Source organism: Symphalangus syndactylus, chromosome 15 (genome assembly GCF_028878055.3).
Source record: "Symphalangus syndactylus isolate Jambi chromosome 15, NHGRI_mSymSyn1-v2.1_pri, whole genome shotgun sequence".
NCBI classification, from domain to species: Eukaryota; Metazoa; Chordata; class Mammalia; order Primates; family Hylobatidae; genus Symphalangus; species Symphalangus syndactylus.
In genome coordinates, this window is record NC_072437.2 from 25,978,870 (window position 1) to 26,115,580 (window position 136,711).

General features: G+C 38.5%; 2 protein-coding genes across 2 annotated transcripts; both read right to left on the reverse strand.

Moving 5' to 3' along the window:
* Window positions 1-9,540: 9,540 nt before the first annotated feature.
* Window positions 9,541-77,761, reverse strand: LOC129463719 (UDP-glucose:glycoprotein glucosyltransferase 2-like). Its single transcript, XM_055244442.2, has 18 exons — window positions 77,751-77,761; window positions 75,351-75,557; window positions 73,297-73,428; window positions 67,413-67,537; window positions 66,789-66,884; window positions 63,090-63,192; window positions 60,104-60,183; window positions 56,711-56,900; window positions 49,906-50,064; window positions 49,494-49,579; window positions 39,557-39,641; window positions 35,857-35,942; window positions 33,030-33,125; window positions 31,821-31,905; window positions 28,361-28,543; window positions 26,402-26,562; window positions 25,650-25,764; window positions 9,541-11,608 (listed from the first exon to the last, which is right to left on the reverse strand). Exons 2-18 carry the CDS (start codon window positions 75,441-75,443, stop codon window positions 11,438-11,440), a joined length of 2,046 nt encoding a protein of 681 aa, XP_055100417.2. The 5' UTR covers window positions 75,444-75,557; window positions 77,751-77,761; the 3' UTR covers window positions 9,541-11,437.
* Window positions 77,762-84,018: 6,257 nt separating this feature from the next.
* Window positions 84,019-97,110, reverse strand: LOC129463653 (claudin-10-like). The gene is made up of 4 exons (XM_063619005.1): window positions 96,807-97,110; window positions 89,500-89,661; window positions 89,330-89,411; window positions 84,019-86,245 (listed from the first exon to the last, which is right to left on the reverse strand). The coding sequence occupies exons 1-4, from the start codon at window positions 97,024-97,026 to the stop codon at window positions 86,119-86,121; spliced, it is 591 nt and encodes a 196-aa protein (XP_063475075.1). The 5' UTR covers window positions 97,027-97,110; the 3' UTR covers window positions 84,019-86,118.
* Between the last annotated feature and the right edge of the window lie 39,601 nt (window positions 97,111-136,711).

Here is a 136,711-nt window from a genome sequence, read left to right on the forward strand (position 1 = left end):
TGGTATGTGGTTTTTATTGGCAATGAGTCTGTAGATTACATATATTTGCTCAATAGTTACTAAATAATAGAAATCCAATCAAGTTTGCAGATATTTGTTACTATTATTATTATTGTTATTATTTTGAGACAGAGTCTCGCTCTGTGGCCCAGGCTGGAGAGCAGTGCTGTGATCTCACTGCAGCCTCCGCCTCCTGGGCTCAAGCGATCCTCCCACCTCAGCCCCTCCAAGTAGCTGGTCTACAGGCACAAGCCACCACACCTGGCTAATTTTTGTAGTCTTGGTAGAAATGGGGTTTCGCCCTGTTACCCAGGCTGGTCTCAAACTCCTGAGCTCAGGCGATCCTCCCACCTTGGCCTCCCAAAGTGCTAGGATTACAGGCCTCAGCCACCACAACCGGCCAGGAGCTTGTTTTCTAATGAGGCAAAGTGTAAACCTAAGATTATTTCAGGCAGGCTAAAAACAAAACAATTTTGTATTAGTGGTGACATCAACTGCTAGAACACGAAATCACAGCCCAGCCTTATTTTAACGTTTTAAATATCCAATCAAAAGGGAAGGAGAATTTTAAGGTTAATGAATGAAGAGACCACCCCCCACCCAAAATGGGAGAAATTCCAGTAAACTTGGGGTAGATGCAGATGTCCTGACAATGGAGACTGGTTCTGGTGTCCAGAAAACCTCCTAGGTGGGGACTGTATTTTCGGTAGCAGGCTTGCCATTTTGGAGAGTTTATAATGCTCAGCCTTCTGGGAAGTTTACTGCACTTAGAAGCCCATTTCCCATAGACAGTGTCCTTATTGTTTATAAGAGTATCATTTTCTTATAAGAAAATAACTCAGGGGCTGGGTGCTGTGGCTCACGCCTGTAATCCTAGCACTTTGGGAGGCAGGTGGATCCCCTGAGGTCAGGAGTTTGAGACCAGCCTGGCCAACAGGGCGAGACTGCGTCTCTACTAAAAATACAAAAAAAAATTAGCTGGGTATGGTGGCGCATGCCTATAATCCCAGGTACTCAGGAGGCTGAGGCAGGAGAATCGCTTGAACCCAGGAGACGGAGGTTGCAGTGAGCCAGTATCATGCCACTGCACTACAGCATGGGCGACAGAGCAAGACTCCCTCTCAAAAAAAAAAAAAAGGAAAAGAAAAGAAAATAACTTAACTAAGATATTGCATAAAGGCAGCCCTCAGGAGTATAGACTTATTTATTTCCCAAGGAGATCAACTGGTGGAAAGTAAAGAGCGTTGAACTTGAGTCTGGGGGATTTGTATGTTTAGTCTCTTACTAGCTGTGTAACCTTGAGTGCTTAATGTCACTAAGCCTCAATTTCTCATTTATAAAATGGGGGTAATAAAAAGTATAATATTATTAATCATAAAAGTTCTTCTAGCATTAACTTATCATTGGAAGTAAAAATGCAAGGGTAGAAAACTTTGAGTTTTGCTCACTCGGTATTCGCTGCCATTGCTTTGGCCACATTAAAATAAAAAAAACAAACACAAAACTGCCCCAAAGTAATGTACTTAGTGCTTTATCTTATGAATGGCCAGCTCCTTTCCCTTTCAGTTTATTAGACTTGACACTACTTCCGTTAAGTGCTGGCGGCAAATTTGCTTGGAGCATTTGCAACCCCTTACGAAAAGGGTGAGGTTGGGGGAAGGAAAACGAAGTCTCTCTCAACTGGTACTTGAAATCTAGGTAGTTTAGGGTTTTTGCTGTTAGGAAGTACTGCGCAGCCTGGGCATGACGCCTATTTGTAATACTGCAGGAGACAAGGCTCCTTAACTAGAGAGCATCAGAATCTCTCCCGCTACTGCTCTTAGTTTTATGGGCTCCCATGTTGATGGGAGTGTTCTGGAAATGGGAGAAGGTTGGAGAAGTTAGGCTTGTAAGACCTCTGTGAAAGCTTTCCTCAACTGGGATAGAATTTGGTTTTGTCTGCCCTTTCTGGTTTGCAGAGTGCTGAATGCAAATAACATGATTCTCCCAAGTGAATAATCTACTTTTTTTAAGTTGTCTCCGGTCTCTATGACTCCTCATCCTGGTAGTTGTAAGCGCTTGTGCTCTTGATATCACAATTTATTATGAGGGTCAATTTAGATGATATAAATCAAAGTGTTATAATCTGTAACTACACCAACGTAAGCTGATGGCATTATTATTTTTGTTAATAATTAACCTGGTACAGTGAAAAAGAATGCTGGCTTTGTTTTCTCATCTGTAAAATTGGAATGATAGTTCTTCATAGGAGTGTTTTGAAAGTTAGGATAATATATGTAAATTCACATAGTATGGTGTCTGCATAAGTAGATACTCAATAATTATCTCTTTTATTAGTAAGATGGATTTGGGAGTTAAATGTGACCTTAAAGAAGTAATTACTCTTTTTGTTTGTTTTTTTAGAGATGGGGTCTTGCTATATTGCCCAGGACAGTCTTGAATTCCTGGGCTCAAGCGATCCTCCCCCCTCGGCCTCCCAAAGTGCTGGGATTACAGGCTTGAGCCACCGCGCCTGGCCTTAAACAAGTAATTACTCTTAAGGCTGCATCTGATGCGTAGTCATGTGCATCACATTTGTGTTTATATAAAATCTACTTGCATATTTTCTATTAGTCTCCCAATTGTACAGAGTAAAATAGTGTATGGAATGGATTACAGATATTCAATAGACACTTGGCTGATAAGTAAGATTTCTGACTCTAATATTGATGTTTTCTCTTGCCTAGATAAGAGCCAGCAAAAAAAGTTTGAACGGTTGAAAAATTATTGAAAATATGCTGAAATATTCACATTTTATTTCAACTGCTTTTTATCAAAATTTTCAAGTTCCTGCTCTGAAGCAGTCTGTTACGTACAGTCAGTGCACCCCAGCCAGGGGCAAGTGGGACCCTAACAATCCTGAAGGACATTGTGCACAATAGACAATCAGTAAATTGTGGAATGGAACACAGGCCAGGGAAATTTTGACTTGATTGTTTTCTTTTGCGCCCTTTCTTAGTTTTATATTTGAGATTCAGTGGATATCTGCAGGTGGAGGGATTCATTTTAGGGAGGCTGGGAGCAGAGGCTCCAGAGCCAGCCAATGTGCAAGTTCAAATGATAGCTTCACAACCTACATGCTGTGTGATCTTGCCCAAGTTAACCTTCCTCAAGCCCAGTTTCTTCTTCTCTGAAATGGGTGTAATAGAAGTATTTTTTACTACTGATTAAAATACCTGGCAGTAGTGCTGGGCACCGAGTAAATGCTTAATAAATAGTGGCTGTCATTGCTAATACAGATTGCAACCTCTAAAATTTGTAACTTTAATTTTGATTGGACATCTACTTGTTAGACTATTGCATTTTTATATTCCCATTATATAAGTGGTCATGTTACAGGAATGCATAATAATTGTGGTTAAGAAAAAAATCAAGCTTGATTAGATTATCACAGAGCTATTTAAAGGCTATTTCCAGCTTTCAATGCTACAGTTGCAATGCTCATTATGGTAGCCACTAGCCATTATGACTGTTGACCAATTGAAATATGGCGTTTTTGAACTGAGATATGCTTTTTTCTTTTTTTTTTGAGACGGAGTCCCACTCTGTCGCCCAGGCTGGAGTGCGGTGGCACGATTTCAGCTCACTGCAACCTCTGCCTCCCGGGTTCAAGCGATTCTCCTGCCTCAGCCACCCAAGTAGCTGGGATTACAGGTGCCCGCCACCATGCCCGGCTAATTTTTTTTTTATTTTTAGTAGAGACAGGGTTTCACCATCTTGGCCAGGCTCATCTGGAACTCCTGACCTCGTGATCCACCCGCCTTGGCCTCCCAAAGTGCTGGGATTACAGGCGTGAGCCACTGAGCCTGGCCTGAGATATATTTTAAGTGTAAAATACACAGTAAATTTCAAAGACTTAGTAGGAAATTAGGAATAACAATTTTATATTGGTCACATGTAGAAATGTTAATATATTGTGTTAAATAAAATATTAGTTATATTTATTAATAAACTATTGTTAAATGTATTAATTTCACTTTTTTTTTACTTGTTAAAAATATGGCTACTAGAAATTTTAAAATTGCGTATGTGATTTGTATTTGTGGCTCATATTATATTTCGATTGGGCAGTGCTTTGCTAGAGAATAAAATAGCGAACTAGCTACACATAGGTGTCCTACATACTTTGTACATTGACATTTAGGAAGTGACTTTTGGCTGGGTGTGATGGCTCATGCTTGTAATCCCGGAAATTTGGGAGGCTGAGATGGGAGGATTGCCTGAGACCAGGAGTTCGAGACCAGCCTGGGCAACATGGCGAGACCTTGTCTCTTTAAAAAAAAAAAAAAAAAGGAAGTGACTTTTCCCCAGGTGAAATCAGTTACCTTATTGTGTTTTCTGTTGCTTCTAGTTTTCCAACTTGATCCTCAGGCATTTGAAGACATGGTACAGTACTTTCTGAGCAGTGTTCCCTTAGGAATTTCTTTCCTCTGCTGATTTGACAGAAACAGAATGGTGGACCATTAGATGGTACTTAATTTTGAAGATGATATTCTTAAAAATCACATCTGATTTTGAAGAATAAATCCTTATCAGTTAAATTGAAGACTGGTTAAGAGTTGGAGAAAATAAAAATACCTTTTCTTGATGTTAATTGTTTTCATTTAAAAGTGGTAAGTGGATTTTTAAACATCATTTGTTGCATTTTAAAACCTGAAATAAAAATATACTTAGCAGAGGCCGGGTGCAGTGGCTCACGTGTGTAATCCCAGCACTTTGGGAGGCCGAGGCAGGCAGATCACGAGGTCAGGAGATCAAGACCATCCTGGCTAACATGGTAAAACCCCGTCTCTACTAAAATACAAAAAATTTAGCTGAGCATGGTGGTGGGCACCTGTAGTCCCAGCTACTTGGGAGGCTGAAGCAGGAGAATGGTGTGAACCTGGGAGGCGGAGCTTGCAGTGAGCTGAGATCGTGCCACTGCACACCAGCCTGGGCGACAGAGAGAGACTAGGTATCAAAAAAAAAAAAAAAAAAAAAAAAAAAAAATATATATATATATATATATATATATATATATATACACACACACACTTAGCAGAAAGATTTCATTTCTAAGTTAAATGATTTTTCTTAGGACACAAATAGGTTGAAAATAAAAGGATAGAAAAAGACACACCATGCAAACAGTATTCAAAAGCAGATATACAGCCTGGCCAACATAGCAAAAACCCATCTCTACTAAAAAAACAAACGTCAGCTAGGCGTTGTGGCAGGCGCCTGTAATCCCAGAACTTTGGGAGGCCAGGGTGGGTGGATCACTTGAGGTCGGGAGTTCAAGACCAGTTTGGCCAACATGGTGAAACCCCGTCTCTACTAAAATTACAAATGTTAGCTGGGTGTAGTGGCAGGCGGCTGTTCAGCTACTTGGGAGGCTGAGATATGAGAATTGTTTGAACCTGGGAGGCAGAGGCTGTAATGAGCCGAGATGGTGCCACTGCACTCCAGCCTGGGTGACAGAGGAAGACTCCATCTCGAAAAGACAAAAAACAAAAGCAGGTGGAATGGCTCTCTTAATTTTAGACAAAACAGATTTTAAGACAAAAAATGTCATTAGAGATAAAGAGGACATTTTTATAATAAAAAATTCAATCAGGAAGATAGAACAGTTTTAAACACATGTGCCTAACAGCACCAAAATACATAAAGCAAAACCTGACAGAATTAAGGGAGAAATAGATAATTCAACAAAAATAGTTTGAGACTTCTGTTCCCACCTTTCAATAACAGATAGGATAACTAGATAGATCAATGATAAATGGAAGACAAAGAACAAGATAAACCAACTACACCTAAAAGACAAGTGTAAGACACTCCACCCAAAAGCAGCAGAGTAAACATTTTCCTCAAGTGAATATGGAACATTCTCCAGGATAGATGATATGTTAGGCTGTAAAACAAGCTTAAAGGATTGAAACCATACAAAGTATGTTCTCTGACCACAACAGAATAAAATTAGAAATCAAGAACAAAAGGAAATTTGAGAAATTCACAAGAGATTAAACTGCATACTCCTAAATAACAAGTGCATTAAAGAAGAAATCACAAGATGGCCTGGCACGGTGCTTCATGTCTCTAATCACAGTGCTTTGGAAGGCTGAGGTGGGAGGATCCTTTGAGCCCAGGAATTCAAAGTTACAGTGAGCAATGATAGCACCACTGCATTCCAACCTGGGTGACAGACAGAGTGAGACTCCTTCTCTATATTGAAAAAAATCACAAGAGAAATTAGAAAATACTTTGAGCTGGGCGAGGTGGCTCACACCTGTAATCCCAGCATATTGGGAGGCCGAGGTGGGCGGATCACAAGGTCAGGAGACTGAGACCATCCTTCCTGGCTAACATGGTGAAACGCCGTCTCTACTAAAAATACAAAAAATTAGCCGGGCGTTGTGGTGGGCACCTGCAGTCACAGCTACTTGGGAGGCTGAGGCAGGAGAATGGCATGAACCTGGGAGGCGGAGTTTGCAGTGAGCTGAGATCGTGCCACTGCACTCCAGCCTGGGTGACAGAGCGAGACTCAAACAAACAAACAGAAAATACTTTCAGATGAATGAAAACAAAAATATAAGATACCAAAACTTATGGGATAGCAGTGATAGCAACGCTCATAGGGACACTTAGAGCTGTCCTTATGAATTAGAAAAGAAGAAATCAATAACCTACTTCCTTAGATACTAAAGAAAGAAGGGCAAACTAAATCTACAACAAGTAGAAAGAGAGAAAGCAAGAAAGAAAGAGAAAGGAAGAGAAAGAAGACTAAAAAGGAAATTAATGAAATAGAAAATTTAAAAAGAGAAAATAAAAATAACCCAAAATTCTTTCTTTGAGAAGATCAACACAATTCACAAACTTTTGGCTGTGCTGACCAAGAAAAAAAAGGGGAGACTCAAATACTACAATCAGGAATGAAAGAGGAGACATCACTACCCAGCTTTCAGAAATAAAAAGAATTATAAGAGAATACTTTACACAATTGTGTGCTAACAAATTAGATAACCTAGAGGAAATGGACACATTTCTAGAAAAATGCAAATCAAAAGTGATTCATGAAGAAATAGAAAATATGAATAAATCTACAGCAAGTAAAACTATTGAATTAGTTATTTTATTTTATTTTATTATTTTTTGAGACAGAGTCTTGCTCTGTCACCCAGGCTGGAGTGCAGTGGCATGATCTTAGCCCACTGCAACCTCCGCCTCCCTGGTTCAAGCAATTCTCCTGCCTCAGCCTCCCAATTAGCTGGGACTATAGGCACACACCACCACACCTGGATAATTTTTGTGTTTTTAGTAGAGACGTGGTTTCACCGTATTCGTCAGTTTGGTCTTGAACTCCTGACCTCAGGTGATCCACCTGCCTCGGCATCTCAAAGTGCTTTGATTACAGGCGTGAGCCACCGCGCCCAGCCAAATTAGTAATTTTAAAAGTCACAAAGAAAAGTCCTAGACCAGATGACTTTACTGATGAATTTTACCAAACATTTAAACAGCAATTAACACCATTCCTACTCAAACTTTGTGAGAAAATAGTAGAGTGGACACATAATAAATCATTTTATAAGGCCAGTTGTGCCCTGCTGCCAAAAACAAAAAAACTATAGACCAATACTGACACAAAAAATTCTAAACAAAGGCCGGGCGCGGTGGCTCACGCTTGTAATCCCAGCACTTTGGGAGGCCGAGGCGGGCGGATCCCGAGGTCAGGAGATCGAGACCACGGTGAAACCCCGTCTCTACTAAAAATACAAAAAATTAGCCGGGCGTGGTGGCGGGCGCCTGTAGTCCCAGCTACTCGGAGAGGCTGAGGCAGGAGAATGGCGTGAACCCGGGAGGCGGAGCTTGCAGTGAGCCGAGATCGCGCCACCGCACTCCAGCCTGGGCGACAGAGTGAGACTCCGTCTCAAAAAAAAAAAAAAAAAATTCTAAACAAAATACTAGCAAACTGAATTAAACAACATATAGAGAGGATTATCTACCATGACCAAGTGAAATTTATCCCAGGAATGAAAGGTTGGCATAACATATGAAAATCAATGTAATATACCATATTAATAAAGCATAAAAACTATATGAGCATCTCAATTGATGCAGGATAAACTTTTCAGCGAATCCAGTCCCTTTTCATTATTAAAACACTCAACAAACTAGGAATAAAGAGGAATTTCAACTTCATAAAAGCCATCTGTGACAGACTCACAGCTAACATCATATTTAGTTGAGAAAAACTGGATGTTTTCTCCCTGAGATCAAGACAAGACAAGAATGTCTATTCTCACCATTTTTACTCAGTATTTTACTGGAAGTTCTATCTCTTTTTTTTTTTTTTTTTTTTTTTTTTTTTTTGAGAGGGGGCCTTGCTGTGTCACCCAGGCTGGAGTGCAGATCTTGGCTCACTGCAACTTCCACCTCCCTGGTTCAAGCGATTCTCCTGCCCCAGCCTCCTGAGTAGCTGGGATTAAGGCACGCGCCACCACACCCAGCTAATTTTTGTATTTTTAGTAGAGATGGGGTTTCACCATGTTGGCCAGGCTGGTTTCGATCTCTGTCATGATCTCATGATCCGCCTACCTCGGCCTCCCCAAAGTGCTGGGATTACAGGCATGAGCCACCGCGCCCGGCCTGGAAGTTCTATCTCTATTCACAGGTGACATGATTTCGTATAGACAAAATCCTAAGGAATTCACACAAGCACACACACACACACACAAACTATTAGAACAAACAAAACAAGTTCAGCAAGGTTGCAGGAGACAAGATCAATATATAAAAACCAATTGTAATTCCATACACTAGCAATAAACAATCTGAAAATGAAATTAAGAAAACAGTTTTATTTACAATAGCATCAAAAAAGAATAAGACTCAGTAGCAAAGTAACAGTAACTTTCACAGAACTGTAGAACTTGTATGCTGAAAATTATAAAGCATTGTTGGAAGAAATTAAAGAAGATCTAAATAAATGGAAACAGTCTATATGCATGGATTGGGAGATTTAATATTATTAAGATGGTGATACCCCCCTCCCTTAATCTATAGATTCAAGGTAATCCCAATTAAAATTCCAATTGCCTTTGTTTTTCAGATGTAGACAAGCTGATAGTTTTTTAAATTTGACTTTCAGTTTCGATATACATGTGTGGAACGTGCAGGTTTGTTACATAGGTATACATGTGCCATGGTGGTTGGCTGCACCTATCAACCCATCATCTAGGTTTTAAGCCCTGCATGCATTAGGTATTTGTCCTAATGCTCTCACTTCCCTTGTCCCCCAACCCCCGACAGGCCCTGGTGTGTGATGTTCCCCTTCCTGTGTCCATGTGTTCTCATTGTCCAACTCCCACTTATGAGTGAGAACATGTGGTGTTTGGTTTTCTGTTCCTGTGTTAGTTTACTGAGAATGATGGCTTCCAGCTTCATCCATGTCCCTGCAAAGGACATGAACTCATTCTTTTTTATGGCTGCATAGTATTCCATGGTATACATGTGCCACATTTTCTTTATCCAGTCTATCATTGATGGCATTTGGGTTGGTTCCAATTCTTTGCTATTGTAAATAGTACTGCAATAAACATACGTGTGCATGTGTCTTTACAGTAGAATGATTTATAATCCTTTGGGTATATACTCAGTAATGGGATTGCTGGGTCAAATGGTATTTCTGGTTCTAGATCCTTGAGGAATCGCCACACTGTCCCTATATAAGAAATGGTGCTGGGAGGCTGGGTGTGGCGGCTCACGCCTGTAATCCCAGCACTTTGGGAGGCCAAGGCGGGCAGATCATGAGATCAGGAGATCGAGACCATCTTGGCTAACACAGTGAAACCCCGTCTCTACTTTTTTTTGGTAAAAATACAAAAAAAAATTAGCCAGGTGTGGTGGCAGGTGCCTATAGTCCCAGCTACTCGGGAGGCTGAGGCAGGACAATGGCATGAACCCAGGAGGTGGAGCTTGCAGTGAGCCGAGATCGTGCCACTGCACTCCAGCCTGGGTGACAGAGTGAGACTCATTCTAAAAAAAAAAAAAAAAAAAAAGAAATGGTGCTGGGAAAACTGGCAAGTCATATGCAGAAAACACAAACTGGACCCATTCCTTACACCTTATACAAAAATTAACTCAAGATGGATTAAAGATTTAAATCATGAAAACCCTAGAAGAAAACCTAGGCAATATCATTTAGGACATAGGCATGGGCAAAGACTTCATGACTAAAACACCAAAAGCAATTGCAACAAAAGCCAAAATTGACAAATAGAATCTAATTAAACTAAAGAGCTCCTGCACAGCAAAAGAAACTGTCATCAGAATGAACAGGCAGCCTACAGAATGGGAAAAAATTTTTGCAATCTATCCATCTGACAAAGGGCTAATGTCCAGCATCTACAAATAACTTAAACAAATTTACAAGAAAAAAACAACCCCATCAAAAAGTGGGCAAAAGATATGAACAGACACTTCTCCAAAGAAGACATTTATGTTGCCAACAAACATGAAAAAAAGCTCTTCCTCACTGGTCATTAGAGAAATGCAAATCAAAACCACAATGAAATACCATCTCATGCCAGTTAGAATGGTGATCATTAAAAAGTCAGGAAACAACAGATGCTGGTGAGGCTGTGGAGAAATAGGAATGCTTAAACATTGTGGGTAGGAGTGTAAATTGGACAAACTGATTCTAAAAATTCATCTAGAGTTGCAAGAGACTCTGAGTAGCCAAAGCAGTGGAAAAAAACAAAATTCGAAGGATTAACAGTTGCTGAATTCGAGGCTTATTATAAAGCTATAATAATGGCTGGGCGCAGTGGCTCACACCTATAATCCGAGCACTTTGGGAGGCCGAGGCGGGCAGATCATGAGGTCAGGAGATCGAGACCATCCTGGCCAACATGGTGAAACCCCATCTCTACTAAAATACAAAAAAATTAGCCAGGCATGAGGGTGCATGCCTATAGTCCCAGCTACTTGGGAGGCTGAGGCAGGGGAATCGCTTGAACCCGGGAGGCGGAGGTTGCAGTGAGCTGAGATTCCACCACTGCACTCTAGCCTGGTGACAGAGCTAGACTCCATCTCAAAAAAAAAATAAATAAAAAAGCTATAATAATTAAGACACTGTTACTGGCATAAGGACAGACATATAGATCAATGGAATTGAATAGCGACTCCAGAAATAAACCTTACATGTGTTGTCAGATTGATTTTTGACAAAGGTACTGTGATGGTTAATTTTATGTTTCAGCTTGGCTAGGCTGTTGGAGCCCTGTTGTTTGGTGAAACGGCAGTCTAGACGTTGCTGGGAAAGTATCTGTGGATACAATTTAGCATTTATAATCAGTTGACTTTAACTAAAGCAAATTACCCTCCACACAGTGGGTGGGCTTCATCTAATCAGTTGAAGGCCTTAATAGCAAAGATGGAGGTTTCTGTGATGTTCCCCTCCCTGAGTCCATGTGTTCTCATTGTTCAGCTCCCACTTCTGAGTTAGAACATGTGGTGCTTGGTTTTCTGTTCTTGTGTTGGTTTGCTGAGAATGATGGTTTCCAGCTTCATCCATGTCCGGTGTCTTATGTTTCTGAGTAGAACCAGAAGTCAAGGGACCATGTCAAATCTCTCCATTGTTACACCTTAATGCCTGTAACAATGCCATGCACCTGGTATTTACTCATTAAAAACTGATGACATTTATTGCCTGCTAATGGAAGAGGTTAAACTGCTCAATGTAAATAGGACATTGAAAATTTGCAGTCCAGACAGAATTTTTGTGTGTGGGTCTAGTGATTTCTGAGAACCATAAAGCTAATTTAAAGCATCTTAGGCAATAACAAGTATCTCATAGTATTCATGAGATCAATGACATCATGAAACTTAGGAAACTGAACAATAGTCGCAGAAGTTGACACACTTAAAGGAGAGATGGTCTTCCAAGCAGGGAGACTGTATGATTTTCCAGGGGTATCACCTTTGCTCAAAAGAGCATGGAAATTCCCGTTTGGAAGTTGGAATCTTTCCAGAGTCAGATTACCATCCCTCAGGAAAACCAACCTCATTTCTTATAGCCACGCAATGTGGTTAATGACGTTTGCTTTTCCTCTCTTGTAAGCTATTATCTTCAAATAGGATGCATTGCATAGGTAACAATGGGATCATGCAAATTACTGTGTAATTGGAGTTAGAGATAGGCCTGCTTAAAATCAAGAACAATAGGCCGGGCATGGTGGCTCACATCTGTAATCCTAGCACTTTGGGAGGCTGAGGCCGGCGGATGATGAGGTCAGGAGATCGAGACCATCCTGGCTAACACGGTGAAACCCCGTCTCTACTAAAAATACAAAAAGTTAGCTGGGCGTGGTGGCAGGCGCCTGTAGTCCCAGCTACCTGGGAGGCTGAGGCAGGAGAAGGGTGTGAACCTAGGAGGCAGAGCTTGCAGTGAGCCAAGATCGCGCCACTGCACTCCAGCCTGAGTGACAGAGCAAGACTCTGTCTCAAAAAAAAAAAAAAAAAAAAAAAAACAAGAACAATGAACATCCATAGAGCTGAGATTGCCATTGTCCCAGATACTTTCAGGTGTGTTATTCCATCCTTAAAACTACCCTTTGTGACAGGTGGTACTTTCCTCAGGAATATGGGACATTCAGGGATATCCACACATATTCTGGGCCATGGGAGAGTCCAGATGGGCTCTGCAGTCTAAAGTTGCTGATAGCTGTCACTCTTGCTGGGGGTCACCTGGCACATTGCCTGCTGCTACTGGGATGTCCACTCAGGGCACAGCAAACCACTGTAGTTTATTAGCACAGCAACAAGCAGTGCTCACTAAAGGCTATGAAGTTGCTGGCTTTAGCCAAGGTCCCAGCTTGCTTTCTGGGGCTGAGACTAAGGGTGTTCACCTTGACAGGGTACAGGCCATCCTGAGGCCACTTTCTGCTCCTCTAGGAGTGGAGGGCCCACCTTCTTTCCTTCTCAACTCCTCCCACTTTCTCTTCCTCCCCAGCATGCTCTAACTTCCTCCCAAGCTCTTTTTTTTTTTTTTTTTTTTTTTGAGACAGAGTTTTGCTTTGTTGCCCAGACTGGAGTGCAGTGGTATGATCTCGGCTTACTGCAACCTCTGCCTCCTGGGTTCAAGCAATTCTTGTGCCTCAGCCTCCTGAGTAGCTGGGATTACAGGCGCCTGCCACCACACCCGGCTGGTTTTTTGTATTTCAGTGGAGACAGAGTTTCACCATGTTGCCCATGCTGGTCTCGAATTCCTGAGCTCAGGCAATCTGCATGTCTCGGCTTCCCAGAGTGTTAGGATTACAGGAGTGAGCCACTGTGCCCGGCCCCAAGTTCTTGTTTAAGGATGAATCTTATAGGCTGCCTCTTTAGAGCCTTGCTTTTTGACTCTTTAAAAACAAACAAACAAACAAACAAAACAAGCACCAAAACGCCAAACTCAGGTTTGGCTTTAAAACGATTGTTATGTGTTTAGCTCAATTGGAAAAAATTGAATGTAAAAATGTATTGGGAGGCCGAGGCGGGCGGATCACGAAGTCAGAAGATCGAGACCATCCTGGCTAACATGGTGAAACCCCCATCTCTACTAAAAAAACAAAAAAATACAAAAAATTAGCCAGGCGTGGTGGTGGGCGCCTGTAGTCCCAGCTACTCAGGAGGCTGAGGCGGCAGAATTGCTTGAACCCGGGAGGCGGAGCTTGCAGCGAGCCGAGATCGCGCCACTGCACTCCAGCCTGGGCGACAGAGCGAGACTCCATTTAAAAAAAAGAAAAGTATAGATCATGTATACAATAAGGTAGATTATCAAACAGGTAGAGCAGAAGGCTCATTTCAGATCAGAAGTTCTACATTCAGTGTCACAGTGAGGGTGGTAAAAATGAAAACATTTTATTCATTTATTTAGCATGTTGCCCATTTTTTCTAATTTTAAAAATACACATATTACTTCTTCCTGTATTAATAAAAGGTTATTTTAAACGACTGTACTAATACAGTTTGTATTGTGATAAAATATACATGACAAAATTTACCATCAATTTTTTTTTTGAGATCGAGTCTCTTTCTGTCGCCCAGGCTGGAGTACGGTAGTGTGATCTTGGCTCACTGCAATCTCTGCCTCCCAGGTTCAAGCGATTCTTGTGCCTCAGCCTCCCATCCTGAGTAGCTGAGATTACAGGGGTGAGTCGCCATGCCCAGCTAATTTTTTGTATTTTTAGTAGAGACGAGGTTTCGCCATGTTGGTCAGACTGGTCTCGAACTCCTGGTCTCAAGCAATCCGCCCGCCTCGGCCTCTCAAAGTGCTGGGATTACAGGTGTGAGCCACTGTGCCCGGCCCCATCTTACCAATTTTTAAGAGTACAGTTCAGCAGCATTAAATATATTCACAATGTTGTGCAACCATCACCACCATTCATGTCGAGAATTTTTTTTGTTTTGAAAGTGTCTCACTCTGTTGCCCAGGCTGGAGTGCAATAGCACAATCACTGCTCACTGCAGCCCCCACCTCCCAGGCTCCAGTGATCCTCCCACCTCAGCCTCCCAAGTAGCTAGGACCACAGGTGTGCACCACCATGCCTAGCTAATTTTTAAATTTTTTGTAGAGATGGGCTGGTCCATGCCCTGTGTTGCCTAGGCTGGTCTCAAACTCCTGAACTCAAGTGATCCTCCTGCTTTAGCCTCCCAAAGTGCAGGGATTTTTGTGGTCTCTAGTTTGTCTCCTCTCTGGTCTATTCTCAATACTGCTACTAGCGTTATCTTGCTAAAATGCACGTTTGATCATGTCCCAAACCAATTAAAACGCTACTGTTAGATTCCCATGGCTTGCTATATTACAGACTCTTTAGCATTTTGTTCAATGCCCTATCACATTGGGTCCCTAGTTACTATATTTCAAACGAACTGTTTTTTACTGTTTTAATCTATATTTCAAACTATTTTTTCCTATTTATCTAAAGCATTTCTAATAAATACATAAGTCTTTATAATGAACTTTTCCCTTTCTGCATAGGTTTCTAGTTTCTCCCCTATCTACTTGTTTTCCACAATGACCATTTTACTTTACTGTGCACATTGAGGTGATTTTCTTTCCTTCTTTCTATTTCTACATTTTCACTTATTTTCTTTCTCTGCCAGTCTTTTCAGGGAAAGAAATACTGCTTCTCCCATCAAAGTAATTAAACCAAACCTGAACTCTTAATCCATCTTTTAAAACCTGCAGTGGTTTCCCTATAGTGTGTAGGTTAAAGTGAAAAAGCTCTTTGGTGTTCCAGGAACAGCAGGGTTCCTCCCAAATCTACTTTGCCAGCATTAGTTCTCACACTCTTCCTTCCCTGAGTGGTCCCTGCAAATGGAATCATTCTCTGTGCCCTTGTTTTGCTTATACCCTACCTTGCCCGATAATCTTTTTTCTAAATATAGTTCACTCCCTCATTTGTAATCATTTTTGAGCTTCCAGACAAAAGCTGTGTCCCAGATGAAGGCATTTCTGATTCCCCCAGTGTGCAATGCCCATGTCCTCATCTGCACTCCTATAAAATTTTATTATCACTTCTACTGGCATTCATAAGCTCGCCTACTCATAGAGGAGCTTCTTGGTAACAATTTATTGCTAATTCAGCTTCTCTTATTCCCTACAATGCCTAGCACACAATCTTGCATATAGTACATGCACCAAAAAATGCATCTTGAATCAATGAATGAGTGGAATAACTTATTTCCAAGCCTGAACACTTTATTAAAAGCTATTTACAAAACTATACTTATTTTAAATAAAAATTTCTTAAAAAAAAAACAAAACCTGTTGTTTTGGCTCTTCCATGAATGAATTCTGGATTAGGATGGGGAAGTAATTAATTTCTTACTTTAACTGGTTAGATATGTTGTATTTAGATAATTACTGAAATGGTCCAGCTTGCTAGATTTACATATAGAGAGCTGTCTTATTTAATAGTAGTAATTTCATGTATTCTTTGTGCTCTGCTTATATGCTAAGATGTCAGGATTTTCAGTAGAAAGGAAATTATTTCAAATTAAGTAAACAGAGACGTGTATGCACTCAGATAAGCATGGGCTGGCATGTGCACACACAAAACACATAGCATGTGATGGGAGGAAGGAAATGGTGAAATTGAAAGATGGGAAAAGTAAATGGGCAAAAGGCAAAATCTATAGTTACACATTCTTAGAAGCCTTACTGCTGAAATAAATAGTATAAAGTAAGTTTTCCCTTTAGGCTCTTTGGCAAAGAACACTACTTAGATCAGACACCCGGATTTGTAATTGTTCATTTCATAGAGAATTCTCTGAGGCTGAATGCCTTGCCCTCTTCCTGTGCACATTCTTTGAATCCTGAGACATCTCTAATAGTCTGCTACCTAAATCAAGATAAAGCAACACCCAGATTGTTCTACAGCAATTGCAAAATTTTTTTATTCCTGAACTCCATTTCAACTTTGTAGATATTAGTTGACCTGTCACACAGAATGAGGTTATCGTGTTTGACCTCTGTGTCCTCTGCCTATTTTAAGGGCAGAAAGTAACAGCTCAGCAGAAGTGAAGCTGAGTACCTATTCTCTGTCATGCAGCTTTACTTCTACTAAATACATGGAATTAAGTGGAAGAAATTTTATATTGCAGGAAAAAAGGATTTCCAATACCTGTTGGAGATAAGCGAAAAGCAATATCCTTTTTAAATTTGTAAGTTCAGTTGTAGTCGAGAAAAATGTATTTTGGAATATTTAACTTTTAAGTAAGCTAGAACTTTAAAGGTACCCTGTTTCAGTAATTGTTTCTGGATCTTTTACGCTAGGGAAATGAAAAGTCCAAATGCACTGCTTCTTTGGGCTATTTCTCGTGGTGGATTAAACTCCTTAATTTCAGCCCTTAATCCAGGCACAGGGAAATTCAAAGACAAGAGAGTTGCTGCTTGTGTAGAATTTGCAATCTATTGGTTGCAGTAACCAAATAAATGAAAATATGGTGACACAACGTAAGTCTGAGTACAAAAGTCTGCGGAGGTAGGACTGCATCTTTCTGATTCACTGCTTCGTTCCTGGCATCTAGCACAATGCTTTGCACATGGCGGAAGCTCAATAAATATGTGTTAGATGTGATATGGGATTCTGCAGACAAGGAACTTCTAGATGTAGTACTTGATCCAGTTCATAGAGGGCTCCCCACTGGAGCCACCTGAGCAAAGTCTTGAAGGTAATGTAAAAGTCACCATGCATAGAGAAAACGGCCACCAGATGGAATTGACTGTGAAGGGCATTCCAGAACAATGGAACAGAGTGGGAAAAGCACAATAGCATGAGAGAACATGCAATGTTTCTGTTGGATCCAGGGTCAAAAGGAAAGTCTCTAGAGGCAGCAAGTCCAAATTATGAAAGAACTTGGGGAATAAGTGATATATTTGCACTTTAGCATGAAGTCTACCAGGAGTCCATGAAGCATTTAGCAGAGTGGTATACTCAAGTTTGCACGGAAGAAAAATTTCACTGTGACATTGGTGTTTTGAAGGAAGGGGAGAATGGGATAATCCAGACCAGAAAATTAAAATATTCCAAATTATGATATGAAAAAGTTGTATTAGCCTATTCTCACACTACTAAAATGAACTACTGGGTGGAGCCAAGATGGCCGAATAGGAACAGCTCCAGTCTCCAGCTTCCAGCCCCAGCGACACAGAAGACGGGTGATTTCTGCATTTCTGCTTGAGGTACCGGTTTCATCTCACTAGGGAGTGCCTAACAGTGGGTGCAGGACAGTCGGTGAAGCGCACTGTGCGCGAGCCGAAGCAGGGCGAGGCATTGCCTCACTCGGGAAGCGCAAGGGGTCAGGGAGTTCCCTTTCCTAGTCAAAGAAAGGGGAAACAGACGGCACCTGGAATATCGGGTCAGTCCCGTCCTAATACTGCGCTTTTCCAACGGGCCTGGAAAACGGCACACTAGGAGATTGTGTCCCGCACCTGGCTTGGAGGGTCCTATGCTCACGGAGTCTCGCTGATTGCTAGCACAGCAGTCTGAGATCACGCTGCAAGGCGGCAACGAGGCTGGGGGAGGGGCGCCCGCCATTGCCCAGGCTTGCTTAGGTAAACAAAGCAGCCAGGAAGCTCGAACTGGGTGGAGCCCACCACAGCTCAAGGAGGCCTGCCTGCCTCTGTAGGCTCCACCTCTGGGGGCAGGGCACAGACAACCAAAAACTCAGCGAGGACCTCCACAGCCTTAAATGTCCCTGTCTGACTGACAGCTTTGAAGAGAGTAGTGGTTCTCCCAGCACACAGCTGGAGATCTGAGAACGGACAGACTGCCTCCTAAAGTGGGTCCCTCACCCCTGAGCAGCCTAACTGGGAGGCACCCCCCCAGTAGGGACAGACTGACACCTCATTCAACCGGGTACTTCTCTGAGACAAAACTTTCAGAGGAACTATCAGACAGCTGAATTTGTGGTCTCACGAAAATCCGCTGTTCTGCAGCCACCGGTGCTGACACCCAGCCAAACAGGGTCTGGAGTGGACCTCTAGTAAACTCCAACAGACCTGCAGCTGAGGGTCTTGTCTGGTAGAAGGAAAATTAACAAACAGAAAGGACATCCACACCAAAAACCCATCTGTACATCACCATCATCGAAGACAAAAAGTAGACAAAACCACAAAGATGGGGAAAAAAACAGACCAAAAAAACTGGAAACTCTAAAAAACAGAACACCTCTCCTCCTCCAAAGGAACGCAGTTCCTCACCAGCAATGGAACAAAGCTGGATGGAGGATGACTTTGATGAGTTGAGAGAAGAAGGCTTCAGACGATCAAACTACTCTGAGCTACGAGAGGAAATTCAAAACAATAGCAAAGAAGTTAAAAACTTTGAAAAAAAATTAGAAGAATGGATAACTAGAATAACCAATGGAGAGAAGGGCTTAAAGGAGATGATGGAGCTGAAAGCCAAGTTTCGAGAACTACGTGAAGAATGCAGAAGCCTCAGTAGCAGATGCGATCAACTGGAAGAAAGGGTATCGCTGATAGAAGATGAAATGAATGAAATGAAGAGAGAAGGGAAGTTTAGAGAAAAAAGAATAAAAAGAAATGAACAAAGCCTCCAAGAAATTTGGGACTATGTGAAAAGACCAAACCTACGTCTGATTGGTGTACCTGAAAATGATGGGGAGAATGGAACCAAGTTGGAAAACACTCTGCAAGATATTATCCAGGAGAACTTCCCCAATCTAGCAAGGCAGGCCAGCATTCAGATTCAGGAAATACAGAGAATGCCACAAAGATACTCCTCGAGAAGGGCAACTCCAAGACACATAATTGTCAGATTCACCAAAGTTGAAATGAAGGAAAAAATGTTAAGGGCAGCCAGAGAGAAAGGTCGGGTTACCCACAAAGGGAAGCCCATCAGACTAACAGCTGATCTCTCAGCAGAAACTCTACAAGCCAGAAGAGAGTGGGGGCCGATATTCAACATTCTTAAAGAAAAGAATTTTCAACCCAGAATTTCCTATCCCGCCAAACTAAGCTTCATAAGTGAAGAAGAAATAAAATACTTTACAGACAAGCAAACGCTGAGTGATTTTGTCACCACCAGGCCTGCCCTAAAAGAGCTCCTGAAGGAAGCACTAAACATGGAAAGGAACAACCGGTAACAGCCCCTGCAAAAACATGCCAAATTGTAAAGACCATCGAGGCTAGGAAGAAACTATAGCAACTAATGAGCAAAATAACCAACTAACATCATAATGACAGGATCAGATTCACACATAACAATATTCACGTTAAATGTAAATGGGCTAAATGCTCCAATCAAAAGACACAGACTGACAAACTGGATAAGGAGTCAGGACCCATCAGTGTGCTGTATTCAGGAAACCCATCTCACGTGCAGAAACACACATAGACTCAAAATAAAGGGATGGAGGAAGATCTATCAAGCAACTGGAAAACAAAAAAAGGCAGGGGTTGCAATCCTAGTCTCTGATAAAATAGACTTTAAACCAACAAAGATCAAAAGAGACAAAGAAGGCCATTACATAATGGTAAAGGGATCAATTCAACAAGAAGAGCTAACTATCCTAAATATATATGCACCCAACACAGGAGCACCCAGATTCATAAAGCAAGTCCTCAGTGACCTACAAAGGGACTTAAACTCCCACACAATAATAATGGGAGATTTTAACACCCCACTGTCAGCATTAGACAGATCAACGAGACAGAAAGTTAACAAGGATATCCAGGAAATGAACTCAGCTCTACGTAAAGTGGACCTAATAGACATCTACAGAACTCTCCACCCCAAATCAACAGAATATACATTTTTTTCAGCACCACACCACACCTATCCCAAAATTGACCACATAGTTGGAAGTAAAGCTCTTCTCACCAAATGTAAAAGAACAGAGATTATAACAAACTGTCTCTCAGACCACAGTGCAATCAAACTAGAACTCAGGATTAAGAAACTCAGTCAAAACCGCTCAACTACATGGAAACTGAACAACCTGCTCCTGAATGACTATTGGGTACATAATGAAATGAAGGCAGAAATAAAGATGTTCTTTGAAACCAACGAGAACAAAGACACAACATACCAGAATCTCTGGGACACGTTCAAAGCAGTGTGTAGAGGGAAATTTATAGCACTAAATGCCCACAAGAGAAAGCAGGAAAGATCCAAAATTGACACCCTAACATCACAATTAAAAGAACTAGAAAAGCAAGTGCAAACACATTCAAAAGCTAGCAGAAGGCTAGAAATAACTAAAATCAGAGCAGAACTGAAGGAAATAGAGACACAAAAAACCCTTCAAAAAATTAATGAATCCAGGAGCTGGTTTTTTGAAAAGATCAACAAAATTGATGGACCACTAGCAAGACTAATAAAGAAGAAAAGAGAGAAGAATCAAATAGATGCAATAAAAAACGAAAAAGGGGATATCACCACCGATCCCACAGAAATACAATCTACCATCAGAGAATACTACAAACACCTCTATGCAAATAAACTAGAAAATCTAGAAGAAATGGATAAATTCCTCCACACATACACCCTCCCAAGACTAAACCAGGAAGAAGTTGAATCTCTGAATAGACCAATAACAGGTTCTGAAATTGTGGCAATAATCAATAGCTTACCAACCAAAAAGAGTCCAGGACCTGATGGATTCACAGCTGAATTCTACCAGAGGTACAAGGAGGAACTGGTACCATTCCTTCTGAAACTATTCCAATCGATAGAAAAAGAGGGTATCCTCCCTAACACATTTTACGAAGCCAGCATCGTCCTGATACCAAAACCTGGCAGAGACATAACCAAAAAAGAGAATTTCAGACCAATATCCTTGATGAACATTGATGCAAAAATCCTCAATAAAATACTGGCAAACCGAATCCAGCAGCACATCAAAAAGCTTATCCACCATGATCAAGTGGGCTTCATCCCTGGGATGCAAGGCTGGTTCAACATACGCAAATCAATAAATGTAATCCAGCATATAAACAGAACCAAACACAAAAACCACATGATTATCTCAATAGATGCAGAAAAGGCCTTTGACAAAATTCAACAACCCTTCATGCTAAAAACTCTCAATAAATTAGGTATTGATGGGACGTATCTCAAAATAATAAGAGCTATCTACAACAAACCCACAGCCAATATCATACTGAATGGGCAAAAACTGGAAGCATTCCCTCTGAAAACTGGCACAAGACAGGGATGCCCTCTCTCACCGCTCCTATTCAACATAGTGCTGGAAGTTCTGGCCAGAGCAATCAGGCAGGAGAAGGAAATAAAGGGTATTCAATTAGGAAAAGAGGAAGTCAAATTGTCCCTGTTTGCAGATGACATGATTGTATATCTAGAAAACCCCATTGTCTCAGCCCAAAATCTCCTTAAGCTGATTAGCAACTTCAGCAAAGTCTCAGGATACAAAATTAATGTACAAAAATCACAAGCATTCTTGTACACCAATAACAGACAAACAGAGAGCCAAATCATGAGTGAACTCCCATTCACAATTGCTTCAAAGAGAATAAAATACCTAGGAATCCAACTTACAAGGGATGTGAAGGACTTCTTCAAGGAGAACTACAAACCACTGCTCAATGAAATAAAAGAGGATACAAACAAATGGAAGAACATTCCATGCTCATGGGTTGGAAGAATCAATATCGTGAAAATGGCCATACTGCCCAAGGTAATTTATAGATTCAATGCCATCCCCATCAAGCTACCAATGACTTTCTTCACAGAATTGGAAAAGACTACTTTAAAGTTCATATGGAACCAAAAAAGAGCCCGCATCGCCAAGTCAATCCTAAGCCAAAAGAACAAAGCTGGAGGCATCATGCTACCTGACTTTAAACTATACTACAAGGCTACAGTAACCAAAACAGCATGGTACTGGTACCACAACAGAGACATAGATCAATGGAACAGAACAGAGCCCTCAGAAATGATGCCGCATAGCTACAACTATCTGATCTTTGACAAACCTGACAAAAACAAGAAATGGGGAAAGGCTTCCTTATTTAATAAATGGTGCTGGGAAAACTGGCTAGCCATATGTAGAAAGCTGCAACTGGATCCCTTCCTTACACCTTATACAAAAATTAATTCAAGATGGATTAAAGACTTATATGTTAGACCTAAAACCATTAAAATCCTACAAGAAAACCTAGGCAATACCATTCAGGACATAGGCGTGGGCAAGGACTTCATGTCTAAAACACCAAAAGCAATGGCAACAAAAGCCAAAATCGACAAATGGGATCTCATTAAACTAAAGAGCTTCTGCACAGCAAAAGAAACTATCATCAGAGTGAACAGGCAACCTACACAATGGGAGAAAATTTTTGCAACCTACTCATCTGACAAAGGGCTAATATCCAGAATCTACAATGAACTCAAACAAATTTACAAGAAAAAAACAAACAACCCCATCAAAAAGTGGGCAGAGGACATGAACAGACACTTCTCAAAAGAAGACATTTATGCAGCCAAAAAACACATGAAGAAATGCTCCTCATCACTGGCCATCAGAGAAATGCAAATCAAAACCACAGTGAGATACCATCTCACACCAGTTAGAATGGCCATCATTAAAAAATCAGGAAACAACAGGTGCTGGAGAGGATGTGGAGAAATAGGAACACTTTTACACTGTTGGTGGGACTGTAAACTAGTTCAACCATTGTGGAAGTCAGTGTGGCGATTCCTCAGGGATCTAGAACTAGAAATACCATTTGACCCAGCCATCCCATTACTGGGTATATACCCAAAGGACTATAAATCATGCTGCTATAAAGACACATGCACACGTATGTTTATTGCGGCACTATTCACAATAGCAAAGAGTTGGAACCAACCCAAATGTCCAACAACGATAGACTGGATTAAGAAAATGTGGCACATATACACCATGGAATACTATGCAGCCATAAAAAATGATGAGTTCGTGTCCTTTGTAGGGACATGGATGAAACTGGAAAACATCATTCTCAGTAAACTATCGCAAGGACAAAAAACCAAACATCGCATGTTCTCACTCATAGGTGGGAATTGAACAATGAGAACTCATGGACACAGGAAGGGGAACATCACGCTCCGGGGACTGTTGTGGGGTGGGGGGAGGGGGGAGGGACAGCATTAGGAGATACACCTAATGCTAAATGACGAGTTAATGGGTGCAGGAAATCAACATGGCACATGGATACATATGTAACAAACCTGCACATTGTGCACATGTACCCTAAAACCCTAAAGTATGAAAAAAAAAAAAAAAATATCAAATAATAATACTTCTGATAGGTTGTATTGAAAAAAATAAAAAATAAAAAAAAAAATAAAATGAACTACTGGAGACTGGGTAATTTATCTTTAAAAAAGGATATGTAAACACATATATATTTGAAGATCTCCCAATTTTCAAGAATGATTAAAAAAATCAGTTCCTTACCAGTGTGGTCTTGAATAACTCATTCATATTTTGACATATAATTTCCCACTTACGAACATCACACTCCGGGGACTGTTGTGGGGTGGGGGGAGGGGGGAGGGACAGCATTAGGAGATATACCTAATGCTAAATGACGAGTTAATGGGTGCAGCAAAACAACATGGCACATGGATACATATGTAACAAACCTGCACATTGTGCACATGTACCCTAAAACCTAAAGTATAATAAAAAATAATAATAATAATAATAATAATAATTTCCCACTTACTAGATAAACAAAGGGACTAAGCTTTCTACATTATCTGGAGCCTCTGTTAACTCTTTTCCTTAATTTTTACTTTATTCCCCCCATCTTTATCCCAACCATACTGACTTTCTTGCTATTCCTCAAACACGGAAGGCCCACTCCCACCTTGGGATATTTACATCAGATATTCTCCTTGGCCTGCATCTGCGTCAGCTTTTATGCCTCCATCTAAAATTCACTCAAAAGTCATCTTCATAGGGACATATGGCCACCCAATTTATACCTGCAAGCCCCAGCCCCTATTCACTATTCTGAACTCTCTATCATGCTTTCATGTTTTTTTTTTCTCCAAAACATTTATCTTTAAATATTATTTTTAAATTTTATTTTTCTACTAGAATGAAAATATGAGCTAAAGAAATCTTGTTTTTGTTTTCTGATGTCTGAAGTCTTAGGAGAATATCTGGCACATAGCAGGTATTCAACAGATGAATGAATGAATAAACATGCATGGTTGTGATAAAAATAAGAAAGAAGAGTCTTTCGCTTCTGCTAAAAGACTACAGAGTATTTTGCTTCTGCTTAAATTATCTAAAATGTTTCAGATGCAATAATGAGGAAATTGATAGGATATTAGGAAAATAGTGCTTGTGAGGTGAAAGAAAATGTTCAGGCAATATCAGGGTGGGCGTGCACTGGATGAAGGGAGTTTGTCTTAAAGATCAGAGAGAGAGACTTGAGCATGTTTACACCATGATAGAAGAGAGTAAGAAAAAAGAGGGTGATATGGTTTGGCTGTGTCCCCACCTAAATCTCATCATAAATGGTAATTCCCATAATCCCCACCTGTTGTGGGAGGGACCAGGTAGACATAATTGACTCATGGGGATGGTTTCCCCCATCCTGTTCTCTAGACAGTGAGTGGGTTCTCATGAGATCTGATGGTTTCAAGAGGGGCTTCCCCCTTCACTGGGCACTCATTCTCTCTCCTGCCACCATGTGAAGAAGGACGTATTTGCTTCCCCTTCTGCCATGATTGTAAGTTTCCTGAGGCCTCCCCAGCCATGCAGAACTGTGAGTCAATGAAACCTCTTTCCTTTATAAATTACCCAGTCTTGGGTACATCTTTATTAGCAGTGAGAATGGACTAATACAGAGGGTAACTAAAACAGGGCATAAAGTAGAAAGAAGAGGTTTGAGAATGGAAAAGTGAGGATAAAATACTATTAGTTTTGAAAATGTTGAGCTTGAGGTGAAAAAATTATGTATAAGTAGAGATATCCAATAGATAATTACATAAACAGCAGTAAATTGAGAAAAAAGCTCAAAATATAAGACTTTAAAGTTTATGAGCACCGAGTTGGAACAGTCTATGTACACACACTCAAAATTATTCTGTTAACATTTTACTTACCTGATCTAGGTTTGAAAGACTGTTTGGATCTTGACTGAGAGCTTGGTATTGGCTCCTGAGCCTGTCACCTGCTCCAATTCTCCTGAACTTCTTGAGATCCACTACATATAAAGCACTGCAAAAATGAATTACTTCTTGATAGCCTATGTTGTTTATGTAGCTTTAGTTTTACTTTCCTCCAATGAATGTCTACAGTGACGGTATTAACTACAGATATCCTAGGATCTAATAACAATTAATCCTTTCATAAACTTGCTCCTAATATCTAATACTGTTTCCCAGGAGTTTTAAGTTTGTTTTAATTTTGGCAGAACCCATCATCTTTTAGGGACACCCCAAGCTTTTCCAAGTTGTCATAAAACTCATGGCCTCACAAAAGGCCACGAGGCTTTGAAGATATAATCTTAATTTTATTTCACAAACCAAGTTTAAATCTTCTGGAGTAGTTAGGAGCCGTATTACTTGGGTTTAACTCCTAGCTCAGTTATATACTAGCAGGGTAAGCCTGGGCAAATTACATAAATGCTGTATGCCTCAGTTTCCACATCTACAAAATGGAGATAATAACAGTATCTCAAAAGAGTGTCATAAAGATTTTATGACTTAATATACGTAAAGGCTTACAAGAGTGACTGGCATGAAATGAACACTATGTAATTGGTTGCTTTTACTGTGTAATTTTTAAGAAAACTGAAAGCTGTAATTCAATACATTATTTATTTACTAAATGGTAAGGGTCTGACTTTTCTTACCTGATATGGTATTTCCGTCTTAAAAGATGTGATGCCCAGTATCCTGTTTTCCAGAAACGATATCCATCCATTTCCCTGCGGCTATCACAAAATGGAGTATACCCATAAGGAGTTCCATCCAGATCGAAGTCTCGAAGTTCTTTTAGATCATGTCTCACAATCTAAATAATTAAAATAGACTGTCTGATAAAGACTGTAAAATAACATAAGCCCTTTTTTATGGGAATCTCAAATCGTTATTACTCTACTACAGAAATCCAAAGAGCTGTATTTTCCTCACAGTGCTTTCATGTAATATGAATTTACTGAATTTAACGTTTATTCCTCTTGTCTTTACAGGTTAAAGGTAAACTAAAATTTATATTCCTAGTCTTTAAGACAGTGGTCTTACTCATCAACAAGAATATTTTGTTATGTCCTTTATAAACAAGTCATTTTACGAATCAGACATTTGGGGAAGGGGTTAAATATTATATAAGTGCAGAGCTCTAAGTTTCTCAAAGTATAAATAACAAAATCATTCCATGCCAAATCTCCATTACTGTATATCGGCAAATGTTAAGTTTGAATCATAAAAAAAACTCCCAATTATTCTAAATAGCTTGAATAAAATAATATCAATGTTATTTTTTAATACGCTCAAGCCTTCTAGAACAATATTACTGTACACGTTCAAAGAAAGGTAGGAGGAAGAATCATATTAGATATTATGTGTGGGGCACAGATGGGAGGATTGCTTGAGGCCAGAAGTTTGAGACCAGCCTGGGCAACACAGTGAGACCCTGTCTGTACAAAAAAAAGAAATTAGCCAGGCCCGGTGGTGTGCATGTGGAGTTCCAGCTCCTAGGATGCTGAGGTGGGAGGATGGCTCGAACACATGAGTCTGAGGCTACAGCAAGCTATGACTGTGCCACTGCACTCCAGCCTGGATGACAGAGTGAGACCCTGTCTCTTAAAAAAAAAAAAAAAAAAAAAAAAGTGTGTTTAGAAATGCTATTTTCTTAGTTTTCTTTGTAATGTTTCATATTTATCAATTTGGAATAGAGTACAAAAATAATAATAGTTTAGAATATGAGTACATTCTAATATAGGACTTGAAAATATACTTTTTGTTCCACATAAATTCTAACTTATCCATTTAATTTATATTTTCATGTACATATTACTTTTTTCTTAGAAATTCTGTGTATTTTCAAATTTTTTTTTCCCACTAATGATTCAAAAGCAATGCAAGGAGGGAAAAAGGAAAAGTCATAATTTTTGGACATATAAATTTTGAAGGCAGAGGGCCTTGGGTTTGTTTTTTTGTTGTTTTTGGCCAAATTTATTTGCTTTTATTTTTAGAGACAGGGTCTCACTCTGTCACTCAGGCTGGAGTGCAGTGGCATGATTATATCTCACTGTGACCTCTAATTCCTGGGCTCAAACTTTCCTCCCCACCTCAGCCTCCAAAAGTGCTGAGACTACAGGCATAAGTTGGCCAAATTTAAAATGCTCTTTTCCTTAGGTGATAGAATGATGAGAATTTGGTTATTGGTTGAATGCAAAAGAATGCTGTTGAAGGTGGAAGAATAAGAGTTGTATGTAACTGCTAGCTTTTCTAGCAAGAAGAAATTCCCAATTTTAAACAAATATCAGCTCATAATTTACAGGAATTCATTTAACTACTCTTACTATGACTAATATAAGTATCTGTTTTAGTTCTCAAACGTAAAAAACTACTACTTAGGAGAGAAAACTTCCATGTCCTAAATAATAAATGGTACTTCTTACAATACCTTCAATTTTCCCCTGGAATTCTGACTTTTTGTTTTTAAAGATACTTTGCTTATATATCACAATCATATCTTAAGCACTGTAATGAAGATAATAAACATGAGCAACATGAATTAATTTCTATATTGATAGAAGTGTAAAAAATGTTTGTGTATTACTAAAAGTAGTAGTTAATCTTATTACCTGGACAGCATCAACAAAAATGATTTTGTCCACTGCTAGTGGGAAAAGAACATCAAGGAAAAGAATTTTGTAACCCCAAATAATCCTTTGTCTTTCAGTCTGTTGACGAAGCCAACGGGGCCACCTATATTGAACTAGTTCATATCGGAATCCATACTCTTTAGCCATGTGAGGAATTACTTCCTAAAAACACACACACAAAATCAACCAATATGTTCAAGAGAAAGTAGTTTTGTTTTGGAGAAAAAAAAACATTAAAAAGGTAAAGTTTCCTATAAATTGTTATAAACGAATAGGCATGATGTCTAAATACTACTTCTACAACAGACTTATTAATGAGAAATATTAAAATGCTAACAAATATGAAAACACAAGTATAAATAAAACTATATAATTTAATGTCATTAAAAATAAGTGCACTATATTATTTAACAAACTTATTAATGGAAGATAAATGTTCCCATACTTTTATTGTTAACATCTGACTTGAGAAAACTGACTTAAAAAAAAGCCTCTGGATCTTGGAACACCTACGTATCAAATAGTTCATGTATATGTCAACAGGTTGGCTGGTCAGAGATGTAAAGATGAAGAGAGGATACAAAAAACACAAAGTAAGTTCTAAGCTGATAAATTAGATTCTATACAGGAGCTTCATGTTTGAGATATATCATTATTTAATTCAAGGATTAAAAATACAAAGTAGTGATTATGGTCTGAATATTTCATATTTGATTCAGTATCTTATAGGATTAGAAGTAGTTTATTCCCTGTTTAAAGCAGAAGCAGTTAATGAAATATACTGTGGGCTAAATTTAGTTCAAGAGCTCAAATATTGAGAGAGAGAATGAAAAAGGAATTGGAAAAGATGAATTAATAAATATAGAATTTGCGTTTTACCACTTGATTCTTACTTGAAACTAGTTTCTGGTTATATGTTTAATTTTTTTCTCTGACTTTGCAAGAACAATGTAGATTTAAAATATGTTTTTTTTTTAAAGGCAAGAAGCACCAATTTCATCTGTGAAATCTTGAAATTAGGGGTACAACAGCTGCCAGGAGTCATTGTTTTGGTTTCAAAATAAAATAAAATAAAACATTCAGATAAAATAAAAAGAATATTTTTTCTTCATTAAATATGTGTTCAAATATTCACTGAAACAGACACTGTTCTAGGATCTAAGGGTACATTAGTGAACAAAAGAAATATAAATTATGACCTTCATTAGGCTTATATTTTAGAGGAAGTAGGTAGAAATAAACTATTGTTATCTACAGAAAAAAGTGCTATGAAGAAAAATTAAAAGGGAGAGGGAATTATAGTTTGCATAGTGCTGTCAGAAAAGAATTATGCCTAAGTTTAATGTATAATTTTAGCAAATATTTGAATGAAGAGAGGAGGTATGACTTTTCTAAACTGGTAGCTAGCGGCTTCTGTATCTGGCTGCTGGTTTACACAGATGTTTGAGTTTGTAAAAATCCAAAGCTAAATTTCATGATTTGTGCACTTTTCTGAGTGTATGTTATATTTCACTAAGAAGTTTTCAAAAGAAAAAGTTTTTAAGAAAGAAACACATCACAAAAAGAAGGAAAATACTACTTCAGATACAGTATTTCTTTTGGCCATGCAGCAGAACAAGACTTTCTAATCCAGACATAGCACTATTGTTCTGGTGAATAATACCTTTTCCTGCTAAGAGAATCTTTAGATTTTTCTATCTCAGTTTATTTGGGTTAAATACTCCCTTATTCAGTGTCTGACTACTAGGAAAACATGTTAAAAATTAGTAGAAAAATAGTATAACTTCTTATCTATACTTATGGGTTCTTTTTCTATTTTTTTTTTTTCTACTGTCAAATGAGCATAGGAGGAGACACTGTTGGTGGTGGAGGGCAAATGGACTATTACATAAGGTTAAGCACCTGAGGTCTGAATGCCTGGGTTCAAATCTCAGCTGTGTTTCTAATTAGCTGTTTCATCTCAGGCCTATGCTATAAAGGATGATTCTTGCTCAAAGAAAGGTATGGCCCTTCACCCTATCTCCCAGGAAATATCCTCTACCCTGGCCCTTCACACTATCTCCCAGGAAATATCCTCTACCCTGGCCCTTCACCCTATCTCCCAGGAAATATTCTCTACCCTTGGAATTTCCTGACCAGTAAGAATGTCTACGTTTACCTGCAGATCTTGGACCACACTAGATATTGTATGCTAATGATGTTATTTGTAGTGAGGACCTTGGGCCACAAAGCATCAGATCAACATCTGAAGGGGTTAGAGGCTAAGATTAGCCATGCAGGCTGTTAGCCAAGTCCACACAGCTGACCCTCAATAAAAACTCTGCACCCCAAAGTTTGAATGAGCTTCCCTGGTTGGCAGTACTCCATGAGTACCCTCACACACTGTTGCTGGAAGAAATAAGTGCTATCCACTGCGAGGGGATTCTACTGGGAGAGGACAATTGTTAACTTTGTGTCTGGTCTCCCTAGACCCTACCCTAAGCATCTCCTCCTTTTGCTGATTTTATTTGTGTCCTTTTGCTATAAAAACTGTAACTGTGAGCACAGCTGTTTTTTGGAGTTATATAAATCCTTATAGTAAGTTACTGAATCTAAAAGTGGTCTCAGGTATCTCTCAACTGTGCAAGCTAGTTATGTAACTTTTGAATCTTGGTTTCCTTATCACGTGGGATTGTTATGAAAAACAATTGAATAACATCAGTTAAACACTTGGCATCATGCCTAGAAATATTAAGGAATAAAAGCATGCTTGGCTAGTTTTACTTCTGTCCCACTGCTTTTGGTCTAGAAAAAAAAAACTCATTTGAAATGCTGTTGAATGAGACACCAAATTACTGTGGAGACACTAAAGTTCATGGAATTTGATTATGCTGTAGGGAGAATAGGAAGAAACACAGTATACTTTGTAGCAGGAGTATAGGGCTGAGTAAAGGGTAATAGCTGTTGATCACCTGAAATCTTATAAATATAAAATGCCTCAGATCATGGTGCCCAGCAATCAATGCACTACACAGATGAAAGAGCTTTTTCATTTCAGTACTGTAAAACTATTTTCCATGGTATAGGTATAGTCTTTGTATTTTCTTGATACTACTACTGTTTCTGCCTATCTTTGCAAAAATGACAGAAGCCATTTCTTTTAATTGAAAATCTGTATATATTTTCCATTGCCAAATTGTATTTAATTAGTCATTATCATGAAAAACTACTAGTCATTCTGATTTTGATTTTACTTAAAAATATACAGTCTTCTACTGTCCTCTCTTTGAACATCTCTAAATAAAAATTGCACAGAATTTTTCTTAAGCTACATAAAATACTAAATACCATTTTTTCAAAAAGCTCATTCTGAAAAGAGAAATGCCATATAAACTTACAATGATACAGATAATTTACTATTCAAACATTAACCATTCTACGAAAAAAGCTATGTATTTACTTTAAATGTCGGTGAGAGATAATTTTTTAGCAACCAGAATTTCACTGGTGTTTTGGTGTTACGCAAAACAGAAAGCATCATAATTCTGTATAAAAGAATATTAAACCCAATATACATTAACAGTAACAGGAGTTCATATGTATTTTTTAACCTTGAAGTGTTTTTTAAAATTTAATTTTAAGTTCTAAAATTTAAGTTCTGGGATACATGTGCACAACATACAGGTTTGTTACATAGGTCTTTTAAAGGCTTTTAAATAATTGAAGCTATGAATTAGAAGGTTTTCACAATGAAATGTGAAGAAATAAAGTATAGTTTATCAAGTATGTAATGTGTAAGGATGAATACATATACATCATGGTAGCTTCATGTGGGCGCAGTTGTCTATGACTGTGTGATTAATATTAAGTCTACAAACCCTGAAGAGCTGAATGATCTATCTATATTGACAAATTCACTGGATGGGTCATTTGGTTTGCTAACCTAAACCTCCTAATGGAAAGGATACAAATGAATCTGAAGTTCCATTTTAATGTATCAGTGCTACAATTCAAATATTTTTGATTTATTCTCCGTGACCTTTCTATATAAACTGTTTAAAAATAGCCTTTTGTACTTTGCAATATGCATTTCTCCCCTCATTCCCTTTCTTTTTATAAAACAAGGTTTTCTTCACTGGAAAAGGATAATTTACTATAGTAAATTTTATATATATATAGTAAACATTGTATATATAAAGTACTGTAAATATATATATATAGTGTATATATATATATATATTCTTACCTATCCAAAATGTCTATTTGCTAGCTTTGAAGATAACCAATATTCCAAATCAAGCCAAATTCATGAAATTTCATATTTATATATACTTACCTCATAATTTTAAGTAAAAAAAAAAAAAAGCAAGGTGTAAAGTAGTATGTTCTTTACTATTTGGGTAGAAGGACTTAAAAAACTGAAATAAATAAATAAATATACACACATATATATTTACGTGTGTGTGTGTGTGTGTGTGTGTGTGTGTGTGTGTGTGTATCTCCTTAGCAGGGTATAAAAATAATACTATGGGTTTCCTGTGAGAAAAGGAACTGAGTATCAGGGAAACTGGGAGTTTTTTTCCCAGTGTATATTCCTTTACTTTTTTTTTGAAATTTGAACCATGTAAATATTTCTTTTTCAAAATATAAGGTTAAAAAATATACCTACCTTAAAAAACGTTCATATAAATGATGAGAAGCAACTGAAAAAATGTTTAGGACATCTTTTTCCTTTTTGTCTTCTTTATGCAAGCTTACTGTGAAACTTGGAATAAGAAAGTAATTGACATTTCTTATACATATGGAAACATTGTATGCCTAAATACTAAATATAAGCAATAAATATAGAAATGTATTTCAAAATAGTTAAGCTATAAACACTCTATAATATTTACAAACTAATATTAAAATATTTGACAATGTCATTTGAAGCTTTATGAGTTTTTAAAATTTGTAATGTGGAATATAATTATATTGTCTCTAGGTGAATGGGCTGGTATTTTTGAATTTTTGTGAGTTGCCAAAGGTTGTTTTCAGAACAAAGAATGAATTACAGCTTGACATGGCCATATCTAGTGTGCTGAAGCTTTAAACAGGCCAATGAGGGAAGGAACAGAATGCATTAAGTGTGGAACTATGGCACGGCAAGAATTTATGTGGTAACAGGGTAGGTGTGTGAGTGCTGCTGATGGGGCTCACCCAGGCTAAAATATTTTTAAACCATCTACAATTTGGAGCTCCTCTGACCAAGCAGACTTTCTCCTCCACGCAGGGTGTGGAGTACCCTCTTGGTACTCTGGATGACTTCCATGACAAAGAAAGCACTAGGGAGCAATGTCTACTCACTGGTTTACATCATGGTAGCATCATCTGGGCCCAGCTGTCATTTTCATTACATTTTTGGAGCTAGACCAGCTCCATTTCATTGTTGTATAGGTCCATTTCATATATAAAAATGACTGAATCTTTTATTTACAGTATTCATAATGTATAAATTCATCTTTTTCTTCCTAAACATTTATTTTAAAATACTTTTATATAAACAGATATTTAGAATGAATCAAATTTGGTAAACAACTTAAAATCACCATCAAAGGTATTTTGCAAAATATAAATTGTTATAACAGAAGTATTTTTCAAATCTGGTAATCTCCCAAATAAGAAAAGAAGTTGATTCAGTGGCAAGAAAAAATAATCATTCTAAGTTAGGACTACAACTAAGATGAAAAAACCCAAAGCATCATAAGACACACAATACTATGTATCTGGAGCAGTTAACGTCCCAAAAACTTACCATCTCTGTTTCTAACAAGCATTTTGTTTTTGGTATCCTTTTTATATAGCAAGTGGCTATACCATAATTGAACAGTTATCCTTAATCATTCTTATCTATATCTTCTAATTTTAATGGAAGCTCTTAGACAGATACTCTTAAAATTGCTCAGATTCTATTCCATTATCCCCTGTCAAACATACCTACCCTCCAAATCATCTCAATGAGTGGACTTGATCCTTTCTCTATCAGTAACTTGTTCAAAGCACACACTGTACGGTAACATGATTTTTCTTACCAAACAAGGAGTCAACTATAGAAAAAGAGGCTTAAACTGGGCAAAATCCAAAATGATGGAAGTGCTTTTGACTAGTATAACCAAATATATTTAAGTTGTTGAATCTACTTTGGCTAACATTTCTATTTCTTATCTTTGATCAAAATGATTAATGGTTTGCCATCATAGCTCATATTGGGTTCCAATCTCTAAAATGGACATTCAAAGTTCTTTACAATATGCACCTACAGGAGACAGCTTTTGTTTTTGCTCACCTAACATCTGTTCCCCTTCTAGTAACAACCTGGCATTTTGGGGGGAATCATTCCTCCTCCCATCTCATTCTATGAGGTTTAGGTGGGACAGGGCTTCCCACCAGTTCTAGAAGTAGGCATATGACTCATGCTTGGTTATCAGAGTCACAGAAATCAGTTCAGTTTGGGACACACAGCTATAATTGGACCCATGAGTCAGCCTTGGAACTTTTATTGGTACTGTTAGGAAAGGGGTAACTTCCTTCCACTGGAAACAGTAAACTTTTAAAAGTCTATCTTAAAATGGAGGAGACACAGAAACAGTAGACCTAAGAGATGGAGAAAGACTGTTTCCACACCACATCACCCAGTGGCCAACACGAGGTGTACTCCTGGATTCTTTAGATATCTGAGCGAATATATTCCTCACGTATGTTTCTTTTTCGAGACAGGGTCTCACTCTGTCACCCAGGCTGGAGTGCAGTGTTGCAATCTTAACTTACTGCAGCTTTGACCTCCCAGACTCAAGCAATCCTCCCACCTCAGTCTTCTGAGTCATGGAACTACAGATACATGCCACCATGACTGGCTAATTTTTAAATTTTTTGTAGATACAGGGTCTTGCTATGTTGCCCAGGCTAGTCGTGAACTCCTGGGCTCAAGCAATCCTCCTGCCATCACCTCTCAAAGTGCTAGGATTACAGGTGTGAGCCACCATGCCTGGCCTGTGTTCCTTTTTAAACTAACAATAAAACAGTATAGGTATCAATCTAACATAAACAGTCCCTATTATTTTCAAGTTGCAGCTAGCTAGGCTACTTTCTTTTCTTTGAGGAACATACTCAATCATTTTGTCTTCATGTAACTGCCTTCACTCAATCTTTAACTTTTGAAATCCTGTCTGTCCTTTAAAACAGATCTTTGCCACACACTTCTTCAAGGAGTATTTCCCGAGGTTCCTTGTAAGTGGATATATAATTTTTCTCCATTGGTTTGTACAGTATTTTATTTTCATCTGTCTTATAGCTCTAGTTTCCTATCTTGTACACAGTAGTAACATTTATGTATTTATCTCACCCCTCCTAGATTAGAGGACCTTTGCCTTACTTAAATTTTCACTACCTGTGGAACTTCCACATACTAGACTTCTGGATCAATCTAGTGATGTATTAAAATATTCATTAGTAATTACCTTTTAATGGAATCCCACAGTCCTTTTGTTTTTTCATCTTCGTCGGTAAGGATATCTTCCTTAATTTTGTCTGTTTCTTTTTTCACCTAGATAGCATGGCAAAAAAGATTAGAATTTGGCTGCTTTACATATTGTGCTGTATGGTTAGAAAGTGAAACATATTGGGTGAGATTACCCATAGAAATCTAAGATTGACAGCTGCAGTAACCAAAGACAGGCAATATCTTAGCACAATGTTGTAAACAATCTGATCTTCAACTATCAATTCAACCTCTTTGTTCAGTTTCTTCAGTGGTTACCTCCATACTGCTAAATAATGTGCTTACACTTGTGTTTACTAATTTATCAGCTTTAGGCATTATCTACTAGTATTTCTGAATTCAGAGTTTAGACACTATTCGCTCTTTGTGATGACAGATGAATAGCTCACTAATCATCATGCTTCCCTTTCCCTATTTGTCTGGAAATTTTGGTAGTAATATGTTTATCTTCAGTTCTTCTATTGAGTATGTTTTGTCACTTTAAATAATATTTAAATTTCTTATTTTTTTATTCCCACAATCCCAACAGTTTCTCTTGTATAATCTGTTTATAAGGACACTACTATTTCTACAATTTCCTTCTACCTCCCAACTTATATTAAACCTTGACTTTAGCATTTGTAAATATTGATAACATTTACGTTTAGTTCAGTAAACATAATTGTATCTGTTGCATTTTGCTATGGTGATTCTAAAACTTGAAAATCAGTAAGAAGTTTTCATTATGACAATGTAAAGATTAACCACTGAAGAGTTGGAAAAGCTACTAAAACTATTTCCTCTGCACAGTTACAGTTTTAGTACAGTAGAGCACAGTTATAGTTTCCTCCTATGGCCACTGTGCCACTCCTAGGAGACTCCTGCTGGTTCAGATGAATTCTCCTTTCTTACATTCCACCAGCAGAGAACTATTTTTTCCTGGAATTTCATTGTCCTTATTTTTTCTTGTAGGGAGACATACAAATATGTCTTCTTTATCACAGACATAATCTTTTCTAGTTTATTACTCATGTTATCTAATTGTCTGGAATTCTTGTCTACCTAAGACATTTTTCTTAAAGTTCAACAATTAACTGTTTCTTTCTAGATTTTCTTTACATTGGATTACAGATTAGTTTCACCATTTCTTGAACTACCTATCTTCTTTCTTGATCTTGATCTTCATTGTACTGGCAAATGTCTCCAAGAAAGGGTATGAAAAATAATTTTTCTAAATCTTCACACTTCAGAAACTAACATTTTACCTTCACATTTGATTAAGAATTTGGCTAGATACAGAATCTTGGGTTCAAAATAATTTTCCTCAAAATACTGAAAGCTTTGTTTTGCTGTCTTTTAACATCTAAGTATTTTGAAAATGAAATTCTGATGTTAGTGTTGTCATTCTATTGCAGTGACCCACTTCTCCTTCTTAGTAGCTATTATAATCTCATATGGGCCATTTTCATTCATCCTACTTCGTAATTTGTGGACTCTTTTGACATGAACATTTTTCTCTCTCAACTTTACGACACTTCCCCTCCTCCATGTTCTCTGTTGTTTCTGGAATTCCTCTTAGTAGGCTACTGGATTTCATGGGCTGATCCTCTATGTTGCTTATCGTTTCTCCTCCCTGTTTTTCTGTCTTTTTAGTGTAATTCTGAGAAAGAGGTGGTTTGGAGATAAAACTGTGTTAGTAGAAAACAAACTAAAGACGGCCAGGCATGGTGGCTCATGCCTGTAATCCCAGCACTCTGGGAGGCCAAGGCGGGTGGATCACTAAGACCAGCCTGACCAACATAGTGAAACCCCACCTCTACTAAAAATACAAAAAATACACACAAACATAAAAATTAGCCAGGCATGGTACCACATGCCTGTGGTCCCAGTTACTCAGGGGACTGAGGCAGAAAGATCACTTGACCTTGGGAGACGGAGGCTGCAGTGAGCCAAGATTGGGCCACTGCACTCCAGAGTGAGCAACAGAGCGAGACTCCGTCTCAAAACAAAAACCAAAACAAACTACTGAAAGACCTAGGGTATGGGTAGGCTGCAGAATATTTCTAATTGGTATCTTTCATCATTCATAAAAATTCTTAGCCATTATTTCTTCAAATGTTACTTGTACCCCATTCTTTAATTATCTTTGAAATTCCATTTAGTTTACTTTTATTTATCCAACAAATACTCATAAAGTGCTTTATCTTATCTTCATAACAGTCCTGTAAGGTATATTCTATTGTTAACCCCATTTTACAGATGAGGAAATGAGACAGAAAGAGATTAAGTAATCTGTCCAAGGTCACACAGCTAGTGAGTGGCAAAGCCAGTTTTAAATCCACTACTGGTAATCTTAGACTTTCACACTAGCGTGTGTGTGTGTGTGTGTGTGTGTGTGTTAATGCTCTCTTCTATATTTTCTTTTTTTCCTGTCTCTGTTGCATTAGGTATACTTTTTATGGCCTATCTCCCAACTTGCTAATTTTCTCTGAAGGCATGTTAAAGCTATCTACTGAATTATTAATTTTGGTATTGTATTACTCAGTTTCCAAAGTTCTACTTTAAAAAAATCTGATACGCATGTTTTACAGTTTCATGTTCCCTGCAATTATTTTTAAACTCATCTTTAATTTCTTTAAAAAAAAGTACAGCTGTTTCAGAGGCTATTCTAATAATTCTAGTATCTTGAGTCTTTGTGTATCGGTTTTCTGTTCCTGCTAGTTTTGTGTATTTGGTTAACTTTGACTATGAGTTGGCCTTTACACTAGAAAAATTTGATTTGCAGCTTAGGCTATTGTAGTCTTATTCCAGAGATTTATGGATGTCTCTTCCAGATATCTCTATAGCCTATCAATCTGGAACAATTTTAGTACCAATTCAAGGTTCAGGATTCCCTGGCCTACTTAGCTGACACAAATTTGGGCTAAAACACTATGAGGAATAATTTTTTATGTTTCATCCTTAGCCTGAAAATAGAGCTAGTTTATTGTAGAGAGGGTCTTCTAATAGATTATTTTATGTGTGTTCTGGGTTCTAATTTTTGTCCCCTAACCCATCAAATTAAATAAAAATGGCAAAGTGTGACAGGACAGAAAAATGTTCCCAGGACAACAGCTTCCTTGGGTCAAGAGAAGTTTCTGTGCTTGCTTATTTCACTAGGCTCGCATTTTCCCTTTAATTTTGGTTTTGGGTTTCCTTATTATCCTTATTATCTTACTATCAATTCCTCATGGTTTTTAAAATTTTTTAAAAATTTTATCTAATATTTTCACTAGTTTTAAGCAGGAGGGTTGGTCCAAAAAGAATCTGCTATCATTAAAAACTCCCTTTCTCTCCCTCGTTAAAAAACAGCACCTTTTCTTTTTAGAGCTAATTTTTCAGTGCATGTTCTTGATCTCATCTGTAGAGTCCAATTTGTAATGTTATTTGGCTACAGACAGATTTAGTAGATATATTTACAGTTATCATAATGTAAAAAAAAAATCCTTCTCTTCTATCTTCAAGTTCTGTTTTCCTTTGTGAACTTAATCCTCTTCTTATTTTACTGCTGGAGTTCAAATATAACATTTTAGGTTGTAAAATTGTAAAGTTAGTTGTAAAATAAATCAATTAATTAAAAAACAAAGAAGATAATTCTTAATATTAAGAACAAAGCCTATAAAAAGTTCTGCCCCACATACTTTTACTTCCAGTATCTTGCTTTTGAAGCTGTTTAATACAACAGTGATATCTTCTAGGTCTGCTTGAGAGTCAGTTCCTTCATGCCTAAAAGTAGAAAAATGTGTCCATAATTAATTTAAGAATAGACATACAATTATGATGGCATAACAAATAATCTCATTTTGCAATAAACGTAAGTCCAATATCACTAGTGCATATATCATGTTTTTCTGTTTCTATAGTCAATTAAGATATAATATACTGTAGTTTTCAAAATTATCCAATAAATTTTAACTCAGTACACATTAAAATTGTAAAAAAGTAACTCATTAAATTCAATACTACCCAATCACTCTGAAAGTTCAAATTATGACTTATCTTTGCTGTTATATACCAAGGCTATCACACAACTAAAATCTTTCACATCCCTGATATATTGCAATGATAATTACAATTTTTTACACTTCAAAGTTGTTTATGTATCAAAGGAGTTCTACACTATCCAACTTTTTAATATCCACCAGCCGTTTTCAAATGCCAAAATTTGAAGTACATTGTTAAAATAATGAGACTGAAAATGTGTCTATGATGTCCATCTGCATCACTTGAATGTTTCCATTTCGTATTACATATAATGCAGTTTTTTTCCGCCCATTTTCAAAATTGCTTAAACAAATATGGCAACTGTGCTCCATAATTATTTTTTCAAACTATTCTCACTATGGACTAAAAAGTTCTATCATATTTACAATAAAGTTGAATTTTGTTGAAGGGGAAGCAATCAGATGTCAAATTAGTTGTTACTTTTGAGTTGTTATATATAATATATACTTTTAACATTTTTCCAAAATGAACACCTGGGGAGTCTAGCACTCATGACTGACACATCTTTGACTTTCTCTTACTCCCAATTCCTGAGCTGAGGTGGTTAAACCAAAGTAGCAGGCAGAACTCTGTCCAACAATCACCACTAGAAAACAGAAAGAAGCCAGGTGTGATGGCTTACGCCTGTAATCCCAGCACTTTGGGAGGCTGGGGTGGGAGAATCGCTTGAGTCCAGGAGTTTGAGACCAGCCTGGGCAACACAGTGAGACCTCGTCTCTGCAAAATTTTTTGAAAAATTAGCTGGATGTGGTGGCCAGCGCTGTGGTCCCAGCTAGTCAGGAGGCTGAAGTAGGACGATTGCTTGAAACTGGCAGATTGAAGCTCCAGTGAGCTGTGAGCCATGATTGTGCTATTGCACTTCCGTCTGGGCAAGAGAGACCCTGTCGCAAAAACAAAACAAAACAAAACAAAACAAAACAGGATCTAACTTGTATAGTAGAAACATTGTCAAATTTCTTAAAAACTTTCAGCTGCTTATGGCCACAAACACTACTCAAGGGCATTGACAACTTTAGCCATTTAATCCCCTGTCCACTGAGACCCAGAGAATAAAGCCAGCTAGCACAGCACTACAGCTAGACCTAGACAAATTCTAACGCAAATCTCTTTCCACTTCCATCAGGTAGCAGAGGTAGTAATGGTGACAAGCTCTCATTTTAATTCAGGCACTGTTTTTTTTTTTTTACTTTAAGTTTTAGGGTACATGTGCACAACGTGCAGGTTTGTTACATATGTATACATGTGCCATGTTGGTGTGCTGCGCCCATTAACTCTTCATTTAACATTAGGTATATCTCCTAATGCTATCCCTCCCCCCTCCCCCCTCCCCTCACCCCACAACAGGCCCCGGTGTGTGATGTTCCCCTTCCTGTGTCCATGTGTTCTCATTGTTTAATTTCCACCTATAAGTGAGAACATGCGGTGTTTGCTTTTTTTGTCCTTGTGATAGTTTGCTGAGAATGGTTTCCAGCTTCATCCATGTCCCTACAAAGGACATGAACTCATCATTTTTTATGGCTGCATAGTATTCCATGGTGTATATGTGCCACATTTTCTTAATTCAGTCTATCATTGTTGGACATTTGGGTTGGTTCCAAGTCTTTGCTATTGTGAATAGTGCCGCTATAAACATACGTGTGCATGTGTCTTTATAGCAGCATGTCTTACAATTCTTTGGGTATATACCCAGCAATGGGATGACTGGGTCAAATGGTATTTCTAGTTCTAGATCCCTGAGGAATCGCCACACTGACTTCCACAATGGTTGAACTAGTTTACAGTCCCACCCACAGTGTAAAAGTGTTCCTATTTCTCCACATCCTCAGGCACTGTTTTAAGCACTTCATAGATGCTCACTCACTTAATCCATATACAACCATCCTTTGAGGAAAGTACAATTATTATCCTAGATCCAAATTGAGTCTAGATAGTCTGGCTCTTCAGCACTGTACTATCGGACCTTTACCAACAATGCTAAGCACCTGAAACCTCTGGATACATGAGGAAAATGAGCAGCTTAAATGAAGGGAACAAGCTAAGCAGTCAGAGGAAATGGACTTCATTGATAAGGCATTAATGCAGAAAAAAGGGAAGCATTCAAATAATTCATATTCTCAATGAGATTCAAAAGAATACTGAATCTCAGTAAAAGCCATTTGCTTCAAAATGAAAGAATTCACTGTGTCAGAAAGCATGATTAATAAAAAAAAGCACTCATACATGTGTCTCCTGAAATTCTAAAAAAGAATTTATATTTTCAGAGAAGAAATGTAAATCAGATTGGCTTCATATTTTTCATCCAAAACACTAACTGGTAAGAAACAATGATGAAGTCTTGTTTCAAGCATTCTGAATAAAATTATAATGCTGTTATTCAATACTTAGGAAAGTTATAATTCATACAGAATTGCAAAAGAAATTTTTAAACCTTTGAGGACCACCTCAAAGTTTTAAACATTTGAGGGTACACCACTAATGTCTCTGAAAAAAACTTATTTGTGGAAAGGTGGTGTATATTATGATATGGCAGGCAACATCCCACCTTTAGCATACACTGCAATAGTTAGAAAGATACACCCATTTTTGTTGTTGTTGTTACTCAACTCTTTTGCAGCTAAGGTTTTGGTTGATAATTAGATTCTGCTAAACAGATAGATACATTTGCATGTTATTTGGAACTTAGAAGTGAGCGGGGCAATGTGCTGATGCTTGCCTAGCTTCTTTTGTCAAGCACAGTCATGGAGACATTGAGGTTTTCTACTTCAGTGTTCCAGTGTGTAATTGCTTAGCTTTCTGGGTACCAAAGGCCAGTTGATGTGTTGCTGGCAGCAGCTTCTAGCTTTCTCTCACTTCTGATGATGGGAAAGTAGCAGCTCTTTCTGGTTGGTCAGTTCCTTGGCTTTGTTCTCAAGCATTCCTAGGATCCAGCCCTCCTGGAGAGCTTGCTCCGCCAGTCCTTCCCAACACAATGTAAAAGCATCCAATTGCTTGTGTTAAACACTTCTATGATACTATGGGAAGTCAGCCATCTGCTACGATTTGAATGTCCCTCCCCTCCAAAACTCATGATGAAATTGTACTGCCATTGTGGCAGTATTAAGAGGTGGGACCCTTAATAGGTGATTATAGGTGATGGGGCTCCACCCTCATCGGGTGGAACTGGTGCTACCACAAAAGGGCAAGTTTGGCCCTCTCTTGCTCTCTCTTGTCCTTCTGCCTTCTGCCACAGGGCAATGCAGCAAGAAGGCTTCTGCCAGATGCTGTCCCTCAATCTTGCCAACCTTCCAGAACTATGAACCAAGAAATTTCTGTACATTATAAATTGCTCAGTCACAGGTATTCTGTTACAGCAGCAAAAAATGGCCTAAGACACCATCTAAACAAAAAATGAATGTGAAAATTAAAAGACATAAAAAAACTGTGATTAATAGTGAATTCATTAAAATTTACATTTAACTAATGGTAATATGATAGTAAAGAACTAAATAGAATATTGGGGGTAGGGGTAAAAGGATGCTAGAATGCTTCCACTGAAACTCCAAGAGATAGCTACCAGACACCGAAGTGAGTATGCATAGTCATCCATTCTCAATACCCTCACAATATGCAGATTGCCCCTCAGAGAGATTAAGCATATAAAAATGTTCAGAAAAGGGATTGTGTGAGATGAAGGCAGAAAAGTTTCCTTACAGAGAGCTGTTGTCAGATTGTGAGTCTCCACCACTATACTCTATGAGGACGGAAGGGGAAAAAGTATTGCCTTCTCATTCTAAACTCAGTAAGGTAGACACTTTAAGGAGAAGACACTTTGCAATACATATTCTGAAGTTGGGATGCACAGAGGACTCATGTCTGGGAATGTTAAAAGTGTACATGAAGCAGGATTGGATATTTGAGGACTGATTTATTGCTCTAATCGAGGAGTCAGGAGAGTGCTTACTGCGTCTGCAACTGGTCTGAACTAGAGTTTGTTGGGCAACTGATGTCTAGGTATTTCCACAGATCAGATGCAGCCAAGAAGGAGAGCGATTTGGTTTTGTTGTTACCAAAGGGTAGTCATGTGTCCTGCCAATATGGCAACCAGGAGGTATGAGGAGACCACACCAACAGAACCAGGAAACTAAAGGAGAGTGAAGTACAGCAATAGAGAACTTTTAAGAGTCAACAGAGAGTGAGTTTTAACTACTGCAGAGCCAGCAAAGTTACGGTGAACCAACTCGAGTACCTGAGGAGAAAGAACGGAAAGCCTTGTTTGATATCTTTGTCCTTCCTCCTATATAAAACATGGGAGAAACAGTTCAGTCTCAAAGGTACCAAACTAAAATTGATTACAAGTGTTACTTTGGCAGAAAAGATTTCTGTAAAGATTTCAAATGAGAAGTCTAGCACAATAATTTGGCATTGAAGGTGCATAAATAAAGTATCTAATATTCTCTACAATTAATTAGGAAAATCTGAGGAGCATTTGTCTAACTTTGGTAGAACTACAAAGAAATAAAGGAGAATAGTTTTCAGACTTTTTGTATTCAAGGTAAGTAACAGCCAATACTGAGTATACACAAATAATCTGCAGTTAATGACTCCAAAAAATTGACAGACACAGAAATACACATTGTGGACATTATGCCTCAGAAGTGGAAAGCCAAATTTAAAAAAATCAAATAATTTAGTCATGGCTTTAAAATCTGAACTTAGAAACTCATATCAATATTATTTTAGCTTAGATTTTTAGCAGGTTTTCAGGAATATTTTTCCTAATTATAAAGGTAATATCAATTAGAATTAAAACATAAATTAGGATAAACAACATCAGTTTTTGTTATATTTTATATTGACCTCGTTAGACTTTTTATTACACAGTAACATGTATTTTTTTCCATTTTAGATAGCTAGTGACATTAATCATATGTGGAATTAAATTATGACTAAGTATATGGTTTTGTTGTTTATAAGTAATACAAACAAATTTTTAAGTTATTTCTACTGCCAAAAGTTGTCTGTGAATGAGAAAAAACAATTTGCACTAATATGTTAGTGGTACTTCAAATATAATATCAAGAACTATTTTCTCTCTAAAACATCTTTATGAACTGTGTATGATAGAAAATAATAGTAAAGAAGATAAAACAGAACCTAAATCATGTATAGTTTTAGTTTTACATAATACATGTGCTATTGTATAACTGTATTTGTAAAAGAAGGAATAAGTGGAGAGGAAATGGACATTTACTCAATATTCTACAATGATGTTCTCATTTAGTCCTTAGCAAAACCTCACAAGGGAGGTAGGATTATTCCCTTTTGAAATGACGAAATAAAGACTACAAATAGCAAAGAAACTTATACAAGATCATACAGATAGTTGGTGGTACAGAAGGGATTTGACTCACAATTCATAAACAGGGCTTTCCCTTTGTGAAACATAATGGTGAAACGGTAGTGGCAGATACAGAAATGCTGAGTTCCTGGCAATGCAGTTTGCACAAAATTTAAAAAGCAGAAACAAAACATGAATGCTTCTTAAAATTATATCTTGAAACCATGGCTTTTATAAGGGTTAATATAAATGTTACAGTCTATTTTGCTCATTTTCTATACTACCATAGCACTCTTTTATAGAACTTAGAACATGTAATAGTCACTCATTTTCTTGACTATCTTTTCTACTGGAATGAGTTTTGGGAGGGTAGGAACTGTGTATTTGCAATGGGAATGACACAGCAAGGTAGCACAGGTTGCTGCATAGGCATTAGAACAACATACCCAAATGGGTCCAGCTGGTAGCCAAAGATAAGAACTTAGAGGTACCCCCTTCCTGCCTAGCAAACTGGGCTTCTGTTGTCCTGCCTTCCCTTCAAACACACCAAAAGTGACCCATGCTCTATTCCCTTCTATATACTGCTAGTTGCATGCATGCTCTCTCTTTCTCTCTGCCTGACTCCTCTTCATTCTTGCCTGATGTGACCTAGAGATGGAGCTCTTCCTGCCCAGGATTTGTAATAAATCTTTGAACTTATTTCTTATTGTGGTGGTGTATTAAATTTGCACCACCCATTGGAAGAGCCAGGGACTATCCCAGACCGGGTTTTCTCGGGCATGCTGGGGAGAACACAAGGTTGGGTTCCCAGTGTCACCGCGATGGTCAGGCAAGCATAAACTGCACATGGGTCAGACAAGAGCCACACGGGCATCTGTCAGTACAAACAAGTTTCCTGTGTGAGGGAAACTGGGTCTGGGGTCAGACAACTATGAATTAGACCATCCACCAGGTAAACGAAGTGTCCCATGAAAGGCGCACAGTAAACATTCACATCCAGCTGCCTTTCATTCCTCATTAGGGCAAGGTCACTAGCCACTCCAGTACTGGAACTCAATTTGGCTGGGGATTCTCAAAACAGCATTGTTCAACTGCTTATCTCCAATACTCGTCCTTATTTTTGCCTGCTTATTCCACCGCACCAAGTGATTTCTGTCACTATAGTTTGTATTATCTAGTGTTTTGTAACTTATAAAAGGAGACATGCAGTAGTACAGCAACCCCCACTTACCCACAGGGTATAGGTTCGAAGACACCCACTGGATGTATGAAACCATGGATGGTACTGAACCCTAAATGTATGTTTTTCCTATACATACATGTCTATGATAAGGTTTATTTATAAATTAGGCACAATACTCTTGCCTTTTGTGGTCATTAAGTAAAACGAGGGTTACCTGAATATAAGCACTGTGATCGCATGACAGTTCATCTCATAACTGAGAATGCTACTAAGTGACTCATGGGCAGACACCTGACAAAGGAATGATTTTCCAGGTGGAACAGAGCAGGATGGTGTGAGAAGTCATCACATTACTCAGCAGTGCATAATTTAAAACGTAGGATTTGTTTATTTCTGGAATTTCCCACTTAATATTTTTGGACTATGGTTAACCATGGGCGACTGAAACCACAGAAAGCAAATTCTTCTTCTCCCCTTTTCTCCCCTTCCTCTCCATCCCCTTCCTTTTCCTCCTCCTCCTCCTTATTTTGAGACAGAGTCTCACTCTGTTGCCCAGCCTGGAGTGCAGTGGCATGATCATGGCTCACTGCAGTTGCCACCTCGTGGGTTCAACTGATCCTCCCACCTCAGCCTCCCAAGTAACTAGGACTACAGGCGCGTGCTACTGCGCCTGGCTACTTTTTTGATTTTATGTAGAGGTAGGTCTTGCTATATTGCCCAGGCTGGTCTCAAACTCCTGGGCTCAGGCAATCCTCCCACCTTGGCCTCCCAAAGTGCTAGGATTACATGTGTGAACTACCATGCCTAGCCTAAGTGTAAATTTAAAGTTTCTAGGAACTGTCCAATTGTTCAAAAGTGGTTGTACCATTCTACATACCCAATGGAAGTGAAAAACAGCTCCTGTTACTCCATATCCTCACCAACACTTGATACTGTCATTCTTTTTATAAAGTTAGTCATTTTAATAGATATGTGGCATATCTCGTGGTTTTAATGTAGATTTTCTTAATGACTAACAGTGTTAAATACATTCTGTACTTATCCATATATCTTCTTTGGTAGAGTGTCTGTTCAAGACTTTTGCACATTTTTTATCTGGTTATTTGTTGTCATATTGAGTTCTGATAGTCTTTATATATTCTGTATATAAATTCTTTGTCAGATATATGCTTTGCAAAGATTTTCTCCCAGTCTGTGGATTGTCTTTTCATTCTCTTTTTCAGTCATTTACATAAACCCTTTTAGTGTGAATATTAACGCATTCTGCAATACAAATGATGTTTAATAAAGGGCTTTCTCAGATCCTGCTGGGATATACGTCATAATATACGATATGTGTACTGTATTAACTTTCCAAACGAAAAACTTCTAAACTCTAAAACACATATGGCCCTAAGAGTTTTAGATGGGAGATGTGCATGTCTACCCTCTTCCTGGAATGTTCCATCTATGGTATGACTAGTAACTTCCTATTAATTCTTCAACTCTCTTGAGGTACTATATCATCTCTAATGTCAATACTGACTTCCTCCTACCCACCTCTACCACAGAACTAAGCATCCCTGTCTCTGTGTGCATAAGCCATTAAGCACATTTATTAACTGACACTATGAGCTAGGTACAGTATAAAATAAAGGGGAAAGAGTGGTGAAAAAAGATACCGTAACCCCTACTCCTATATTATCTTTGTTGAGTACAATGTGTGGTATAATAAAAGGTGCTCAGTAAGTATTTATTGAAAGCAATGAAATCTAGAGATATTTATTAAGGGCATAAAAAAGACTTTATCAAGAGTTGGCAAACTATGGCCAGTAAACCAAATCAGGTTTATGGTGTATTTTTTTAATAGCCCTAAGCTAAAACTGATTTTTATACTTTAAAATAATTGTTAAAAAAAATTTTGACAAAGACCACATGTGCTCTCAAATGAACAAAAATACTTACTTTTGGCTCCTTACCAAAAAAGTGTGATGACTCCTGCTTTCTACTATGGCTCACTGATCAACAGGAAAATTATTGTGCAAAAAAAAATTCCAAACTGAATATAACCGAAGGATAATGGTGTTGTTATGTAAGATATAACGTATACTATATTATCATTAAATGATCAAAATATCAATTATGCTGGTACAGGGAAAAGTCTAAGAGCCTGAATTTGTGGGGGTGGGCCTGGCATTGGGGCTGGGCAACAGCCCGGGGCTTCTGGGGTAGGCCTGGTGGTTGGGCAGGCTTGGAAATTGAATCTACCAGGCAGATTTGGAGCTTGGGGCTACAGGATCTGGCAGCTCAGTCTTCTGGTACCAGCATTAAGTGGGGGCTGTGAGGCCTACCTGGCTTTGGGTTTTACTGGGGTGAGCATGGTTTTGGGGTCCAAGGCAAAGTCTGCTGCTCACTTCCCTCTCCTTCCTCCAAGGGGGTATCTCTCCAGCTGTGCTGTATCAGGTGGAGGAAGGAGTGATGCATGTAATGTAAATTATCCTACACTCTTCAATGTGTCTTTCTTATTTCTGTGCTACACTGCAGCGCTGTAACAGCTCACCTTGTTCCTTAGTTTTTATTAAGGTAGTTTCATGTGTGGAGTGGATAGTTGTTCAAATTGATGTTTCTGCATGGGTATGAGCACCGGAATGTCCTATTTTGCCCTCTTGCTGATGTTCAGACCTAACCCAGTCATCACTTTTTTTTTTTTTTTTTGAGACAGAGTCTTGCTCTCTGTCCCGGATTGGAGTGCAGTGGTGCGGTCTCTGCTCACTGCAACCTCCGCCTCCCAAAGGTTCGAGCAATTCTTGGGCCTCAGCCTCCTGAATAGCTGAAGTTACAGGTGTGTGCCACCATGCCTGGCAAATTTTTGTATTTTTAGTACAGACGGGGTTTTGCCATGTTGGCCAGGCAGGTCTTGAACTCCTGGCCTCGTGATCTGCCTGCCTCGGCCTACCAAAGTATTGGGATTGCAGGCTTGAGCCACTGTGCCACGCCAATCTTAACACTTTAATTGTTGTTTTGATTATCTTGGTTGTATTACACTAAAAACGTATTTATGTGTAAAAATTTAAAAGCAGTCTGCATAACTCACCCAACTATTTGATAAATATCTTCAGATTTTCCTTGGTGTAACCTCAGTATCCAAGCACCTGGGTTTGCTTTTAATTGAAAATACCCCTTTTAAGATGAGAAAAAAATAATCATTGAGTAATATGACTAAAAACCATCGAATTGCTCATGAATACACGAATGATCCAAGAAAGTATTTACTAACTGTAGAATGAATAAATTCTATAAATCAATTCCAAGAGATTTTACAATAACCTGTTAAAAAATTATGAAAGTATGATTTTCCCCATTTTTGTTTTATCTTATTCAAAGATTCAATTTTGTTTTCTGCAAACTGTTCAGCAACAGCAGAATAAAGATTATTTCATTTTACTCTTAGGAAAACAGAGAATTTCACCAAAACATCAAATTAAATATCATCAAATAATACTTACATGATTGGCCATCATTATTGTATCAACCACAACAGGTTTATTTTTTGTGCCTAGTGTGAACTGCAGACCCCGAGGAGGCTGTTCGGTCACTTTATCAAAGCATTGTCCTTCCAGTAGTAAGTATTCTAGTTCATATTCTGCTGTCACAGTTTTCTCACTCTGTGGAGGAAGTATGTCATTGTTTTTGGTGTTATGTAAAACTCATAATACAAAATTTTGAAATAAATGAATGTGATTATTTTAATATTGGCCAATGTATTTTGGTGGGTAACTTTAAGTCTTTGTTTTACACATGAGTGAATTCGTGAGTTGAATTGATTTCTTCAAGACAAAAAGCTTATGATAAACTTTTTCTTTTTCATGACATCAGCTTTATCTGAACCTCATGATATATGCACCAATATAACCAAGCAGGAAAGACGTGAACATGAGATTTAGATGGGAAATTCCTTAAAGAATCTGCTTCAGTTTGCTGTTGTCCTGAAGCTCCCACTTCAGACTTGACAAGAAAGCTAACTTACTATCTATTGGCTTTCTTGTAATTAAAAAATTAATGTCTATAATCAACTAATTATAAATTGATCAATATATTTTTAAAGTTAATTTTAAAAAATTAACAAAAATTAATTTTCCACTTCCAAAGTGGAAAGAAGAAAAAACAGAACGCACCTCAACAGAATAAACACTGATATAAACATCAACACACTGATTTCCATTTCTTGTCTTTATAAATTTTTTTATAAGAAAGTAACCTGCCTTTTCATTAAACATGGTTTTCTAAGAACATGTCTCTGTCTCTATAAACATCATTTTAAATGGCTGGACATTCCAGTTGTTTCTGGATTTTTCTCTATTGCAAATGTTATAATAAATATTATCAAGATAAAGCTTTTTCTCTACTTCATATGAACAGCATAACTAAACATGAAAATAAACAGTGATTTTCAGAGACAGAATTCTGTTGAGATTGAAGACAGCAATGTTACCTATATCTAATCTTATTTCACCATATTAGGTTTTCAACACTATTGTTTAGTGTGTTTAGGATATAGACTATTTGGATATATTCTGTATTGTATAGTTGTTTTCCTTGACTGCAATTATCTCAGAAATAATTACAATATTTGTTTACAGCATTTCTTTCTTGATTCTTGTTATTTTACTGCTTTTAAGAACAAAAAATAAGTAACTTCTTTGAAGACAGTATTTATTTCAACAACTTTAGTTGAATTCTGAATTAGTTGTTGAATTTACTATTCTAGTGATAAACTTTATATAATTTATTAACCTATTTCCAGAGTCTTTATAGCAATTTACTTGACTGGAAAGATTTCCATGGGATAGTCTCAGAATAATATGAGAATGTTAAAAATTAGAAAAAGATTGTAGAGATCATGTAGTTCAACACCCTCACTTTACAGACAAGGAAGCTATACACCAAAGTGACTATAAAGTAAAGCTTAATTATTTTATTATGAATTAGATACTAGGGAAGAGTCTAAATACACTTACCCAGTTTGTGAATAACAGTATCTTCTTAATTTTATAATATATTAATGTGAAAATTTCTCTTGTTCCTATATATTTATAAAACAGACTTCAATTCTGTTGACTTATTCAAACCACAACATAAAAACATAGCCAATCCCTTTTCCAAAGAGTTCTTTCTAGTGAATATTTTAAGTTTTCATAGAGGTGATTTAAGTTAAATTAGTTCCTATTTTCAAAGCTCATTTATTTATTTATTTGTTTGTTTGTTTGTTTGTTTGTTTGTTTGAGACAGGGTCTCACTCTGTTGCCCAGGCTGGAGTACAGTGGCACGATCTCGGCTCACTGCAACATTTGCCTCCCGGGCTTAAGCGATTCTCCCACCTCAGTCTCCCGAGTAGCTAGGATTACAGGTATAGGCCACCACTCTGAGCTAATTTTTTGTACTTTTAGTAGAGACGGGGTTTCACCATGTGGGCCAGGCTGGTCTTGAACTCCTGACTTCAAGTGATCTGCCCATCTTGGCCTCCCAAAGTGCTGAGATTATAGGTGTGAGCCACTGCACCTGGCCACAAAGCTCATTTTTAGCAAAAATATGAAAGTTAGTGATTTTTTGATGCTTATGTTTCCATCTTCCCTTTACATGTTTATTTTGTTTTAAATGTTGTTGATACCAGACATAAATTTAGTAGCTTTCAAATATAACCTTGAGAATGTATTAATTTTTTTATTATACTTTAAATTCTGGGGTACATGTGCAGAACGCACAGGTTTGTTACATAGGTACACACACGCCATGGTGGTTTGCTGCACCCATCAACCTGTCATCTACATTAGGTATTTCTCCTAATGCTATCCCTTCCCCTAGCCCCCCGGCCCCACGACAGCCCCGGTGTGTGATATTCCCTTCCCTGTGTCCATAGAACATATTAATTTTTCTAATACGATATTAATTGCATTGTTCTTCTGTAGCTGAATAGCTGTCTTCCTTTAAGAAAAGGTTAAGTTTAATTATAAAGATTAACATTTGGGTTTGTTAACAATTGTCTGTAAATATATTAATCTAGTATTTTTGTTGCTATTGAACGTGATTTTGTGTAACTGCAGACACATTTTCCCAAGTTATTAATAGCAAAGCTATAACACATATCTTGATCTGTGATCTGAACTCTGACAAGCTATCTGATAGTGGAGATGGATAAATGATAGTACATCTTTTCTTGCATCTTATCTCAACGCAGGTGAAGGCTGAACTTAATGACTTTAGTGCAATCTGAACTTTAAGAAACTATTCAGGACTCGGCAAAAATCCAAGAGAAAGTTTAAGGAATTAGTTTTAGATAATTTGGTGGTTTGAGGCATATAAGGTACGGTAGTCTTCCTTTATCTGTGGTTTCTCTTTGTACAGTTTCAGTTACCCTCAGTCAACCATGGTCCAAAAATAAGTGGAAAATTCCAGAAATAAACAATTCATAAGTTTTAAACTGTGCACTGAGTATTGTAATGAAATCTCGCATGACAGTGCTTGTGTTCAAGGAACCCTTATTTCACTTAGTGACCCCAAAGCACAAGAGTAGAGGATGATGACCTACTTTTATAATTGTTCTATTTATTATTAGCTACTAAGGTTAATCTCTACTGTGCCTAATTTATGAATTAACTCTTATCATAGGTAGGTACGTATATAAAAAAACAAAACATGGCCGGGCGCAGTGGCTCATGCCTGTAATCCCAGCACTTTGGGAGGCCGAGGTGGGTGGATCACAAGGCCAGGAGATCAAGACCATCCTGGCTAAGACGGTGAAACCCCATCTCTACTAAAAATACAAAGAATTAGCCGGGCGTGGCGGTGGGCACCTGTAGTCCCAGCTACTTGGGGGGCTAGGACAGGAGAATGGCATGAACCCGGGAGACGGAGCTTGCAGTGAGCTGGAGCTTGCAATGAGCCGAGATCGCGCCACTGCACTCCAGCCTGGGCAACAGAGCAAGACTTCACCTCAAAACAAAACAAAACAAAACAAAAACAAACAAAAAAACAAAACACTGTATATAAGGTTAGGTACTATGTGTGGTTTCAGGTATCCACTGAGTGGGTGGGGGTATCTTAGACAAATCCCTTGTGGATTAAGGGAGACTTCCACAGTACAAGTCTTCTGACATATAAATATTCAAGTTTGTTAAGGTTTTGTTTAAATTTCTAAGTTTTGCAGAAGGGACAGAACTCTTCACTGCAAATGTGACCTTTTCCCAAATTTTGTAAGTGTTTGATGGTTGGAGATATAAATTTCATATATTATGCACTGAGAGGATAAACTGAGCCTAAGATGAACAGTGTTCATCTAATTCATAATATAGTATTATTTAGGATCTATAGCATATCTCTGGCAATCAAACAGAAATTCCTTCACAATTATATTTGTAATGCATATATCAATAAATGTCAATAAAACTGATACCAAAATTATTTATGTTTCAGAGGGATTAATGCATTTTTCTGTGAATTCATTTTAACAGAGCCATATCCTATTCCTGTTAGCAATCTTTTATTTATTGCATCTTCTCTTGCCTTGGTAACCACCATTGTTGTTCCAGGTATTTTGACATCTTTCATACATATATATATATATATATATGCTGTGATAAAATATAATTAGAGAGTCTTTGGATGCAGTTCTAACAATAAGTGCTGAGAAGAGCAACACATCTGAACTCCAGGTAAAAGTAACTGTCTCACTTTTAGCTTTTTTTTTTTTTTTTTTTTGAGATAGAATCTCGCTCCGTCACCCAGGATGGAGTGCCATGGCACAATCTTGGCTCACTGCGACCTCTGCCTCCTGGATTCAAGCAATTCTCCTGCCTCAGCCTCCCGAGTAGCTGGTATTACATTCGCGTGCCACCATGCCCGGCTAATTTTTCTATTTTTAGTAGAGATGGGGTTTCACCATGTTGGTCAGGCTGGCCTCAAACTCCTGATCTCATGAGCCACCCGCTTTGGACTCCCAAAGTGCTGGGATTACAGGCGTGAGCCACCGTGCCCGGCCTAGCTTTCTTAATCATTTTTGTCACCTTTAATTATGAAATTAATGCTGGTTGTGCAATAATGTCAATGTAGTGACAATCACGTGAACAAAGTCCTGCCAAGGGAGAATTTTCCCAGATCAAGTTTCTTCCAGGTGTTTGTATAGTGTTTGGGAATTAGTTGTAAACAGGAATATTTGCACAAGTTAGTATTATATGGTGGTAAATCTCTCATTGTTAGTCTCATTTTTGCCAGAGTGTACGTACTTTTCCCCTTTATCTAAAAATCCTTTCTACTATACCAAATGCCTTTGTTATTTTTCCAGGATGGTTGCAGAATATTTTAAGTATGTATAGCACACAATGAACAAGATGAGCCTGAGGGGTAGTTAACTTTTACAGATGCTAGAATTTATAATCTCCTTTTGTTTATTCACCTAAACTATGAAGACACAGGAAATTTTCCTTCATCCTAGTCTTCTAACTTCAGAGTTAGAGCTAGTGTTCATCTGAACAACTTCTAAAAAGACGCTATTAGATTTGACACTCAATACAAAAAAAAGTTTTACTTAATCTCCATCAGCTGTTGAATAGCTGCTGAAATTTTCACCAGCAGACTCAATTTAAAATCTTTCCTAAGCTGTACTAATTTCTCCCACTAGAAACACTTCACACTTTTGGATAGCATGTTTAAAAGTTACCTTATTGAGTATATTGCCACACTCTCTTCATGAAGAATTCCAGACTATATTAAGAGATCTGACTGATCATGGAAAAAACAGCGATTTTTTCTTTCACTTCTTGTAAGATTCATTTGTTAAGTTTTTCTCATTAATGCTATTAGTTTGCTGCCTTTTCTCTAAATTTGAAGGACTGATATTAGAAGATGGTTATGACTGAGTTTTAGGTTCTTTTTTAGGTGGGTCCAGTTGGGAGTGATGGGGAGTATGTTACAGAAAAGTGATTTAGGATCCCACAGAATCCACACACGAGTGGATCAAAATAAACTTTCCTAGAAGGAAAATCTTTAGGCAAAAGATAGTGCATAAGAAGCATGAGAAATAAACATTATAAACAATCTTAACCAAATTATTACAGGTAAATGTTTATGCTTCAGTCAAGGCAATGGCTATATTCTACAGGAGGTATCAGACACAAAGAGCTGGAAATAGGTCAGAGGGAGGACAATAAGGAGAAGCAAGTATTTTTTCCTCATTTTCTGGATACCAAGTGATATGGTTTGGCTCTGTGTACCCACCCAAATCTCATGTCTAATTGTAATCCCCACGTGTCAGGGGAGGGCCCTGGTGGGAGGTGATTGGATCATGGGGGCAGATTTCCCCCTTGCTGTTCTCATGGTAGTGAATATTCATGAGGTCTGAAGGTGTCAAAGTGTGTGGCACTCCCCTCACACTCCTGCTGTCATGTGAGATGTGCCTGGCTTCTCCTTCCACCGTGATGCCATGGTTGTTTCTGGAGGCCTCCCTAGCCATGCGAAACTGTGAGTTAATTAAGCCTCTTTTCTTTTTAAATTATCCAGTCTTAGACAGTTCTTTATAGCAGTGTGAAAACAGACTACCACACGTATCTTAAATTCTTCCAAAATGCTTCCCTTTTTTGTGGTTTCTGAATTCCTTTTCTCATTCTAGATTCAATGTTTAAAAGACTCAGTTTAATACTTTCTTTCTGCGCTGTGAATTACAACAGCTGAGGAAGAGAAGTCTGACTACTCACTAGACAAGGGTCATACAGGGGGTGATGAGAAGCAGGTATACCTGGCCTGTAGTATACCGCAAATTTTGTTTCCTACTTTCTACCCTAATGTAGTTAGAACTACTTTCTCTGGCTATGAGCTGTGAGGCCAAAAAAAAAAAAAAAAAAAAAACACCAACAAAAAAAACACCAACAACAAAACAATTTTGGGTGAAATTTGCTCTCTGAGTTAAAAAACTAAACTTGAAGAGCAAAATAAGTACTTGTACTAAGTTGCCAAGTGTTCCTCTCCATATTTTTGACATTGCTCATCTTAGAGAAATGTCTTTGCAAGCTAGTAGTCTGAGGCAAAAAGAAAGAAAGAAAAAATGTAAAGACACCTAGGAACTTGGAAGACTCGAGAAGCTGAGTTTAGAAATTAGAAAAACTTAAAAATCAAAGGAAAGGTTGGATCAGGACCTAGAATCATAAAAAAGAATATTCTGGTTAACATTCATAGTATGATTGCTCACTTGCTACAATTGTAATAGCTGATAAGAATTTATCCTGTTTCTCTCTCTTTATATGACTATACGCAATAACTTACATCCTTTAAGTGAATATTATCAAGGTCACAGTTGCTGTGTACTGTTTCAACCAACCAGCCTTCTGGAGTAATCATGTTGAGGATTAGGAGGGGTGATTCAGGAATATCCAAAAATTTTGCCACTGGTCCAAGAGAAGAAACGTCATTAGCCCCTGACATCAGTTCTGGTTCCAGAACAAAACGGTAAAAGCTGTTAATAAAACATAAAAATACATAATGTGACCAAAACTGAGATTTTTCTTTTAAAATATTTTTAAAATTGAAAATGGCTTAATGATCTGACCAGAAGTCTACAATCAAAAAGACTAAGGTGCATTATACTGCAGAAAAATTAATGCTTGTAAGAAATAGACAATCATTATTTTGTTGACACTACTATCTAAGTCTATGTATATTATCTACCATTGTTAACTAGTCCTTAATGAACATGATTAGAATCCCTTTAAGATGTACCTGACTTATGCAGGTTCTAGGAGTTTATGATCTGTTATTGTATTATGATTTGTATGCATCCTCCTTCAAATCTGACCATGGTCTATTTTTCAGCTATTTTATTAACTTTTACCACCACTAATAATATGAAGAGAAATGGTAGGAAACAAGTGAAATTCAAGCTGAAATTCTAGTACCACTTTTAAAAGCTCAACTAAAAACAAACAGGATTAAGCTGAAAGCAACTGCTTAATAGCACTTTTAGACTTAACTTCAGTTTTGCTGTATTTTAACCTCATCCTTCAATACTGTGCACAGAATTATTATGTTATGCTATCAAGGCTAGTGGCTTTTACTATTTTGAGACTGCAGTCAAGGTGTCAGCTGTGCTGTAGTTCTCTCCAGGCTCAACAAGGGTAGGATCTACTTCCAGGTTCATCTAGTTCCTCAAGGGCTGTCTGAATGAGGACAGCAGCTCCTTGCTGGTAGTTGTCTGCAGACTGCTCGCAGTTACTTCCCAAAAAGGCATCTCCAACATGCTTCAAAAGAGAAGCACACAGAAGAGCCACAGAGAGAGAATGTCAGCAAGACAAAGTCACAGTCTTTCATAACCTAATTGTAGAAGGGAAATTCCATCACTTTCGCCATATTTTGTTTTATGAGAGCCAAATCACTAGGTCTAGCCCTCACTCCAGGAGAACTTTCAGAGTGTGAGTCCCAGGCACTGGTGATCACTGGGAGCCATGTTATGCAGATAGACAAAGAAAATAAAAAGAGGAGAAACAGGAGAGAATACAGTCAGGAAGTAAATGTTCAAAACAAATTCCTGCTGCAGTGGAAATATCAAAGAAAAGTATTCTCTGAATGTTGTAAGGAGCAATTTCTTTGTGATTTAGTAAATACAATTTCAGTGGCAAAGAGAAAGTTAAAGAGAAACTGCAGTGGAAGGTACAGTGAATGAGATATGAAGACAGAGTCTGACCATCTTTGAAGAAATTTAAGAAGGAATGAAGAAGAGGGAAAAAAAGACTCTAGAGGAGAGAAAGTTAAGGGAGCAACTTTTAAAAAAACTGAGTAACTTTAAGGACTGAAAGAAAAAAGCTAGTATAGAGATTAAAGATCCAAAAGAGAGAATATGTGATATAGCAAGGATCCAGAACAAACAGGAAAGCATGAGATCAAAACAGAGAGGGAATGTTTACCTAAAAAAGAAGAAAGATGCCTCATTCTTTCCCTGCAATACAGGAAGGCTGAGGAAGTACGGCAGTTAAGAGTAATAAGTTGAGGGGATTCCTGCCCTTAACCTGTGTCATCTCTGAGAAGAATAAATTTACTAAAAGGAAAGGCCTGGGAATAAATGTGTATGCTAGATTGCTTGATATATGCTACTGAGTCAATAAGATTCTGTTGAACTACCAGATAAAAAAATAACTGTATACTCTAGTACATTATTTCATTTAGAAAAGTCAATTCTTTCCCTCCCAGTAGATTATGCTTGCTTATATGTTCAGTAATCCTATTCTTTATTATATAATGTGATGTTTTACAGAGAGGATCCCTACTCCTGTGAATAAAAATCCTGTACTCACGGAACTAACAAACCTTTCAATTAGCAGCTAAAAAATTTAAAGTTTTTGTTCAGATGTAAAAAGGCACGTGATAAAATTTAAAATACAAAAGATAAATGAGAAGCATAAAAACTCAATGAGATATATGGACAAGAGTCTTGAGGGACAATGAATAAGTCCTAAACTTTCACTTAAATTTCCCACATTTTCCATTTTATTGCTTTCCAACTATTAAAAATACTTAGGTTTAAAATGCCTGCTCTGGCTGGGCACAGTGGCTCATGCCTATAATCTCAGCACTTTGAGAGGGCAAGGCAGGTGTATCTCTTGAGGCCAGGAGTTCAAAACAAGCCTGGACAACATAGCAAGACCCCGTCTCTACAAAAATACAAAACAAAACAAAACAAAAAAACTGTGCGTGGTGGCATGCACCTGTAGTCCCAGTTACTCAGGAGGCTGAGGTGGGAGAATCACCTGAGCCTGAGAAGTCGAGGCGAGGCTACAGTGAACTGTGGTGGTGCCCCAGCCTGGACAATGGGAGTGAGAACCTGTCTCACAAAAAAAAAAAAAAAAAAAAAAGTTCTGCTCAAGGCAACATCTATAGTATGTCGGTTGTAACAAATACAATTTGAAAAGTAAACAAGGAATGAACAGAATGCTACCTTTCTGTCTTGTGTATGCATACATTTTTTGTTTAGAATTACATAATTAAATAATACAGAAATGAGCACATTAAAAAGTCTTAAAAAGCTATACTAGTGCAATGGCACATACTCTGTTTTCTGCCCAATGACGCATGAAGGAGAACTGAATATTCCTATCAATAAGAATGGCTCATAATGAATGACAGTGATTCTGATCCACAAAGAAGAGAAAGGGTGCATTTTTGTCCCCTCTTGAGAGAGAATGTTATTTCAACAGAAGAGTGTTAATGGGGAATATTTGTATATAATTATAAACAACACTTTTTTATATCTCTGGCAGGTTATTCTAAACTAATTGTATCCTAATGCCCCCAAATAGTAAATGTGATGATATAATAAAGATCATTTTGGTAATTCTGCTAAACCAAAAATGGTTTAATTCCACCTTATTTCCCATTGATATATTTCTAAATTGGTATTCCTAAATCACATTTCCAAAAATACCTATGAATAAATATAAATCAATGTAAATTTTGTAATTAGGTCAGATCACTTTGCTGAGTTAGGTTATTTTAATTTTTATATCAATTTTATGTCAGTTAAAGTTAGTAAATAGTCTGACCTTCTGACTTATTTCTGTGAAGCATCTTGTGAAGAAAAGAAAAAACCAGGTCCAGTAACAATGATTTTTTTTTTCTTCTCAGCATTTACAAATTTTTCAAAATGAAATTTTGTTCACTCAGACTCACCTGTCTAAAGGGGCTTCTGAAAGCCTGCCCCTACAGTTCCTGAACAACTTTATCTTCATGTTGATAATCTTGCCAAGTACCTATTGGAAAGAAATTCCCATGTTTGATATTAAATAATATTAATAGCTAATATTCATTATGTATTTACCACGTACCAGGTACTATATTAAAACTTTATGTTCATTATCTCACTTGATCCTTACAACGCCCTGCTAAAATAGTACTTTTGCAGTTTAGGTACAGAGACATTAATGTGCTCAAGGTCACACAGAAACTCACAGCACAGGCAAAATTTTAATCCAAACAGTTGATTTCAATGTCCCAGGGTTATGCTGCTTGCCCTTTGCCTAAAGTGACTTTTTTTCATAGTATCTAAATTTCCTTAGTATTGAAGAACAAGGAAAATAATTACTAGGACCTTGATCCGCAAATACAAAGTGGTGACCTTACAACAACATTGGCAGTATCCTGATTCTTTTGGGATTTGGAAGTTCTTGGCTACCTATAAATAAATACTTTCTTTTCATTTCCCTGGATCATAAGAAGTAGAGGAAGAATTACTAATTTTGATAGTCCCCATCTCCACATAGGTAACATGTCAGTGAAGATTCAAAAGCTATTAGATAACAAATGATATAGGTAAAGGGAGAAGTAACAAAACAAATACATGTAATAGAAAGGATACAGGCTTGATGAGAAATTAGAACATAAAGACTAAGGATTTAAGAGATTTGAGTTTCAATTCTTACTCTATCACTCATCATTATCTGCTACTCTGGAGGTCACTGAACCACTGTTTTTCTCAAGTGTTAGATGAGAAACTACCTATTTCTTCCAATAAATTATCCTTTTATAAAGTAAGAAATAAAGTGACTCAGAAATAAAGTATGCTATTATTACCAATGATGGAAACTGGAATGCAATTCCATATTTTATCTCTTTGTATAATTCCCTATTTCCCTATTTCTTTTCTTTCTTTTTTTTTTTTAAGAGACATAGTCCTGCTCTGTTGCTGAGGCTAGACTGCAGTGGTGTGATCATGGGTCACTGTTAACTTCAAACTCCTGGGCTCATCCAATTCTCCCACCTCAGCCTCCTGAGTAGTAACTATGACTACAAGTATGCAGCATCATGTTTGACTAATTTATTTATTTATTTATTTTGGAGACAGGGTCTTGCTATGTTGCCCAGGCTGGTCTTGAATTTCTCAAGTGATCTTCCTGCTTTGGCTAATTCCATATTTCTTACTCCTAAATTCTACTTTTATATAAAAAACTTACAAATTTAAGTAATTTTTTTTTGAATAATGACTCTTCATAGGAATAGGGATTTTGCATACTAAAAAGCATCATACTAGCTCCACTCCTTTCAGATGTGATGCTTTCTAAAGAATAATCTGAATAGTATATCTCAAGACATAAAAACTTGAAGGTATAACCAATGCTAAAAGAACAAATAGGTAAATAAGCTATGGTTTGTCCTACTCGTTTCATAAACTGAACAGCTAGAATGACAAAGTCTTTCCAAAATTATTTGTCTCCACTCATAGAATCTCATTTTCCAATGAGATTTGGCAGTGCACACTAAATTATAAAAAAAATTGCATTTTGAAATTTCGATATACAGCGAATCATATGCTTGATCACTTACATTTTCACCAGACTCAATATCTAATTACTTTTGCCTGTTTCAAAAGTGAAGTCAATTACCAAAGGAAAAATAGTTTGTAAAATTTTCAATATCACTAGAAAAACATACAGCCTTCTAATGGGACTAGCATATTCAAATTTAACTACTGAAAGCTGCATTCTAATTTGAATGTTTGAAATTCTAAGTAAAATGGTAAGCCACATAAGTCCTTTTGGAGACTGATATCTGTCTCTTCACATTTATTTTCCTCTTTCATAGGGAAAGAATTTCCAGGTTAATGCAGGACTTGTGGCCATAGTTTCCAGCCTCCCTTGTCATTCAGTGTACCCAGCCTGGGGACATTCTGGTCAGTGAGAAGTGATAGGACAGCATACATCTAACTTTGGGGTTGTGCTCTTATTCTCCCCTTCCTGCTGGCAGAAGTGCAGAGATGATGTTACGGCCTGACTGGTGATCTTAGGTGCTTCGTGACAGCTCAACAATGACACAGGCAGTGCCTGAGTCCCTCACACTGTGTAGCTGCCTTAGCAACCCCCAGGCAGCCTACACTTAGACCACGAGATGAAAGAAAGAAACTTCAGTCTTGAAAGTAGTGTTATTTTGGCCTTTGTTACAGCGGCCAAACCTATAGAATACAAACTCCATGTTTCCCCTTTCCTCAGCTTCACTTGTTTGGCTAACATTATTTATTATACTTTAAGTTTTATCCAATTAAGCTTAAGCTTCAGCTTCTCCAAAAGCCACACTTCACAACACATGAAAGACACCTGTATTAGTCTCCTCAGGCTAATATAACAAAACACCACAGATGGAGTGGTTTAAACAATAGAAATTTACTTTCTCACAGTTCTGGACGCTGGGAATTCCAAGATCAAGATGCCAGCTGATTTGGTTTCTGGGGAGAGCTCTCTTTCTAGTTTGCATGGGGCTAACACGTCACGTGTGCTCAAATAACCTCTTCTTTGTGAAGTCTCCCTCTCTTCATCTTTTAAGGCCACCAATCCTATTGGATTAGGGTCTCATCCATACAACCTCATTTAACCTTAATGATCCCCTTACAGCCCTATCTCCAGAGAGAGTCACATTGGGGGTTAGGGCTTAAAGTTCACTGAGACCTATTTCATGTGTTGAAATATGAATTTTGTGGGGAATACAATGCAGTTCACAGCAACACCCTGTGCACGGCTCCATCATTTCATTTTCTACATTGAAATATGACACTCTATTAAAACGGTGAAGAATCAAGAGCACAAACAGCTGATTATACTTGAAAACAGACTTGAAAAAATTATGAATTTAAAAACAAAAATATTTAGTCTAATTTACATTATCTTACAACCAATAACTGTGCCATTTTCTGTGCTTCTCTTGTTAATGGATCAACAATAGCAATGACATTGAAGAACATACCATTCTCTTGAGGATTCATCTTTATAACACTAAGAAAATAGAAAATAAGATGAAAGATGATGTGTTAAGTTTATACAAATAACTAATCATGATCTTAGCTATATAATTCTTATAAATTGTTTTCTTTCTCACTAAAATTGTAAAATACTGGTTATTTCACACAATGCTTGCAAATTTGAAAATCTGTTTTCAACAAATTACAAAACTGAAAAGAATGAGAGAAAATGAAGTAAGGTTTTATGAATGAAGTGATTTTTTAAAAGCCTTTCAAAGAATGATCCCATTAGTGTAAAAACTCTGATAATTTTAGGCCCTCAAAATTCTCATGGATTGTACAATTTAAAAAATAAAGCCAAGATGCTTTTGTGTTAGTGGAATATATTTCTTTAGATTTGAGAATAAAATTAACTATTCATACTTTATTAAATTTAGTATTTCAAAAAATCAATATACTGTAACAGGCAAGTTCATTAATCATACTTTATTTTGATCCCAGTCTTCCTCTCCTCACCTCATTCCCTCTGTCCTATCCGTTTTTATCTTTCACTGATAAAAGTTCTGAATTAGAAGATGGACTAGTTTTTTAAAGGGAAATGAGAAAATGATTAAAAGTACAGAATAGGCCAGAAGGAGACAGTCAATTCTACATTTAATATAATTAAAAGTTAACCGTGTATATTTGATTACAAGCAGAGAATATTCTACTGAATTACTGTTTTAACACTACAATCATGTAGGAAATATTTTTCTCAGATGTAGGATGAATTAATTATACATTTTACATATTACAAAGGAAAAAGGTTACCAAATCAAGAGGTACACATGTAGTTACAGGAATATTAGTTTCTTTGGCAGGAAAAGGCTTTCTGCAGTGAGAGGATTAATTGCTCAGCAATTTTTAAAAAAGCTAATATAAACACTTACTTCAAATACGGGTCATCTGAATACAAAACTGCAAGACATTTTATTTTCTATGCAGTTGACGATTTAATTATCTTAAAATAAGAGGGGCATAGTCAGACAACAGACCTTAATGGATAATTATTGCTAGACCTAAGAGCCACAAATCAGACATTCTGCTATTAAAGTGACTTTCAACAATTGTTGCTTCCTGTAGTTACCTTGGTGAAAATTTTACAAATTACTATCCTACTTTGTAACACCACTCAAAACTGGTCATTTTATGTATGCTGTATGAGATGATGTAATTATGGCTTCAGTATGCATCTGTTTACTGCTGCTTTTTTCTCCCAGACTACTGCTAATTCTATGAAGTTGTATGAAGCAGAATTCCATAGTCCCCACCATCTGATTATACATGTACAAGACAGTTTTCTGAGTAGAATCCTGAGCCCACTAGTAGGTAGTACAGTGACTAACCCAATAATAGAACAGAACATCCTATTTCTCATGCAATATTAACAACAAGATGCTAACTACCACCTATTTAAGGAAACAGATTTGTACTCAATTGCCAGAAAACTATTGATACACTTCATGTCATTAGCCAGAAGAATACTGTCAAGCACAGTGACAGTTAATTAATTATTAAAGCCCATGTCAGAAAAAAAAAGGGTGAAGAACTGCTTAGGTATACACAGTTAATCAACTCTTACAGATATATTGAACACATTTCAAACAGGCTGTTGCAATAGAAAACTCCGAGTTGAATTTTGTTACGATACTGTTAACCTATCTATAAAATAGGTCAAGTAATCTACCTTAAGAATATTGAAAACACTGTTCATTATATAGCATCCTCTTTATAAAGGCTCCTGGGAGAAATTCTCTGTCCTCCCTCTCCTAAGAATAATTACATTTCACCTGAACACCTAGTTTGTCTTCCTCTCATGAACTTGGGAACTGTATAAACTGGAAAACTTGGAGCCAAATTCATGGTATGCTCATGACAGGAAGGTCATTATTGCCGCAGCCTGCAAGGCTTCCTTCAAGACCTCATAGTTTCTCACACAACTTACATTCAATGTTGGAAGTTCCTGGGATGATGGGGTGAGTAGTTAGGATTGCTATTTTTGCCTTTGTCTAAGATGTTAGAAGAATGTCAAATCCACAGAGTCTAAATGGAAGGGAATAGGCTAATATAGAGATCTTTCAGGGCTGGGGAAAAAATATAACTGTTTTTTCTCATTTTTCACTTTATTCCAGATTTCAATATACTCCTACTCTTTTCTTTCTCCTTTTGCAAACTTTCTAATTTAAGTTACTTTGTCAAATTTAAATTTTCTTAATAAGCCAATTTAAATTTTTAAAAGTTGGAATTAAGATCAAACATATCAATACAGAAATAATGGATTTATAACAAGTGTTTTAACATATTTAATTATAAATGACTCCCTATAGACATAGAAGCAGAATGGCAAAGATGTAATGCTGTGTTTAAGTATACATATACATGTATACACACACATCTCTCTCTCTAAAAATCTGTGAATAAATATTTTAATGTGATTTTAGAAGTATATGCATATGCTCATGAAATATACAGATATAACTATGGAAATAATACTGATAATTCATAAATTCAAATGTAAAGTGACCTGAAGTATTTGCCCATCACTGTGGCATACTGTATTATCCTAATTATCAATTTCCAAAGGCTCACTGACATTTTCTAAAATTCAATAACAGAGTGTGACTTAAATGTAGAAATTTACATATAAATTTAACCGTATTTATAAAACATTATTTTTCCCTTGATAGGAAACAATGCTCTTTGACAGATAAAAAATGGTATTTCTAGAGAAAATTACTAAAGGTGGTAACTGTAAGACACTTGAGTGAGCTCAGGGAATCTTCAGTAGTATTTTTCAATAAGGCAGTTTACCTACTTTTACAATTAACGAGGCACTCTCATAGAGAATATGGGCATAGAAATCACATATGACAGTGATTAAACAGCCTTTTATTTCCATCCTACCACAGGAGCCTGACAGAGTAAATCCTCGGACCCTTGGTCCACTCAGCAGCTTTATAATGTGTCAACTCGACCAGGCTAAATCATATTTTCCAGAACGTTTCTTGCTTGGGCAGGCAACAAGAGAGATTCTCGGGAGATCTAGAGGACAGAGAGGCAGCAGCAGCAATTTTGCAGCTCACACCCTTGCTGCTGATTTCACCTTGCTGGCCTGAGGCAGCAGCTGGGCCTACAACAGTTCAGCTTTGCTTGGACCCTCCCTTCACTCCTCTGAACTCTTGCACATGCATGTGTGTTTAGCTTTGTGACAGAGGCCACCCTACATTTGATTAATCAGAACTCTTCAGTCACTTTACACATTGAAAATATAAAGATAATATTATTTACGACTATCTTGAGATACTGCAAAAATTACAAATGATCTTAAGCATAGAAGATATTAAAAATATGACAAATTATATCATGTTTAACTTACTTGAAATTTCGTACCCTCTCTCTCCATATATATTACCCTTTATTTACTAGAATATATAACTAACTGGAATTTATCTTCCTAATACTGTCAAATACATTTATTCCCTAATAAATAACTTTTAATTCTACCTTAAATTTTACCATGTTTTGAAAACAAATGGAAATAATTGCATGCATTAACAGAAAAACCACAAACAGATACGATTACATTCTTACCTGTGATTCTCCCTAAGAAATGTGACATCATATCGAGATGTACGCTTAGGCACAGAGGACATAAGGGCATCAACTTTCATAATAAAGTCACTCATGCTAGATAAGACAAACAGTGTATGAGTTTTTTGGAAAGAGTTCCATATTTCATGTTACAATTAATACTTCAAGAAAGGCTTTATATATCTGAACATGGTTAAATCTACCAAAGTAGACTGCAAAGGGAGACCTACGTATAATAGCATTTCTCTAAAACAGTCACAGCCTTCAACACAATAAACACCAATAATGGATATTTACATATGAAGCAAAAGCATAAACACGAATATGGGAACCATGCATACAACCTTTAGGAGAATGGTTACCTCTTGGGGAGGGAGGAGACTGGGGTGGATGGGTAAGAAACAAGGAGAAAGACAGAGCCAAGGCAAAGAAAACATTAACATCTACAGTTTTGTGTTGGTGAGTAAATGGATGCCTTTTATTATTTCCTTATATTCTTTACATATGCCTTTTATTATACCTTTACTTGTCTATATATTTGAAACATTTTCTAATCTTAAACAAAAACATTAGACTCAAAATACCAAACCCAAAATGAATTGCTCTTAGAACTTATATACTCACTTATTTGCGTTGATTCCCATATTTTCAACAATGCCTTTAATTTTCTCTCCTAAATTACTAAATGTTATCTTTTCCAACAAGTAAAAATCTTCTACATAAAAATCTTCATCTAAAGGTCCTAAGAACTTAAAATAAAAACAGTTATATTATCATATATCTTCTAGAAGATATCAGTTTAGGAAAAACATTTCCTCATCAAATAGATATTTCTTTGTTAAGCAAAAATGCATTAGAGATTAAAGATATGGTAGCTATTAATCCTGCCATTTACTAAATACATGAGGAAACAAGATATACTTTCTCACTTTGATATTACAAATAACATCTGTATAAACACCAAAATCAAAGTGACAATATAAAAATTAGCAAATTATTTCCATTAGAAAGTTTTACTTTGAAACATAAATCATAATTCATGAGTTTAAACATAAATCATGATGCTTCCAAATACCGTTTCAAACTGAATTCAATTTTGAAAGCAATGGCCTATATTTTAAAAAATCTTTTAATTTCAATTTTCTTTCACATTCATCTATAAATTGTACTCTACACTATACAGACATGAATTACTTTATAAGAAAGCCATAAAATAGCAAAACCCAAGAAACAAATCACATAAAAATCACATACTTACTATAATAATACCAACCAGTCTTCTTTTAACTGATACTGTATAAATGGTTAGGAGCCTAGCAAGGTCACCTATATTAACTTTAAACCAGTAACTACAAAGTTAGAAGCTGCCAAATTGCCACATACCTAATTTCTCAGGACGGCTCTCCCATCACAACCACTACCGACTCTACTACCATGAGCACTTTCTGAGGAAATTAGTACGTACAATCATTCTAACACCACGTACACAAAGCCCTACTGTAGACTGACATAATCTTATGTACAAAACAATTATATTTAATGATAATCAGAAAACATGTCAACCAGATTATTTTTTTCTTGGTAAAAAGACCAGAATGTAATGGCTGTAGCCAGATTTTCTCACTTCCCCTTCACCTGCTTCTACAGTTCATCTTTTCTAAAAATTACTGAAACATAGTTCTTGAATCTTTCTATCCCATTTTCTCATATCAAAGGTGACTAACTGGGATTTTGGCATCCCAACTAAATAAATATCATGTTTCACCTTAAATATAAAACATGGGCTTTTAAAAACACAAAAATGGGCACTATAATACTAAAAGTACTCATATAAACATTTCATTGTCTTAAGACGTGACATAATTTTTAAAGCAACTTTGAAAGCACAGTCAATGTTACATTTCTGAAAGACGAATCAGCAGTCTTGGAAAACAGCTGAATTTTATCTATACTACCTCTAGCGACCGGCAGTTTTGTTAGTAACATAGAATAAGGAAATAAAATCTTAAAAGTATTGTCTTAAGGGGTTAACCACATTGGCTATCTTTATTGATTAAATTTACCAGAAAACTGGCTGTATTTTGCTTACGTTAAGCATAGCATCAAATAGGAGAAACCTAATGTTTCTGTGTCTTAGTTCTATTTAAAGTTGAAAATTTGTGGAATAAAGTAACTTAAATAGCATAAAATCACATAATGTCCAGGTTGGGAAAAAGAACAATAAACTTGAAAATTATGTTGCTTAAATCTTCTTCATAACACTTGAGAAATGTGATTTTTCAGTTATATAGAACAATTGCCATAACAGAAATGCATTACTTCATTTGACAGGTCATTAAAATTGCAGAAAACTGTCAGATTTTCATCCACATACTGAGCTAAAAATGTCTCTCTACTCACAGAAGTTTGATCAACTAGTTTTGATTTTATGCTAACTTTTAGCTAGTGTAACACAAATTAAATCTACAAATGCCCACTATTTTTCATGATGCCCTTCAAATATTGTGAGAAAATAGCAGTTAATATTTACTGAAAATTTACTCTGTGTTTGGGTTCCTTCTATGTGCTTTAAATATAGGAGCATATTTAATCACCCCAACAGTCCTGTAAGACAGATTATTATCATTCTCATTGTCCAAATGAAGAAATCAGGTGTCACAGTGTAATATAATTAATGGTGCAGCTGGAATTTGAATCCAGATCTGACCATAAAACAAAAAAAAGACCCTGCTTTTTCTTCCTACTCCCTGCTACCCCATGTCTTTCAGCAATTGTGAATATGTAGTGTAATACAAATAAATATTATAATAATGGCATTGTTTGTGGCATTAATATTAAATATGTCAATTTTAAATTATTCAGTGTTTTTAATAAACTGTGCGATCATCATTGTACCCTAGTTGTTGATCATTTATAAACAATTTTAACTTTTCATATGTTCCAATTCTAATGGAAACATTTGAACAGGCTCAGAATGAAGATTTATACTAAAATATCATACTTATTTCAAGCATTGAACTATTTGATTCCAAATTTTTATAACATCTGCCACATTGCTGTGATTATTATGCTTAATAGCATTACTTTCAGAGTGATAAGCTAAGTATTAAATTATCGCTCATAAACCACAGACTGATTTTCCAATATACTTTTCTATTAAAACCACAGTTATACAAATAAAAGGATAATTGAAATTACATTTTTCCATTAGTCAACAGAAAAAGTCAACATAATTTGACTTAATATCTATCTCCAGCCCCAATCCTTCCTCTGCACTACACTCAATCACCTTCTTAACATGTCTTTTTGGAGGTCCAAACTGAATTCTCTTTCCTTCCTCTTATACTGCTCCTGACAACCCCACTCATCCTGCAGCCTTCCTCACCTTGACCCACAGTAACTCCATTCTGCCAGTAACTTAGTTCTCTCACATCTCACACCAAAGTCCCTGGACAATTCCTGTCCATTCTTCACATAAAATACATCCCATATCCACTTCTTACTACCACCACTAGAACCATTCTGGTCCAAGCCACCATCATCTCTCATCTGGACTATTGCATTATCTCCCAACTGGCTCCCTGACCCCCTATAGTATATTCCCAATGTAACAGCCTCTAGTGATCCAAGTAAAACATAAGCTAGATGATGCCAATCTCCTGCCCAGAACTATGCACTTCCCAACTCATTCAGAGTAAAGTGGGAGTCCTTAAACTTCCTATAAAACCCAATATGATCTGGCCCCCAGCTACTTCTCTGAGCTTCTCTCCTGACTGCTCTCTTCCTACCTGCTATTCTTAGAATAGCAGACATGATTCACAGGATTCACAGACATGATCTCACCTCACGTCCTTTGCATTCACTGTACTCTGTCTAGAATAATCCTCTTCCAGATATTTGACATGGCTTCCTCCTTCACCTTCTTTGGTTCTTTGCCCAAATGACACTGCTATGAATGTGCTATGGTTTGAATGTCTTTGTCCTCTCCAAAATTTATGTTAAAACTGAATCCCCCAATGCAACAGTGTTGGGAGCTGGGGCCTAATGGGAGGTGTTTAGGTCATGAGGGCTGTGCCCTCAAAATGGACTAATGCCACTATAAAAAGCTTTCAGGAGTGGGTTTGCTCTCTCCTGCCATGAAGGAACATAGCATTCATCCCCTTTTTGCCCCACTGCCTTCTGCCATACGAGGATGCAGCAAGAAAGTTCCCATCAGATGCCAGTGCCTTGATCTTGGACTTCCCAGCCTCCAGAAGTATGAGAGAATAAATTTCTGTTTTTTAACAAATTTCTGAGATTATATAGTCTCAGGTATTTTGTTACAGCAGCACAAAACAGACTAAGACAAAATGTGTCCCTCAAAACCCATGTGTTGAAACTTAGTGGCCAGTGTGATAGCATTGAGAGGTGTGGCCTTTGGGAGATGATTAAGCCACGAGGGCTCTGCCCTCATGAATGGAATTTGTATCCTTATAATAAAAGAGTTCAAGACTGAAGGGAGCACTCTGTTGCCCTTCTACCTTCCACCATGTAAAAACAGAGCAACAAGGGGCCATCCTGGAAGCAGAGAGCAGCCCTCACCAGACATCAGTGGCAGCACGTTGGCCTTACATTTCCAAGCATCCAGAAGTATAAGAAATAAATTTCTGTTCTTTATAAACTAGCCAGTCTGTGGCATATTTTTATAGCAGCATAAACGTACTTAAGATAGATGCCTTATCAGTAAGGGTGCTGTTTGTTGTCTCTTTCTATCCATCAAAATATTAGCCCCATGAAAACATAGTTGTTTACTGCTGTGCCTTCAGAATCTAGAAGAATGTTCGGTTCACAGTAGGTGTACGATTAATATCTTAATACTTCTGTCAATTTTAAGGAAAGGACAAAACATAGTTTTATGTTTATGAGAAATAAGTTGAACATAACTCTATCTAGTGTTCGTTATCATTAATGCCAGTAACACTATATGAATTATATCAAAATGACAAGACATAGGGTAGCTTTTCCCTAGTATATAACTAAAAGGGAAGGCACTAGATAAAACAGCTGCCATTGTTTCCCTCTTTATCCCTTAAAATGCTTGACACGGTCAAAGATAGCCAAAAGCTTTAGAACTGTTTTTAAAAGCCGTATTTCCTCCCAAAATGACTTTTAAAGCGAAAAAGCAATGCCATTTATAGAGCTCTACATATCTCACTACCAAAATTCACCAATACTTTTACAATAAATGGCAGCTGTTGTCACGTGTAAAATAGCGCTGTACATAGATGAACCTGAATCTAACATGCAGGTGAACAGAGTTCATAAATAAGTGAAAAACAAAACATTAAGAGTGCATTAGAACTTTGAAGATGATTTAGGGATATGTAATTTGAAAATTCAAGCCAAAGATATGTGAAACACGCTGCATTTGTTGATTTCTTAATAAACCTAAGCACCAGATTCAGTTTTTTACTTAAACAATTTGTGTGAAATAAAAGACTATCATATTAAAAATATTAGTATATAGATATCATCCACTTATTTTGTATGTGTCTGCAAAGACTGTAATCAGAAAAACATATTAACAGAAAAACCATGATGTAAAATTATATATAGTAGGATTATAAGGATGTATTCTAAAAAACCAAAAATGGCTATCTATGTGTAGTAGAAAAAAGGGCTGAAAGGAAAAACAATAAGCTATTAAGTTTTATTAGGGTGGTTGGAGACTAAGAGATTTTCTTCCTATAGCTTTGTAAATATTTTATTAATAAATACTACATGGCAATTTATACTACTTGATACTTCAAAACGTAAAATAGTATCTAATGCCATTTAACATAAACAACTGTAGGAACAAGAAAAAAGATGTAATAACCTACTTACTATACCTACTACAACAGTGGTTCTCAATGACAAGGTTTTTGTTTTTTTTTTTTTTTTTTTTTTTGAGACAGAGTCTCACTCTGTCGCCCAGGCTGGAGTGCAGTGGCGCAATCTCAGCTCACTGCAAGCTCCGCCTCCTGGGTTCAAGCCATTCTCCTGCCTCAGCCTCCTGAGTAGCTGGGACTACAGGCACCCACCACCACGCCCGGCTAATTTTTTGTATTTTTAGTAGAGACAGGGTTTCACTGTATTAGCCAGGATGGTCTCGATCTCCTGACCTTGTGATCCGCCCGCCTCGGCCTCCCAAAGTGCTGGGATTACAGGCGTGAGCCACCGCGCCCGGCCTGACAATGTTTTGATGATGTGCATTAAGTTGTTTCTTCTAATACTTACATTAGAACAAAATAAAAGCAAGACACATAAAGAACATTATTCCTTACCCGCATCATCATTCTCATTGAATGGGGGAAAGAATGAAGGAATGGGAAGTGTGTCATGACCCCATTTTATTTATGCTGAGTTGTGTCTGGTGTCTTCAGCTCATGAACACCATCCTCTGTATGTGTCACATCAGGGGAATTGTGACGGAAAAAAGGCATTGCGGTGTCACTGAGAAAAGAGAGCAATAGCTTTTTCTGCTTACTCTCCCATTGCTGACAATACCCATTTCTCCAGGATGCAATTTAAGTACATCTTGACAGAACAACTGGTAAGTTAGAAAAATATTCACTCCAACAGTATTATATTTTTTCTCAAAAGCATTCTTATCCATCCCCTAAAGCAGAAGTTAAGATTGATGAAACTAATATGAGAACAGTAAATATATTAAATCATTTTGTTTAAAAAACTACTTTAATATTAGTATAAAATTTTAAGTAATACTTTTAAAATCATTATTTAGTATAATTTTCTTCCAAAAGAACATTTTTAAAAAAAGAATTCTGTTTTGACAAGTCATTTATAACATGCTTAAATCTTGTTACAAGTTGATACAGTTTGCTATTCATTCTTTGAGAATTTCGGGGAAACTACCAGACTAGTAAATTACTAGGGAACATCAATTTAAATAAAATTTGATATGAAGAAAATGAAATTAAATATTTATTAAATTCTGAACTCAGTACCTCTTATTTGGTATTCTCAATTTAAATAGTGTTTAAAATGGAAATACTCCTTTCTCCCCATTATACTAATCCCAGAAGACCAGTTTAGTAATAATATTTAAATATGGAAATAATAAAAGTAACCCTTGGTCAAAGTGAAAAAATACATGGACATTCACAGAAAATAAACCACATATATGCTCACTGCACCTTCATACTAAGGTACATTTCTCTCTCTCAGTACTTCTAAAACTTTGATGTACATACCAATCATCTGGTATCTTGTTAAAATGCAGAATCTACTTCAGTAGAATCCGGGCCTTAAATTCTGAATTTCTAACAAGTTCCCAGATGCTTTCATGATGATGAAAATGTTTTCCCGCATTGTCCAATATGACAGCCATGGCTTCACATGGTCATGCGACATTCAAAATGTAGCTACTATGACTGAGGAACTGAATTTAAAATCTTATTTAAGTATAAAATGACCATATGTAGCCAGTGGCTGTGGTGTTGGACTGTGTAGGCCCTGATCTTCTTTACCTCCAAAATCCCCATTTCAATCAACCCCTTTCTGACCACAACCTCATGACCATTCCCATCCCTAGATCAACCATTACTCAAACTTTCAGTCCACAGACTCTATCATTTATTCACTGTCTATCATCCTTCCCATGGCATAATTTCCTTTTAACCAAGTTCTATCTCAGGGTACTTTACTATAACCAAAACTTCTCCATGTTTAGCTCCCTTGAATGCTCCCCCTCAGTCATATTCACTGGTCCAAACCCCAACCTTGGTTAAACACAACTCTGCTGAGTCTGCAACTGGATGAAAACAGTAAAATACAGCTGGAGAAAAACATATGACCAATGCTAATCTCGCTTTAAATTTATTATCATTAATCTCAAGTGGGCCCTCAGCAATGACCAGAAATCTTCCTTCACTAATGTATTTAATTTACTTTCTCACTCTCAGAATAATAGTAAAATATTCGACATTTCCTCTTTTTGTCATCGACCCTTTAAAAATACATACGGCCACTCTAATCCTTAGCTAATGACCTGACTTTTGAAAGCAAATCAATCAAAACCACTTCTAGATATTTTGTCTGTCTTTCCTCCTACAATGTAAGCCCCACAAAGAACAGGGACACGGACTCTATCTGCTTGTTCACAAGTGTATCTCCATTGTCTGATAAACAATCAATATGTATTTTTTGAATGAATAATGATTGTTTCTTCAAAAGGATCATCGTTGAAATTCCCCCCATAATGGACCCCTTCAGTGAAATACCTGAGATTTACTTAACGCTTTAACCCACAATTCTTTGCTTAAGTACATATCCTAACTAGAATGCCATCAACTTTAAGAATCATGAAGTAGTTAATGAAACATATGAAATCTGATTTATTAAATGCCTCTGTGCAAAGTCACATCATTTAATGTTTATCTTTTCCCATTTGAAAAGGAATGTTTATTATCTCCATTTGTTTAAACCTATCAATGTTTTTCAGTAACAATATCTCCAAATACACTTGCACTTTTAAAATATGCAATATGTACATATTTAATATTTCAGATAGCTACTGACCTCAATAAGGAATGTTTTAATTTTATCTCCAGAGTAAATAGCTGTAGCAGTTTCTTCCTTTGCCAGTTGCCCAAGAAAGCTTCTCAAAAACATGTTCTTCTGTATAAGAAAAGCTGCCAAAATTCCTCTAGAAATAGCTATGTTCTCTTCATTTATTTTTGATGTAGGATTATAAATAACCTCCAACCGACTATGAACACTTGTTTTCTGCAAACATATTTATAGATTAAAAAGACCAGTATCATACATATCATTTTACAGGTGAATATATTTTCTTTCCCATCCAGTTTGTTCACTGTATCATGCACCACCTTTCACTATCAAAGCCCTCCCATGTTTACTGTACTAAATGTGATATACCACTGAAAAAGCCTAACAAGCAATCATTTTACTAACTCTAATTCCTTCACATCTTTGCATAATGATTCGTTTGTAATGTAACATTATATCTAAGCTTTTTGTGAGTATGTGAAATAACACAAATAAAAAATACACAAAACAAAATGTAGAGCTCAGTGAATTAACCCATAAACCTACTAACCTGGTCAATGGCACTGCCAGCAACTCCAAAACTACTCCTCAGATCTCTGTCAATTACCACACCCTCCCACTTTTCTAAAGACAACCACTCTCTTGTCATTTATGGTAATAACAACTTTGCTATTCTTTATAGTTTATCCCCTAAACTTGCACTGCTAAACATTTAATAAATTTTAAATTTCACATAAATGGAGTTATGCAGTATTATGTGTTCTTTCCCCACTCAATAATATAAGATTTATCAATACTGTTTTCTGTAGCTGTAGTCAATTTTTAGTACTGTACAGAATTCCATCATATGAATATATAGTCTTTTATCTATTCTACTGTTGCTGGACATCTGAGTTTTTTCCAGTTTAGAGCTCTAAAAACAGGATATACATATCTTCCATTTCAGAAGATGCTAAATAGTTTTTCAAAATAATATACATACCAGCAACATAAAACAAACAGTTCCATTACCTCACAGCCTAAGAAACACTTTGTATTGTCAGATTTTAATTTAAATCATTCTCGTACATATGTAAAGATATCTCATCAGGGTTTTAATTTTCTTTTCTCTTATCATTAATGATACGAAACATCCTTTGATATGTTCTTTGCCTTCTTTTATGACTTGCCTGTTCAATCCGCTTCCAGTATTTTTTGGATTATCTTTTTTGGCCCCTGACTTGGAAGAGTTTGATTTCTAAGACTTAAGGGCTTTTTTTGGTTATATGTGTAGAGATATGCTTCTCCCATTATATGGCTTGTTCTGTAGTGTACTGATGATGTGTTATGATGGGAAGCAGTCCTTAATTTTAAAGTAGTTCCATTTATTGGTATTACACTTGATGGCTACTGGGTTTTGGGTCTCATTTTAGAAATCTTTCTCTACTCTAAAGTCAAAAAGAAAATCTATATTATCTTTAAGAAGATTTATTGTTTTGCCTTTTATGTTTAGCTCTATAATCCATCTGGTATCAATTTTTGTGTATGATGTGAAAAGGGGAAAGTGTCAAAGATTACCCTTACTGTTCCATAAAGCCAACTTTGTTATAAATCAAGTGTTAATACATGCATGGCTCTATTTCTGGGTTCTCTATCCTTCTTCATTGCTCTATTTTTCTATCCTTGTGCTAATACCAAACTGTTTTCAATTATGTAGTTTTACCAAAGATCTTGATATCCAGTAAAGCAATTATCACTTTTTATGCTTTAAGATTATTTTAGCTACTCTTGGTGCTTTGAATTTCTGGATGAGTTTTTGAATCTGCTTGACAATTTCCACAAAAACTTCCAGTGTTTGATATTTTTCATACTATTGTAAATGGTATCTTTATTTAAACCGCATTTCTCGTTTGTTGCAACTCTTAGAAATATAATTAATTATTGGACATTGACCTGGTATTACACAACCTTAAACTATATAATTAATTCTAATAATTTATATGTGGATATGTATGTATTTTCTGTGTAAACAACTTGGAATGGCAACTGGAAGATAAATCAATAAATATTATACAATCTGAAGAACAGAATGTAAAAAGACTGAAAAAAATGAACAGGTTCTCAGAGAAACGTGGGACACCATTAAGCATGCCAACATATGCATAATAGAAGACCTAGGAAGAAAAGAAAAAAGAAACATAGAAGATACTTTTAAAAACTACTGAAAGTTTCCCAATTTTGATTAATAACATAATTTACAAATCTAAGAAGCTCAATGTACTCCAATAAGGATAAATGTAAAGATATCCACAGCCAGACCCACCAGTCAAAATGTTAAAAGCAAAAGCTAAAATCTTGAAAAGAACAAGAGAAATGCTTTTTTCGCTGTATACAAAAGAATCTCAATAACATTAAAGGCTAACTTCTTACCAGAAACAATAGAAGCCAGAAGGCAATGAGATGGGGGCTTTCCAAGATGGCCGAATAGGAACAGCTCCAGTCTGCAGCTCCCAGTGTGACTGATGCAGAAGATGGGTGATTCCTGCATTTCCAACTCAGGTACCTGGTTCATCTCATTGGGACTGGCTGGAAAGTGAGTGCAGCCCAGGTAGGGCGTGGCCTCACATGGAAAGCACAAGGGGTCGGGGAATTTCCCTTTCCTAGCCAAGGGAAGGCATGACAGACTACCTGGAAAAACGGGACACTTCCGCCCAAATACCGTGATTTTCCCAAGGTCTCAGCAACCGGCAGACAAGGTGATTCTCTCCCGTGCCTAACTCGGCAGGTCCCACACCCACGGAGCCTTGCTCACTGCTAGTGCAGCAGTCTGAGATTGAACTGCAAGGCGGCAGCCTGGCTGGGGGAGGGGCGTCCACCATTGCTGAGGCTTGAGTACGTAAATAAAGTGGCTGGGAAGCTCGAACTAGGCGCAGCCCACCGCAACTCAGCAAGGCCTACTGCCTCTAAACTCCACCCGCGTGGGCAGGGCTTAGCGGAACAAAAGGCAGCAGACAACTTCTGCAGACTTAAACGTCCCTGTCTGACAGCTCTGAAAAGAGCAGTGGTTCTCCAAGCATGGTGTTTGAGCTCTGAGAATGGACAGACTGCCTCCTCAAGTGGGGCCCTGACCCCTGTGTAGCCTAACTGGGAGACACCTCCCAACAGGGGCCGACAGACACCTCATATAGGCAGCTGCCCCTCTGGGACAAAGCTTCCAGAGGAAGGATCAGGCAGCAATATTTGCTGTTCTGCAGCCTCCGATGGTGATACCCAGGCAAAAAGGGTCTGCAGCGTAACTCCAGCAAACTCCAACAGACCTGTAGCTGAGAGACCTGTCAGAAGGACAACTAACAAACAGAAAGGAATAGCATCAACATCAACAAAAAGGTCATCTACACCAAAACCACATCTGTAGGTCACCAACATCAAAGACCAAAGGTACATAACATCACAAAGATGGGGAGAAACTACAGCAGAAAAGCTGAAAATTCTAAAAATCAGAGGGCCTCTTCTCCTCCAAAGGATCGCAGCTCCTTGCCAGCAATGGAACAAAGCTGGACAGAGAATGACTTTGACGAGTTGACAGAAGTAGGCTTCAGAAGGTCGGTAATAACAAAATTCTCTGAGCTAAAGAAGGATATTTGAACCCATCTCAAGGAAGCTAAAAACCTAGAAAAAAGATTAGACAAATGGCTAACTAGAATAAACAGTGCAGAGAAGACCTTAAATGATGTGATGGAGCTGAAAATCATGGCATGAGAACTTTGTGACACATGCACAAGCTTCAGTAGCAGATTCGATCAAGTGGAAGAAAGGGTATCGGTGATTGAAGATCAAATTAATGAAATAAAAAGCAAGAAGACAAGGTTAGAGAAAAAAGAGTAAAAAGAAACGAACAAAGCTTCCAAGAAATATGGAACTATATGAAAAGACCGAATCTACATTTGACTGGTGTACGTGAAAGTGATGGGGAGAATGGAACCAAGCTGCAAAACACCATTCGGATATTACCCAGGAGAACTTCCCCAACCTAGCAAGGCAGGCCAATGTTCAAATTCAGGAAATACAGAGAACATCACAAAAATACTCCTCAAGAAGAACAACCTCAAGACACATAATTGTCAGATTCACCAAGGTTGAAATGAAGGAAAAAGTGTTAAGGGCAACCGAGAGAAAGGTCGAGTTACCGACAAAGGGAAGCCCATCAGACTGACAGTGGACCTCTCAGCAGAAACCCTACAAGCCAGAAGAGAGAGGGGGCCAATATTCAACATTCTTAAAGAAAAGAATTTTCAACCCAGAATTTCATATCCAGCCAAACTAAGCTTCATAAGTGAAGGAGAAATAAAATCCTTTACAGACAAGCAAATGCTGAGAGATTCTGTCACCACCAGGCCTGCCTTACAAGAGCTCCTGAAGGAGCTCCTGAAGCAACTTCCTGAAGGAAGCACTAAACATGGGAAGGAACAACCGGTACCAGTCACTGCAAAAACATGCCAAATTGTAAAGACCATTGGTGCTATGAAGAAACTGCATCAATTAACAGGCAAAATAACCAGCAAACATCATAATGACAGTATCAAATTCACACATAACAATATCAACCTTAAATTTAAATGGGCTAAATGCCCCAATTAAAAGACAGAGACTGGAAATTGGATAAAGAGTCAAGATCCATCAGTGTGCTGTCTTCAGGAGACACATCTCATGTGCAGAGACACACATAGGCTCAAATAAAGGAATGGAGGAAGATCTACCAAGCAAATGGAAAGAAAAAGAGAGAAGGGGTTGCAATCCTAGTCTCTGATAAAACAGACTTTAAACCAACAAAGATCAAAAGAGACCAAAAAAAGCCATTACATAATGGTAAAGGGATCAATTGCACAAGAAGAGCTAACTATCCCAAATATATATGCACCCAATACAGGAGCACCCAGATTCATAAAGCAAGTCCTTAGAGACCTACAAAGAGACTTAGACTCCCACACAATAATAATGGGAGACTTTAACACCCCACTGTCAATATTAGACAGATCAACGAGACAAATGTTAACAAGGATATCCAGGACCTGAACTCAGCTCTGCACCAAGCAGACCTAACAGACATCTACAGAACTCTCCACCCCAAATCAACAGAATATACATTCTTCGGAGGACCACATTGCACTTATTCTAAAATCGACTACATAATTGGAAATAAAGCATTCCTCAGCAAATGTAAAAGAACACAAATCACAACAAACTGTCTCTCACATCACAGTGCAATCAAATTAGAACTCAGGATTAAGAAACTCACTCAAAACTACTGAACTACATGAAAACTGAACAACTTGATCCTGAATGACTACTGGATAAATAACAAATGAAGGCAGAAATAAAGATGTTCTTTGAAACCAACGAGAACAAAGACACAACGTACCAGAATCTTTGGGATATATTGAAAGCAGTGTGTAGAGGGAAATTTATAGTACTAAATGTCCACAAGAGAAAGCAGGAAAGATCTAAAATCAACACCCTAACATCACAACTGAAAGAACTAGAGAAGTAAGAGCAAACACATTCAAAAGCTAGCAGAACGCAAGAAATAACTAAGATCAGAGTAGAACTGAAGGAGACAGAGACATAAAAAGACCCTTAAAAAAAATCAATGAATCCAGGAGCTGGTTTTTTGAAAAGATCAACAAAATTGATACACTGCTAGCAAGACTAATAAAGAAGAAAAGAAAGAAGAATAAAATAGGCACAATAAAAAATGATAAAGGGGATATCACCACTGATCCCACAGAAATACAAACTACCATCAGAGAATACTATAAACACCTCTACGCAAATAAACTAGAAAATCTAGAAGAAATGGATAAATTCCTGGACACATACACCCTCCCAAGACTAAACCAGGAAGAAGCTGAATCTCTGAATAGACAAATAACAAGCTCTGAAATTGAGGCAATAATTAATAGCCTACCAACTAAAAAAAGTCCAGGACCGGATGTATTCACAGCCAAATTCTACAAGAGGTACAAACAGAAACTGGTACCATTCCTTCTGAAACTATTTCAATCCATAGAAAAAGAGGGAATCTTCCCTAACTTAATTTATGAGGCCAATATCATCCTAACACCAAAGCCTGGCAGAGACAACAACAAAAAAAGAGAATTTTAGACCAATATCCTTGATGAACATCAATGCAAAAATCCTCAATAACATACTGGCAAACCAAATCCAGCAGCACATCAAAAAGCTTATCCACCACGATCAAGTGAGCTTCATCCCTGGGATGCAAGACTGGTTCAAGATATGCAAATCAATAAACGTAATCCATCACATAAACAGAATCAACAACAAAAACCACATGATTATCTCAATAGATGCAGAAAAGGCCTTTGACAAAATTCAACAGCGCTTCATGCTAAAAACTCTCAATAAACTACGTATTGATGGAACATATCTCAAAATAATAAGAGCTATTTATGACAAACCCACAGCCAATATCATACTGAATGGGCAAAAACTAGAAGCATTCCCTTTGAAAACTGGCACAAGACAGGGATGCCCTCTCTCACCACTCCTATTCAACATAGTGTTGGAAGTTCTGGCCAGGGCAATCAGGCAAGAGAAATAAATAAAGGGTATTCAATTAGGAAAAGAGGAAGTCAAATTGTCCCTGTTTGCAGATGACATGATTGTATATTTAGAAAACCCCATCATCTGAGCCCAAAATCTCCTTTAGCTGATAAGCAACTTCAGCAAAGTCTCTGGATACAAAATCAATGTGCAAAAATCACAAGCATTCCTATACACCATTAACAAAGAGAGAGCCATATCATGAGTGAACTCCCATTCACAATTGCTACAAAGAGAATAAAATACCTAGGAATCCAACTTATAAGGGATGTGAAGGACCTCTTCAACAAGAACTACAAAGCACTGCTCAAAGAAATAAAAGAGGACACAAACAAATGGAAGAATATTCCATGCTCATGGATAGGAAGAATCAATATCGTGAAAATGGCCATACTGCCCAAAGTAATTTATAGATTCAATGCCATCCCTATCAAGCTACCAATGACTTTCTTCACAGAATTGGAAAAAACCACTTTAAAGTTCATATGGAACCAAAACAGAGTCCGCATTGCCAAGACAATCCTAAGCAAAAAGAACAAGGCTGGAGGCATCATGCTACCTGACTTCAAACTATACTACAAGGCTACAGTAACCAAAACAGCATGGTACTAATACCACAACAGATATATAGACCAATGGAACAGAACAGAGGCCTCAGAAATAACACCACACATCTACAACCATCTGATCTTTGACAAACCTGACAAAAAGAAGAAATGGGGAATGAATTCCCTATTTAATAAATGATGCTGGGAAAACTGGCTAGCCATATGTAAAAGATGAAACTGGATCCCTTCCTTACACCTTATACAAAAATTAACTCAAGATGGATTAAAGACTTACATGTAAGACATAAAACCATAAAATCCCTAGAAGAAAACCTAGGCAATACCATTCAGGACATAGGCGTGGGCAAAGACTTCATGACTAAAACACCAAAAGCAATGGCAACAAAAGCCAAAATAGACAAATGAGATCTAATTAAACTAAAGAGCTTCTGCACAGCAAAAGAAACTACTATCAGAGTGAACAGGCAACCTACAGAATGGGAGAAATTTTTTGCAATCTACCCATCTGACAAAGAGCTAATGTCCAGAATCTACAAAGAACTCAAACAAATTTCAAGAAAAAAACAACCCCATCAAAAAGTGGGCAAAGGGTATGAACAGACACTTCTCAAAAGAAGACATTTATGCAGCTAACAGACACATGAAAAAATGCTCATCATCCCTGCTCATCAGAGCAATGCAAATCAAAACCACAATGAGATACCATCTCACGCCAGGTAGAATGGCGATCATTAAAAAGTCAGGAAACAACACATGCTGAAAAGGATGTGGAGAAATAGGAATGCTTTTACATTGTTGGTGGGAGTGTAAATTAGTTCAAACATTGTGGAAGACAGTGTGGCAATTCCTCAGGGATCTACAACTAGAAATAGCATTTGACCAAGCGATCTCATTACTGGGTATATACTCAAAGGATTATAAATCATGCTACTGTAAAGACACATGCACATGTATGTTTATTGAGGCACTATTCACAATAGCAAAGACTTGGAACCAACTCAAATGTCCATCAATGATAGACTGGATTAAGAAAATGTGGCACATATACACCATGGAATACTATGCAGCCATAAAAAAGGATGAGTTCATGTCCTTGGCAGGGATATGGATGAAGCTGGAAACCATCATTCTCAGCAAACTATCACAAGGACAGAAAACCAAACACTGCATGTTCTCACTCATAGGTGGGAAATGAACAACGAGAACACATGGACACAAGGTGGGGAACATCACACACTGGGGCCTGTCCGGGGGTGGGGAACTGGGGGAGGGATAGCCTTAGGAGAAATACCTAATGTAAATGATGAGTTGATGGGTACAGCAAGCCAACATGGCACATGTATACCTATGTAACAAACCTGCATGTGGTACACATGTACCCTAGAACTTAAATAACAATAATAAAAAAAGAAAGTAGGTAGTTGTTTATTTCTAACTACTAAATAGCCACAATGGTGAAAATATTTTATTATATAAAGCTTAAATCCTGAAGTAGAAACCAAATACATGCCAGGAATGAGAAGTGTGACATGATTTTGAAAAGCGTGGAAATAAAAAAGCCTAGAGGATGATAAGACCCCAACATAAGAACATCTGGGCCAAAATATTAATGGTAAATCTCATATACAAAAAAAGAGCCGGGTGCGGTGGCTCACGCCTGTAATCCCAGCACTTTGGGAGGCCGAGGCGGGCGGATCAAGAGGTCAGGAGATGGAGACCATCCTGGTTAACACAGTGAAACCCCGTCTCTACTAAAAATACAAAAAATTAGCCGGGCGTGGTGGCGGGCGCCTGTAGTCCCAGCTACTCGGGAGGCTAAGGCAGGAAAATGGCGTGAACCTGGGAGGCAGAGCTTGCAGTGAGCCGAGAAAGCGCCACTGCACTCTGGCCTGGGCAAAGGAGCGAGATTCTGTCTCAAAAAAAAAAAAAAAAAGAATAAGTCTAAGATAACAATTCTGTTCTACTTCCTCAACCAGAGCAATCAGTGAAGTCGTATAACTTTGCATGATTTGAAAAGAAGTTTCTTAATGTTGATCAATTCTTACTTGCAATGGTTTATCTAAGAAAACAAAGCAGGACATTCAGAAAGTCAGTGGTTCGGACAACAAAACAATGGTGGGAATAACGTAATTAAATTTCAACATCCTGGTATGGTGAATCATGCTAAGGAGTACCTATTACTAGAAGCTTGTAGGAGATTTTTTTTTCAGATTTGTTAGTTTTTGTTTTAATAAAAAGGAGGAAGTTAGTTTGACACAGCCTAAAGGGAAGAGTTGAAAAACACTTTTCAAGGCTCTGCAAGAGCTCATGGTGGAGTCATCAAACATAGTCATAGCTCGAATGAAAAAAAGCAAAACAAAAGGGAAAAATAGAGAAATAGCAGAACACGATGAAACTCTTTACAGATTGCAGTTCTGTCAAATGATTGTAGCTTGGAAGAAAAATCTTCCCAGATATGTGGTGGGAAAGGAAGGACTTTTAGAGGACCTAGCCACTGAACATAAAGTGCAACACTGCCTGTTATGTGCCTGCTGCAATCTTTACTCCAACTCCATGCTAGAAGCCACTCGTTTTTTCCTCATCAACAAAGCTCCTGTTGAGTTCTTTGCATATAGCAGGAATGTAGTGGGAACTTGGTTCCATGGGCTTAGTTGTGTTTTCCTAACTTGGGCAACCAAGATGTGCCTTATATAGAGTTGTCCTGGGAATCTACAAAGAAGATCCAATTAACACAGCATACAAATCTGAAGGAAAAACAACAGCAGCAGCAAAGCAAGAACAACAAACCATGCTCTGAGGTCTAAACTCTTTTCCTTAGGGGTTGGGTATTGGAGAGCAAGTATTTGCTCACCAGAAATTTAAACTAGAACATGTGACAAGTCGCTGTCTCTCACTGCGCTTCCTAAGGGCCCAAACACACATGCTCCTGCAGGGAGAGATGGTATTTAGTGGCAGCTAGTTTTTGTAAGATTAATGTAAGATAATAGTGGGAAGAAGAGAGCTTTCTTGCTCCATCCTTTGGGAGGCTCCCTCTATCCACTGAGACAACAATTATCTCTGCTAATTCTGAAAGGACTAGGTCTACAGATAAGAATTTCACTTCTAGGTACTGTGCTAGGGAGAGAAGATACAGTTGTATAGACGTTTTCTGACCTCAAGGAACTTAATTCTCATGCCAGCTGATTAAGACACCAAAGACATAGTCAGAACATCCCTGTAGTGGCATCCTCCACATCCCAGCACACCTAGGGCTGGCCCTGCCACAAGCTTTGATTCTACAACGTATTCCTCTCTAAGTTCACATACAAACAAAACCAGAAGCACCAATTATCAAATTCCAGAAAATGCTAGCCAAAGAAGTGCTATCCCTAGAATAAGCCAAAATAAAATATTGCTTTAAAGATGACATTTCAGACCTAGGAAATCAGTTCACTCTGTGCTGATAGCCAATTTATAGCTTATTCATCTTCCCAGTTTTTATCCCCTCTACTAGAAGGTGTTGATAAACGGAAACCAAATGAAGTCATGTTAGTTAATATACTGGTTTTTATACAAGCGTGTTTTGTTTAAATGAGGTCTGAGTTCTTTTGGGTGTCATGTCATTTTTATGCCCCTTTTCTACCATTGTGGGTAATTAGAATCTGATGGTATCTACAGTTCTCAGGCCTTGATAATTCCTTGATCCAACTGGATTTTGTTGAAATCATGGAGGACTTTTCTTTGTGAAAGGCACTGCAGGGAAAACAGAGATGAAGGAGAGAAAGTCCCAATCTCAAGGAGTCAACTCATTCTCAATATCAGGTTTTTTATAGTCTATATTTTCTATAGACCTTGATGCAAAGGGCCTGTTATTTGTAAATATTACCAATGGATAAGCAGTGCTGTTTTTCATGCCCCCTGGTTCTTGTGCTTTTAATTACATTAGGTAAATTGGTGAATTGTAGGTGTTATATTTTTAAGCCACCACAGAAAAGAGCTAATAAAGGCATCTATAAAGATAAGCCACCTCTTACATACTATACAGAATTAAAAAGCAATCTTAATAATAGCTAATATGACACAATAAGAGCCAATACAAGGTGTTTGCTCTGTGCCAATCACATCCATCTCTATCTCTCTCTCTCTCTCTCTATCTCTCCTCTCTTAACTCTCACAGCAATTCTGTGAGAGGGGTACTATTATTACCTTTGTTTTACAGATGAGAATACAGACAGAGAGAGAGAGAGAGAGTGGGTAGACAGAGACAGAAAGAGAAATTCCAAGAAGCTAATGAGAATGGAATAGCTCAATATAGCACTAAGAGATTGAAAAAGAGGAAAACCTCTCATAGCACCTAATTACTGAACTGAGTTTAATCAAAATCTGAAAAGAGAATAATAAATTCCAATGGCACTACACAGAATTAGGTGACTGAGCTATAGTAAGCACAGAAAACAGTCACACAAAGATAGGTTTAAGTTATTGTTTGTACACAAATTAGCCTTGACCATTTGAGGAAAGAGTCCAGTGATTTTTAAGATATGGACAAAGATATCCTTAATAATTGTCAGGAAAATAAAACCAGTAATATAGAAAAGATAATGCAGAAGAGTGAGCAATGTGTTTAATAAAATAAACCATGAGAAATACAGGTTTGTTGCATATTTATGATATCAAACCCTAAAATAAAAATGTATCATTTAAATACAGTATTTCATTTAAATATCATTAAAATATTTCTAAGCTTCAGAAATACAGCTTCGGTTTTTATTTCAACGTTTGCTGCCATGTACATCTGTGCAAATCTTATTTGAAAGATAAGTAGGAGAAAATTAATAAATCAGGACATGTTTTTGTATCATAGGCAGAGGATAAAAAAGTTATATTGAGGTCTAAAACCCATTTAATAAAATTTGTTTTTCTTTCCCATTTAATAAAATTTCTGAATAAAAACTATTTTTAAATGTCTAGAAAAGGCTGGGCATGGTGGCTCATGCCTGTAATCCCAGTACTTTGGGAGGCTGAGGGAGGAGGATCATTGAAGATCAGGAGCTGGAGACAACCCTGGGCAACATAGCAAGACCTGTCTCCATTAAAAAAATGTAAAAATTATCCGGGGCCAGGCGCGGGTGGATCACCTGAGGTCAGGAGTTCGAGACCAGCCTGGCCAAAATGGTGAAGCCCTGTCCCTATTAAAAATGCAAAAAAATTAGCTGGGCGTGGTGGTGCGTGCCTGTAATCCGGGCTACTAAGGAGGCTGAGGCAAGAGAATCGCTTGACCCCGGGAGATGGAGGTTGCAGTGAGTCGAGATCGCACCACTGCACTCCAGCTTGGGCAACAAGAGCGAAAACTCCATTTCAAAAAAAAAAAAAAATTATCTGGTTGTCGTGGCACATACACGTCCCAGCTACTCGGGAGGCTGAGGTGGGAGGATCACTTGAGCGCAGAAGCGCAAGGCTGCAGTCAACTATGATCACACCACCACACTCCAGCCTGAGTGACAGAAAGAGGCCCTAACTCTTTAAAAAAAAAAAAAAAAAAAAGGACGAAAGAAACCTCTTGATGAACATGTAGCATATTGCCACAAAAATTACAAAATAGTGGAATATTATAAATCATGCTTTTTAAGAGCCAGTGTTCTGAAGTTCAACTGCCTGGTTTGAATCACAGTTCAATCAGCCTACTAGTTTGGTCCAAGTTCCCTTGAACACATCACTTGGCCTCTTTCCTCAATTTCAAAAAAGAGTACCAAGAGACCTACTTTATAAGGTTGTTGTAAGAATAAAATAAAAAACATAATAAAATAATATTTGCAGTGCTCTGCTTGGCTCCTGGTGGGGACTCAACATGTGCTAGCTATTATTTTCATTACATTTCATGATATAAGCATTTACTATTTATGCATAAGGTACACTTAAGCCAGAACTAGAAAATCAATTTCCTGAAGATTCCTAAAACCACCAGAAAAAAAGTAAAGCCCAGCTGACCAGCTATTTCAGTAATATACTTCTTAAAAATTCTATAAAATTTGACCTGAAGTCTAAAATAAAATTCCCAGCCTCATTGATAGCAATACACACATACATACGTGAGGCTTCCTAAAGAGGGATGTAGATATATTCTTAGGTAAGACAAAATATTTAATATATTAATTCTGACTTGGTATCCCTGGGGTTTTCCCAATCCAAAGAAATAAGCCTAGGGAAACTATAAAAAGCAACAGCCCATAGTTTAAAAACAACAACAACAAGCAAACTGATCTGTTAATTCCACAGCATTCATCTGCAAGACTGACCAGCCACATTTGGGTAAAGGTGCCATGCTCCTACAGCATTTTTCAAAAACCTTGCATCGTATACCGTTTCTTTATAAAGGTTTATCAGGAGGAGCTTGTTAAGACAGTAGTTAATACAGCAAATTTAAAAGACCCAGAAACCAGCATCTGGCAAATATCATTTTGAGTGGGCAGCAATCAAGGCAAGGTTTTAATTTTCTATTCGCACACCGCATCATTCTTTCCTCCCCGTCTGACACCTTTCACTTTTCCTCTACTTGACCTCAGTTTCATGATGTACAGCAGACGATGAAGTTTATAGTTCTAAATTTGATGACTTGAACTGTTTAGAGACAAGACACCGCAATACTAGCAAAGTAATTAAATGCATATTTTGCATGTGTGGCATATGACACATTTAATCTTGAATGATGTCATCAGTTACCATTTATCAGTATGTCTTACTTTCAAAAGTCATATAGGAAATTCATGTCTCTTGGTTGAGAATATTAATTTATATACACTTCCTGTGAGCTGGAAACAGACTGAGAAGAGTACTTACTTTTGCTCAACAAAGAGAGGATCAAAGAATTCCGTTGTGATTTTGTTTGCATATAGGGAACAGCCGGTCATTGAGCACAGCCCTAACAAATATCAGAGGGAAAGCATTACGGTTAGTGTGATTTCATTAACATCATCAAGTACCTTGTTTGGAAGAAAGTTACTATTTACCTGACAGTATGAATACAATCCCAGCCAAACAAGCAATTTTAGCTTTGGCTTTATCGGAGCCTCCGACTTTGGTACACTTCATTCCAAAGAGCGCAAATATGGAACCAAAGAAGCCTAGGCTGACAGCAGCGATCATAAGTCCTCTACATGCCTGGATATAACCTGCAATTAGAGTAGATGATTTACGTTACATAAAGCATGTGGCTGTCCAGGTAGAAATCCTCATTTTACGTTGTCATTCTGGATATTTGTTTTCCAAAAAGGTAACTGTGATGGTGAAAACATGTGGCAAGACAAGCAAGAAAGGAAAGCAAGTTAATCTACAGGCAGTGCCTATTCTAGGTCACACACTGTGAAGTGCAGTTTGTGCGGAATCCTCAGGATAGATCTCTGTTATTTCCATATTCACCGATGAGGAAACTGAGGCACACAAAGGTTATGTGACTTACCAGAGGTGAGTTAGAAAGTGGCAGACGTGGATTCCATCCCAAATCAGACTACAAATTCCATATAATATTGCCTTTCACTGTGAAAAAACATCATCTGCCACCATCACAACCCTGTAGCTCCTCCGCTCATTGGACCTTAAAAGGGTGTTTTAATGGTTTTGACATTATCAAATCATAAGATTTATAACTGGGTGGCAGAAAGAACTCCAAAGGGTCAAACCTTCCAATACTAGTGGAAGCTTATTAATAGGAGACTAACTGGAATATCATCATGAACCATGGGGGGGTCTAAGGGAATATTTTAGTGAAGTACTGTTGTTTTCAGGGCATATATAATAAAACTGGGTTTTAAAAAGCACTATTTTGTAGAAGAATAATTTATAGTGATTAAGTCAACTGTTCTCCTATAAATGAATGCCTTTAAAGTACCCTAGAGAGTATGTTCTGTCAGTTCGTTTGTTCACCCTTCCTGCGCTATTCATTTTCTTAGTCACATATTTTTATTTGCACAGCTAGGGTACAGGGTAAACTTCAGGGTGGCTTTTGTCCAGGTTTTTACATTAACAGGATTTAAACTAATAAGCTTTTACCACATAAGCCCTTTTCATTTCAGCCTGAAACAATGCCATATTTCAATCTAAAATAGTGATAGTAGCATATACTGGGTGTTAAGTAAATATTTGCTAAGCAAATGAACATATATACCTACATCAGGTTTACGTTTGGAATTAAACTTTTTAACTGGAAAAAACCTCTTACGTGCCAATATATGACAAGTCATTTATTATTGGTGTTCAAGCAAAGCCACAATAAATAATAATTCCGAGACCATTATAATCATGAATTTAGGGAGTACACACTAGTGGCCTTCAGTTCAGTTTCTTTTTTTCTTTCTTTTCTTTTTTTAAGACAGGATCTCACTTTTGTCACCCAGGCTGGAGGGCAGTGGCATAACCATAGCTCACTGTAGCCTCAAATTCCTGGGTTCAAGAGATCCTCCTGCCTTAGCCATCTGAGTAGCTGAAACCATAGGCACTTGCCACCACCTATGGCTAATTTTTAAATTTTTTCTACAGACAGGGTCTCACTATAAGGCCCAGATTAGTCTCGAATTCCTGGCCTCAAGCGATCCTCTTGCCTCGGCCTCCCAAAATGCTGGGATTAGAGGCATGAGCCACCGCACCTGGCCCCAGTCTGTGTTTCTTTGGAAAAGAATGAAATTCAAGTTTTAATCCTATTCCTTGGACCCATTTTTGAAGAGCAAACGGGAGCTGCTCTACTTAATTGTAAACACTTTAGACTCCCACAAATGCAGACTGCAAGGACAGTGACCTTCTATTATATAGTGTGAACTATCTCCATAAAAAAAAATTTCACCAACACCGTGGCTATCAAAAACAGCAAAACAAACTTACTTTTAGCAAAACAGGATAATGAAGGCCTCTTTCATAGCAATCATTGTGCTGCAGGGCTATCTGGGTCTCTGCTGCCAAATGCTGAACCAGCTCTATTTTAAACTTCAGTCCTCAAGTTCCCCAGCCAGAGCCCAGACAGCAGGTAGAGGCAAGACAGAGAGGGGAAGCCTGTCAGTCCCTTGCAAGTTTCAAGAGAGCCTGTGAGGATAACCCAGACTGGTTCATCACTTCCCACTAGGGCTACTCGAACAGTGTGGTTTCACTCTTTTTGTGAAATTCATTTTAATCTATGGTTTTGAGGTTTTATAGCTGACTCTGACTGCAGTCATTAAATAAACAAAAAACGGGGGACTCATCCATTTATATGTACTCCCAGAAAATATTAGCATGTACCCTAATTTGCATTTCCTTTAGTTATTTTCCATGCTTTGTTAACAGAAAGTGCAAGTTGTCGGGAATTTACCAAAGGTTAAATCCTACAATCTGGTCATTTAGAACACGGAATGCATTTCCCAGATGATAAACAGTGGGTAGAATCCCAGACCAACCCATTCGATTCTTAATACGACAGGGAAAACAACAGTAGTTTATAAACTCTATGTAATCACCACTGATAACATTTTTCCCGAGTTTCTCACTCTGAGATGCCCCGTCCCAGCCCTGGTATTGGCAGCAGGACCCGCTTTGGTCTCTTGACACAGCATGAGAGAAGTGGCAGGGCAGATTCTGATCTGGTCAGGTCCTTCTTTTGTGCCAACCAGAACCCGGATTTGGAAAATGAGGTACATTTCTCCAGCATGAACAGTAGCAATAACTTGCTAATTTTGCACATGCACAAAGAAGGCAATTTACAAGGACAATCATTGGCCAGATTTTCTGAAATGGAGAGCAAAGAGCAGGGGATAAACTCCCCTGCCAGCCATAAATGTAATGGAGTTGCTCGTAAGCCTGAGATTTGTAAATTCTCAGTGTTCGAAGGCTACCAGTCCTTACAATACCCACAGATTGGAGCCAAGAAGATTCCAACAAACCCTTTCAGAGTTCATCTTTTGCAAAGCAGACCTCTACAGCCTTGCTTTCTAACAGTTCCTGAGGGCAAAACTTACAAGTAACACCACCAGGAGAAGTGTTAGTAAAAACCTAGTCAAGGAGGCCATTATTTTTGACAGGTCTAATTTACTGACACTGTTAATAGCTAATTAACACATTAAGGTGCTGAGGCATGAACATATTTATTTAGAAGTTCTCTGAAGTATAATTTATAGTTAGCTCTCCTGGGAGAAATGGCAAGCATTCCCACTAGCAAAAATAGATGGCATACACTAAAAACAAGCTGGCTGAAAATCATTCTCAGCTGAAGTTCAAGTGGTACTTTGAAAGGAGTATATGGGTTAACAATAAACCGAAATCACAAGCTCATTCAACTGTGAAATTTTCAAATAGTAAAATACAGCGACTTTAAATTAATGAACTCTGTTGGAGGAAACCTTCAAGGTGTTCCTTAAAAGTTAAGTGTTTTCCAAATTATGTGTACTTTATTTTCAATTGCAAATCAGCAAAAAACGAAAACATCCACTTGGTGGAGACAATTCGCTAATAGCACCTGTGCTAGTTGATGGATTTAGGGGGGAAAAAAGAATGTGCTTTTCTTTTCCTGGTAGCTTTGTGTACTTCTGCAAATCATTTGAGAGAACAGTGGTATGGGGAGCGCAGGAACTCTGAGTTTCACCTCTGGTGCTTCTGTTTACCCAAGGTATGCCCTTGGTTATAGGACCTAATCTCTTTGAGGCTCAGTTCTCTCATCTGTAAAACAGGGATAGCAGCACCTCCTTCACAGGATGAATACTATGGGTGTCTGCTGAGTAGTAAGAAAGTCATCAAAGCATCCCTTTATATTATAATACTACAATGGATTCTAGGCAGAAATTAGAGCTGGGTTCTTAACATGGCATAACATTAAATCTAGACATATAGTTTTGCTAGGCCTCATTTTCCTTATAAGGAAAACAAGTGGCAATGATACCCCTAGGGGAGGGGAATCAGAGATTTCTTTATATAAGAAATTTAGGGCTGGGCCCATGGCTCACGCCTGTAATCCCAGCACGTTGAGAGGCAGAGGCAGGCAGATCACTTGAGGTCAGGAGTTCAAGACGAGCCTGGCCAACATGGCGAAACCCTGTCTCTACTAAAAATACAAAAATCAGCCAGGTGTGGCAGTGTGCGCCTGTAATCCCAGCTACTCAGGAGGCTGAGGCAGGAGAATCGCTTGAACCTGGGAGGCAGAGGTTGCAGTGAGCCGAGATCATGCCATGGCACTCTGTCCTGGGGGACAGAGTGAAACTTTGTCTCAAAAAAAAAAAAAAAAAGAAAAGAAATTCAGAATAATGACCTCATCGTTTGACTCCAAGGGTTCTTCCACCTAACACAAGACAGGCAAGAGTCACGGGCCTTCTCTCTCCCTTCCTGGATTCTGTTCCCAATCTAGAGCTCATGCCTGGGTTTAAGGGGAGGGCTGTTCTACTCAGGCCACCATGGCCACTTTCTCCAAAGGCAAAGTCAGGACCAGCACCCACCAGATGCGGCTGCCCTGGGAATGAAAGGTAGAGAGGACAGAGGGGCCCTACCCTGGAAGCTTCCACTTGCAGGTGGGGGAATCAACTCCCCTCCACAGGAAAACACAGTTGCGTGATTTAACCCTCCAAAATGTTGTTCTGAGAGATACAGAAAAGTAAATTTTTTTTGCAGTAGGAAATGCCATCTTAAGCCACAGAAGGAAAGTCATCAAAAAACAGGCTGATAAATATGATTCTATTACAAATTTCAAAGTCCTGTATGAGAAAAGGCATCATAAATTTAAGACAAACAATGGTGTGAGATTACAACCTGCATAACAAATCAAGGACTGACAAATCATCGAAACCACAAAGAAACAACAGAACCATGGGCCTAAGATATGGACGCCAATTCACAAAAGAGAAAAAAAAATGGTCAGTGAGTTTTGACCATTTTTGTAACCAGTGATTTTGACCACGGCAATAAGGGAAATGCCAACTAAAGTGATAAGACGGCTGGGCGCGGTGGCACACACATGTAATCCCGGCACTTTGGGAGGCTGAGGAGGGTGGATGATCTGAGGTCGGGAGTTCGCGACCAGCCTAACATGGTGAAACCCTGTCTTTACTAAATACAAAAAAAATTAGCCGGGCATGGTGGCACATGCCTGTAATCCCAGCTACTTGGGAGGCTGAGACAAGAGAATCACTTGTACCTGGGAGGCGGAGGTTGCAGTCAGCTGAGATTGTGCCACTGCACTCCAGCCTAGGCAACAAGAGCAAAACTCCGTCTCAAAACAACAACAACAACAAAAACAAACAAACAAACAAAAAACTGGGTTAACAGAGTGGTGAGAATGTGGAGAAGCAGGTATTCTCATACACTGTCAGTGGAAAGTAATTTGACAGTATGAACTGAATATTAAAATGCACGTGTATTCTACTGCTCTTACAATACCATTTCTCAGTGGAATGGAGTCTACAGAAATACACACACATACAAAGAGGTGAATATAAGATTTTCAGTGAAGCACCACCAACAAAGAAAAGCTGGAAAAGGTCCAATGTCCACAATGGATCCACGGTTAACTAAGCCATTTTATGCAGTCTAATGAATATACCATGCAGCAGTTACAGAGTCAAGTCACTTCTATTAAGTACTGACTTGGAAAAATACATTGATTTTAAAGTGTTGTACAACAGTAGGTAGTGTCATGCCATTTATGTTTTTAAAAATCATTTTTTAGTCACATGAGCACACAGGAAGGCCATTTTGCAAGTTGGATGGCATATAAATGTCACTCCTCTCTGCTCTCCTCCCAGCTAACCAGGACAACTATTCCTACTTCCTCTTCACTCCCCGATCTGCCCCCAAACAGGTATGGTACCACCTCCACTCTCACTGCAGACATGTAAGAGAAAACTTTATTATTCTGCACTTAATAATATTCATAGAGCATTTCCTTCTCTCCCTTGTCCCCCAACTGTCCTACAGAAGGAAGCGTACCTATCTGGCACACTATCTCAAGCAACAATAGAGTTACAACAGAAGAGTGTTCAGAGGACAGTAACATATTGCTGACTATAAGCCACAGGAACAAGAGAATGCCTGTTCTTCTCCCCGGATGCGTGCTCCACAAACCACAGGAAATTCAACGGTAATGCTGGGGAATAAACACTCTTCCGGCTGCTTATTTTACCGAACAGGACACAGACCCGGGCGCCACCCTTCTAAAACTAGATGCGTATTCTTTATACGGAGGTTCCATCAAATACCACGTTGAGCAACAGTTTGCTTTTCGTGGCAAACCCCATCTTAGAAGAATCAACGATTTTCTTTCATTTACCCAGCTATATAAACAAAACCTGCAAGTGCGGCAATAAAAGAAAAAGAAACACCTCAAATCTAGAAATACGTTATGTAAATAACTCCTCTTAAGTTTCTGCCAGGATTCGTTTGCTGTAAAATCCTGGAAGCAACGGGCCTAGAACTTGAGCAATCAATGGGACCGGGCTGACACCGGCTGCTGTCTTGAAACTCAACAGAGCCAGAGTTCTGTGTGAATATCCACCAGCTGCTAAGGCCTGGCTAACCGGAGCAACGCAGGTGAACATCCACAACGGAACAACTCAGGACAGCAGCAGGCACCCGGGACTCAGATGCAGAACTGGTCAGCTCCCCGCGCCACGCTCGCACGGCCCAAGATTCCCTACCCTCTGCGGACTCATCTCGGCACCGCAAGGGCTATTATTTTCCTAAAACACAGAGGAAGTGTTTGTAGTGTTGCCTAGGCAGACAAGTTTGTAGAAGCTCTTTAAAGGGAAACAATAACAACAACAACAAACTCTGCAATATGTTTTCCCGCTTCCAACCTCTCAACCCCCACCCCCGCCTACTTTTAAAAGAACCAACGAAATGGCTCAAGGGAGGTCAGGACAAACGGATTTGGCTTGCAATGACCCCGTTTTTATCAGAACCCAGCCTTCGGGGAACGTAGGGGAGGTGGAGGAGACAAGCCTCTGCAGCATGAACTCTGGGTCCCAGCGGTCCCCAAGATATGGGGGGTGGGGGAGGGCAGCCGCGTCCTCGACTCTCAAGACGGCAAAGCTTCCCCATCCCCCGACGCCTGGGAGTCACCAACCCGGGCCTGTCTGCGTGTCCCCCCTCCCGGGGTCCCGGGCTCGAACAGGCGCCTCGCGAGACAGCCGTCAGGAGAGGGCGGGCACCAAGGAACGTCCCTGGCTCCCTGAGGCCCTGTGGGGAGAGACGGGTCGGGCCTCAGAAGAGTCCAGTCTAGGGGTCCCGCTGGGGGTATTGGGGGCGAGAGGGCGCCTAGCCGGCTGGCCATCAAGGAAGCAGGGCTGAGGGCGGGGGCTGCGGGGATGCAGACCGTCCAGCGCCAGCATGGAGGGAAAGTCCTTGCAGTTGGAGACGCCCGTGGAGTCGGTAACGCACGTCTTCCACAGGTTGGCCCAATAGGTGGCGGTGGTGATGACCGTGCCGTCGATGGTAGACACCTTCCAGTAGTCGGTGGGCAGCGTGGAGGACACCAGTACCCAGCCCGAGATGGAGACCATGAAGGCGATGATCTCCGAAGCCGTGCTAGCCATGCCGCCGGCTGCAGCCGCGCTCCCTCTCCGGCTCCCACTCTGCGCGGCGACCCCCGCACTCCCAACCCCGCGGCTCCGCCTCCCGCCTCCGCCTCCGCCCACCGTCTCCGCCCACCGCCCCGCCCAGCGGACCCGGCGCCAGGGGGCGCACGCGAGCCCTCACACCCATGCCCTGGCCATTGAGGGGGCTCAGAGGGCTCGCGGTCGCCCCCCGGGCTCTCCACCTGCAGCTGGCCCGCGCCCGCGTGCGGGAGGAAGACCGGCCTGCGCTCCCCTGAGCCCGAAGGGCCGCAGAGAAGGGCTCGCTTGTTGGAGCGGCTCGGGTTCAGACTGGCAACCGGGTGTGGACAGCCTGCTGCGCCCCCACCTCACCACCCCGACCCAGCCCTACCCAAGGCAAATAGCTTGGCTTCCTGACTACCTTGTAGAAGCAGAGCAGGAAAAGCCTTTTGCGTGCCCTGAAAGGACACGGTTTGGTAACTCAGCCCTCGGTTTGCTGAACTCTAAAGGTTTGCGTGCCACGCTTGTTTGGGTGACTCTGTTTGACTTGTCAAGGAGGGATCACTGTGCAGATTCTGGGCTGGAAACCGGCCTTGCCCTCAAAACTCTGCAGTTCTTTTTGGCCTGGTGGTATGCGGAAAGTCATGGTAAAACGGTGTGTGGCACAGGCCTAAAGTCAAGATAGCAGCAGATGGGGCATCCTGACAATCTTGATCTTGCTGGTGTACTCATACTAATACACTATGCAGAGGGCATTTGTTTAACACATTTTCCCTGTAGGTCCCTTCCAGCTTCCAGGTCTAGAGGCTATTCTATGACAGGATGCTGTTATCCCAGTCAAAACTGCTATCTTGTCTTTTTTTTTTTTTTTAAACCACCTCCATCTCTCACGCCTAATTGAAATATAAACTCATTCATTCCTTCATCCCTTCATTGCTGTCTCAAGGTAAACATAAAGTTCAGGGTGTACTTCTGGCTCCTGAAGCCACAAATCTGGGCATAAATGAGAGAACAAGGACACGGGTTATTATTTGTTCACTTAAAGGTTTTTGCAGTTCTTGTTATGAGCTTCCAGGTTTCACTTTTTGCCAAAAGTAAGGAAAGGTCTAAAACCTATCAGTCTGCTTTGATAAATCTCGTGCTAACCCTCTGTGTCACTATCTTTAGGTAGAAACAACTCTGGTTCAATGTGAAGAATTTCTTAATTTCCCTTTGTCACTTTTTTTTTTTTTAACCAAATGGGTGCCCAGTGAAAGAGGCACCAAGGTGGTGACAAGGTGACTGGAGAAGAGAGGAAGCTGGACATAGAATCATCAAAACTTAGATTGGAAGAATCACTGGAGACCAGCAGGACACGCTCCACACTCAAAACAATTATCCTGTCTATTTCTAGAGATAATGTTTAGCCCATGCTCCACCCTTCAGGACCGGCAGTTCGGTGCATGGCAATGTATCTATTCTGTTTTTTCATGTTGTTTTGACAGCCCTTTTAAGAAAGTTTTTCTTCCTGTTGAGCCCAAATCTGTCTCTCTTCAATGTCTATCCAAATGTTGCAATCTGTGCTCTGAGAACACAAAGTAAGTCCTACTCTTGCAGCCGTGCAGCTGCTGGCAGGTGGTGGGCTTCTGTGTGCTTAATGGTCCCATGGGTACAAGGGTGACGATGCAGACACGGTTTCCCTAATGTTCTGCTCCGAACCCCAACTTGTCCTGACGTATCATGTTAGATTCACTGGTAAACTAAACTTAAAAACCGAGTTTGAGAAGTATCTTCCTAACCTCTTCCTTCTCATCCTCCTTGCTATGCAAATCAGTTACCTTTGAGCAATGACCACAAAGCATCCTCTATTCTTTTGTATGGCTTGCCTTTTTAAAGTGTTTTATCATCTGTTTTTTTGCCCTCCAGCATATTTCCACTATTATTTCTATGCCATATTCCTTCCTGAATAATCTGCCTATTTCTGATCCAATTACTGTTTGAAAAACACAAAAACCCATTAACCATAACATTTCTTACTGATTTTTCTAAAATTACACAAATTATTTGTATACAATACAGTAATTATTTCCTGGCCTTGTTTGATAGTCCCTTTGTTTACTGTGGCTTGCCTATGGTAGGCACTCACTAAATTGATTATTTCTTTGTTTTTACTAGACAAAACCCTGACTTACTTTTGACACAAAACAAGTGTGGTGCTGTGACCTTTAAGACTCAAGCACTTCCTAATTTATCACCTAGTTGGCTATAAAGTCCACGGTTTGGATCCAAAGGCACATTGTTTGTTTTAAAGAAAGAACTTCGAAGAATGGTTTGGTGTTTTAAACCAGTCTGCAAAGTTTATTTAACACATAATGTAGCTCTACCTATTATACTTCAAACATCCATAAACCCAGATTACTGTTGCAACATGGCATCCAGAAGAAACAAATTCTGAATCCTACTTGGAACACTCTTCTCTCTCTGCTGCATCGCCACACCAGTGAAGCCAGAATCTCTGGGGGTGGCCATGGTAGCAATATTTCCAAAACTTCTAATGTGTACTCAGGCTGAGAACCACAGCTCTGACCAGTTGAGCTTTGTGTATGTGTGTATAAACAGTTAATTTAGCATAACAGATGGTGATATGCATCACAGGAAGAAAGAATATTAATCTCGTTGAATACTTTGAAAAAAGAAATATTCTATTACTGTAGAGATTGCAACACACAATTTCAACTTAAAAGGGATTGGAAACACCACAAACAATCCATAAATTAAAACTTAAATGGCAGCACTATTAGTTCCTTTGCCAGCTAAAACAGACTAGGGTCGTCATGCCTGTGGACTTGGTTAATTTTCCTTTCTCCTTTCTATGAGGTTGGACAACCCTAAACTCTTTATCTTCCCTAGGATGTACTACATAGTTACTGTGGAAAGCTGTATGTTAGAGGCCATGAGTGCCTGACCAAAGAATGAAAAATGTTAACTTTCTTTAATACCTAGATAATATTATATAATGAATCAAACATTTTTATTTTAGAATGTCTTATATCTTATGCTTCTCAAGCTAGTTTATTCAGGAGAATTCTAAAGATATTATGGAGTAGCATATAATCTTAAAAAAGAATGTCCAGAAGATAAAAATGGACCAAATAGAGATTTTTGAAAAGAAGTAATGGATAAATGTCTTGTTTTGCTTTAAGATTATACAGTTCCCAAATAACCTTTGCAGTTAATCTGCAAGCCGATTTACAGAGTACTTTTGACTGATAAATGCTTCCTTATTTTCTTTAGGATTCAGTTCACTGAAATTTCGTTAAGAGACTATTCTTAATTTAAATATAAAAGTGAATACATGAAAAAAGGTTGCCTCCTCTAAATTATTCAAAGTAACATCTTAGTTAACAATAGTTTAGTCTTTACAAAAAGCTGTAGATCTTTTCCAATATGAAAACTACTAACTGATCTATAAATTTGACCTGAAGACATACAATGCCCTGAAACATATTCTGAGCCTTTCTACTTTTGAGGTCTAAGTCACTGGAATTAGCATTGAAAATTATTTCTTTGGCTTATTATGGTTATTAAGGAGAAATAGAGGATCCCCCCACCCTGGGGTTGTTCAATAGGAGTGAAAACAAGTTTAGCCAACTAAACAGGAGATTTGCAGAAATTCCTTACTTGAGATTCGGTACACCTACCAAGCAACACAGGTGTGCCTTTCAATAGCTCAAGGATTTTCTAAGCATCAAATTTGGTTTCAGTATACATTAGCTCCTTCCTAGATTCCAGTGAGGTGACATGCTGCTAATCAGGTGGGAAGAAACTGAATTCCTGATGATACGGTATTAACTAAAAAAACAACTGCCCAGGAGCCAAGTATTGTTACACCACATTAAAGAAGACATTAATGCCGGTACCAAGATATTAAAAGAGCATATCTGTGTTCTTTTTCCTTCCATTTTCCCTAACATTTCATTTATCTTAATGCTTTATGCAAATACAATGATATTTGTAATCTACTTAGCATGAAAGCTACAGAGTGATAGGAATAGTTACAGAATGAACACTTATTCTCACCATTGCATCACCATTCATATATAAATATATATATCTATAATTTTTTGCAAATTATAACTATACAAACAGTTGCCTTATTTTGTCATCTGGCAACCTGTGAAGTTGTACTCCATCAGAATGTTCCTATGGCCTATTACAAGTCAGCGCCATATACCTTGTGGATTTGTTTTTCACGCGTTCATTTGAAACGCACTCATTCCCAATTCTAAATTATCTTAGTAGACTCCTCTTGAGCCCCTGGAGGGGAGGGGTAAGGTTTGGGCCCCAACAGGAATACCCTTCGAGCCTGGAATGACTCTCACTCTGGGATGCTAGAACCTTCCAGGGCTTGTAGACAGGTTGGGTACATTTTGTTTGTCCGTAAGCACTTGATGAATATCAATTTAACCTCCCACCCAGGTCGGGGCAGTATGTTAATTTATATGTTTTGGGCAAGTGATTTTATGTCTCTGAGTTACAGCTCCCTCATTTGTAAAACAGAGGAGTTATCTCGGATAGCTTCCCAGACCACTTTCAACTCCAAAAACCCCTGAGTCTAGGATTCCTAATGAACTCAGTCATTCACAGATAACATCAAGGAGAGGAGAGAAGCAGTTTTCCTTTGGTGTCTTTACTGTTTTATTCCCACTCACTTTCTGCCTCCCTCCTTTGCTAAATTTAAAGGTGGCGTCTGTATAGATGTGTATGTGGGAGGCAGTGCGTGGAGAAAATCTGAAATCTCTACATGTAGACTTATTGTCACTCTTTCCTTCTGTTTAGGAGAAACATGTGATAAAGCATGGTAGTTTCATTCACTTAAGAGTCAGGGAGATATAGCGGACAGAGGGTAGATGATGTAACCAGAAAGATGTGAGATAAAATTCTACCTCTGAATGACCTTGGACAGGTCACCTAATCTCACTCAGCATCACTTCTTCAAGTATAAAGCGGGACAAAATGACAGCTTCTTTCAAAGGCGTTGTGAAGATTCGAGACAATGTATATGAAGGACAGGAACGTACTGGACGCTTAGTAAATAATGAATATTATTCAGTTCACTCATGCCTCTCATTTCCTTGTGTCTCTTTAAAGAGATAAAATTACATTTTTCATAAAAGTGGTGTTAATCGGTTAGGCTAACAGCAGTAAGTGAGTAAGGCTGAAGTGTATTGCACATCTCAAAGTAGGAAAGCAGAAAGTGTGGAGTCAAATGCCAACACGGAAGGGGCTGGTGCCCAGAGTGAGGGCAGAGGGAGGGAAACCAGGAAGTCAGAGCAGAGGATAGTCCAGGGGAGCAAAGGTGGTGGGGGGTGAGGGGCCTGCAAAGGAAAGTGAGAAATAAAACCAGAGGCCAGTTCAATTTAAAAGGGTGAACAGCTGGGTGCCTGTAATCTCTCTCAGCCTCTCCAGAGGCTGAGGCAGTGAGATCACTTGAGCCTGGGAGTTCCAGACCAGCCTGAGTAACACAGGGAGAGCCTCCATCTCTTAAAAAAAAAAAAAAAAGTTAGCCAGCTGCCTGTAGTCCCAGCTCTTCGGGAGCATGAGCCAGGAGTTCAAGACCAGCCTGCCTGTCTCTAAAAAAGTAAAAATAAATGAAAGAAGTGACCAACGACAAGGCAGAGAGAGTAAGGGGAACAGAAATTGCAAAGAGAATAGCAAGGGGCAAGAAACAAAGATAAAGGAGAGAAGAAGCGGGAAATCAAGGGGAGACAGCACTGGGACAAGAAGCTGAGCAGAGGACACTGAGGACAGAGTGAATGATTTCCATAGCCCTCGGTTTTCTCAATGACCAGGTGTAAGGAGTGGGAAGCAATACAGTCTAGTGTCTGTTACCAAATACAGATACCTGCTCCTCTCCCTAGTCCTCACAATACAGCAGGTGCAAAGTTTATTCCAAACTACTCAGAAGTCCCAAGTTACCATGTGGCTCACATTGTGGAGAAAACCAGAGGAAGTTTAAAATGAATTATTTCAGGGTTAAAAATGCATGTTCTTACAAAAACATACCTATAAGCTAGTGCTTCATTTTGAGAGTTTTTTTTTTTTCTTCAGAATGTAGGCATTCTCTTATTTCTATCTAATAAACACTGATCTTGGTACCTTTTAACAACTCCATGCAATAGATACTATTTAATAAAAACTCCATGCAGTGGGGTACTATTTTCATTCCCATTGTACAGAAAAGGAAACTGAACCACAGAGAGATTAATTCACTTGCTCTGGAAGGTGGTGGAGGTGAGGTTTCAATGTAGCCAGCTCAGTTCTAGAGTCTCCACTCCTTGTGAGAAGTTGCCACCAAGACAACTCTTTGTAGTTTGTGAACAGGGTACAGTCAGTATCTACAGTGTGTGAACGAACATGCACAAAATGCATTAAGACAATTCTGAATAACTTGATTTTTTCAGGAAAATTGCTTTTATAATCAGAATTATTTGAACAGGGTACCTAGTTTCCTTACTTCATTTCAGTATATGTCTAGATCTTGCAGTAAGTGAATTGAAGTTCAATAATATGCTGTTTAATGGTGTCCTGAGCAAGGCTCATTCACTGTGTTAGTTTGGGTCTGGAACATTTTTCTTTGAGTCCACACACACCGTAAGAAGAGTTCATTAGAGAATTCTTAAATCTGTCTTCTGCGTGCTTTGAGCTCTGGCTCGTGCTCTCAGCCAAACGGAGCTGGCCCAGTGACTTGAATGGGAACATTCTGCCAGTGAGCGCCCACCCTTCTTCCCTGCCATCCTGAGTTGGGGATGTTCTGCAGTGGGTATCATTTACTGGGCTGTGGACGCTCCTTCTCATGTTTATGTCATTTTCTGGTGAAAATATTTAAAAACCAATGGTTTTTAAGTAGTCATAAAAAATATTGTTATTTTAAAGGACATCAAACTCAGGTATATATTTTTATTTCTAGAATGCTGAAGTTAGAAAGGACCTTTAAAAAGTTACCTAATTCAATTTTTCAAATGAGGAAACTGGGACCCAAAAGTGACTTCTTTTTTTCTTTTATTTTTTGAGACGGAGTTTTGCTCTTGTTGCCCAGCCTGGAGTGCAAAGGTGCGATCTCGGCTCACTGCAACCTCCACCTCCCGGGTTCAAGTGATTCTCCTGCCTCCCGAGTAGCTGGGATAGCAGGCATGTGCCACCATGCCCGTGTAATTTTGTATTTTTAGTAGAGATAGGGTTTCTCTATGTTGGTCAGGCTGGTCTCGAACTCTCTACCTCAGGTGATCTGCCTGCCTCGGCCTCCCAAAGTTCTGGGATTACAGGTGTGAGCCACCGTGCCCGGACTCAAAAGTGACTTCTTAATGCACATTAGGTCATAAAGTATATGTTGAAATAGTATATCAATTGGAATAACATTTTGCATGTTATTAATATTTTTCAAAAATGTATAAATCTGAAAAATTATCTGAGTTTGATGCTGAAGAAAAATCTGAATTAGAAGCAAGATTTGAATAATATTTAAAAGTTGAGCCAGGCGCAGTGGCTCACACCTGCAATCCCAGGACTTTAGGAGGCTGAGGCAGGTGGATCACCTGAGGTCCGGAGTTTGAGACCAGCTTGGCCAACACGGTGAAACCTTGTTTTTACTAAAAATACAAAAAATTAGCTGGCTGTGGTGGCACATGCCTGTAATCCCAGCTACTCGGGAGGCTGAGGCAGGAGAATTGCTTGAACCCGGGAGATGCAGGTCGCAGTGAGCTAAGATTGCACCACTGCACTCCAGCTTGGGCAGCAGAGCGAGACTCCATCTCAAAAAAAAAAAAGTTGAAAACTACCCTATTTCATCTAGGTTCTCCTCAAAGATATATTTATGCCCCCCAATAAAATATTTACAAGTGTATTACTAGGAGGCTTCGTGATTCAGGTTCATGCAGTCATCTCTATACATGACTTCTGAATAGTAACATAAAAAGAAAGGAAATCACAGTGGAATTGTATGCTGATAATACGGCAGACTGATAATAGACACACCTCTCTTTGTGGTTCAAAGCAATAGCTGTTTCTATGATTTAGGGTTTGTGAAGAATGAATAAAAAGATCTAAAGAACAAAGTTGATGTCATCTTTTGCCTGTATTATCATAACTGCCACACCTCTAGGATTTGTGGCATAAATCTTTCTGACAAACAAACATGCCCTATGTCAGCTGCCTCCCACCATACAATTCATCCATATATGTAATCCTATAGAGTTAAGCCGTGTTTTATTTCCAATCAAAACACCATATGAAAGATTATAGTGTAATTTTTTTGACATGCTAAATAAAGCAGCCAATGAAATTTGGTTAAGCAACCTGAATGAATAAAATACTCTGTTTATTCCTGAGTTTCTAGAGTTCATATACTGTAGAGGAGAAAAGCAAATAATAAAATTTTATTATTTCATATTAATTTCCAGATGTGATTGAGAGGATCCAACAAATTAAATAATAGATATTATAGAATTGGGTATACTATAGGCATTTGCTAAATGTTGTTGAATTTAATTTTATTAGTCAAAAAAGGATATATGATTAAGACTGGTAGAATGTTAAGCATGAACTCTCAAAAACAGACTAAATGTTTTTACATTTGTAAAATAATTTGTATTTGCTCTTTTGAGTATAATCTTCTTACATGAAGAAGGAATGTCATATCCTTTCAAATGAAAATCTTATGAATATAAGGCTTTGTCAGTTTATACTTTAAACAATTAAATTAATCCTCAAATAATTGCTTTTTTGTCTTTTACAGTCGATTGCATATATGTATATAAATGTTTATCACTAAACAATTTTTCTACAGATAGTTTGGAATCACACAATATTAATATGAAATGAATAGAAAAACATATGAACTAATAGAAAATATGAGCTAATAGAAAAACATGCTGCATTTTCCTAAATACGAATTTTAGGAATGAAATTTATGAATTTTCCTAATTCATAAACAAACTAATAGAAAAAATAAACTAATAGAAAAACATACTGCATTTTCCTAAATTCATAAACTTTATGAATTTGGGAAATTTTATGAATTTTGGAAAATGCAGTATTTTTTCTTTTAGTTTGTTTCGCTACCAGGAATAGGTATATGGTAACTTCACTCACAGATTAGACTCACCAGTTTCTTATACTCTTTTTCCTAATAGCCAATTACTTTTGACTTTCAAGACTCTTGTATTTCATTGGCTTAGGGAAAATCAAGCTAAGCCCTAAGTGGTATGTACCTCCACACTTCCACCTATTTTAAATGGCACCATTCTTTGTAACTTAGCACCTGAAAATCTCTGGCTGACTCTCAGTCTCAGGGCAGAAGTCTTCTCAAAAGGGTGGATTTTATTTATTTATTTTTTTATTTTTTGAGACAGAGTCTCGCTCTGTCACCCAGGCTGAAGTGCAAGGGCACGATTTCGACTCACTGTGACCTCTGCCTCCCAGGTTCAAGCAATTCTCATGCCTCAACCTCCCGAGTAGCTGGGGTTACAGGCATGCGACACTATGCTTGGCTAATTTTTATATTTTTAGTAGAGACAGGGTTTCAACACATTGGCCAGACTGGTCTCAAACTCCTGACCTCAGGTGATCCACCTGCCTCGGCCTCCCAAAGTGCTGGGATTACAGGCATGAGCCATCATGCTCAGCCTAAAGGGTGGATTTTACATCTCCATATATACTGGTGTTTGCTTTACCTCTTACTGGACAGATGTGAATGTGAGTTTTACCATTTTTTTTTTGCTGTGGTCATAACTATGTCTTTATTATCGTTATTGTTATTATTATTATTATTTTAGACAGAGTCTAGCTCTGTTGCCCAGGCTGGAATGCAGTGGCACCATCTTGGCTCACTGCAACTTCTGCCTCCTGGGTTCAAGAGATTCCCTGCCTCAGCCCCCCGAGTAGCTGCAACTACAGGCATGCGCCACCACGCCCAGCTAATTTTTGTATTTTTAGTACAGATGGAGTTTCACCATGTTGGCCAGGCTGGTCTTGAACTCCTGACCTCAAGTGATTCACCCGCTCTGGCATCTATGTTCATAACTATGATTATGACCTTTAACTCTCATTTTAAAATTATTTAGTGAATGTAGCATACATATTTCCAGTGCGGTATTTTATTTCTGGCCAAACTGGGCCAAAGATGAATCATACTCGTGGATATACTTCAAAACCACGTTGAATTTTGAAGTACATACATTCACACTCTACATCAAATAATTCCATGTACATGAAATAATGGTGTTTAAATGCTGTCACATGCTCCACCTGCCCTAACTCCTGTGGTTGTTGATAAGGTTTGGATCTGTCTGCACCAAATGTCATGTAGAATTGTAATTCCCAGTATTGGAGGTAGGGCCTGATGGGAGGTGATTGGATCATGGGGGTAGATTTCTCACGAATGGTTTAGCACCATCCCCTTGGTGCTGTTCCTGTGATAGTGAATGAGTTCTCATGAGATCTGGTCATTTAAAAGTGTGTAGCACCTCCCACATCGCTCTCTTGCTCTTGCTCTGGCCATGTGACCATGTGACATGCAAGCTTCCACTTCATCTTCCGCAATGATTGTGAGTTTCCTGAGGCCTCCCCAGAAGCCAAGTAGATGCCAGCATCATGTTCCTGTACAGCCTGCAAAACCTAGCAATTAAACCTCTTCTCTTTATAAATTACCCAGTCTCAGATATTTATAGCTATGTGAGAATGGACTAACACAGTTGTGAGGTAACAAACATAGAATACATTTTTACATATGAAAAATATAAGGTCACTTCAGCCTTGGGAGTGTTATTGTTTGTTCTTAATCATTAAACTTGGGTGCAATGTATGGAAATAGCACTGGACTGGCATTTAAAAGACCTGCCATCTATTCTAGCTGTCACTACCTTGCTGTTCATTTACATTTGATTGAGCCCATTTTTCCCGTCTAAAAAGTGAGTGTGGAAAAAAAGTGAGTGTGTCAAAAGGAGTCTCAAAAGCTCTGCCTAGCTCTAGTGATAGACAAAGTAAATAAAAAATGCAATGGGGGAATATTGTCTCCTCCTCCCCTTCAAACAGTGCAAACAAAGGAAAAACAAGAAGGAACAGGGGAAACAAAGAAAAAAACTAGAAAGAGAGGGAGGCTCAGATGCAGAGTGTGATGGGGTCATTGTACACATATGCAGCTAGCAAGAGAGAGAACCATGGAGAAATCTCTTTCTCACCACTCCAGAGATTTGCCCTTTAGTTTTCAAAGTTGGCTTAAGTTTTGCCCATACTTGCCCCAGCTGCCCCAGTTTCTCCTAATTATGCTCACTTGCGTATAGTTGCCTCTTAATTAGAAGCAAAGAACAGTAACCTGCAGCCTGGTCATTCTGAATTCCTCCCTGCCTCCAACAAGTGTTAGAAAGGCAAGGCAGACGAGTTCCTTTTATTTTCTGCACAAGGCCTGATTTCCTTTACAACTATTCTCAGGTATTGGTGCCTATGTTTGCTTTCATGGTTGGAATTAAGCATTTGTAGAAGGTCCCTCGGCAGGTTAATGACAGAGCCAGATTTAGCATGCACAGCTGCTGAATTCTCAGTGTGGGCCCTGGGCCACTGGGCCACGTGGCCATTCCACCCAGTGTTCCAAGTCACATACTTGTCAACTGCAAGCCACTTCCTAAGCCAGTAGTTGTGAACAAGCTTTATTAAACATGACACGTCCTGTACAAGAGCAGAACACCCAAACCTCAAAACTTGAAAAATCCTACTTATCTCTTCTAGTTCAGGCAAAAAGTGTCACATAGTAGTAAACTGGTATCGTCAGTGTCAGTGGAAAAAAGCAATGTCTCTCCGCAACCCCCAATAAAACTTCACTCCCTATATCAATTACTCAAGCTATTAAGTTAGACTAACAGGCTTGATCATATTTTACAGGTGACAAATGTAGCCAACGTTAAGAATTAACATCACTTCTCATTTCCCAGTCACAGCCACTAGCTAGCATGCAATTTTGTTTAGTTATTTGTCTGATATTTTCAAAGAATGCGTATATGCCAAGTATTTGTTACCTAATGCATATTAACAACTAAAAAGTGGTCTTTTGTAATTAATGTAAGCAGTTCTTAAAAGTAAGCTTTTTTTTTTGAGACAGAGTCTGTCTCTGCTCTGCTGGCCAGGCTGGTGTGCAGTGGTGCTATCTTGGCTCACTGCAACCTCCACCTCCCAGGCTCAAGCGATTCTCCTGCCTCAGCTCCCACCAAGTAGCTGAGATTACAGGCGCATGCCACCACGCCAGACTAATTTTTATTTCTTTCTATCTATCTATCTATCTATCTATCTATCTATCTATCTATCATCTATCTATCATCTATCTATCATCTATCTATCTATCTATCATCTATCTATCTATCATCTATCTATCTATCTATCTATCTATCTATCTATCTATCTATCTAATCTATCTGTCTGTCTGTCTATCTATCTATTTATTTGAGACAGAGTCTCCCTCTGTTGCCCAGGCTGGAGTGCAGTGGCATGATCTTAGCTCACTGCAACCTCCACCTCCCGGGTCCAAGCAATTCTTCTGCCTCAGCCTCCCAAGTAGCTGGGACTACAGGCATGTGCAACCACGCCCGGCTAATTTTTGTATTTTTAGTAGAGACAGGATTTCACCATATTGGCCAGGCTGGTCTTGAACTCCTGACCTCAGGTGATCCACCCACCTCGGTCTCCCAAAGTGCTGGGATTACAGGTGTGAGCCACTGCGCCTGGCCACGCCAGGCTAATTTTTCTATTTTTGTCAGAGAAGGGGCTTCACCATGTTGCCCAGGCTGGTCTTGAACTCCTGACTTCAGGTGATCCGCCCACCTCGGCCTCCCAAAGTGCTGGTATTACAGGCGTGAGCCACCTTGCCCAGCCAAAAGTAAACATGTGTTAAAGGGTCAAGATTATCTTCTGAAAGCTGAATAAAATACTGTACTCTATGGGATGTTGCAAATTTCTATGGAAACAAGAGAATTATAACTATGGGAGCTGAAAATAATGAGTGCCTTCTTCATTCCACAGTTTTTCTAAAAAAAAAGGAATATGTAAGTGTTCTCAGGACAATATTCTGGAAAGGTAGAAAATACAGTTTCAATAAGAAATAAAGCCATCTTGTAATTAACTTTTTATTACTAACTTACCTTTATATATTATTCAAGCCCTTAAATAATGCAACAACTTTCTTCTAGCCACATTTTTCTAATTGACTCCTTTAAAATTTTTGTTATAAAATCAGATTCATCTTCTAAGCAAATTAATTCAGAACGCGAATTTTACTCCAATGAATATACCAAACCTCTTAGTCATGTACCAACTAAAAAATGATCATTTGAGAGAAGGCATATTGAAACAATACTGTATTCCCACATGTCTCAATATAAATACTGAAGGTGAAAACAGATTCAAAATCCAATCGTAATGCCACCATCCGCACTTTTTCTTCTGTGTTGTTTTAAGAGTCCAGTGACTTTGGTTCCTTTGTACCCTCTACTTTTACACTGCTGTCCTCAAACATTTGATCTGGTTTCTATTCTTGGAGAGCAATAAAAGGTTTTAGAAATGTCACAAAGTTCGGCTGGGTGCGGTGGCTCACACCTGTAATCCCAGCAGTTTCGGAGGCTGAGGTGAGTGGATCACCTGAGGTCAGGAGTTCAAGACCAGCCTGGCCAACATGGTGAAACCCCCATCTATACAAAAATACAAAAATTAGCTGGGCATGATGGCGGGTGCCTGTAATCCCAGCTACTCGGGGGGCTGAGGCCAGAGAATCGCTTGAACCCAGGAGGCGGCGGTTGCAGTGAGCCGAGATTGTGCCACTGCACTCCAGCCTGAGCGACAGAGCGAGACTCCATCTCAAAAAAAAAAAAAGAGAAATGTTACAAAGTTCAGCATTATCAAACAACTTGAGTACTTAAAAATCGCCTTCTCTGTGGAGTCTACAGGAATGGAATCTAAGGCGTTACGGTTGTTGCCATAAGGGGGTACAGCAGAACAACGGTGTTGGCTACAGCAATAGGCAGAGGAAGAGGAGGAGTCATGGCCTCAGAAATTCAGAAAAGAAAATGTGATCCAGGCTCTACCCTATAGAAGAAGAGATCAGATCTTATGGTCAGGAAAGGAGGAAGCTGGCCAAGATGCAGTGTGAGGATTTCAGAGCAAACACACACATTGACCTTGCAGCTGCATTGGGTGCATGATGGAGGCAGGTTTGGCCACTGACAAGTGGAGATCAATATGATGAATCAATTGTATCACTCTATCATCATATATGGAGAGGAGGTATGAATGCTTGTTGGTAATTCATAGAAACAGTTTGTTGGTTGGGTGTGGTGGCTCATGCCTGTAATCTCAGCACTTTGGGAGTCCCAGGTGGGTGGATCATGAGGTCAGGAGTTTGAGACCAGCCTGGCCAATATAATGAAACCCCGTCTCTACAAAAAATACAAAAAAACTAGCCAGGCGTGGTGGTGGGCGCCTGTAAGGTGCCAGCTACTCTGGAGGCTGAGGCAGGAGAATCGCCTGAATCCAGGAGGCAGAGGTTGCAGTGAGCCAAGATTGTGCCATTGCATGTCTCAAAAAAAAAAGAAAGAAAGAAAGAAAGAAACAGTTTGTCAATGGGTCACAGATTTGTAATCAAATGAAAGCTGGAAATAATGCTTGGCTCTTGTTGTCATGTTGGTTCTCTACCAAAAATTCCTGCAGATCTTGGCAACGTCATTTTAGACTGGTGCATCAAAAGGGACTATGAATTTAGCTCTGCATTTGCCCTCATTCAGTACTGTTTGTATGTTGCCACTGAAGGATGTAGTTTTGGGTTCTAGTTGATAGCCACCAGTGCTTATCAATTGGCAGATAAAGTTTCAGGGATTCGCTACTTAGAATTGGTTTCACTTTTAGGGGCTGAAGCCAATCCGAATTACCCAGGTGAGTGTTTGTTACTCGTAGGTGAGTGTTCATGGTTACCGCACCCCAGCAAATTACCAGGCAGGTAGGTATGATGGAAAACCTGGAATTTGGAATCCAAGCCAGTTACAAAAGCAAGAATAAGCACAGGACTTCAAATTTGGAAATGCCATTCTGTGGAGTGAAGTTGTACCCTAATTTATATATTTCAAGTACAGAATTCGGTTAAATGAATTTCTGTTCAGTAAGGGAAACTTGTGGTACGTTACTGCCATTGAAAAATGGTTTCGTCTTTGCACTTCCTTCCATTTGCACAGTTCATATTTATGACACCCAGCACAGTTCATATTTATGACACTTCAGCACCTCTTTGGCATATGATCCCTGTCAGAAACGTACACAAATTATGGTGGGACTCAAGCTACAGGAATAGCTGAGACCGGAATTCACTTGATCCCCTCTGTTCGCAATTCATACTGCCTCCTGTATGCAAGAAGAGCCGTGCATACTAGGTATTCATTGAATTATGAATGTTTCCAGCTCTGGCAACAAAACAGAAAACCAACAACCCCCCCAAAACTGATTAGCTATTAACCAACCCCACACAAAGTCTGAACTATATTAACTTCATTGGGCATTCTTTAATCTGTGGTAGAATGGAAATATATCCTAAAATTAAAAGATTGTAAACAGAGAGGTTTTCTTTTCCCCCACTTAATGTTTAATTTTAAAATATTCTATCTTAATTTGATTTGGCTACCCAGAATAGAAAAATGTTAGCTTCAACTTACTTCTTTACTTCAGCAAGCCTTAGCTCTTCTCTGAAACTCCTCTAAAGAAGCAAAAGGCTCTTAATTAGCACACACACAACAGGACAGGATTCACCTGCACATGCTGCAGGAATAGTGTTTCTGCATTAAATTACCGCAGCTGTGAAATTTAAATACCACTAGCAGCAAAGACATTTTGTAAAAGACCACACTACATTTCATGAGAAATTTGCGCCCTCTTTTGGATAAAGATTGATAAGACATTTCAATATGAACTTTTTTAAAAAGGCATGCAGTTGTTAAAAAATAAACAGTTTTATTGTAAGGGCCGTGGGAAAGCACGAGAAAGAACAGGTGTGAGGACATTGCAAAGCCAGCATTAACAGAACTAGAAGGTGAAGATTTTGTAACTGCAACGCAAAGATGGCAGTATGAAGGGCCTCGAAGTAGGAATCTATCATTTTCTTTTAATCAAGATGTGTTGGGAAATTGTGCCAATCATCACAAAGTAATGATTTTTAGGACCAATTTTCTCTAGAAAACAGTAGTCAAAGCTCATCTTCCTCTTGAGGCTGTAAGTTTTGTATGGGTAAGGATAAATTGTCCCTTGGGTGATTTTTCTTTTTTCTTTTTTTGAGACAGAGTCTTGCTCTGTCGCCCAGGCTGGAGTGCAGTGGCGTGATCTCGGCTTACTGCAACCTCCACCTCCTGGGTTCAAGCGATTCTCTTGCCTCAGCCTCCCGAGTAGCTGGGATTACAGGTGTGTGTCACCATGCCCAGCTAATTTTTGTATTTTTAGTAGAGATGGAGTTTCACCATGTGGCTAGGTTGGTCTTGAACTCCTGACCTCAGGTGATCTTTCTGCTTGGATGAAGCAGATATTAAGGACTTTTTTTTTTTTTTCAAATTTAGGAAAGTACACGAATGTATTTAAAGATATCTTGAGGGAGATTTAAAACATATTCTTCATTTTTCTTCTTTAACTGACCATCTCAATAGACTTGTCTATTACGGTATCACAGTCTCTCTGTCCACCACCCATCTACTTCTCCATCCACTGCCATCTTTTCTACCTTTCCTTTCCACTGAAACACCATAGGCAAAAGTGACAAGTGGTTTTGTACTACAGTCCCCATTCTTTATCTTGTTTGTTTTCTCTGCACCTTTTACATAGTTGCTCAGTTCCTTCTTTGTGAAATACTTTATTCTTTTGGCTTCCATAGCCTCATTCTTGCCTAGATTTCTCTGCCTGTTCCACGATTCGTCTCCATGTCTCCTCATGGGCTGGTATCCCCAGCATTCTGTACTTGGCACTTACCCCTTTTCACATCACAGTCTTTCCCTGAACCAACTGGTGGCTCCATAATGGGATTCCCTGACCCAGAATCAGTTCTTCTGATTTCCAGGACCTGCCTATGGGACATCTTCTCCTTTCTCCTGGTGACTCGCAGGTATGGAGACCTTAATTGTGTCTACAACTAAACCTCTCACCCCCACCTCCCCCGCAGCTCCCTTCTGTATTTTCTCCACTGAACCATGAACCATATTTGTTTGTCTACCCACTCAGTCTGCCAAGCGAGTTATGAGTGTTCCTGAGTCATCTTGGATGGCTCTCTTCCCTCTGTACTCCTCATCACTCAATCTTGTTGACACTCTTTCTGAACTGCCATGAGTCATTCTCACCTCTCCAGGCCCACACTACTCTTCCCAGTTTAGACCCTCATCACCTCTTCCATCACACTAGCCTGACTGGTCTTCCTGCCCCAGGGCTCACCCCTTCTAATATGATTCCCCAGCTGATTTTCCTAAAAGATAAGCCTGATTGTTTCTCTACCCCTTTAAAACCCTTCACGGGCTCCTCATTACTTGCAGCATGAAATCTGTGTATTTTATCATGACACAAAAGGTATCCCAGGATCTTCAACCCATCTCCGGCCATGCCCCACCTTGGAATACTCTGCTGGATCATAGCAAGCACGCATGGCAGTGTTCTTCCACCGAGGATGCCTTTTTTGCTTAATTAGCCTGGAGAATTCCTTTTAATTACTTTTTAAACAAAACTCTTTCCTCCCCCAGTAGACCAGGCCTAAGAGTCACTCTCTCATTCTTGGTGGCATGCTTCCATTGTTGCATTTACTGCGCAGAATTGGAGTTTGTACCCATGTCCCTGCTGAGCTGTGAGCGCTTTGAGAATAAACACAGATTCTTATTCATCCTCGCTGTTGTTGTTATATTATAACAATGATTGGCTACCGTTTATTGAATGCCAGGAGAAAAAAAAACCCTTAGGTTTGGAGATATTAGGCAAATTGCTCAAAGATATATTGCCATTTAGAGGCAGAGTTATAATTTAATCCCCTTTTTTAAATGATCCAAAACCCATGTTCTTATCAAAATAATGCACTACAACTTGGAGGTTTCCTGGTAATACTCCTACTAGTAGTAGTTATTATAACTATCACTGTGTATCATGCATTATACTAAATGCTTTATATAATAATCAGTTTCTGAAGATGGAGAATTGATTTGGTTTTTCAAGTTTTTAACAGTTTGATATAAAAAGTTATTTTTAAAAATGTAAAATAACTAAAGATATTTACTAAAGATATTCATAAATTTGACAGGAGTATAGTTAAGCTTAGGTGGACCAGATGACCCACAATATCCCTTCCCACGTAAGATTTTATAATTCTACAAATATCTTTCCTCTTTTGATTTTAACAAATCTTTTCTTAAATTTATTTTATTAACATATTGTCCTGGCAGTAGCTTCACATGGTTATAACCATGTTTTCTTCTTCTTTTTCTTTCCTATTTAAAGGAAAAAAAAAAAAAACACCCAATGCTTCCCGTGTGTTTTCATATGTAACCTTTTACATAGCAGATGCTGCTAAATTGCTGGGGACATAATGAGAATTAAAAAGGAAATATAGTTCTTTTTCTCATGGAGCTGAAAATCTAGTAGCGGAGACACACATTACCCAAACGATCCCTCAGTGACCATGTAATTATAAACTGAATCAAATGCTCTCTAATAAAGGACTACTGTACTCTAAAACTGTATAACAAAGAACGTGATATCTGCTCTGGGTCAGGGAGCATGTCCCTGAGGAAATGGGCGGGGGCTGAGGCTTGGTGAATGAGGCGGAATACTCAAGCCTGGTGCTGGGGAGGAGAGCCTGGCAGACAGAGCCAGAAGTCTGGGTAGAGGGACCTGTGGTGGGAGAAAGAGAGAAGATCAGAGTGGAGGGGAGAAGCAGGGTTGGGGCCTTGAAGGTACTGCTGAGCGTGTGGGTCCTTATCCTTACCCTGCATTGCCCGCAGGCCTGACCTTTGCTTCATTCTTCATGGCTGCCCAGTGAGAGTGTGGCCCCTGCAGGTAAAAGTATTGGATGTCTCTGTATCCCACCGGGTAGGCAGATAGTAAAAGCTCAATAAATACTTCCTAATTTATTTGACCTACAGGCTTTCCCCTCCACCTTCTTATACCTGTACAATTACTAGAAGAGACTCAAGGTACCGGTGTGATTTATTTTTTAACGGATTGAACAAATTAGTTATTTATTATCAAATAGTCCCATTGGAAAACAATTCTGTGAAATGTATTAGGGGAGTGTTATATCTAAAGATTATTGAAAACTGGTTCTTTCTTCTAAAAATCTACTTTTGTTTTCCCCAACATTTTCTCATAAAACTTTATAAAATATATAGCAATGTTGAATTTTACAATAAACACCCTGTATATCATACCCAACACCTACATTCTACCATAAACATTTTATTTGCTTTGCTCTCTCGCTCTGTCTCTCTCCTTACCCCTCTCCCTCCCTCTATCCATCTTTTGTTTTTTTGGAATATTTTAAAATAAATTGCAGGCCTCAGTACAATTTCTCCTAAATCCTTCAGCAAGCATATCACTAGCTAGATATTAATATTTAATTTTTCTTTTGATGTAAAAATTACATACAATGAAATGTATAAATCTTAAGTGTACATTCACTGACTTTTGACAAATGCATACATCTGTGTAAATGAAACAAACACTATCTTTCTAGAAAGTTCTCTCATACTCCTTCCTAGTCGATCCCACTCCCCCTGTTTTTCTTATGTTTTCCACAGTAGACTAGTTTTATCTATTCTAGAACTTTATCTAGATAGACTCAAACAGCATGTAGTCTTTTGTATAAGGCTTCTTTCATTCAGTATATTTTAAGACTCATCTATGTTGTTGCACATATAAGCAGTTCATGTCTTCTTTTTTTTTTTTTTTTTTTTTTGGCTGAGTCGAGTTCCAGTATCTGAAGATATCACAGTTTGTTTATTCATTTTTCTGCAGATTAACATGTGAGCTATTCCCAGTTTTGGGCAAATAAAGCTGCTATGAACATTCTTGTACAAGTTTTTTTGTGAACATGTTATCATGGGTAAATATCTAGGATCAGAATTACTGGGTGGGAAGGTAAGTGTATGTTTAGTTTTATAAGAAATTACCTGACCATTTTTCAAAGTGTACTATTTTATATTCCCACTAACCATGCGTGAAACTTTCAGGTACACTACATTCTTGCCAACGTTTGATGTTATCAGTCTCTTGTTTTAGCCATTCTTATAGGTATTCAATGATATCTTACTGTGATTTTAATTTTTATTTCCCTGATAACTTCATGATGCTGAGCACTTTTTCATATGCTTATTGCCCATTCAAATACCTTCTTTTGTGAAGTGCCTGTCCACATTTTTTGCTCCTTTTCTATTGAGTTGTTTCTTTGTTTTTGTAGGAGCTGTTTCTATACCAGGCTGTTATCAGATATATTCTTAGTGAATGTGTTCTCTCAGTGTGTGGTTTGCCTGTTTTCTCAAAGGCATCTTTTGATGAGCAGAAGTTTTAAATGTTGATGATGTCTAATATATACAAATTTTTTTCTCTTATGGTTATTGCTTTTTTATGACCTATCTTATGAAACCTTTGCCTACCCCCAAGTCATGATGATATTCTCCTATATTTTCATTTAAAACCCTTTGATTTTAGCTGTTTTTTATGTGGCTTGTGAGCTATCTCTAATTATTGTTTGTTTGGTATGAATCAGGGGTTAGATTCATTTTTCCATATGGCTCTCTGGTTACTTTAGCACCATTTGTTTAAATTCCTGTTGGACTGTTTTGGTGCCTTTGTGGAAAATCAAACACATGTGTAAGCGCAGATCTATTCCTCTATCTTTTTAAAAATGTAAATACTAGCCAGGAGCGGTGGCTCATGCCTGTAATCCCAGCACTTTGGGAGGCTGAGATGGGTGGAGGTCAGGAGTTTGAGAGCAGCCTGGCCAACATAGTGAAACCCCGTCTCTACTAAAAATACAAAAAAAAAAATCAGCCAGGCGTGGTGGTGGCTGCCTGTAGTCTCAGTTACTTGAGAGGGGAGGTAGGAGAATCGCTTGAACCCGGGAGATGGAGGTTGCAGTGAGCCAAGATCGTGCCACTGCACTCCAGCCTGGGTGACAGAGTGAGACCCCGTCTCAAAAAAAAAGAAATACTGAGCCATCAACATCCAAAAGTTTCCTTCTTTTAATTTAAATTTTACATCCTGTAATCTGGATAAGAATTTAATAATGAGGATATAATGACTTTTGACCGCCTACTAGAAAAATGGATGCCCCATGACTTCTTTAAAATATGAATCAATTTGTTTCCCTTTCAGGGATATAACTTTCATATTGCTAATCAAATGCATTGGAATCCTTACTCAAAAATTAAGTTGGCCTTGAAAATGCAAAATAAAAAATTATGTTACTGCCATTATGTCCTAATTTAAAGTCTACCATATTTTGTTATTTAAGAAAGATGATCAGCCGGGTGTGGTGGCTCACGCCTGGTAATCCCAGCACTTTGGGAGGCTGAGGTGGGCAGATCATGAGCTCAGGAGATCGAGACCATCCTGGCTAACATGGTGAAACCCCGTCTTTACTAAAAATACAAAAAATAAGCCGAGCGTGGTGGCACACGCCTGTAGTCCCAGCTACTTGGGAGACTGAGGCAGGAGAATCGCTTGAACCTAGGAGGCTGAGTGAGCCAAGATTGTGCCGCTGCATTCCAGTCTGGGTGACAGAGTGAGACTCCGTCTCAAAAAAAAAAAAAAAAGAAAGATGATCAGTTTCTTCTCATTGGAGTCTAATATGGCTGAAGGGCTAGAGGTGTTTCTAGGGAGGAACTTAGTATATGAACTTAGGTAAGTGAATTTCATCTTTCATTTTTTATTTGTAAAGAAAGAAAATAATTCTTAGACTGTTCCTATTATAATAAGGCATTGTAAAGATCAGTGAATTTCAGGGCCATACTTTAGGAAAACATATGGATAAAACAATAAAAAATATAAGCACAAGGTAGTTGATAAACACAAGATGTTTTCCTTGAATGTCTATGTAGCAGGTATTTTTCTTTGTGTAAAAGCTTGTAACCATAGCATTAACATTCTCCTTTATGAAATTTGGGATTTGATCTCTTTGCCCTAATGAAGATAGACACACAGGGGCCTTTGGATGAGTATACTCAGGCAGGGAAGGGTGAAGAGTGGTTCTAAGTCCTTCTTGGCAGCCTTTCCTGGGCTTGCCAACCCAGATGGATTTGCCTGCTCCTGAGTCCAGTAATTCAATAGCCTGTTTCCTTCCGGTAGGGATTGCCCAACCACTTACAACCTGCCATGAGTCTTTGTCTCATGCCACTCATAAATGTTGTGGTTTAAACACAAAGAATTTTAACATCTCTCACATCCCAAAGTAAACAGCAGTTCTGGAAATGTCACAGGGCTTTCAGTGCATGGGAAATGGATTCTGTGAGATGGATTTAAATAACTCATGGTCCATTGTGGAAATTTTTTGAAGCCGCCCCCCCTCCCCATTTCTTCCCTGTCAAAGTGATTAGGTGAATTAAGAGGAAACAAATAAAGGTGCTTGAAAATGTGAACCTAATCACACACTTTCTGGTTGGTGTTTGTGGGCACTAAAAAGCATTATATGCATGTGGTTTGAGGTTTTAATATGTGAAATCTATTCACCTTTAATATCTTTTTTGATTTAAATATAATCAACTCAATGTTTTAAATAGTGAAAGTGACCTATAATAATTATATCACATTTGACTCTAGGATAATTTACAATGTTTTCCTCACCAGAATTATTAAAAAGCAGTACCAACTGTTCACATCTAATAAGCTAGTTTCAAGGGAGAGCTATCTCCTGATAACCCAAGAAATAACAATCTTAAACCCCAAATTATTTGGGAAAAAAAGCAAAATTGGACTATTAACTGTAACCTACTTATTTGTATAAAAATCTGGGTATGACCAGAGATTTTTGCACACTTCATGTAGACAAGTAGGGAAAGAAGAGAGATTATCAGTGTCCTACAGAAGATTTTTGGGGAATGGAAAAGGACCACTTCTGCATGAATACTACCTCATGAAGCCAAAAATAATAAGAGTTACAGGAAAGCCAGGTGACTAAATTATTCCAGCCTAGAGGCACGCTCACCTAGAAGCTAAGAATTCTACTGCAAAGGACTGAAGTTCCCAATGCCCTTGACAGCACCAAAAAAAAAACGTATTAATAAGGCGAATGGTGCTTAACAATTCCTTTCAAGCCCTGTTTTCTATGTAACACAGTACATTCTTTTGAAAGAAACATGTTTATTCACTTTAATTAGTTAGAAATCTTACTCCTAAGTAGAAGTATTCCAGAAGATCTGATGAAACACTGCCAATCAAAGGAAAAGAAAGCACCACTAACTTACTGATTGAAGAAATAAATTGATCAACAGAGCAAAAAGAGATCTCAATAGTATCTGCTGAATTTTCTTCTGATTATTTTGAGGATTCCTTTTAAATTTAGAAATTATAGGTAAATTTATAGGTAACAGCATGCCTCCATATGATATTGACAAAAATTAAAAAAAAATACTAGATGTGGCAGCAATATCTTACTGACCCCACCAGTTCTACATTAAAAACAACAACAACAACAACAACAAAAACATCGTTCCCAGCTTTGTTTCAGAAAGAAACAAAACACCCTTGATTGGCCATCACTCAGTTATGTGTCTTGGCACCTTTTCTAACTCTCTGTAGACAACCAATTCATACTATGTTCAAGCTCTAAATATTAGTGACTGTGGTGTCTTAATGACCTGCTTAACTTCTCTCTTTAACTTGGTGTTGCCAACTTATTGAACAAGCTTTTTTTCCTGCCAACTACCCATTTAATAAAATGGCTCATTAATGCAGTCAGATCTCCTTCAGTGGCTTTGCCATAGTGTCTGTACTTGTTTCTGCTGCCACAAGCTCCACACGTGACATTCTCCCTTTCCTTAGCTTTACTCAGTATGGCTATCAGTCTTTCAGGAGAAGGAATCATCTTGTTTATTTCTGTTTGATCTTACTTGTTACTGATAACCTTATTTGAATTTATCTTTTGGCAGATGGTTGGATCATCCATCCAGTTCTTTGCTTCCTCTAGCTAATATCCTTCTTTGCTGTACTATATGGGAAAAGCAAGAAATATTTGACACCAAAATGTATGATTCACTTATATATTAGTCCATTTTCACACTGCTGATAAAGACATACTCGAGACTGGGTAATTTATAAAGAAAAAGAGGTTTAATGGATTCTCAGTTCCACATGGCTGGGGAGGCCTCACATTCATGGTGGAAGGCAAAAGGCACATCATACACGGAGGCAGGCAGGAGAGAATGAGAATCAAGTGGAAGGGGAAACCCCTTATAAAACCATCAAATCTCATCAGACTTATTCACTACCACAAGAACAGTACGGGGGAAGCCACTCCTATGATTCAATTACCTCCCACTGTGTCCCTCCCACAACACGTGGGCATTATGGGAGCTACAATTCAAGATGAGAATTGGGTGAGGACAAAGCCAAACCATATCAACTTGCATATGGTGGCATTATAGAGACAGATACAGCCAGTCACACAAGGAAAGGAAAAAGATTTGAACAAAGCCTAGAAACAACTACTTGATGTAGCCAGAAAACATGTGTCAGATCACAGCACAGATCCTAGAATCAGGAAATCTCCAGGTTGCCACCAATCTTAGAGGTCAATGGTTCAGCATACATCCAATTCAATGATAGCAGTCGAATAGCAAAAAGCTTTTCCCTACGAATGTCACACTCTTGCTGGAATGAACGGCTATAGCTGACGCACTCTGCCTTTGGATGCATAGAATAATATTTCACCATAAGATGATATACACTGGCCACAGACTTTTTTAAATTTTGTTTATTTATTTATTGTTGTTGTTGTTGTTTTCGAGACTGAGTCTCGCTCTGTTGCTTAGGCTGGAGTGCAATGGTACAATCTCAGCTCACTGCAACCTCCGGCTCTGGGGTTCAAGTGATTCTCCTGCCTCAGCCTCCTGAGTAGCTGGGATTAGAGGCACCCACCATAATGCCCAGCTAATTTTTGTATTTTTTTTTTTTTTTGTAGACATGAGGTTTCACCATGTTTCCCAGGCTGGTCTTGAACTCCTGACCTCAGGTAATCCACCCACCTCAGTCTCCCAAAGTGCTGGGATTACAGGCGTGAGCCACCGTGCCTGGCCTGTTATTGTTTTTTCTATATCAGAATTTTAAAGAGAGAAAAAGATGGACTTCTGGTTAAGGATGGGAGACACACACGTTTGTATTTGTTTCCTCATGAAATTTTATTAAAAAGACAGTAAATGGATTTCTTAAAAATTATTGCTGAAAATCATCAAGAATAAGGAAGCAAACAAGAACATAACATTTCTTTTGTGAAAGCTGAAAATAACATTCATGAACGGTAAGCTACCTAACAGAATTGAGAGGTTTGATCCTAAATTGGCAATAAGGGAAACCAAGAAACAACCCAAATTATATTGCAGAACTGCCACAATTAGCAGGCCCCTGGAAGCTTTGGAAGAAGGTGGCAAAATGGGTCTAAAACAGGAGGATTTGTTGAAAGTCCAATTAGAAGAAGTTTGTCACTCATATTTCCTACTCAGCTCTGGTCAATGGGGGCAAATCCTCCCTCCTCACCTGAACAGAAAGCTGGAAGTATACTCTCTGGGGTGGATGAAATTTTGGTTGTTGAACTAGGGGACACCTGTTCCAAATGAAGAAGGGAGTTTCATTATTAAAACAGTGTGATTAACTAAAAATTTTACACTAAATGCTGAGACAGATCTCCTTTCCTTCTCGCCATTTTTATGTATGTATGTATGTATGTATGTATGTATTTATTTATTTATTTATTTGAGATGGAATTTCACTCTTGTTGCCCAGGCTGGAGTGCAATGATGCATTATTGGTTCACTGGGGTTAGTAGACAACCCACAGAATGGGAAAAAGATGTTTGCAAATATGGTAAGGATCTAGTGTCCAGAATATATCAAGAACTCTTACAACTCAATAATAAAAAACCAAATAACCCAATTTAGTAATGGACAAAGGACTTGAATAGACATTTCTCCAAAGAAGATACATAAATAGCCAATAAACATATGAAAAGATGTTCAACATTATTAGTCATTAGGAAAATACAAATCAAAATAATAATGAGTCACCATTTCAAACACACTAAGATGGCTTTAATTTAAAAGAGTACAAATAGGCCAGGAGTGGTGGCTCATGCCTGTAATCCCAGCACTTTGACAGGCCAAGGCGGGCAAATTACCTGAGGTCGGGAGTTCGAGACTAGCCTGACCAACATGGAGAAACCCTGTCTCTACTAAAGATACAAAATTAGCAGGGCGTTGTGGCCCATGCCCGTAATCCCAGCTACTCAGGAGGCTGAGTCAGGAGAATTGCTTGAACCTGGGAGGTGGAGGTTGCATTGAGCCGAGATCTAGCCATTGCACTCCAGCCTGGGCAACAAGAGTGAAACTCTGTCTCAAAAAAAAAATAAATAAATAAAAAATAAAAGAGTACAAAATAACAAATGTTGGTGAGAGCCTGGAGAAATTAGAACCCACATACATTGCTGGTGAAAATGTAAAATGACGCAGCTGCTGAGGAAAAGAGTCTTGCAGGTTCTCAAAAAGTTAAACCTAGAATTACTATATGACTCAGCAATTATTATCTTATTGGTATATATCCAAGGTAATTGAAAATGTATGTTCACACAAAAACTTGTACATGAATGTTCTTAGCAGTATTATTCACAATAGCCCAAAGGTGGAAATAACCTAAATTTCTATAAACTGATGAATGGATAAACAAAATGTGGTATTTCCGTACAATGGAATATCATTTAACCGAAAAGGGAATGAAATTACATGCTACAACGTGAGTGAGTTTTGAAAGCATTATATTAGTTGAAAGAACCCGGACACCAAGACCACATACTACACAATTCCATGATGTTGGTTGCACAACATAGTAATATACTAAAAGCCACTGACTAATACACTTTAAAGTGGTAAATTTTATGTAACGTATATCTCAAAATAATTCAATAGAAAAACAGAGTTAATGGCTGCTTTTCAAAACGTATGAAAGGCCTCATTCACAGACTCAAGAAGCCCAACAAATTCCAAACCAAATAAAGAAAAATTCACAACTATAGCCATCATTGTGACAAAACAGAACACCAAAATCAAAGATAAAAATGTTAAAAGTCATTCAAAGCAGAGTGAGACTGTCTCAAAAAAATAAAGCCGGTGAGAGTACCTAAGACCAAACATTGGACATATAGCTGACTTTTCAATGGTAATAGTGAAAGCCAGAGGACAATGAAATTATATCTTAAATATGTTAAATGAAATTAGAATTCTATATTCAGTAGACCAGTTGTTCCCAACCAAGGTAATTTTGCTCCCCAGGAGATATTGTTAGTTGACACAACTGAGAAGGGAAGTGATCCTGTCATCTCATGTGTAGAGGTCAAGGAAACTGCTAAATGTCCTACAATGCACAAGACAGCCCCAACAACAGTTGGGCTAAATAAATCTGGCCAAAAATATAAAGCGTGCCAAAGTCGAGAAATCATGCAGTAACACATCTTTCAAAAATGTAAATAAGCCGGGCATTGGTGGCTTGCTCCTGTAATCTCAGCTAGTCAGGAGGCTGAGGCAGGAGAATCACTTAAGGCCATGAGTCTGAAAACAGTCTGGGCCACGTAGTGAGACCCTGTCTCTAAAAAAGAAGAATGTATATAAAATAAAAAATATTTGCAGACAAATGAACGTTGAGATAATTGGCTATCAGTAGATCCACGTCAAAGGAAATAAATGGCAAATATTTACCTGATCTTTTCAGGTAAAAGAAAATAATCCCACAAGTAAAATTGAAGATGCAGGAAGGACAATGAAAATAGCAAATGTGTGAGTAAACTTAAACGGATGATAATAACATTAAACAACAGTAACAATTCCTTATGTGGTTTAAAATACATAAAGAATTAAAATTTACAAGAATTGCATATAGGTCAAGCTGAGAGTAAATGAAATTAAAGTGCTCTGAGATTTTATTTTGGTTCAGAGTGAGAGTGATAGTACCATACAGCATTAGAATTGATAAGTCAGTTGTACTCTAGGGGAACAACTAAGAGACTAGTAAAAGAGTATAAATTATAAATTAACAAAAAAAGATAGAATAATAAGCAAATTAATACAAAAGAAGGAAAGAAAGGAGTGGAAAAGGAGTATAAAATGTATGGGACAAAAAGAGGGTGAAAACATAGTAAACTTAAATACAAAATTATTATCATAAATATACTAGATGTAAATGAACTAAATGTCCTAAGGGCAAAGAACTAAAGCCAAAGATTTTCAGGCTGAATAAAAAATAAAAGACAAAACCCAAGAGACAAAACAAAAACATGAAGATACAGAAAAGTTGATAGATAAAAAATGAAAAAGATATATAATGTGAATGCTACCTAAAATAAAACTGATGTCTATTAATATTAGACAAACTACTTAGGGCAAAAAACATCATCACACAGTTAAAGAAAGTCACTTTTAATGATGTAAAAAAACCCGATTCATTAGTAATATATAAAAATTCTAAATTAGTATAACTTAACAAAATTGCCTCAAAAAATAAGGTGAAATTGGTATAAGTACTACAGGAGATAGATAAATCTACAACCATAATGGGGGGTTTTAGTGTACAATCTAAAAAATCAGTAAAGATATATAAGGCTTGAGAAACACTACCAGCAAACTTTACCTTCCGGATGGCTATATATCACCCAAGAATCACATTTTGAATTAAGCATCCATGGAGCATTTACTTTGTAAGCTAAGTCACAAACAAATCTCAATAAATTTCAATGAGTTGGAATCAGAGTATGTTTTCTAACTGCAATAAAATCAAGCTAGAAATGTATAAGAAAAATGTAATAGAAAATCCTACATATTTGAAAATAGTTATAAAAATCAGTTGTCAAAAAAGAAATTATAAAATTTAGAAGAAATTTTATACTGAATGATTATAAAAATACAAGATATTAAAACTTGTGGAATGCAAGTGAAGCAGTATTTAGAGGAAAGTTATAACCATAAAATGTATATTTTAAAAAAGAAGAGGCTGGGCGCGGTGGCTCACGCTTGTAATCCCAGCACTTTGGGAGGCCGAGGCGGGCGGATCACGAGGTCAGGAGATCGAGACCACGGTGAAACCCCGTCTCTACTAAAAATACAAAAAATTAGCCGGGCGTGGTGGCGGGCGCCTGTAGTCCCAGCTACTCGGAGAGGCTGAGGCAGGAGAATGGCGTGAACCCGGGAGGCGGAGCTCGCAGTGAGCCGAGATCGCGCCACTGCACTCCAGCCTGGGTGACAGAGCAAGACTCCGTCTCAAAAAAAAAAAAAAAAAAAAGAAGAATGAGAATTCATCACCCAAGCATGATCTCAAATAAACAGAAAAAGAATAGCAAATTAAAACCAAAGAAATAGTAAAGCAAGCCTTCATGAAACAGGAAACAGAGAACATCAAGAAAGCTAACAGTTGTTTCTTTGAAGACATTAGACTGATAAACTTCTGGTGAAACTGAGTAAAAAAAGAAAAAGAAAAGAAGCAGCACAAACAAATGGTATCATGAAAGAAAAAGAAGGCATCAGTATAGATCCTGCAGTCATTAAAGAAAGAAACAAGATTCATGAATTACTTAAGGCCAATAAATATAAAAATTGAGAAAAAAATGGACAAATTTCTTCTCCAAATTACAATATACCAAAATGAACACAAGAAGAAATAGAAAAATGAAATAGTCCTATAACAATTCATAACTGAGAGAGGCAATTTAAATCTTTTCCATTAAAAACAAAAAACAAAAAAACAAAACCTGTAGGTCCAGATGGGTTTACTGGTAAGAACTACCAAATATTTAAAGAAGAAACAACATCAATCTTATACAAATTCTTCCTGAGAATATGAAGCTGGTATATTTTGATACAAAATCCTAATAAACACATTATAAAAGAAAGGAAAATTACAGAGTATGTAATTGTCATTCATGAATATAGATGCAAAATCATAAACGAAGTGTTAGCAAACTTATTCCAGTAATATATAAAAAGGATAACATAATTATCAGTCTGGTTTTATTTGACATTGCAAAGTTTGGTTTAATATTAGAAAATCAACCCATGTAATTCATTACAGTAACAGATTAAAAGAGAGAAATAATATGACCATCCCAATAAATGTCAAAAAATCATTGAATAAAATTTGACTCCCACTCATGATTTATAAAAATCTTATCAAAAAAGGAATAGAGAGGAACTCTATGAATCTGATCTATCTACACATCCCCAAAGCAAACCTTATACTTATTGACAAAACGTTGAAAGTTTTTCTTTTGAAATCGGGAACAAAACAAGGATGCCTACTATTGTCACTTCTTTTCAAATTGTACTGTGGCCTAGCCAGTGTTGTAGGCAAGAAAAAGAAACAAATGGTATAAGAACTAGGAAGGAAGAAATGAAATTATTGTCACTCACTCACAAATTATATATGATTGTATGTATAGAAAATCCAACAGAATCTACAGATAAATTATTAGTATTAATATGAGAGTTTGGCAAGTTTGCTAAATCAAAAGTCAACATATAAAAATTAATTGAATTTCTATGTATATGCATCCAACAATTTTTTTTTTTTTTTTTTGAGACGGAGTCTCGCTGTGTCACCCAGGCTGGAGTGCATTGGTGTGATCTCTGCTCACTGCAATCTCCGCAATTCTCCTGCCTCAGCCTCCTAAGTAGCTGGGACTACAGGCGCGTGCCACTACGCCCAGCTAATTTTTGTATTTTTAGTAGAGACGGGGTTCACTATGTTGGCAAGGATAGTCTCCATCTCCTGACCTCATGCTCTGCCTGCCTCGGCCTTTCAATGTGCTGGGATTACAGGTGTGAGCCACCACGCCCGGCCACATCCAAACAATTTAAAACACGGACTTGGCTGGGCGCTGTAGCTCATGCCTGTAATCCCAGCACTTTGGGAGGCCGAGGCGGGTGGATCACCGGAGGTCAGGAGTTTGAGACCAGCCTGACCAACATGGTGAAATCACATCTCTCCTAAAAATACAAAATTAGCAGGGCATGGAAGCTGGCACCTGTAATCCCAGCTACTTGGGAGGCCGAGGCAGGGGGATTGCTTGAACCCAGGAGGCAGAGGTTGCAGTGAACCAAGATTGCGCCATTGCACTCCAGCCTGGGCAACAAGAGTGAAACTCCGTCTCTAAATAAATAAATAAATGGGAACTTTTTCCCATGTAAAAATAGTGAATAACTAGAAATAAATTTTAAAATAAATATTTGAGATCTCTATGCAGAATGTCTTAAATCATATCAAATGTATATGTACATGAAAAAGAAACCTATTTTAATACAGAAATTTTGCATAAAATCAATCTATGTAGACTGAGAGCCTTTATTAATAACCTAGAAAGATTAATCTGGTATTAGTTTTGATTAGGTTTGGAGTTAGGGTTAATATGGTGGGGTCCATTATCATGTGTGTGAATGCACTCACTAGAGCACATGCATACGCATGTTCATCTGAACAAACACACACACATGCACGTGTGCACACGTGCACACACACACACTATATTCCCCAAACATTGTAAAGAAAAACAGAAAGTTGTGATTGTACGAGCAACTCTTTCTTTGCACTTCAGATTTTCATACACTTTCATATCTGATTTTCACAGATGATTTCCATGGATGATTTTCATGTCTGAATCTCATTTACTTCTTATGTTGTTAAGCTTTCCTCTCCCTTTCCTCCTTACCTAGATCCAGAGATGCTCCTAGTATGTTAGAGCACATAATTTAAATTTAGATTTAATGACATTGGCTTCCATTAACGCTTTTATTTGTTGTCTTAAAACTCATCCTTGAGCCTGCAGCAAAGACTTGCCCCTGTGGCAGCTTGGTGCACTGTTAAGAGTTAGGAACTAACAGCTTGAACAAGGACTGAGTTAGAAATTTGTGTCTGCCACTTACTGACTACTTGTATGGCATTGTGAAAATTTCTTCACCAATCTGGCCTCAGTTTCCACATCTGTAAAATAGAAATAATACCTCCCATTCCTACCTCCAGGGCTATTATGAAGATCTAGGTTGATCAACTGCTATATAACTTCTAGCTAACTGTAGCAAACACTTCCATATCAATTCTCTCCAATTTTCTTTTAAAACGAACAGACCTCAGATTTGTATGTTCCTGCCTAAAGCAGGAAGCATGGATGCAATGGCGGCAGCAGCCCTTTTGTGACCAGACATGAGAGAAAGGCCCGGAGAGTCACAGAGACCTTGCATCCATCTGCTTGTTTAGGTCTCTGGACCAGCTCAGGGTCACCAACCTTCACACTTCTTGTTTGGTGACAGAAAAAGCCCAGATCTTTAAGCCACTGTTACCTGTGTTTTCTATATCTGCAAGTAAATTCAATTCTTAACTAATACACTAAGCTCTAATGAACTTGTATGATGTGCCTGACACTACACTAAGCACCTGATTGTGTTGTGCTCTTTGATACCCCAGTACAGCTCTCCTACAGGACACTGAGGTGCGGAGAGATTAAGCAATTTACTCAAGGTCGCGTGGCTCTACCGATGCCTGTCACGTACTCATGGAGGCCTCAACAATTGATTCACTTATTTAATTATTGTCAGAAAGATGACACAAGATCACACTCTAAACCAAAATATTTTTGTGACCAACATCAGCCAATATTCTATAGCGCTGATCACATCATTGAGTTACCTAGGGTCCATGTTGCAGCCACTCTGTCTTAGAGCAGTCATCAGGAAGTTGAACTTTCTAAAATTAGAGTTCTTTTTTTTTTTTTTTTTGAGACAGTCTCGCTCTGTCACTCAGGCTGGAGTGCAGCAGTACAATCTTGGCTCACTGCAACCTCCGTTTCCTGGGTTCTAGCAATTTTTGTGTCTCAACCTCCCGAATAGCTGGAATTACAGGCATGTGCCACCACCACACCCAGCTAATTTTTATATTTTTAGTAGAGGTGGGGTTTCACCATGTTGGCCAGGCTCGTCTCGAACTCCTGACCTCAAGCAATCCACCTTCCTCTGCCTCCCAAAGCGCTGGGATTACAGGCATGAACCACCACACTTGGCCTAAAATTAGACATTTTTATGTAAAGATTTTTTTTCTTAATGATTGCAATTGGTAAATCCAGGTTTTGCAAATGTTCTCATGTAAATAATTGTGGATATGATCTATAACAGAACTTTGCGACTTAGATCATCAATTTTTCTAGGTTTCTTGAAGTGGAGCCAAAACTGTTTGAGAAACATCTTGGCCCTGCCTATAAAGATTCTCTGTGAGGATATGATAATAAAAAAGAATAGCGATTAAACACTGAGTGCTAACTATGTGCTTGGCATGCTTCTAATCACTTTACACGCATTCACTCATTTCTATCCTCACAACCCTGTGCCAAGTAATGTAATTATCACCATTTTTCAGGTGAGAAAATCAAAGCCAAGAAATGTTAAGTTGCTTGTCCCAGACTTCTTAATCACTATAAAATGGAAGAAAAAGAATTTGAATCCTGAAAGGCTGACTTCAGGAATATGCCCTGTCTAACTTTTAAAATGGACTGTTCATTGATTATCAAACATATGCTCAATCTCTCTCTCTCTCTTTTTTTTTTTTTTTGAGACGGAGTTTTGCTCTTGTTGCCCAGGCTAGAGTGCAATGGTGCGATCTCAGCTCGCTGCAACCTCTGCCTCCCGGGTTCAAGTGATTCTCCTGCCTTAGCCTCCTGAGTAGCTGGGATTACAGGCACACACCACCACACCTGGCTAATTTTTGCATTTTTAGAAGATAGGATTTCACCATGTTGACCAGGCTGGTCTCAAACTCCTGACCTCAGGTGATCCACCCGCCTCAGCCTCCCAAAGTGCTGGGATTACAGGCATGAGCCACCGTGCCCGACCTCAGTCTCTCAATTGGTAAGACAGAGTGTCTATGCTTCAGAATCTTGTCAGAAAATTCTCCCTGCATGTTTTAAAGTGTGATGTCAAGATATAATCATCATTTAGAATTTTCTGAAGAATATGAAGTGTATCCATATCCTTGACTCAAGCCAGTTTCATCGTTTGGGACTACAGTGTCTTAGTTCCCTTTGGAACTAAGATTTTGTTTAGCTTTTAATATTCAATTCAAACATCAACTTTCCTTCCTGGATTGCACCCTTCTCCCACCACCAGATCCCTAGGTTCGGGGAGTGTCTACCCCAACACACTCCCATTGTTTGTCTGTGGGAAGAGCTCCCCAAGGGCAATGGCTGCCCCGACTCATTTGTCTGTATCGCCAGCTCCTAAGCAAGGGCTCAGTAAATGGCCACGGAAGTCAGGAAGAAAGAAGAAAGGAGAGAGGGAAGGAAGTTAGGAAAGAGAAAAATTTAAGAATGAAAAAAATAGAAAGAGAGGGAAAGAAGGAAGGAAGGCAGGAAGGGAGAGAAAGAAAGAGAAAGGAAGAGAGGGAGGGCGGGAGGGAGGGAGGAGGACAGGGAAGGAAAGAGAAAGAATGAAAAAGGGAGAGAGAAAGAAAAAAGGGAGAGAGGGAGGGAGGAAGGAAGGAAGGAAGGAAGGAAGGAAGGAAGGAAGGAGAGAATCTATTAACTTAGAGAATGGCTTCATCACAGTGGTCTGTATGGGTAAATATTGCCCATGGTTTTCAGATCATCTCATATGCCTGGATGCAGGAGACACTCTCCCCTCCCACACACATTCTGATTAAATTTTTGGTTTATAGAGCAAATAATTCAGAAACTTATATTAAGGATGAAGATCTTAAGAAGATGAGATTCCCCTCCGTGCCCTTCTGCGCGCACACAGAGATCCAAAGCCTTTTCCATAGCTGCCTGACAGGTTTCACAGCTGCCCTGAAGAAGTCCTTGAGACTTGCAGCAGGAGAAGGATCTCTGTGTAATCTTTGTTTGCCTAATAATAGGGCTTTAAGGGTTTTTAAAAATTGGTTTTCTTTGGGGATCATTTAAATTTCCCATTTCCTTGTAAATATTTTTGGTAAAAACATTATCCTCTTGGACTTCAGAGGAAGTTAAAATAGAAAAAGCTTGAAAGCATTCACAAAGCAATGTGCTCTCAAAACACAGCCATTCATTTGAAGTTGTCTTTTAGTCTGAATCCAAATCCTCCAGTCAATACAAACCTTAATATGCTGCTCGGTCTCTGTGGATCCATTCTGCCTCAAGCTATGAGCTTCAAAGTTCTCAAAGAGTTGGACTTCAATGCTGTTTCTTGTATTTTTTTTTTTTTAGTAGAGACGGGGTTTCACCGTGGTCTCTCAATCTCCTGACCTCGTGATCTGCCCGCCTCAGCCTCCCAAAGTGCTGGGATTACAAGTGTGAGCCACCGCGCCCAGCCTTCAATGCCGTTTCTTGTATTTTATAATACTGTTTAATCTGCCTGAAGGTGTAGGATGTAATGTCATGATACTGTACAAACTTTTGGGCTACCAGCCAACTGATACAGATGAGAAATATTCTATTACTGTGAAGCTGGAGTTCCTTCCTACTATTTCATTGGTATACATTTGTATTCACAGCAATTATTTATTTAAATATTTTAGCACATATAATTTTGAAATTATAAAGGAGATCTTTCTTTTTTCTTTTTTTCTTGGAGACAGAGTCTTGCTCTGTCACCCAGGCTGGAGTGCAGTGGTGTAATCTCAGCTCACTGCAACCTCTGCCTTCCAGGTTCAATCAATTCTCCTGCCTCAGCCTCCTGAGTAGCTGGGATTACAGGCATGCTCCATCGCGCCCAGCTCATTTTTGTATTTTTAGTATAGATGGGGTTTCACCATGTTGGCCAAGCTGGTCTCAAACTGCTGACCTCAAGTGATCCACCTGCCTGTCAGTTTGGAGCCAAGTAGGCAGAAGGTCAGCAGAGGACTAGAAAGAAACTCTCTGTTCCCAAGCCAGTCAAGCTCCTTCCTCTGGGCTCGCGTTCTACAAGCCATCATCAAGCGAACCAAGCTGGAACTATGTCAGCCGCCTCCCCCATGCATCTAATCAAGAGGTAGCTAGCTGTGTGATGGGACAGAGAGAAGGTGGGTTCTGAGGTGAATCCAAGACTTTTCAGTGACCACAGTTTCTCTTGGTTAAGGCCCCTGACTGAGAGCCTCACTTCATACAGCGGGGAAGGACCTGTGGGAAAGATTCACATTCATGCCACAAAAGGCAGTCCATTCTGTTCTTGAGTGTAACATCTTTCTGTCTTAAAAATAATAGTAATTAAGGCCAACGCAGGCAGATCATTTGAGGTCAGGAATTCAAGACCAGCCTGGCCAACATGGCGAAACCCCGTCTGTACTAAAAATACAAAAAATTAGCCCGGCATGGTGGTGCACTCCTGTAATTTCAGCTGCCCAGGAGCCTGAGGCATGAGAATCACTTGAACCCAGGAGGTGGAGGTTGCAGTGAGCTGAGATCATACCACTGCACTCCATCGTGGTGAGAGAATGAGACTCTGTCTCAAAAAAAAAAAAAAAAAAAAAAACAACAACGAAAACGTAATTAGTCAGGTGCAGTGGGTTAAGTGCCTCTAGTTCCAGCTCCTCAGGAGGCTAAGTTAGGAGGATTGCTTGAGCCCAGCAGTTCAAGGCTATAGTGTGCTATGATCAAGTCTGTGAATAGTTACTGTACTCCAGGTTGGTCAACATAGCAAGACCCCATCTAATAATGATTGCAAGTTGCAGCCAAGTTCTCCTGCAGGTTCACCTTCCATAGTGTATCTCAAATCTGTCTCCTCGTTACCATCTTCAGCGCCATCTCCATGCAATTCTGCGGGACATCATCTCACAATTGAGATACTGCAATGGCTTCCATGCTTGCCCTTGTCACCTTAAAATTCATCTCCTACTTGGTAAGCAGAGTGAGCCTCTTAACTTACCAAGCAAATCATGTCACACACACCCCTACCTGCTTCAACCCCTTAAAGGGCTTTCCATTTCTCTTAACTAAACACCTAAATGCATGACCTTGACCTACAAAGCCCCATGTTCCCTGATCCAGACCTCATCTGGCTTCCATCCCCATCATAGGCTACTCTCACCTGCTGACAAGTGCTAGAAGACCCTTGAGGCTACCTGCCTTAATGACTTTGCACTTAGGGATCCTTTTGTCTGAAACACTTTTACTCTTCTCTTCTCAAACCTTGGGGTCTGTTTAAATATTATCTCCATAGACAGGGTGTCACCCACCCTCTACATAAAAGGTAGCCCAATTCCTCTACCCACCATTATTGGTTGTTTGCTGGTAAACATTTAGCAACTGGCTCTTGAGGGTGGGGTGGGTGGGGTGGGTGGGGTAGGTGGGGGAATCCTTGATTGTTAGTGTTTGCTTATTTCTGTGGTGTAAATTCTCCTACCACAGCTCATTTCTAGCTATCAGTCTGAAGTCAACAGGCTGGAAGGTCTTTTTCTCTTTCTTTCTTTCTTTTTTGAGACAGGGTCTTCCTCTGTCACCCAGGCTGGAGTGCAGTGGTGTAATCACAGCTCACTGTAACCTCCACCTCCCAGGCTCAAGCCATCCTCCTGCCTCAGCCTCCAGAAGTAGCTAGGATTATAGGCATGCACCACCATGCCTGGCTAATTTTTTAATTTTTTGTAAAGATGAGGTTTCTCTGTGTCGCCCAGGCTGGTCTTGAATTCCTGAGCTTAAGCCATCCTTCCGTCGTGGCCTCCTAAATTGCTAGGTTTATAGGCATGAGCCACTGTGCCTGGTAATAGGCTGGAAGAGTTCTGAAGCTTAACAATCAGTTCTTGAGAGCTGATGCAAGCTGGCTCCAGCTCTTCACTGCATGATTGTCTATCATATAGCACTGCTTATTTCCTTTAAGGCACCCATGAAAAGCTGTCAGATTATATATTTGTTTCTACACTTGTTTTTGTGTTTATCTCTATAGACACAGATTTTATAGACAGAGATTACAATGTAAATTCCATGAGAAAAGATCTATCTCAACCCTAGTCCAATGCTTGTCAATGTAGAATATATCCAATATGTACTTATGAATGAATGGTAAGAGCTCATTCTGTACACGAGTCTTCCCTTTTACAGCCTTTTCATTTTCTTAGTTTTCCTAAGTTTAAAAAAACAATTTGGCCGGGCACGGTGGCTCACGCTTGTAATCCCAGCACTTTGGGAGGCCGAGGCGGGCGGATCACGAGGTCAGGAGATCGAGACCACGGTGAAACCCCGTCTCTACTAAAAATACAAAAAAATTAGCCGGGTGTGGTGGCGGGCGCCTGTAGTCCCAGCTACTCGGAGAGGCTGAGGCAGGAGAATGGCGGGAACCCAGGAGGCGGAGCTTGCAGTGAGCCGAGATCGCACCACTGCACTCCAGCCTGGGTGACAGAGCGAGACTCTGTCTCAAAAAAAAAAAAAAAATTTTTTTTATTTCAGGGAAAAAGCTCTATTTTACTGCTTTTAACACCCAGAAGCTAAGAGGGAGAGAGGATGTTGAGCAAGAAGGGTGTGAAAGAAGAAAGGGCTGGAAGCGTTTGTTAGAGGGGTGTCGTACAATATGACGTGGAAGGAATTTATAGTTTAAACCCCTCCAGTGAAATGATTTTTAGTCGTTATGTTAATTGGAAAATAAGTTTATCTTTAGCATAGAACACATTCTGCCCCTTGTTACGTATACTGTAAAATTTCTTCTTCATCACAGTGCCTCCTGCCCAGCACAGTGCCTGCCAGACAGGGGATATGTAAATAGTAAGTGATAAATAATGCTCTTGACTATGGATTCTAAGGGCCATTCTACAATGGTAGGAAAGTTCCAAATTCAAGCTAATAAAACATTTATTGGACTGGGCATGGGCTTATGCCTGTAATCCTAGCACTTTGGGAGGCGGAAGTGGAAGGATCGCTTAAATCCAGGAGTTCAAGACCAACCTGGGCAGCAATATAGTAAGACTCTGTGCTCCACAAAAAACTTAAAAATTAGCTGGGCGTGGTGGCATGCTCCTGTGGTCCCAGCTACTCAGGAGGCTGAGGTGGGAGGATCGCTTGTGCCCAGGAGGTTGAGGCTGCAGTGAGTCAAGATTGTGCCACTGGACTCCAGCCTGAGTAACAGAGTGAGACCCTGTCTCAAAATAAATAAATAAAAATAAAATAAAACTCTTACTGTGTACCAGGTATTGGTGAAAAGAAAAATCAAAACCTGGCACTTTCTGTGGGTGAAAAGCTGATTTTTCCCTAATCAGGTTCAGTCTATTTTCCTAAGGAAGCCTATAGGGCCGTAAGCCTGGACACACAAGTGCAGTGCTCTCTAGCCTGATTGAAAGCATGGCCAGTGTGGTGGAGGTGGCAGAGAGGAGACAGGTGACTGGGGGACGTGGCACAGGGCTGCAGCTGATACTGCTCTGGACCCCTGGGAAATTCCCAGGACAGCATCCTGCGTGGCACAAACTAAGACATAGTCCTTGGGTGAAATCATCTCCCTCAAGGGAAGTT

Bases quoted from the DNA above. Each gene is read 5' to 3' on its own strand.
- LOC129463653 (XM_063619005.1), bottom strand. From the start codon at position 97,026: ATGGCTAGCACGGCTTCGGAGATCATCGCCTTCATGGTCTCCATCTCG. The intron at 89,412-89,499 runs GTAAATAGTAAC...GATATTTGTTAG, and splicing joins GATTGTATTCATACTGTCAG to GGCTGTGCTCAATGACCGGC. The intron at 86,246-89,329 runs GTAAGTACTCTT...TTTTCCCTGCAG, and splicing joins CCTCTCTTTGTTGAGCAAAA to TGCCTTTCACAAAGAAAAGT.
- LOC129463719 (XM_055244442.2), bottom strand. From the start codon at position 75,443: ATGTTTTTGAGAAGCTTTCTTGGGCAACTGGCAAAGGAAGAAACTGCT. The intron at 39,642-49,493 runs GTGAGTTATGCA...TTCTACTTTTAG, and splicing joins GATATTTATCAAATAGTTGG to GCATGAAGGAACTGACTCTC. The intron at 11,609-25,649 runs GTAAGTAAAATG...GGTTCTACTCAG, and splicing joins GTCTTTCAAACCTAGATCAG to AAACATAAGACACCGGACAT.